Raw genomic sequence first — 144,179 nt, forward strand, 5'->3', positions numbered from 1 at the left:
AACTGAGTGTTGACTCCCAATCCAGTAGTCATTTGATAGGGTAATATAACCGTTACACTTTATAAATCACTTTACAATCATCTATGATCGTTGGGTCAACTTTTTGTAGATGGGCAAAATATTAGCTAAATTGACTCGGGTAAATTTCCCATCGCATATTCACTTGAGAATTTAATGAGCATTTGTTATTATCTTCAAAAAATTTGGATCCATACGTGATTTGCATCTTTAACATGTTTGAAGCATGCATATCCATTTTTAAAGCATGTGTGGAGGAAATCTCTTTCTTATGAAATTCCAAGCTGTTAGGGTTGAAGGAGTGGAATTTCCCAAACCTGGACAACAAAACTTTTGTGTTCATTTGTGGTGTGTGAATAAATTATCTTTACTTAGGTTTTTTATTATGTTAAATTTTTTCTATACATGAACTCTAAAATTTTCATTTTGTTGTTATCTTTTTGCCTTATTGGTTTACGGGATGAAGAGAGAGTTTAACTCAAAGTTTTGATTTAAGAAAAAAGAGTACATCTAAAATGGAAATGCACAATGCACAAATGTAGAGAGAGATAATTCCAAAGTGTGTCTATAATTTTTAGGGATTGTTAGCTCTTTTTAGTTTTATATATTAGGTTTTGCAATTGTCAGGAAAAAGGGGGAGGCGGGGGATTTTTAACTGAGTGTTGACTCCAAATCCATAAGTCATTTATTAGGGTAATATAGCCCATTACGCATGATAAATCACTTTACAATCATCTATGATCGCTGTGTTAGCTTTTTGTAGATGGGCAAAATAATGACTTGTCTGACTCGGGTAAATATCCCACCGCACGTTCACTTGAGAATTTAATGAGCGTTTGTTATTCTCTTCAAAAGCTTTGGATCCATAGGTGATTTGCATCTTTAACATGTTTCATGAATGCATATCCATTTTTAAAGCATGTGTGGAGCAAATCTCTTTCTTATTAAATTCCAAGCTGTTAGGGTTGAACTAGTGAATTTTCCAAAACTTGGACAACCAAAGTTTTGTGTTCATTTGTGGTTTGTGAGTAAATTTTCTTTACTTAGATTTGTTATTGATTTAATTTTTTTTCCACACATGAACTCTAAAATTTTCATTTTGTTGTGATCTATTTGCCTTTTTGGTATACGGAATGAAGGGAGAGCGAAAACACAAAGTTTTGATTTAAAAAAAAAGAGTACATCTAAAATGGAAATACACAAGGCACAAATGTAGAGAGAGATAATTCCAAAGAGTGTCAGTTATTTTTAGGGATTGTAAGCTCTTTTTAGTTTTTATATATCAGGTTTTGCAATCGTTGGGAAAAAGGGGGAGGCGGGGGATTTTTAACTAAGTGTTGACTCCCAATCCATAAGTCATTTTGTAGGGTAATATAACCCATTACGCATGATAAATCACTTTACAATCATCTATGATCGTTGGGTCAACTTTTTGTAGATAGGCAAAATACTGGCTTGTTTGACTCAGGTAAATATCCCACCGCACATTCACTTGAGAATTTAATGAGCGTTAGTTATTGTCTTCAAAAATTTTGGATCCATAGGTGATTTTCATCTTTAACATGTTTCAAGCATGCATATCCATTTTTAGAGCATGTGTGGAGGAAATATCTTTCTTATGAAATTCCAAACTGTTAGGGTTGAACTAGTGGAATTTCCCAAACTTGGACAACAAAACTTTTGTGTTCATTTGTGGTGTGTGAGAAAATTTTCTTTACTTACATTTTTTATTGTTTTAAATTTTTTCCATACATGAACTCTAAAATTTTCATTTTTTTGTGATCTATTTGCCTTATTGGTTTACGGTTTGTAGGGAGAGCGACAACACAAAGTTTTGATTTAAGAAAAAAGAGTACATCTAAAATGGAAATGCACAATGCACAAATGTAGACAGAGATAATTCCAAAGAGTGTCTGTAATTTTTAGGGATTGTAAGCTCTTTTTAGTTTTTATATATAGGGATTTGCAATCGTCGGAAAAAAGGGGGAGACGGCGGATAAATATCCCACCGCACGTTTATTTGAGAATTTAATGAGCGTTTGTTATTCTCTTAAAAAGCGTTGGATCCATAGGTGATTTGCATCTTTAACATGTTTCAAGCATGCATATCCATTTTTAAAGCAAGTGTGGAGGAAATCTCTTTCTTATAAAATTCTAAGCAACTAGGGTTGAACTGGTGGAATTTCCCAAACTTGGACAAAAAAAATTTTGTGTTCATTTGTGATGTGTGAATAAATTTTCTTTACTTACATTTATTATTGTTTTAATTTTTTTGCATACATGAAGTCTAAAATTTTCATTTTTTTGTGATCTATTTACTTTTTTTGTTTACGGGATGAAGCGAGAGAGAAAACTCAAAGTTTTGATTTAAGAAAAAGAGTAAATCTAATATGCAAATGCACAATGCACAAATGTAAAGAGAGATAATTCCAAAGTGTGTTTGTAATTTTTAGGGATTTTAAGCTCTTTTTTGTTTTTATATATTAGGTTTTGCAATCGTCGGGAAAAAGGAGGAGGCTGGGGATTTTTAACTGAGTGTTGACTCCCAATACATAAGTCATTTCTTAGGTTAATATAGCCCGTTATGCATGATAAATCACTTTACAATCATCTATGATCGTTGGGTCAGCTTTTTGTAAATGGGCGAAATAATTGCTTGTTAGACTCGGATAAATATCCCACCGCACGTTCACTTGAGAATTTAATGAGCGTTTGTTATTTACTTCAAATGATTTGGATCCATAGTTGATTTTCATCTTTCACATTTTCAAGCATGTCTATCCATTTATAAAGCATGTGTGGAGGAAATCTATTTCTTATAAAATTGCAAGTTGTTAGGGTTGAACTAGTGGAATTTCCCAAACTTGGACAACAAAACTTTTGTATTCAATTGTGGTGTGTGAATAAATTTTATTTACTTACATTTGTTATTGTTTTAAATTTTTTCCATACATGAACTCTAAAATTTTCATTTTGTTGTGATCTATTTGCCTTTTTGGTTTACGGGATGAAGGGAGAGCGAAAACTCAAAGTTTTGACTTAAGAAAAAAGAGTACATCTAAAATATAAATGCACAATGCACAAATGTAGGGGGAGATAATTCCAAAGAATGTCTGTAATTTTTAAGGATTGTAACCTCTTTTTAGTTTTTATATATCAGGTTTTGTGATCGTCGGGAAAAAGGGAGAGCGGGGGATTTATAACTGAGTGTTGACTCCCAATCCATAAGTCATTTCTTAGGGTAATATAGCCTTTTACGCATGATAAATCACATTACAATCAGCTATGATCATTGGGTAAGCTTTTTGTAGATGGGCAAAATAAAGGCTTGTTAGAGTCAGGTATATATCCCATCGCACGTTTATATAAACTCTAAAATTTTAATTTTTTTTGTGATCTAATTGCCTTTTTTGTTTACAGGATTAAGGAGAGCGAAAACTCAAAGTTTTGATTTATGAAAAATGTTCACATGTAAAATGGAAATGCACAATGCACAAATGTAGAGAGAGATAATTCCAAACAGTGTCTATATTTTTTAGGGATTGTAAGCTCTTTTTTGTTTTTATACGTCAAGTTTTACAATCGTAGGGAAAAGGGGGAGGCGGAGGATTTTTAATTGATTGTTGACTCCCAATCCATAAGTCATTTCTTACAAAAATATAGCCCATTACGCATAATAAATCAGTTTACAATCATCTATGATTGTTAGGTCAACTTTTTTTAAATGGGCAAAAAAATTGCTTGTTTGGTTCGGGTAAATATCCCACCGCACGTTCACTTGACATTTTAATGAGCATAAAAGCTTCGAATCCATAGGTCATTTTTCATCTTTAACATGTTTCAAGCATGCATATCCATTTTTAAAACATGTCTAGACGAAATCTCTTGCTTATAAAATTCCAAGCTATTATGGTTGAACAAGCGGAATTTCCCAAACTTGGATAACAAAATTTTTGTGTTCATTTGTGGTGTGTGAATAAAATTTCTTTACTTACATTTTTTATTGTTTTAAATTTTTTCCATACATAAATTCTAAATTTTTCATTTTGTTGTGATCTATTTTCCTTTTTTTTTTACGGGATGAAGGTAGAGCGAAAAGTCCAACTTTTGTTTTAAGAAAAAAGTGTAGATCTAAAATGGAAATGCACAATGCATAAATGTAGAGAGAGATAATTCCAGAGATTGTCTATAATTTTTAGGGATTGAAGGCTCTTTTTGGTTTTAAATTTCTTAGGTTTTTCAATCATCCGGAAAAGGGGGAGGCGGGGTATTTTTAACTGAGTGTTGACTCCCAATCAATAAGTCCTTTCTTACAAAAATATAGCCCATAAATCACTTTACAATGATGCATGATTGTTAGGTCAACTTTTTGTAAATGAGCAAAGTAATGGCTTGTTTGACTCAGGTAAATATCCCATTGCACGTTCACTTGAGAATTTAATGAGTGTTTGTTATTCTCTTTAAAAGCTTTGGATCCATAGGTCATTTGCATATTTAACATGTTTCAGGCATGCATATCAATTTTTAAAATATGTGTAGTAGAAATCTCTTTCTTATAAAATTCCAAGCTATTAAGGTTGAACTTGTGGTATTTCCCAAACTTGGATAACAAAACTTTTGTGTTCATTTGTGGTGTGTGAATAAATTTTCTTTACTTACATTTAATTTTGTTTTAAATTGTTTCAATACATAAACTTTAAAATTTTGATTTTGTTGTGATCTATTTGCCTTTTTTGTTTATGGGATGAAGGGAGAGCGAAAACTCATAGTTTTGAATTAAGAAAAAAGTGTACATCTAAAATGGAAATGCACAATGCACAAATATAGAGAGAGATAATTCCGAATAGTGTGTGCAATTTTTAGGGATTGTAAGTTGTTTTTAGTTTTTATATCTCTGGTATAGCAATCGTGGGGAAAAGGGGGAGGTGGGGGATTTTTAACTGAGTGTTGACTACCAATCCATAAGTCATTTCTTATAGAAAAATAGCCCGTTACCCATGATAAATCACTCTATAATCATCCATGATTGCTAGGTCAACTTTTTGAAAATGGGCAAAAATAATGGCTTGTTTGACTCGGGTAAATATCCCACCTTACGTTCAATTGAGAATTTAATGAGGGTTTATTATTATTTTTCAAAGATTTAGATTCATAGGTCATTTGCATCTTTAACATGTTTCAAGCATGCATATCCATTTTTAAAACATGTATAGAAGAAATCTCTTTCTTATAAAATTCCAAGCTATTAGGGTTGAACTAGTGGAATTACCCAAACTTGGATAACAAAACTTTTGTGTTCATTTGAGGTGTGTGAATAACTTTTCTTTACTTACATTTGTTATTGTTTTAAATTTTTTCCAGATGTAAACTGTAGAATTTTCATTTTGTTGTGATCTATTTGCCTTTTTTTCTTTACGGGATGAAGGCAGAGCGAAAACTCAAAGTTTTGATTTAAGAAAAAAGTGTACATCTAAAATGGAAATTTACAATGCACAAATGTAAAGAGAGATAATTCCAAAGAGTGTATGTACTTTTTAGGGATTGTAAACTTTTTTTAGTTTTTATATCTTAGGTTTTGCAATCGTTGGGAAAATAGGGCGGCGGGGGATTTTTAACTGAGTGTTGATTCCCAATCCATAAGTCATTTCTTGCTAAAATATAGCCCATTACGCATGATAAATTACATTACAATCATCTATGATTGTTAGGTCAACTTTTTGTAAATGGTCAAAATAATGGCTTGTTTTACTCGGGTAAATATCCCACCGCACGTTCCCTTGAGAATTTAATGAGCGTTTGTTATTCTCTTCAAAAGTTTTGGATCCATAGGTGATTTGCATCTTTAACATGTTTCAAACATGCAAATCCATTTTTTAAGCATGTGTGGTGGAAATCTCTTTCCTATAAAATTCCAAGCTGTTAGGGTTGAACTAGTGGAATTTCCCAAACTTGGATAACAAAACTTTTGTGTTCATTTGCGGAGTGTGAATAAATTTTCTTTACGTACATTTTTTATTTTTTTAAATTGTTTCCATACATAAACTCTAAAATTTTCATTTTCTTGTGCTCTATTTGCTTTTTTCTGTTTACGGGATGAAGGGAGAGCGAAATCTCAAAGTTTTGATTTAAGAAAAAAATGTAGATCTAAAAGAGAAATGGACATTGCACAAATGTAGAGAGAGATAATTCCAAAGAGTGTCTGTAATTTTTTGGGATTGTAAGCTCTTCTTAGTGTTTATATCTCAGGTTTTGCAATCGTAAGGAAAAAGGGGAGGCGAGGGTTTTTAACTGAGTGTTGACCCCCAATCCATAAGTCATTTCTTACTAAAATATAGCCCGTTACACATGATAAATCACTTTACATTCATCTATGATTATTAGGTTAGATTTTTGTAAATGGGCAAAAAATGTCTTCTTCGACTCGGGTAAATATCCCACCGCACGTTCGCTAGGGAATTTAAAGAGCGTTTGTTATTCTCTTTAAAAGCTTTGAATCCATAGGTCATTTGCATCTTTTACATGTTTCAAGCATGGATAACCATTTTAAAAACATGTGTAGAAGAAATCTCTTTCTTATAAATTTCCAAGCGATTAGGGTTGAACAAGTGGAATTTCCCAAACTTGGATAACAAAACTATTGTGTTCATTTGTGGTGTGTGAATAAATTTTCTTTACTAACATTTTTTATTATTTTAAATTTTTTCCATACATAAACTCTTAAATTTTTAGTTTGTATTGATCTATTTGCTTTTTTTTGTATAAGGGATGAAGGGTGAGCAAAAAATCAAAACTTTGATTTAAGAAAAAAGTGTACATTTGAAATTGAAATGCACAATACACAAATGTCGAGAGAGATAATTCCAAAGAGTGTCTGCAATTTTTAGGGATTGTAACCTTTTTTTAGTTTTTATATCTCAGGTTTTGCAATCGTTGGGAAAAGGGGGAGGCGTGGGATTTTTAACTGAGTGTTGATTCCCAATCTGTAACTCATTTATTAAAAAAATATAGCCCGTTACGCAAGATAAATCACTTTACAATCATCCATGATTGTTAGGTCAGCTTTTTGTAAATGGGAAAAATAATGGCTTGTTTGACTCGGGTAAATATCCAACCGCACGTTCACTTGAGAATTTAATGAGCGTTTTTTATTCTCTTTAAAACCTTTCTATCCATAGGTCATTTGCATCTTTAACATGTTTCAAGCATGCATATCCATTTTTGGGTTGAACTAGTGGAATTTCCCAAACTTGGATAACAAAACTTTTGTGTTCATTTGTGGTGTGTGAATAAATTTTCTTTACTTACATTTGTTATTGTTTTAAATTTTTGCCCTACATAAAATCTAAAATTTTCATTTTCTTGTGATCTATTTGCATTTTTTGTTTACGGGATGAAGGGAGAGCGAAAACTTAAAGTTTTTATTTAAGAAAAAAGTGTACATCTAAAATGGAAATTCACAATGCACAAATGTAGAGAGAGATAATTTTTAGGGATTGTAAGATCTTTTTAGTTTTTTTATCTCAAGTTGTGCAATCGTTGTGAAAAGGGCGAGGCGAGGAATTTTTAACTGAGTTTCGACTCCCAATCCATAAGTTATTTCTTACAAAAAAATTTCCCGTGATGCATGGTAAATTACTTTAGAATCATCCATGATTGTTAGCTCAGCTTTTTGTAAATGGGAAAAATAATGGCTTGTTTTACTCGGGTAAATATCCAACCACACGTTCACTTGAGAATTTATTGAACGTTTGCTATTCTCTTTAAAATCTTTGGATCCATAGGTCATTTGCATCATTAACATGTTTCAAGTAGGCATATCAATTTTTAAAACATGTGTAGAAGAAATATCTTTCTTATAAAATTCCAAGCAATGGGGGTTGAACTATTGCAATTTCCCAAACTTGGATTAGAAACTTTTGTGTTCATTTGTGGTGTGTGAATAAATTTTTTTTACTTACATTTGTTATTGTTATAAATTTTTTCCACACATAAACTCTAAATTTTTCATTTTGTTGTGATCTATTTGCTTTTTTTGTATACGGGATGAAGGGAGAGCAAAAACTTAAAGTTTTGATTTAAGAAAACAGAGTACATCTATAATGGAAATGCACAATGCACAAAACTAGAGAGAGATAACTCCAAAAAGTGTTTGTAATTTTTATGGATTGTAAGCTCTTTTTAGTTTTTATATCTCAGGTTTTGCAATAGTCGGGAAAAGGGGGAGGCGGGGGATTTTTAACAGAGTGTTGACTTGCAATCCATAAGTCATTTCTTACAAAAATATAGCCCTTTACATAGGATAAATCACTTTACAATCATCCATGATTTTTAGGTCAGCTTTTTCTAAATGGGCAAAATAATGGCTTGTTTTACTCAAGTAAATATCCCACTGCACGTTCACTTGAGAATTTAATGACCGTTTGTTATTCTCTTTAAAAACTTTGGATCCAAAGGTCATTTGCATTTTTTTCATGTTTCAAGCATGCATATCCATTTTTTAAATATATGTAGAAGAAATATCTTTCTTATAAAATTCGAAGCTATAAGGGTTGAACTAGTGCAATTTCCTAACTTGGATCACAAAACTTTTGTGTTCATTTGTGGGGTGTGAATAAATTTTCTTTACTTATATTTTTTATTGTTTTAAATTTTTTCCATACATAAACTCTGAAATTTTCATTTTATTGAGATCTTTTTGGCTTTTTTGTTTACGGTATGATGGGTGAGCGAAAACTAAAAGTTTTGATTGAAGAAAAAAGTGTATGTCTAAATTGGAAATGCACAATGCACAAATGTAGAGAGAGATAATTCCAAAGTGTGTCTGCAATTTTTAGGGATTGTAAGCTATTTTTAGTTTTAATGTCTCAGGTTTTTCAATCCTCGAAAAAAGGGGGAGGCGGGAGATTTTTAACTGAGTGTTGACTCCCAATCCACAAGTCATTTCTTAAAAAAAAATAGCTTGTAACGCATATTAAATCACTTTACAATCATCTATGATTGATAGGTCAGTTTTTTGTAAATGGGAAAAATAATGGCTTGTTCGACTCGGCTAAATATCCCACAGCACGTTCACTTGAGAATTTAATAAGTGTTTGTTATTCTCTTTAAAAGCTTTCGATCCATAGGCCATTTGAATCTTTAACATGTTTCAAGCATGCATATCCATTTTAAAACATGTGTAAAAGAAATCTCATTCTTATAAAATTCCGGGCTATTAGGGTTGAACTAGTGGAATTTTCCAAACTTGGATAACAAAACTTTTGTGTTCATTTGTGGTGTGTGAATAAATTTTCTTTACATATATTTGTTATTGTTTAAAATTTTTTCCATACATATACTCTAAAATTTTCATTTTGTTGTGATCTATTTGCCTTTTTTGTTTACGGGGTGAAGGGAGAACGAAAACTCAAAGTTTTGATTGAAGAAAAAAGTGTACATCCAAAATGGAAATGTACAGTGTACAAATGTAGAGAGAGATTATTCCAAAGACTATCTATAATTTTTAGGGATTGTAACCACTTTTTAGTTTTTATATCTCATGTTTTGCAATCGTCGGGAAAAAGGGGAGGTGGTGGATTTTTAACTTAGTGTTGACTCCCAATCCATAAGTAATTTCTTACAAAACTATAGCCCATTACGCATGATAATTCACTTTACAATAATCTATAATTGTTAGGTTAGATTTTTTTTAATGGGCAAAATAATGGCTTGATTGACTCGGTAAATATCCCACTGCAAGGTCACTTGAGAATTTAATGAGTGTTTGTTATTCTCTAGAAAAGCTTTGGATCGATATGTCATTTGAATCTTTAACATGTTTCAAGCATGCATATCCATTTTTAAAACAAGTGTAGCAGAAATCTCTTTCTTATAAAATTCCAAGCTATTAGGGATTATCTAGTCGAATTTCCCAAACTTGGATAACAAAACTTTTGTGTTCATTTGTGGTGTGTGAATAAATTTTCTTTACTTAATTTTTTTATTTTTTAAAATTTTGTCCATACATAAACTTTAAAATTTTCATTTTGTTGTGATCTATTTGGCATTTTTTTCGAGATGAAGAGAGAGCAAAAACTCAAAGTTTTGATTTAAGAAAAAAGTGTACATATAAAATGGAAATGCACAATGCACAAATGTAGGGGGAGATAAATCAAAAGAGTGACTATAATTTTTAGGGATTATAAGCTCTTTTCAGTTTTTAAATCTCCGGTTTTGCAATCGTCAGGAAAAAGGGGAGGCGGGGGATTTTTAACTGAGTGTTGACTCCCAATCAATAAGCCATTTCTTACAAAAATAGAGCATGTTACGCATGATAAATAGCTTTACAATCATCCATGATTGTTAGGTCAGCTTTTTGTAAATGGGCAAAATAATGGCTTGTTTTACTCAGGAAAATATCCCACTGCATGTTCACTTGAGAATCTAATGAGCGTTTGTTATTCTCTTTAAAATCTTTGGATCCATAGTTCATTTGAATCTTTAACATGTTTCAAGCATGCATATCCATTTTCAAAAAATCTCTTTCTTATAAAATTCCATGATATTTGGGTTGAACTAATGGAATTTCCCAAACTTGGATAACAAAACTTTTGTGTTCATTTGTGGTGTGTGAATAAATTTTCTTTTCAAACATTTGTTATTGTTATAAATTTTTCTATACTTAAAATCTAAAATTTTCATTTTGTTGTGATCTTTTTGCCTTTTTTGTTTACGGGATGAAGGGAGAGCGAAAATTCAAAGTTTTGATTTAAGAAAAATGTGTACATCTAAAATGGAAATGCAAAATGCAGAAATATAGAGAGTGATAATTCCAAAGAGTGTCTTTAATTTTTAGGGATTGTAAGTTCTTTTTAGTTTTTATATCTCAGGTTTTGAAATCGTCGGGAAAAGGGGGAGGCCGGGGATTTTTAACTGATTGTTCACTCCCAATTCTTAAGTCATTTCTTAAAAAAATATAGCCCGTTATGCATGATAATTCACTTTATAATCATCTATGATTGTTAGGTCAACTTTATGTAAATTGGCAAAATAATGGCATGATTGACTCAGGGAAATATCCCACCACACTTTCACTTGAGAATTTAATGAGCGATTTTTATTCTCTTTAAAAGCTTTGGATCCATACGTCATTTGCATCTTTAACATATGTCAAGCATGCACATCCATTTTAAAAACATGTGTAGAAGAAATCTTTTTCTTATAAAATTCCAAGCTATTAGGGTTGAACTAGTGGAATTTCCCATACTTGGATAACAAAACTTTTGTGTGCATTTGTGGTGTGTGGATAAATCTTCTTTACGAATATTTTTCATTGGTTTAAATTTTGTCCATACGTAAACTCTAAAATTTTCATTTTTTTGTGATCTATTTGCCTTTTTTGTTAATGGGATGAAGGAGAGCGAAAACTCAATGTTTTTATTTAAGCAAAAAGTGTACATCTAAAATGGAAATGCACAATGCACAAATGTAGAGAGAAATAATTCCATTGAGTGTCTGTAATTTTTATGGATTGTAAGTTCTTTTTAGTTTTTATATCTCAGGTGTTGCAATCGTCGGGAAAAGGGGGAGGTGGAGGATTTTTCACTGAGTGTTGACTCCCAATCCATAAGTCATTTCTTACTAAAATATAGCCCGTTATGCATGATAAATCACTTTATAATCATTTATGATTGTTAGGTCAACTTTTTGTAAATTGGCACAATAATGGCTTGTTTGATTCAGGTAAATATCCCACCGCACATTCACTTGAGAATTTAATGAGAGTTTGTTGTTCTCTTTAAATGTTTTGGATTCATAGGTTATTTGCATCTTTAACTTGTTTCAAGCATGCATATCCATTTTCAAAACATGTGTAGAAGAAATCTCTTTCTTATAAAATTCCAAGCTATTTGGGTTCAACTAGTAGAATTTCCCAAACTTGGACAACAAAACTTTTGCGTTCATTTGTGGTGTGTGAATAATTTTCTTTACTTACATTTGTTATTGTTTTAAATTTTTTCCACACATAAACTTTAAACATTTCATTTTGTTGTGATCTATTTGCCGTTTTTGTTTACGGGGTGAAGGGAGAACGAAAACTCAAAGTTTTGATTTAAGAAAAAAGTGTACATCTAAAATGTAAATGCACAATGTACAATTGTGGAGAGAGATATTTCCAAAGAGAATCTACAATTTTTAGGGATTCTAAGCTCTTTTTACTTTTTATATCTCAGGTTTTGTAATCGTAGGGAAAAGGGGGAGGTGGAGGATTTTTAACTGAATGTTGTCTCCCAATCCATAAGTCATTTTTTACAAAAATATAGGCCGTTATGCATGATAATTCACTTTACAATCATCTACGATTGTTAGGTCAACTTTTTGTCAATGGGCTAAATAATGGCTTGATTGACAGCACTTCAGAATTTAATAAGCGTTTCTTATTCTCTTTAAAAGCTTTGGATCCATTAGTCATTTGCATCTTTAACATGTTTCAAGATTGCATATCCATTTTTAAAACATGTGTAGAAGAAATTTCTTTCTTATAAAATTCGAAGCTTTTTGAATTGATCTAGTGGAATTTCCCAAACTAGGATAATAAAAAATTTTTGTTCATTTATGGTGTGTGAATAAATTTTATTTACTTACATTTTTTATTGTTTAAAAATTTTTCCATACATAAACTGTAAAATTTTCATTTTTTTGTGATCTATTTGCATTTTCTGTTTTCGGGATGAAGAGAGAGCAAAAACTCAAAGTTTTGATTTAAGAAAAAAGTGAACATCTAAAATGGAAATTCACAATGCAGACAAGTAGAGGGAGATAATTCCGAAGAGTGTCTGTAATTTTTAAGGATTGTAAGCTCTTTTTTGTTTTTACTTCTCAGGTTTTGCAATAGCTAGGAAAAGGGGGAAAAGGGGGATTTTTAACTATGTGTTGACCTGCAATCCATATGTCATTTCTTAAAAGAATAAAGCCCATTACGCATGATAAATCACTTTACAATCATCTGTGATCGTTAGGTCAACTTTTTGTAAACGGGCAAAATAATGGCTTGTTTGACTCGGGTAAATATCCCACCACACGTTCACTAGAGAATTTAATGAGCGTTTGTTATTCTCTTTAAAAGCTTATGATCCATAGGTGATTTTCATCTTTAACATGTTTCAAGCATGCATATCCATTTTTAAAACATGTGTAGAAGAAATCTCTTTCTTATAAAATTCCAAGCTATTAGGGTTGATCTAGTGGAATTTCCAAAACTTGGATAACAAAACTTTTGTGTTCATTTGTGTGTGAATAAATTTTCTTTCTTACATTTGTTATTGTTTAAAATTTTTTCCATACATAAACTCTTAAATTTTCATTTTGTTGAGATCTATTTGCCTTCTTTGTTTTCGGGATGGAGAGAGAGCGAAAACTCAATGTTTTGATTTAAGAAAAAAGTTTACATCTAAAATGGAAATGCAAAATCCATAAATTTAGAGAGAGATAATTCCAAAGAGTGTCTGTAATTTTTAGGGATTGTAAGCTCTTTTTAGTTTTTATATATCAACTTTTGCAATCGTAAGGAAAAGGGGGCAGCAGGGGATTTGTAACTGAGTGTTGACTCCCAATCCTTAAGTCATTTCTTAAAACAATATAGCCCATTACGCTAGATAAATCACTTTGCAATCATGTATGAATCTTAGGTCAGCTTTTTGTAAATCAGCAAAATAATGGCTTGTTTGAGTCAGGAAAATATCCCACCGCACGTTCACTTGAGAATTTAATGAGCGTTTGTTATTTTCCTTAGAAGCTTTGGATCCATAGGTCATTTGCATCTTTAACATGTTTCAAGCATGCATATCAATTTTTAAAACATGTGTAGACGAAATCTGTTTCTTATAAAATTCCAAGCTATTAGGGTTCAACTAGTGGAATTTCCCACACTTGGATAACAAACTTTTGTGTTCATTTGTGGTGTGTGAATAAATTTTCTTTACTTACATTTGTTATTATTTCAAATTTTTTCCATACATAAACTCTAAAAATTTTTTTGTCGTAATCTATTTCCTTTTTTGTTTACGGGATAAAGGGAGAGCGAAAACCAAAAGTTTTGATTTAAGAAAAAAGTGTACATCTAAAATGGAAATGCTCAATGCACAAATTTAGAGAGAGATAATTCCAAAGAGTGTCTCTAATTTATAGGGATTGTAAGCTCTTTTTAGTTTTTATATCTCAGGTTTTACAATCGTTGGGAATAAGGGGAGGCGGGGGATTTTTAACTGAGTGTTGACTCCCAATCCATAAGTCATTTCGAAAAAAATATAACCCGTTACGCATGATAATTCACTTTACAATCATCTGTGATTGTTAGGTAAGATTTTTGTAAATGGGCAAAATAATGGCTTGATTGGCTTGGGTAAATATCCCACCACACGTTCACTTGAGAATTTAATGAGCGAATGTTATTCTCCTTAAAAGCATTGGATCCATATGTCATTTGCATCTCTAACATGTTTCAAGCATGCATATCCATTTTAAAAACATGTGTAGAAGAAATCTCTTTCTTATAAAATTCCATGCTATTAGGGTTGAACTAGTGGAATTTCCCATACTTGGATAACAAAACTTTTGTGTTCATTTGTGGTGTGTGAATAAATTTTCTTCACTAATATTTGTTATTGTTTTAAATTTTTTCCATACATAACTCTAAAATTTTCATTTTGTTATGATCTATTTGCCTTTTTTGTTTACGGGATGAAGGGAGAACGAAAACTCAAAGATTTTATTTAAGAAAAAAGTGTACATCTAAAATGGAAATGCATAATGCACAAATGTAGGGAGAGATAATTCCAAAGAGTCTCTGTAATTTTTAGGGATTATAAGCTCATTAGTGTTTATATCTCAGGTTTTGCAATCATCGGGAAAAGGGGGAGGCAGAGGACTTTTAACTGAGTGTTGACTCCGAATCCATAAGTCATTTCTTATAAAACTATAGCCCGTTCCGCATGATAAATCACTTTACAATCATTTATAATTGTTGGGTCAATTTTTTGTAAATTGGCAAAATAATTGCTTGTTTGACTAAGGTAAATATCCCACAACACGTTCACTTGAGAATTTAATGAGTGTTTATTATTCTCTTCAAAATCTTTGCATCTATTGGTCATTTGCATTTTTAACATGTTTCAAGCATGCATATCCATTTTTAAAACTTGCGGAGAAGAAATCTCTTTGTTATAAAATTCCAAGCTATTAGGGTTGAACAAGTGGAATTTCCCAAACTTGGATAACAAAAATTTTGTGTTCTTTTGTGGTGTGTGAATAGATTTTATTTACTTACATTTGTTATTGTTTTAAATTTTTCCATGCATAAACTCTAAAACTTTCATTTTGTTGAGATCTATTTGCCTTTTTTGTTTACGGGATGGAGAGAGTGTAAAAACTCAAAGTTTTTATTTAAGAAAAATGTGTACATCTAAAATGGAAATTCACAATGCACAAATGTAAAGAGAGATAATTCCAAAGAGTGTCTATAATTTTTAGGTATTGTAAGCTCTTATTTAGATTTTATATCTCAGGTTTTGCAATCGTCGAAAAAAGGGGGAGGCGGGGTATTTGTAACTAAGTGTTGACACCCAATCCATAAGTAATTTCTTACAAAAAATATAACCCATTATGCATGATAAATCACTTTACATTAATCAATGATTGTTAAGCCAGCTTTTTGTACATAGGTAAAATAATGGTTTGTTTGACTCGGGTAAATTTTCCACCGCACGTTCACTTAAGAATTTAATGAGTGTTTGTTATTCTCTTAAAAATATTTGGATAAATAGGTCATTTGCATCTTTAACATGTTTCAAGCATGCATATCAATTTTTAAAACATTTGTAAATGAAATCTCTTTCTCATAAATTCCAAGTTATTAGGGGACTAGTGGAATTTCCCAAACTTGGATAACAAAACTTTTGTGTTCATTTTTGGTGTGTGCATAAATTTTCTTTACTTACATTTGTTATTGTTTAAATTTTTTTTCCGTATATAAACTCTAAAATTTTCATTTTGTTGTGTTTTATTTGCCTTTTTTGTTTACAGGATGAAGAAAGAGAAAAAACTCAAAAAACAATTTTAAGAAAAAAGTGTACATCTAAAATGAAAATGCACAATGCATAAATGTTGAAAGAGATAATTTGAATGAGTGTCTGTAATTTTTAGGGATTGTAAGCTGTTTTTAGTTTTTATATCTCAGGTTTTGCGATCGTTGGGAAAATGGGGAGACAGGGGAATTTTAACTTAGTGTTGACTCCCAAGCCATAGGTCATTTCTTAAAAAAAATATAGCCCGTTATGCATGATATATCACTTTACAATCAATTATGATTGTTAGGTCAGCGTTTTGTAAATTGGCAAAATAAAGGTTTGTTTGACTCGGGTAAATTTTCCTCCACACGTTCACTTGAGAATTTAATTAGCGTTTTTTATTCTCTTTAAAAGCTTTGCATCCATAGGTCATTTGCATCTTTAACATGTTTCAAGCATGCAGATCTATTTTTAAAACAAGTGTTGAAGAAATATCTTTCTTATTAAATTCCAAGCAATTAGGGTTCAACTAGTGGAATTTCCCAAACTTGGATAAATTTTTTTTTGTTCATTTGTGGTGTGTGAATAAATTTTCTTTACTTACATTTGTTATTTTTTTAAATTTTTTCCAAATATAAACTCTAAAATTTTAATTTTGTTCTGATCTATTTGCCTTTTTTGTTTACGAGAAGAAGGGAGAGCAAAAACCAAAAGTTTTGATTTAAGAAAAAAGTGTATATCTAGAATGGAAATTCACAATGCACAAATGTAGAGAGAGATAATTCCAAAGAGTGTCTATAGTTTTTATAGATTGTAAGCTCCTTTTAGTTTTTATATCTCAGGTTTTGCAATCGTTGGGAAAATGGGGACGCGGTGGATTTTTAACTAAGTGTTGACTCCCAATCCATAAGTCATTTCTTACCAAAATATAGCCCGTTACGCATGATAAATCACTTTACAATCATCAATGGTTGTTAGGTCAGCTTTTTGTAATCGGGCAAAATAATGGTTTGTTTGACTCGGGTAAATTTTCCTCCGCATGTTCACTTGAGAATTTAATGAGCGTTTGTTATTCTCCTTAAAATCTTTGGATCCATAGGTCATTTGCATCTTTAACATGTTTCAAACATGCATAATCATTTTTAAAACATATGTAAAAGAAATCATTTTCTTATAAAATTCCAAGTTATTAGGGTTGGACAAGTGGAATTTCCCAAACTTGGATAACAAAAGTTTTGTATTCATTTGTGGTGTGTGAATAAATTTTCTTTACTAAAATTTGTTGTTGTTTTAAATTTTTCTCCTACATAAACTCTAAAACTTTCATTTTATTGTGATCTATAAGCCTTTTTTGTTTACGGGGTGAAGGGAGAGCAAAAACTCAAAGTTTTAATTTAAGAAAAAATTGTACATCTTAAATGGAAGTGTACAGTGCCCAAATGTAGAGAGAGATAATTCAAGAGAATGTCTATAATTTTTAGGGATTGTAAGATCTTTTTTGTTTTAATATCTTGGGTTTTGCAATCGTTGGGAAAGGGGGGAGGTGGGGGAATTTTAACTGAGTGTTGACTCCCAATCCATAAGTCATTTCTTACAAAAAATAATTGTAAATCACTTTACAATCATTTATCATTGTTAGGTCAGATTTTTGTAAATTGGAAAAATAATGGCTTGTTCGACACATATAAATATCCCACAGCACGTTCACTTGAGAATTTTATGAGCGTTTGTTAATCTCTTTAAAAGCTTTGGATCCATAGGTCACTTGCATCTTTAACATGTTTCAAGCATGCATATCCATTTTTAAAACATGTGTAGAAGAAATCTCTTTCTTATAAAATTCCAACCTATAAGGGTTGAACTAGTGGAATTTCCCAAACTTGGATAACAAAACTTTTGTGTTCATTTGTGGTGTACGAATAACTTTTCTTTACTTACATTTGTTATTGTTTTAAATTTTTTCCATACATAAACTCTAAAATTTTCATATTGTTGTGATCTATTTTCCTTTTATTTTTATGGGATGAAGGGATAGCTAAAAGTTTCTATTTAGAAAAAAAGTGTACATCTAAAAATGAAATTCACAATGCACAAATGTAGAGGGAGATAATTCCAAAGAGTGTCTGTAATTTTTAGGGATAGTAAGCTCTTTTTAGTTTATATATCTCAGGTTTGGCAATCGTCTAGAAAAGGGGGAGGTGGGGGATTTTTAACTGAGTATTGACTCCCAATCCATAAGTCATTTCTTTAAAAAATATAGCCCATTATGCATGATAAACACCTTTACAATCATCTATTATTGTTAGGTCAGGTTTTTGTAAATAGGCAAAATAATGGATTCTTTGACTCGTGTAAATATCACACCGCACATTCACTTTAGAATTTAATGAGCGTTTGTTATTCTCTTTAAAAGCTTTGGATCCATTGGTCATTTGCATCTTCAAGATGTTTCAAGCACGCATATCCATTTTCATAACATGTGTAGAAGACATCTCTTTGTTATAAAATTCCAAGAAATTAGGGTTGAACTAGTGGAATTTCCTAAACTTGGATAACAAAACTTTTGGGTTCATTTATGTTGTGTGGAAAAATTTTTGCTACTTACATTTGTTATTGTTTCAATTTTTTTTCGTACATCAACTCTAAAATTTTCATTTTGTTGTGATCTATTTGCCTTATTTTTTACGAGAAGAAAGGAGAGTGAAAACTCAAAGTTTTGATTTAAGAAAAAAATGTACATCTAAAAGGGAAATGCACAATGCAAAAACTCTAGAGAGAGATAATTACAAAGAGTGTTTATAATTTTTAGGGATTGTAAGCTCTTTTTAGTTTTTATATCTCAGGTTTTGCAATCTTCGGGAAAAGAGGGAGGCGGGGGATTTTTAACTGAGTGTTTACTCCCAATCCATAATTCATTTCTTACAAAAATATGGCCCGTTATGCATGATAAATCACTTTACAATCATCTATGATTGTTAGGTCAGCTTTTTGTAAATGGGGAAAATAATGGCTAGTTCAACTCGGATAAACATCCCACCGCACATTCACTTGAGAATTTATTGAGCATTTGTTATTCTCTTTAAGCGCTTTGGATCCAATGGTCATTTTCATCTTTAACATGTTTCAAGCATGTATATATATTTTTAAAACATGTGAAGAAGAAACCTCTTTCTTATAAAATTCCATGCTATTTGGGTTGAATTCGTGGAATTTCCCAAACTTGGATAACAAAACTTTTGTGTTCATTTGTGGTGTGTGAATAAATTTTCTTAATTTACATTTGTTTTTTATTTAAATTTTTTCCATACATAAACTCTAAAATTTTCATTTTGTAATGCACTTTTTGCATTTTTTATTTACGGGATGAAGGGAGAGTGAAAACTCAAAGTTTTGATTTAAGAAAAAAGTGTACATCTAAAATGGGAATGCACATTGCACAAATATAGAGAGAGATAATTCGAAAGAATGTCTGTAATTTTTAGGGAATGTAAGCTGTTTTTATTTTTTATATCTCAGGTTTTGCAATCGTCAGTAAAAGGGGGAGGCGACGGATTTTTAACTACGTGTTGACTCCCATTCCATAAGTGATTCTAACAAATATATAGCCCGTTACGCATGATAAATCACTTTACAATCATGAATCATTGTTAAGTCAGCGTTTTGTAAATGGGCAAAATAATGACATGTTTGACTCGGGTTAATATCCCACCGCACATTCACTTGAGAATTGAATAAGCATTTGTTATTCTCTTTAAAAGCTTTTGATCCAAAGGTCATTTGCATCTTTAACATGTTTCAAGCATGCATATCCATTTTTAAAACATGTGTAGAAGAAAACTCTTTCTTATAAAATTCCAAGCTATTAGGGTTGAACTTGTGGAATTTCCCAAACTTGGACAACAAAACTTTTGTGTTCGTTTGTGGTGTGTTAATAAATTTTTGTTACTTACATTTGTTATTTTTTAAAATTTTTACCATACATAAACTCTAAAATTTTCATTTTGTTGTGATCTATTTACCTTTTTTGTTTACGGGGTGAAGGAGAGCGAAAACTCAAAGTTTCATTTAAGGAAAAAGTGTACATCTAAAAAGAAAATGCACAATGCACAAATGAAGAGAGATTTAATTCCAAAGAGTGTCTGTAATTTTTAGGGATTGTAAGCTCTTTTTCAGTTTTTATGTCTCAGGTTTTGCAATCATGGGGAAAAGGGGGAGGTGGGGGATTTTTAACGGAGTGTTGAGTCCCAATCCATAAGTCTTTTCTTAAAAATATATAGCCCGTTACTCATGATAAATCACTTTACAATTATGTATGATTGGTAGGTCAGCTTTTTGCAAATGGGCAAAATAATGGCTTGTTTGACTCGGAAAAATATCCCATCGCACGTTCACTTGAGAATTTAGTGAGAGTTTGTTTTTCTCTTTAAAAGCTTTGGATCATAGGTAATTTGCATCTTTAACATTTTTCAAGCATGCATATGCATTTTTCAAACATGTGTAGAAGAGATCTCTTGCTTATAAAATTCCAAGCTATTAGGGTTGAACTAGTGGAATTTCCTAAACTTGGATAACAAAAGTATTGTGTACATTTGTGGTGTGACTCCCAATCCATAAGTTATTTTGTACAAAAATATAGCCCGTTACGCTTGGTAAATCACTGCACAATCATCTATGATTGTTAGGTCAACTTTTTGTAAATGGGGAAAATAATGGCTTGTTTGACTCGGGTAAATATCCCACCGCACGTTCACTTGAGAATTTAATGAGCGTTTGTTATTCTATTTAATAACTTTGGATGCATAGGTCATTTGCATCTTTAAAATGTTTCAAGCATGCATATCCGTTTTTAAAACATGTGTAGAAGAAATCTCTCTCTTATAAAAGTCCAAGCTATTAGGGTTGAACTAGTGGAATTTCCAAAACTTGGATAATGAAACTTTTGTGTTCATTTGTGCGTGCGAATAAATTTTCTTTACATACATTTGTTATTTTTTTAAATTTTTTGCGTACAAAAACTCTAAAATTTTAATTTTCTTGTGACCTATTTGACTTTTTTGTTTATGGGATGAAGGGAGAGCGAAAACTCAAAGTTTTGAATTAAGAAAAAAGTGTAAATCCAAAATGGAAATGTACAATGCACAAATGTAGAGAAAGATAATTCCAAAGAGTGTAGAAGACATCTCTTTCTTATAAAATTCCAAGCTGTTAGGGTTGCACTACTGGAATTTCCCAAACTAAGATAAAAAAACTTTTGAGTTCATTTGTGGTGTGTGAATAAATTTTCTCTACTTACATTTGATATTGTTTTAAATTTTTTCCTTTCAAAAACTCTAAAATTTTCATTTTGTTGTGATCTATTTGCCTTTTTTGTGTACGGGATGAAAGGAGTGTGAAAACTCAATGTATTGATCTAATAAAAAAGTATACGTCTAAAATGGAAATGCACAATGCAAAAATTTAGAGAAAGATAATTCCAAAGAGTGTTCGTAATTTTTAGGGATTGTAAGCATTTTTAGTTTTTAAATCTGAGGTTTTGCAATCGTTGGGAAAAGGGGGAGGCGGGGGATTTTTAACTGAGTGTTGAATCCAAATCCATAGGTCATTTCTTACAAAAAAAAATAGCATGTTACGCATGATAAGTCACTTTACAATCATCTATGATTGTTGGGTCAGCTTTTTACAAATGGGAAAAATAATGGCTTGTTTGACTCGGGTAAATATTGCACAGCACGTTCACTTGAGAATTTAAAGAGCGTTTGTTATTCCCTTTAAAAGATTTGGATCCATAGGTCATTTGCATCTTGAACATGTTTCAAGCATGCATATCCATTTTTAAAACATGTGTAGAAGAAATCACTTTCTTATAAAATTCCGAGCTATTAGAGTGTGGAATTTCCAAAACCTGGATAAAAAAACTATTATGTTCATTTGTGGCGTGTGAATAAATTTTCTTTACTTACATATGTTATTTTTTAAATATTTTCCATACATAAACTCTAAAATTTTATTTTGTTGTGTACTATTTGCCTTTTTGTATTACGGGATGAAGGGAGAGTGAAAACTCAAATTTTTTATTTAAGAAAAAAGTGTCCATCTAAAATGGAAATGCATAGTGCACAAATGTAAAGAGAGATAATTCCTAAGAGTGTCGGTAATTTTATGGGATTGTATGCTCTCTTAGTTTTTATATCTCAGGTTTTGAAACTGTGGAGAAAAGGGGGAGGTGGGGGAATTTTAATTGAGTCTTCATTCCCAATCCATAAGTCATTTATTACAAAAATATAGCCCATTACGCATGATAAATCACTTCACATTCATCTATGATTGTTAGGTCAGCTCTTTGTAAATGGGCAAAATAATGGCTTGTTTGACTCGGTAAAATATCTCATCGGACGTTCGCTTGAGAATTTAATGAGCGTTTGTTATTCTATTTAATAACTTTGGATCCATAGGTCATTTGCATTTTAAAATGTTTCAAGCATGCATATCCATTTTTAAAACGTGTGTAGAAGAAATCTTTTTCTTCTAAAAGTCCAAGCTATTAGGGTTGAACTAGTGGAATTTCCCAAACTTGGATAACGAACTTTTTTGCTTGTTTGTGGTGTGTGAATAAATTTTCTTTACTTACATTTGTTATTGTTTTAAATTTTTTCCATACAAAAACTCTAAAATTTTAATTTTGTTGTGACCTATTTGCCTTTTTGGTTTACGGGATGAAGGGAGAGGGAAAACTCGAAGTTTTGATTTAAGAAAAAAGTATACATACAAAATGGAAATGCACAATGAAAAAATGTAGAGAGAGATAATTCCAAAGAGTGTCCATAATTATTAGGGATTGTAAGTGCTTTTCAGTTTTTATATCTCAGGTTTTGCAATCATCGGGAAAAGGGTGAGGTGGGGGATTTTTAACTGAGTTTTGACTCCCAATCTATAAGTCATTTCTTACAAAAATATATCCCATTACGCATGATCACTCACTTTACAATCATCTATTTTTTTTTAGGTCAGCTTTTTGTAAATGGGCAAAATAATGGCTTGTTTGACTCGGGTAAATATACCACCGCACGTTCACTTGAGAATTTAAGGTGCGTTTATAATTCTCTTTAAAAGCTTTGGATGCATAGGTAATTTACATCTTTAACATGTTTCAAGGACGCATATCCATTTTTAAAACATGTGTAGAATACATCTCTTTCTTATAAAATTTCAAGCTATTATGGTTGAACTAGTGGAATTTCCAAAACTTGGATAACAATACTTTTGAGTTCATTTGTGGTGTGTGAATAAATTTTCTTTACTTAAATTTGTTATTGTTTTAAATTTTTTCCATATAAAAACTCTAAATTTTCATTTTGTTATGATCTATTTGCCTCTTTCTGTTAACGGGAAGAAGGGAGAGCGAAAACTCAAAGTTTTGATATAAGAAAAAAGTGTACATCTAAAATCGAAATGTACAATGCACAAATGTAGAGAGAAATAATTCCAAAGAGTGTTCTTGAATTTTAGGGAATGTTAGCGGGTTTTAGTTTTTATATCTCGGGTTTTGCAATCATCGGGAAAAGGGGGAGGAAATGAATTTTTAACTAACTGTTGACTCCCAATCCATAAGTCATTTCTAACAAAAAATAACCCGTTACACAAGATAAATCACTTTAAAATCATCTATGATTGTTAGGTCAGCTTTTTACAAATGGGCAAAATAATGGCTTGTTTGACTCGAGTAAATATCCCTCCGCACGTTCACTTGAGAATTTAATGAGCGTTTGTTATTCTCTTTAAAAGCTTTCGATCCATAGGTCATTTGCATATTGAATATGTTTCAAGCATGCATATCCATTTTTAAAACATGTGTAGAAGAAATCATTTTCTTATAAAATTCCAAGCTATTACAGATGAACTAGTGGAAATTCCCTAACTTGGATTACAAAACTTTTGTGTTCATTTGTGGTGTGTGTATAATTTTTTTTTACTTACATTTGTCATTCCTTTAAATTTTTTCCATACAAAAAACTCTAAAACTTTCATTTTGATGTGATCTACTTGCCTTTTTTGTTTACGGAATGAAGGGAGAGCGAAAACTCAAAGTTTTGTTTTAATAAAAAAGTGTACTTCTAAAATGGAAAGGCACAATAAACAAATTTAGAGAGAGATAATTCCAAAGAGTGTTCGTAATTTTTAGGGATTGTAAGCACTTTTAGTTTTTATATCTCAGGTTTTGCAATCGTCTGGAAAAGGGGGAGGCGGGTGATTTTTTACTGAGTGTTGACTCCCAATCCATAAGTCATTTATTAAAAAAATATAGCCCGTTATGCATGATAAATCTCTTTATAATTGTTTATGATTGTTAGGTCAGTTTTTTACAAATGGGCAAAATAATGGCTTGTTTGACTCAGGTAAATATCCCACCACACGTTCATTTGAGAATTTAATGACCGTATGTTATTCTCTTTAATAGCTTTGGAACAACAAGTCATTTGCATCTTGAAAATGTTTCAAGCAAGCATATCCGTTTTTAAAACTTGTACAGAAGAAATCTATTTCTTATAAAATTCCAAGCAATTAGGATTGAACTAGTGGAATTTCCCAAACTTAGATAACAAGACTTTTGTGTTCATTTGTGGTGTGTGAATAAATTTTATTTACTTAAATTTTTTATTGTTTTTATTTTTTTCCTTACATAATCTCTAAAATTTTCATTTGGTTGTGATCTATTAATTTTTTTGATTTAAGAAAAAAGTGTACAGCTAAAATGGAAATGCACAATGCACAAATGTAGAGAGAGATAATTCCAAAGAGTATCTGTAAATTTTTGGGATTGTAAGCTGTTTTTAGTTTTTATATCAAAGGTTTTGTAATCGTCGGGAAAGGGGGGAGGGGGCGGATTTTTAACTGAGTGTTGACTCCCAATCCATAAGTAATTTCTTAAAAAAATATAGCCCATTACGCATGATAAATTAGTTTACAATCATCTATGATTGTTAGGTCATCTTTTTTTTAAAGGCAAAATAATGGCTTGTTTGACTCGGGTAAATATTCCACTACATGTTCTCTTGAGAATTTAATGAGCATTTGTCATTGTCTTTAAAAGCTTTGGATCCATAGGTCATTTGAATCTTTAACATCTTTCAAGCATGCATATCCATTTCTAAAAAATATGTCGAAGAAATCTCTTTCTAATAAAATTCCAACCTATTAGGGTTGAACTAGTGGAATTTCCCAAACTTGGATAACAAAACAATTGTGTTCATTTTTGGTGTAAGTATAAATTTTCTTTACTTACATTTGTTATTGTTTTAAATTTTTTCCGTACATAAACTCTAAAATTTTCATTTTGTTGTGATCTATTTGCCTTTTTTGTTTATGGGATGAAGGGAGAGCGAAAACTCAAAGTTTCTATTTAAAAAAAATGTTTACATCTAAAAAGGAAATCAAAATTGAAAAAATATAGAGAGAGATAATTCCAAAGAGTGTGTTTAATTTTTAGGGATTTTAAGCTCTTTTTAGTTTTTATATCTCAGGTTTTGCAATCGTCGGGAAAAGGGGGAGGCGGGGGATTTTTTACTGAGTGTTGACTCCCAATCCATAAGACATTTATTACAAAAATATAGCCCATTACGCATGATGAATCAATTCACAATCTTCTATGATTGTTAGGTCAGCCTTTTACAAAGGGGCAAAATAGTGGCTTGTTTGACTCAGGTAAATAAGCCACCGCACGTTCACTTGAGAATTTAATGAGCGTTTGTTATTTTATTTAATAGCTTTGGATCCATAGGTCATTTGCATCTTGAACATGTTTCAAGCATGCATATCCATTTTTAAATCATGTGAAGAAGAAATCTCTTTCTTATAATATTCCAAGCTAGGTTTGAACTAGTTGAATTTCCCAAACTTGGATAACAAAACAATTGTGTTCATTTTTGGTGTAGGTATAAATTTTCTTTACTTACATTTGTTATTGTTTTAAATTTTTTTCGTACATAAACTCTAAAATTTTCATTTTGTTGTGATCTATTTGCCGTTTTTGGTTATGGGATGAAGGGAGAGCGAAAACTCAAAGTTTCTATTTAAAAAAAAAGTTTACATCTAAAAAGGAAATCAAAATTGCACAAATATAGAGAGAGATAATTCCAAAGGGTGTGTTTAATTTTTAGGGATTGTAAGCTCTTTTTATCTTTTATATCTCAGGTTTTGCAATCGTCGGGAAAAGGGGGAGGCGGGGGATTTTTTACTGAGTGTTGACTCCCAATCCGTAAGACATTTATTAAAAAGATATAGCCCATTACGCATGATGAATCAATTTACAATCTTCTATGATTGTTAGGTCAGCTTTTTACAAATAGGCAAAATAGTGGCTTGTTTGACTCAAGTAAATATGCCACCGCACGTTCACTTGAGAATTTAATGAGCGTTTGTTATTTTATTTAATAGCTTTGGATCCATAGGTCATTTGCATCTTGAACATGTTTCAAGCATGCATATCCATTTTTAAATCATGTGAAGAAGAAATCTCTTTCTTATAATATTCCAAGCTATTAGGTTTGAACTAGTTGAATTTTGAATTTCCCAAACTTGGATAACAAACCTTTTGTGTTCATTTGTGGTGTGTGAATAAATTTTATTTACTTACATTTTTTATTGATTTAAATTTTTTCGATACAAATACTCTAAAATTTTTATTTTTTTGTGATCTATTTGCCTTTTTTGTTTACAGGATGAAGGGAGAGCGAAAAGCCAAAGTTTTTATTTAAGAAAAAAGTGTATATCTAAAATGGAAATTCACAGTGCACAAATGGAGAGAGAGATAATTCCAAAGAGTGTCTGTAATTTTTAGGGATTGTAAGCTCTTTTTAGTTTTTAAATTTAAGGTTTTGCAATCATCGGGAAAAGGAGGAGGCGGGGGATTTTTAACTGAGTATTGACTCCCAATCCATAAGTTATTTCTTACAAAAATATAGCCCGTTACCCATGATAAATAAATTTACTATCATCTATGATTGTTAAGTCATTTTTTTGTAAAAGGAAAAATAATGGCTTGTTTGACTCGGGTAAATATTCCACTACATGTTCTCTTCATAATTTAATGAGCGTTTGTTATTGTCTTTAAAAGCTTTGGATCCATTGGTTGTTTGCATCTTTAACATGTTTCAAACATGCATATCCATTTTTAAAGCATGTGTAGAAGAAATCTCTTTCTTATAAAATTCTAAGCTATTAGGGTTGAACAAGTGGAATTTACGAAACTTGGATAACAAAACTTTTGTGTTCATTTGTGGTGTGTGAATAAATTTTATTTACTTACTTTTGTTATTGTTTTAAAATATTTCCATATATAAACTCTAAAATTTTCATTTTGTTGTGATCTATTTGCCTTTTTTTGTTTATGGGACGAAGGAAGAGCGAAAACTCAAAGTTTTCATTTAAAAAACAAGAGTACATCTAAAATGGAAATGCCCAACGCACAAATGTAGAGAGAGATAATTCCAAAGTATGTCTATAATTTTTTAGGGATTGTAAGCTCTTTTTAGTTTCTATATCTCAGGTTTTGCAATCGTCGGGAAAAGGGGTAGGCGAGGGGATTTTAATTGAGTGTTGACACCCAATTCAAAAGTCACTTCATAAAAAAATATAGCCCGTTACGCATGATAAATCACTTTACAATCCACTATGTCTGTTAGGTCAGCTTTTTGTAAATGGGCAATATAATAACTTGTTTGACTCGGGTAAATATCCCACTGCACGTTCGCTTGAGAATTTTCTGAGCATTTGTCATTTTCTTGAAAAGCTTTAGATCCATAGGTCATTTGCATTTTTAACATGTATCAAGCACGCATATCCATTTTTAAAACATGTGTAGAAGAAATCTCTTTCTGATAAAATTCCAAGCTATTAGGGTTGAACAAGTGGAATTTCTCAAACTTGGATAACAAACTTTTGTGTTCATTTGTGATGTGTGAATAACTTTTCTTAACTTAAATTTGTTATTGTTTTAAATTTTTTCCCTACATAAACTCTCATTTTTTTTGCCTTTTTATGTTTATGGGGTGGAGGGAAAGCGAGTAGTCAAAGTTTTGATTTTAGAAAAAAGTTTACATCTGAAATGGAAATGCACAATGCACAAATGTAGAGAGAGATAATTCTAAAGAGTGTCTATAATTTTTAGGGATTGTAAGTTCTTTTTAGTTTTTATATCTCAGGTTTTGCAATCATCGGGAAAAGGGAGAGGCAGGGGATTTTTAACTGAGTGTTGACTTCCAATCCATAAGTCATTTCTTACAAAAATATAGCCCGTTACGCATGATCAATCACTTTCATTCATCTATGATTGTTCGGTCAGCTTTTAGTAAATGGGCAAAATAAATGCTTGTTTGACTTGGGTAAATATCCCACCACATGTCCAATTGAGAATTTAATAAGCGTTTGTTATTCCCTTTAAAAGTTTTGGATCCATAGGTCATTTTCATCTTTAACATGTTTCAAGCATGCATATCCATTTTAAAAGTTGTGTAGAAGAAATCTCTTTCTTATAAAATTCCAAGCTATTAGGGTTGAACTAGTGGAACTTCCAAAACTTGGTTAACAAAACTTTTCTGTTGATTTGTGGTGTGTGAATAACATTTCTTTACTTACATTTGTTATAGTTTAAAATTTTTTCCATACATAAACTTTAAAATTTTCATTTTGTTGTGATCTATTTGCCTTTTTTGTTTATGGGATCAAGGGAGAGTGAAAACTCAAAGTTTTGATTTAATAAAAAAGTGTACATCTAAAATGGAAATGCACTATGCACAAATGTAGAGAGAGATAATTTCAAAGGGTGTCTATAATTTTAAGGGATTTTAAGCTCTTTTCTATTTTTATATCTAGGGTTTTGCAATCACCGGGAAAAGGGGGAGGCGGGGGATTTTTAACTGACTGTTGATTCCCAATCCATAGGTCATTTCTAGCAAAAATATAGCCTATTATGCATGATAAATCACTTTACAATCATCTATGATTTTTAGATCAACTTTTTGCAAATGGGCAAAATAATGGCTTGTTTGACTCGAGTAAATATCCCATTGCACGTTCACTTGAGAATTTAATGAGCGTTTTTTATTCTCTTTAAAAGCTTTGGATCCATATGTCATTTGCATCTTTAACTTGTTTCAAGCATGCATATAAATTTTTAAAACATGTGTAGAAAAAATCTCTTTCTTAAAAAATTCCAAGCTATTAGGTTTGAACTAGTGGAATTTCCAAAACTTGGATAACAAAACTTTTGTGTTCATTTGTGGTGTGTGAATAAAATTACTTTCCTTAAATTTGTTATTTTTTTAAAGTTTTTCCAAGCTTAAACTCTAAAATTTTCATTTTGTTGTGATCTATTTGCCTTTTTTGTTTACGACATGAAGGGAGACCGAAAACTCTAATTTTTTATTTAAGAAATATATGTACATCTAAAATTGAAATGCACAATGCACAAATGTTGAGAGAGATAATTCCAAAGAATGTCTACGAAATTTACGGATTGTAAGCTCCTTTTAGTTTTTATATCTCAGGTTTTGTAATCGTCTAGAAAAGGGGGAGGCGGGGGAATTTTAACTTAGTGTTGACTCCCAATCCATAAATTATTTCTTATAAAAATATAGCCCGTTACACATGATAAATCACTTTACTATCATCTAGGATTGTTAGGTCAGCTTTTTGCTAATGGGCAAAATAATGGCTTGTTTGACTCTGGTATATATCCCACCGCATGTTCACTTGAGAATTTAATGAGCGTTTGTTATTCTCATTAAAAGCTTTGGATCCACTGGTCATTTGCATCTTTAACATGTTTCAAGCTTGCATATCCATTTTTAAAACATGTTAGAAGAAATCTATTTCTTATAAATTCCAACCAATTACGATTGAACTAGTGGAATTTCTAAAACTTGGATAACAAAACTTTTGTGTTCATTTGTGGTGAGTGAATAAATTTTCTTTAATTACATTTTTTATTGTATTAAATTTTTCCATACATAAAATTTAAATTATCATTTTGGTGTGATCTATTTGCCTTTTTTCTTTACAAAATGAAGGGAGAACGAAAAACTCAAAGGTTTGATTTAAGAAAAGAGTTTAGATCTAAAAAGGGAATGCACAATGCACAAATTTAGAGAGAGATAATTTCGAAGAGTGACTGTGATTTTCACGGATTGTAATCTCTTTTTAGTTTTTATATCTCAAGTTTTGCAAGCGTCGGGAAAAGGGGGAGGCGGCGGAATTTTAACTGAGTGTTGACTCCCAATCCATAAGTAATTTATTAAAAAAATATATCCCATTACAAATGATCAATTCGTTTACAATCGTCTATGATTGTTAGGTCAACTTTTTGTAAATGGCCAAAATAATGGATTGTTTGACTCGTGTAAATATCCCACCGCACGTTCACTTGAAAATTAATGAGCATTTTTTATTTTCTTTTAAAGCATTGGATCCGTATGTCATTTGCATCTTTAACATGTTTCAAGCATGCATTTAGATTTTTAAAACATGTGTACAAGAAATCTCTTTCTTATATAATTCCAAGCTATTAGAGTTGAATTAGTGGAAATTGCCAAACTTGGATAGCAAAACTTTTGTGTTCATTTGTAACGTGAGAATAAATTTTCTATACTAACATTTGTTATTGTTTTAAATTTTTTCCATACATAAACTCTAAAATTTTCATTTTGTTGTGATCTTTTTGCCTTTTTTTGTTTACGGGATGCAGGGAGAGCAAAAACTCGAAGTTTTCATTTGAGCAAAAAGTGTATATCTAAAATGGAAATACACAATGTAGAAATGTAGAAAGAGATAATTCTAAAGTGTGTCTATAATTTTTAGGGATTGTAAGCTCTTTTTATTTTTTATATCTCAGGTTTTGCAATCATCGGGAAAAGGGGGAGGCGTGGGATTTTTAACTGAGTGTTGACTCCCAATCCATAAGTATTTTCTTAAAAAAATATTTCCCGTTATGCATGAAAAATCACATCACAATCATCTATGATTTTTAGGTCAGCATTTTGTAAACTGGAAAAATAATGGCTTGTTCGACTCGGGTAAATATCCCACTGCACATTCACTTGAGAATTTAGTGAGTGTTTGTTATTCTCTTTAAAAACTTTGAATCAATTGGAAATTTTCATATTTAACATGTTTCAAGCATGCATATCCATTTTTAAAACATGTGTAGAAGAAATCTTTTTCATATAAAATTTCAAGCTATTAGGGTTGAACAAGTGGAATTTCCCAAACTTGGATAACAAAACCTTTTTTTTTCATTTGTGGGGTGTGAATAAATTTACTTTCCTTATATTTATTATTTTTTAAAAATATTTCCATACATAAACTCTAAAGTTTTCATTTCGTTGTGATCTATTTCCCTTTTTTGTTTACGAGATGAAGCGAGAACAAAAACTCTAAGTTTTGATTTAAGATAAAAGTGTACATCTAAAATGGAAATGCACAATGCACAAATGTAGATAGACATAATTCCAAAGAGTGTCAATGATTTTTACAGATTGAAAGATCTTTTTGGTTTTTATATCTCATGTGTTGCAATCGTTAGGAAAAGGGGGAGGCAGGGGAATTTTAACTGAGTGTTGACACCCAATCCATAAGTCATTTCTTACAAAAATATAGCCCGTTACGCATGATAAATAACTTTAAAATCATCTATGATTGTTAGGTCCACTTTTTGTAAATGGGAAAATAATGGCTTGTTTGACTCGTGTATATATCCCACCGCACGTTCGGTTGAGAATTTAGTGAGCGTTTGTTATTCTCTTTAAAAGCTTTGGATATGGTGGTCATTTGGATCTTTAACATGTTTCAAGCATGCATGTGCATTTTTAAAAAAAATTGTAGAAGAAATCTCTTTCTTATAAAATTCCAAGCTATTAGGGTTGAACGAGATGAAGGGAGACCGAAAACTCAAAGTTTTGATTTAAGAAAAATGTGTACATCAAAAATGGAAATGTAAAATGCACAAATGAAGAGAGAGATAATTCCAACGACTGTCTGTAATTTTTAGGGATTGTAAGCTCTTTTTAATTTTAATATCTCAGGTTTTACAATCATGGGGAAATGGGGGAGGTGGAGGATTTTTAACTGAGTGTTAACTCCCAATCCATAAGTAATTTCTTACAAAAATATAGCTTGTAACTCTTGATAAATAACATTACAATCATCTATGATTTTTAGGTTAGCTTTTTGTAAATGGGCAAAATAATGACTTGTTTGACTCGGGTAAATATCCCACCGCATGTTCACTTGAGAATTTAATGAGCATTTGTTATTATCTTAAAAAGCTTTGGATCCATAGGTCATTTGCATCTTTAACATGTTTCAAACATGCATATCCATTTTCAAAACATGTTACAAGAAATCTCTTTCTTATAAAATTCCAAGCTATTAGGGTTGAACTAGTGGAATTTACCATACATGGATAACTAAATTTTTGTGTTCATTTGTAATGTGAGAATAAATTTTCTTTACTTACATTTGTTATTGTTTTAAATGTTTTCCATACATTAACTCAAAAATTTTCATTTTGTTGTGATCTATTTGCCTTTTTTGTTTAGGGGATGAAGGGAGAGCGAAAACTCAAAGTTTTGATTTAAGAAAAAAGTGCACATCTGAAATGGAAATGTACAATGCACAAATGTAGAGAGAGATAATTCCAAAGAATATCTGTAATTTTTAGGGATTGTAAGCTCTTTTAGTTTTTATTTCTCAAGTTTTACAATCGTGGGGAAAAGGGGGAGGTGGGGGATTTTTATCTGAGTTTTGACTCCCAATCCATAAGACATTTCTGAGAAAAATATAGCCTGTTAAGCATGAGAAATCACTTTACAATCATCTATGATTGTTAGGTTTTCTTTTTGTAAATGGGCAAAATAATGGCATTGTTTGACTCGGGTAAATATCCCACCGCACGTTCACTTGAGAATTTAATGAGCGTTTGTTATTCTCTTTAAAACCTTTGGATCCATAGGTGATTTGCATCTTTAACATGTATCAAGCATGGATATCCATTTTTAAAACATGTGTAGAAGAAATCTCTTTCTTATAAAATTCCAAGCGATTAGGCTTGAACAAGTGCAATTTCCCAAACTTGGATGACAAAACTTTTGTGTTCATTTGTTGTGTGTGAATAACTTTTCTTTACTTATATTTTTTATTGTTTAAAATTTTTTCCATACATAAACTCTAAAATTTTCATTTTGTTGTGATCTATTTGCCTTTTTTTGTTTTCGGGATAAAGGGAGAGCAAAAACTCAAAGTTTTGAATTAAGAAAAAAGTGTACATCTGAAATAGAAATGCACAATGCACAAATGTAGAGAGAGATATGTCCAAAGAGTGTTTGTAATTTTTAGGGATTGTAAGCTCTTTTTAGTTTTTATATCTCAGGTTTTGCCAACAGTAGGAAAAGGGGGAGGTGGGGGATTTTTAAATGAGTGTTGACACCCAATCCATAAGTCATTTCTTACAAAAATATAGCCCGTTAGGCATGATGAATCACATTAAAATTATCTATGAATGTTAGGTCAACTTTTTGTAAATGGGCAAAATAATGGCATGTTCGACTTGGGTAAATATCCCACCGCACGTTCGCTTGAAAATTTAATGAGCATTTGTTATTATCTTTAGAAGCTTTGAATCCATAGGTCATTTGCATCTTGAACATGGTGCAAGCATGCATATCCATTTTTAATACATGTGTAGAAGAAATATCTTTGTTATAAAATTCCAAGCTATTAGGGTTGAACTAGTGGAATTTCCCAAACATGGATAACAAAAATTTTATGTTCATTTGTGGTGTGTGAATAAATTTTCTTTACTTACATTTTTTATTGTTTTAAATTTTTTCCATTCAAAAACTCTAAAATTTTCATTTTGTTGTGATCTATTTGCCTTTTTTATTTACGGGATGAAGGTAGAGTGAAAACTCAATGTTTTAAATTAAGAAAAAAGTGTACATCTAAAATGGAAATGCACAATGCACAAATGTAGAGAGAGATAATTCCAAAGAGTGTCTATCATTTGTAGGAATTGTAAACTATTTTTAGTTTTTATCTCTGGTTTTGCAATCATGGGGAAATGGCAGAGGTGGGGGATTTTTAACTGTGTGTTGACTCTATCCATAAGTCATTTCTTATAAAATTATACCCTGTTACGCAACATAAATCACTTTAAAATTATCTATGATTGTTAGGTCAGCATTTTGTAAATGGGCAAAATAATGGCTTGTTCCACTCGGGTAAATATCCTACCTCACGTTCGCTTGAGAATTTAATGAGCGGTTTTTATTCGCTTGAAAAGCTTTGGATCCATAGGTCATTTCCATCTTGAACATGTTTCAAGCATGCATATCCATTTTTATAACATTTTTTGAAGAAATATCTTTCTTATAAAATTCCAAGCTATTAGGGTTGAACTAGTGGAATTTCCCAAACTTGGATAACAAAATTTTTGTCTTCATTTGTGGTGTGTGAATAAATTTTCTTTACTTAGATTTGTTATTGTTTTAAATTTTATCCATACATAAACTCTAAAATTTTCATTTTTTGTGATCTATTTGCTTTTTTTGTTTACGGGATGAAAGGAGAGCGAAAACTCAAAGTATTGATTTAAGAAAAAAGTTTAATCTAAAATGGAAATGCTGATTGCACAAATGTAGAGAGAGATAATTCCGAAGAGTATCAGTAATTTTTAGGGATTGTGAGCTCTTTTTAGTTTTTATTTCCATGGTTTTGCAATAGAAGGGAAAAGGGGGAGCGGGGGATTTTTAACTGAGTGTTGACTCCCAATCCATAAGTCATTTCTTACGAAAATATAGCCCGTTACGCATGATAAATCACTTTATAATCATCTATGATTGTTAGGTCAGTTTTTTTGTAAATGGGCAAAATAATGGCTTGTTTGACACTGGTAAATATCCTCCGAACGTTCACTTGAGAATTTAATGAGTGGTTGTTATTCTCGTAAAAAGCTTTGGGTCCATAGATCATTTACATCTTTAACATGTTTCAAGCATGCAAATCCGTTTTTAAATGTTCTGTAGAAGAAATCTCTTCCTTATAAAATTTCAAGCTATTACGGTTGAACATGTGGAATTTCCCGACCTTGGATAACAAAAACTTTTGTGTTCATTTGTGGTGTGTGAAAAACATTACTTTCATTACATTTGTTATTGTTTTAAATTTTTTTCATACATAAACTCTAAAATTTTCATTTTGTTGTGATCTATTTTCCTTTTTTGTTTACGAGATGAAGGGAGACCAAAAACTCACAATTTTGATTTAAGAAAAAAGGGTACATCTAAAATGAAAATGCACAATGCACAAATGTAGAAAGAGATAATTCCAAAGAGTGTCTTTGATTTTTTCAGATTGTAAGATCTTTTTTTTATATCTCATGTTTTACAATCGTCGGGAAAAAAAGGAGGCGAGGGAATTTTAATTGAGTGTTGACACCCAATCCATAAGTCATTTCTTACAAAAATCTTGCCCGTTACGCATGATAAATCACTTTACAATCATCTATGTTTGTAAGGTCAACATTTTCTAAATAGGCAAAATAATGGCTTGTTTGACTCGTGTAAATATACCACCGCACGTTCGCTTGAGAATTTAGTGAGGGTTTGTTATTCTCTTTAAAATATTTGGATCCATAGGTCATTTGCATCTTTATGATGTTTCAAGCATGTATATCCATTTTTAAAACATGTGTAGAAGAAATTTCTTACTTATAAAATTTCAAGCTATTAGGGTTAACCAAACTTTTGTGTTCAATTGTGGTGTGTGAATAACTTTTCATTTCTTACTTTTGTTCTTGTTTTAAAATTTTTCCGTACATAAACTCAAAAATGTTCATGTTGTTGTTATCTATTTGCGTTTTTTTTTTTTTTTGTTTACAGGATGAAGGGAGAGCGAAAACTCAAAGTTTTGATTTAAGTAAAAAGTGTACATCTAAAATGGAAATGCACAATGCACAAATGTAGAGAGAGATAATTCCAAAGAGTGTCTTTTGTTATTAGGGATTGTAAGCTCTTTTTAGTTTTTATATCTCAGGTTTTGAAATCATGGGAAAAAGAGGGAGGTGGTGGATTTTTAAATGAGTGTTGACTCCCAATCCATAAGTCATTTCTTACAAAGATATTACCTGTTACGCATGATAAATTACTTTACAGTCATATATGATTGTTTGGTCAACATTTTGTAAATGGGCAAAATAATGGCTTGTTTGACTAGGGTAAATATCTCACCGCATGTTCAGTACAGAATTTAATGAGCGTTTGTTATTATCTTTAAAATCTTTGGATCCATAGATCATTTCCATCTTTAACATCTTTCAAGCAAGCATATGTATTTTTAAAACATGTGTAGAAGAAATCTCTTTCGTATAAAATTCCAAGCTATTAGGGTTGAACAAGTGGAATTTCCCAAACTTGGACAACAAAAACTTTTTTGTTCATTTGTGGGGTGTGAATAACTTTAATTTTCTTACATTTTTTATTGTCTTAAATTTTTTCCATACATAAAATCTAAAATTTTCATTTCGTTGTGATCTATTTGCCTTTTTTGTTTACGAGATGAAGGGAGAGCAAAAACTCTAAGTTTTGATTTTAGAAAAAAGTGTACATCTAAAATGGAAATGCACAATGCACAAATGTAGAGAGAGATAATTCCAAAGAGAATCTATGATTTATAAAGATTGTAAGATCTTTTTGGTTTTTATATCTCATGTGTTGCAATCGTCGGGAAAAGGGGGAGACGGGGGAATTTTAACTAAGTGTTGACACCCAATCCATAAGTAATTTCTTACAAAAATATAGCCCGTTACGCATGATAAATCACTTTACAATCATGTATGATTGTTAGGTCAACTTTTTGCAAATGGGAAAAATAATGGCTTGTTTGACTCGTGTATATATCCCACCGCACGTTCGCTTGAGAATTTAGTGAGCGTTTGTTATTCTCTTTAAAAGCTTTGGATCTATTGGTCATTTGGATCTTTAACATGTTTCAAGCATGCATGTCCATTTTTACAACATGTGTAGAAGAAATCTCTTTCTTATAAAATTCCAAGCTATTAGGGTTGAACAAGTGGAATTTCCCAAACTTCGATAACAAAACTTTCGTGTTCATTTGTGGTGTGTGAATAAAAATTCTTTACTTACATTTGTTATTCTTTTTAAATTTTCATTTTTTTGTTATCTATTTGCCTTTTTTTGTTTACAAGATGAAGGGAGAGCGAAAACTCAAAGTTTTGATTTTAGAAAAAAGTGTACATCTAAAATGTAAATGCACTAAACAAAAATGTAGAGAGAGATAATTCCAAAGCGTGTCTGTAATTTTTAGGGATTGTAAGCTCATTTTAGTTTTTATATTTCAGGTTTTGCAATTGTTGGGAAAAGGAGTAGCGGGGGATTTTTATCGGAGTGTTGACTCCCAATCCATAAGTCATTTCTTACAAAAATCTAGACCGTTGCACATGATAAATCACTTTACAATCATCTATGATTGTTAGTTAAGCTTTTTTTAAATTGGCAAAAAAATGGCATGTTTGACTCGGGTAAATATCCCACCACATGTTTGCTTGAGAATTTAATGAGCATTTGTTATTCTGTTTAAATGCTTTGAATCCATAGGTCATTTGCATATTTAACATGTTTCAAGTATGCATATCCATTTTTAAAACATGTGCAGAAGAAATCTCTTTCTTATAAAATTCCAAGATATTAGGGTTGAACTTGTGGAATTTCCAAAAATTGGATAACTAAAACTTTTGTGTTCATTTGTGGTGTGTGAATTAATGTTCTTTACTAAAAATTTTAATTCTTTAAATTTTTTTTCATACTTAAACTTTGAAATTTTCATTTTTTTGTGATTGATTTTCCTTTTTTGTTTATGGGATTATGGGAGAGCCAAAACACAAAGTTTTGATTTCAGAAAAAAGTGTACATCTAAAATGGAAATACACAATGCAGAAATGTAGAGAGAGATAATTCCAAAGAGTGATTGTATTTTTTAGAGATTGTAAGCTCTTTTTAGTTTTTTTGTCATAGGTTTTGCAATGGTCGGGAAAAGAGGGAGGCGGGGGCTTTTTAACTGAGTGTTGACTCCCAATCCATATGTCATTTCTTACAAAAATATAGCCCGTTACGCATTATGAATCACTTTACAATCATCTGTGATTGTTAGGTCAGGTTTTGTAAATGGGCAAAATAATTGTTTGTTAGACTCGTGTTAATATCCCACCGGAGGTTTACTTGAGAATTTAATGAGCATTTGTTAATCTCTTTAAAGGCTTTGGTCCCATAGTCATTTTCATCTTTAATATGTTTAAAGCATCCATATCCAATTTTTTAAGCATGTGTATAAGAAATTTCTTTCTTATAAAATTCCAAGCTATTAGGGATGAACTAGTGGAATTTCCCAAACTTGGATAACAAAACTTTTGCGTTCATTTGTTGTGCGTGAAGAAATTTTCTTTACTTACATTTGTTATTGTTTTAAATTTTTTCCATACATAAACTCTAAAATTTTCAATTTGTTGTGATGTATTTGCCATTTTTGTTTACGGGATGAAGGGATTGCGAAAACTCAAAGTTTTGAATAAAGAAAAAAGTATACATCTAAAATGGAAATGCACAATGCACAAATGTAGAGAGAGATAACTCCAAAGAGTGTCTGTATTTTTTATGGATTGTAAGCTCTTTTTAGTTTTTATATCTCAGGTTTTGCAATCGTAGGGAAAGGGGAGAGGCGGGGGATTTTTAACTGAGTGTTGACTCCCAATCCATAAGTCATTTCCCACAAAAATATAGCCCGTTATGCTTGATAAATCACCTTAAAATCATCTATGATTGTTAGGTCAGCTTTTTGTAAATGGGCAAAATAATGGCTTGTTTGACTAGAGTAAATATCCCACCGGATGTTTGATAGATGCCAGATTCTGACATGAGAACTAGGTTAATTATAATTGAATAACCCTTTATAATTGTGTTATAGGTGGTTATTTATCGGTTTACGCTTGAAACGTGCATTTATTGAATTTGACATTAATTATTGTTTATATTGCATATTGTTCTCTCCTGAATGATATTTCATTACTTTTAGGGTTTATTTCTTCGTGAAATGATTTTTATGGATTTAATTATGGAATTTCAGGAGAATTTTGGTGGAGAAGGAAATATTTACCAAAATACCCTTAGTGAAAGGGAGGTGATTTTTTAGGGAAAATCGTATTAAAACGAGAGCCCGTCGACGAAATCAGGGGGGCCATTAACCAGAAAGAAGAGAGAAACAGGGGAGGCTACCGACCGTTCGAAGGGGAGCCCCGAGAGGGCTCCCTTTGAACGGCGTTCGTCACCGTCGTCCACCACCATCCGACAACCGAGAACAGACCCGAGGAGAACTCGAGAGAGTCTCCATCGCGGTGAGTTCGACGCTGCCATTCTCTGCTCACCAGGCCGAGAGGTGACCCGAGAGGGCTCCTCCGGTGCCGATTCCGCATTCCAACCATCCTCCGGCGTCGATTACCCATTTCCGAAGCTATTTCGACTCAGACGGAGACTCGAGAGAGCCGGTCAGAGGATTTTGGCATCATTCCGTCGTCCGCCGGTCGTCACCTCCGTCCATCGGCTTCTATCCTTCTTCGCCAGCGTCGTCTCTACCTCCGGCCACTCGCTCTTGCTACCCGTAGCCATCAATTTCGGGAAATTGCAACACCCGCGAGAATGAGTCTGCTGCCCGAGCGAGAGGAAGGAGAAGGGGAGTAATCTGTCATTTTTGAATTAAATTTTTTCCATAATTTGAACTTAGGTTTTGAATGTTTATTAAATGTGATTTGATAATTAATGTTTAATGAATATTTGTTTTCCCGATATTTGATTAAATTAAATAGTTAGGGTAGGATTATAATTTAGGTTGGATTTTGGTATTTTAATTCGATTTCTATCTTTCACTCTATGCGCCCGAGAGGGGCTAGACGCAAGGATTGAGAAATCGGATCCGTGGTTACGTGGTGTTCGAGAGAGGCACGAATCATAGTAAAATGAAGAGTTGATAATTTTAGTATCATCACAATAGGAAATTGATTATCTGCATTCTATTGTAATCCAATCTCTGTCATTAACTCTAGGCGCCTAAGAGGGGCTAGACACCAGGATTGAGAATCCGGATTCGTGGTTACGTGGTGCTCGAGAGAGGCACGTATCACGATAAAATTTAGAGTTGACGTTTCCTGTTGTGGAAGTAGTTAACCAGATGATGGCTTGATAATTTAGGATATAATTAGTGTTTAGTTTAGATTAATTCATCATATTTGGTTAGGCTAGTTGACTGAAGATTACACAAAATTCAGTCCTCCCTGTGGATATGACCCTCGCTTCCTGCTAGATTACATGAACGATTCGTACGCTTGAGAGGTATAAAAGCCGATGTAATTAAATTCTGCATCAAGTTTTTGGCACCGTTGCCGGGGAGGCACATATTAAGTGTATTTCTTTGTTCTCCATGGTCTAAGGTTAGGATAAAAAAATAAAAAAATAAAAAAATTAAAAAACATTAAAAAAAATTAAAAAACGTGCTTAAGTCTCCTATTGGGATGTCTCTATTTCACCTAGTGTCCGGCAAAGCATGTCATCTACCTGTTGAGCTTGAGCATAGAGCTTATTGGGCCATTAAGGCTTTGAATATTGATTTGGCTCAAGCGGGTGAGGAGAGGAAATTGTAATTGAATTAGTTGGAGGAGATACGTCATGATGCTTATGAGAATGCCAAATTGTACAAGGAGCGAACAAAGCTTTTACATGATAAATCTATTTTTCGTAAGTCTTTTACTGTTGGGAAGAATGTTTTACTTTATAACTCACGATTGCATTTGTTTCCAGGGAAGCTGAGATCTAGGTGGTCCGGTCCATTTGAGGTTGCACATGTGTTTCCTCATGGCGCTGATGAGATCTGCAATCGCGGAGACGGGTCAGCCTTCAAAGTTAACGGTTAGAGGCTCAAACTGTATCTTGAGAATGTTCCCACACCGGAGGAGGTGATGGTGATTTTCCTGAAGGAACCTGTCCATTCATCTTGAATGCGTCAGAGTCTTGCTTATGACTATAAACTTAGCACATTGTGGGCAATCCCCACATTTCTATCCTTTTGTACATTACAGTTTTTATTTTTTGTATATTCATTCTTATTGGGATAACCTTTGGTGTACTCTGGTCTTGATTGATTGGAGGTCCCCCGGCGAAGCCGGCCCCGTCATGCACTCAGGGTACTCTCTTGCCGGCTGAGAGCATAAATGGCTCCGGTAGTCGATGACTAGACTTTTGGTCCCTAGTTTGAGAGATCTGTACTCAAACAACCGTTCTGGGATTGACCAGTTCGATCTTGAAGTATTGAATGAAAACCTTATGGTGAGTAACTCAAGGACTTGTGTTCAACGCGTGATTCCTGCTGCCTTCAGTGGCTATTCAAACAGAGATTTCTTCAAAGTGTGATCTGGGATAGCGGTTTCATCTACGGATGATTACCTACGGGTATGGCTGATACGAGTAAACCTTCTTCGAGGGAGACTATGTATCATTCCTGGGGGTCTTTATTGACTCTTCGGTATTATTGTTGATGACCAAACACATATGGTCCCACCTATGGATTTAGGAGCCCTGAGGGAGCTTAACCCTTTCTTTTTGTAGTCGTTCTAGTGTTTTAACTTTTCCCCATTGAGGACAATGTCAGGTTTAGGTTTGAGGGGGGGGGGGGGGGGGGGGGGGGGGGGAACGGCTCTTTTATATCTTAACAATGATTTTCTTTTGATTTTTGTTCGTGGTTTTCAATTTACTCCTCTTAGTATGTGGTTAATGTTAGTAGAGTTAAAATAAGTTGCTCAAATGTGTTTCAAAACTTTTCGTAAAACTGTGTAGAATATGCCTATTAAAAATCTGATATCATTTGTTGTGATCCACGAGAATTCAGTGGGATAACTTACTATTGCATTAGACTTGGAACTTAGTTGCAAAAGAGAACATCTAGTGTTGATCTATGTTAGTCTGAATAGTCTTGTATGCCTGTTTGGAATCATTCCTTTTTATACCTCAGTGAAATTCCTTGTTGTAATGTATGAAGGCAAATGGAAATGCTCTTGCTTGCAAAAGATAGATAACTTCAGAAACAGCCTGGGCAAACCTAGGGACATGCACCGGAACAGTCGGTTACTTAAAAATAAGTGCATTTGCAGTGAAGACGAATACAAAATGGTGATAATACCAAAAGTATTCAGTGAAACAAAAATTACACTGGTAATAGCAAAAGTGCGCTGGTAATAGCGTAAAATGGGTTTAAATCTGGAAGCAATGAGTTTCCTTAACTTTGATGATGAATTGTAATTTGAAAGAAGTTGCAGGTCAAAATTGAAATTGGTATATTTCTTTTGTGAGATTGTCAAACAACATGCTTACTCTACTATTTTCTCTTAATTGTCATATGACCAGGATTTTATTGTTATTTGTTGCCTCTTTGTTCTGTTGAGGTAATTGCTTATGGGTCATATTGGTTCAGGTGGAGTAACAATGAGTGTATTTGGATTGATAATGTGTTATATTTTACACAGGTTTACAAATTGAGCAGGATTTCATATGATTTTCAGATATTTTACGATACTAAGTATTAGTCATATGCTAATGAGGAGTAAATTTTCTTTAGTTTTCTTTTTATATTGTTGATTTAGATGAATTTTGTGGGTAAATTCCATGCAAACCCTCACGAGACACAACTCGTCCACTACTGTAAAGAAGGGGTTTAATGGCTTGTTGCATGCGCTAAATGCAATCGTGTTCCCTACGAAAGTGGCATTTTGTTTTCCTAGGCTTAATTTTTGTTATGTTGTTGTTTTGCTAGGGACTAGCAAAGACATAGGTTTAGGGGTGTGATAGATGCCAAATTTTGACATTAATCATTGCTTATATTGCATATTTTTCTCTCCTGAATGATATTTCATTCCTTTTAGGGTTTATTTCTTCTTGAAATGATTTTTATGGATTTAATTATGGAATTTCAGGAGAATTTTGGTGAAGAGGAAATATTTACCAAAATACCCTTAGTGAAAGGGAGGTGATTTTTTAGGGCAAATCGTATTAAAACGAGAGCCCGTTGACGGAAACAGGGGGGCCGTTAACCGAAAAGAAGAGAGAAACAGGGGAGGCTGCCGACCGTTCGGAGGTGAGACCCGAGAGGGCTCCCTCCGAACGGCATTCATCACCGTCGTCCACCACCATCCGGCAACCGAGAACAGACCCGAGGAGAGCTCGAGAGAGTCTCCATCGTGGCGAGTTCGATGCTGCCATTCTCTGCTTGCCAGGTAGAGAGGTGACCCGAGAGGGCTCCTCCGGCACCGATTCCGCATTCCGACCATCCTCCGGCGTCGATTACCCATTTTCGAAGTTATTTCAACTCAGACCGAGAGTCAAGAGAGCCGGGTAGAGGATTTCAGCTTCATTCTGTCGTCCGCCGGTTGTCACCTCCGTTCGTCGGCTTCTATCCTTCTTCTACGGCGTCGTCTCTACCTCCGGCCACTCGCTCTTGCTACCCGAAGCCATCAATTTAGGGAAATTGCAGCACCCGTGAGAACGAGTCTGCTGCCCGAGCGAGTGGAAGGAGAAGGGAGTAATCTGTCATTTTTGAATTAAATTTTTTCCATAGTTTGAACTTAGGTTTTGAATGTTTATTAAATGTGATTTGATAATTAATGTTTATTGAATATTTTTTTCCCGATATTTGATTAAATTAAATAGTTAGGGTAGGATTATAATTTAGGTTGGATTTTGGTATTTTAATCTGATTTCTGTCTTTCACTCTATGCGCCCGAGAGGGGCTAGACGCAAGGATTGAGAAATCGGATCCGTGGTTACGTGGCGCTCGAGAGAGGCACGAATCACAGTAAAATCCAGAGTTGATAATTTTAGTACCATCACAATAGGAAATTGATTATCTGCATTCTATTTTAATCTGATCTCTGTCATTAACTCTAGGCGCCCGAGAGGGGCTAGACACTAGGATTGAGAATCCGGATTCGTGTTTATGTGGCGCTCGAGAGAGGCACGTATCAATGTAAAATCCAGAGTTGACGTTTCCTGTTGTGGAAGTAATTAACTAGATGATGGCTTGATAATTTAGGATATAATTAGTGTTTATTTTAGATTAATTCATCATATTTGGTTAGGCTAGTTGACTGAAGAATACACAAAATTCAGTCCTCCCTGTGGATATGACCCTCGCTTCCCACTAGATTACATGAACGATTCGTATGCTTGCGAGGTATAAAAGCCGATGTAATTAAATTCTACATCAACGTTCTCTTGAGAATTTAGTGAGCGTTTGTTATTCTCTTGAAAATCATTGGATCCATAGGTCATTTGCATCTTTAACATGTTCCAAGCATGCATATCCATTTTTAAAACATGTGTAGAAGAAATCTCTTTCTTATAAAATTCCAAACTATTAGGGTTGAACTAGTGGAATTTCCCAAACTTGGATAACAAAACTTTTGTGTTCATTTGTTGTGTGTGAATAACTTTTCTTTACTTACATTTGTTATTGTATAAAAATTTTTACATTCATAAACTCTAAAATTTTCATTTTGTTGTGATCTATTTACCTTTTTTTTTATGGGATGAGGGGAGAACGAAAACTCAAAGTTTTGATTAAAGAAAAAAGTCTACATCTAAAATGGAAATTCATAATGCACAAATGTTGAAAGAGATAATTCCAAAGAGTATTTGTAATTTTTAGGGATTGTAAGTTCTTTTTAGTTTTTATATCTCAGGTTTTGCAATCGTGGGGAAAAGGGGGAGGCGGGGGATTTTTTATTGAGTGTTAACTCCACATCCAGAAGTTATTTTTTACAAAAAGATAGCCCGTTACACAAGAGAAATCACTTTACAATCATCTATGATTGGTAGGTCAGCTTTTGGTAAATGGGCAAAATAATGGCATGTTCGACTCAGGTAAATATCCCACCACACGTTCACTTGAGTATTTCATGAGCGTTTATTATTTTCTACAAAAGCTTTGGATCTATAGATCATTTGCATCTTGAACAAGTTTCAAGCATGCATATCCATTTTTAAAACAAGTGTAGAAAAAATCTCTTTCTTATAAAATTTCAAGCTATTAGGGTTGAACTAGTGGAATTTCCCAAACATGGATAACAAAACTTTTGTGTTCATTTGTGGTGTGTGAATAAATATTCATTACTTACATTGTTAATGTTTTAAATTTTTTTCAATACATAAACTCTAAAATTTTCATTTTGTTATGATCTATTTGCCTTTTTTGTTTACGGGATGAAGGTAGAGCGAAAACTCAAAGTTTTGTTTGAAGAAAAAAATGTACATATAAAATGGAAATGCACAATGCACAAATGAAGAGAGAGATAATTCCAAAGTGTGTCTTTAATTTTTAGGGATTGCAATCTATTTTTAGTTTTTATATCTCTGGTTTTGCACTCGTCGGGAAAAGTGGGAGGCGGAGGATTTTTAACTGTGTGTTGACTCCCAAACCATAAGTCATTTCTTACAAAAATATTACCCATTACACAAGATAAATACTTTAGAATCAACTATGATCGTTAGGTGAGCTTTTTGTAAATGGGCAAAATAATGGCTTGTTCGACTCGGGTAAATATCCCACCGCACGTTCACTAGAGAATTTGAGGAGCGATTTTTATTCCCTTGAAAATCTTTGGATCCATAGGTCATTTCCATCTTGAACATGTTTCGAGCATGCATATCCCTTTTTAAAACATGTGTAGAAGAAATCTGTTTCTTATAAAATTCCAAGCTGTTGGGGTTGAAGTTGTGGAATTTCAATAACTTGGATAGAAAAACTTTTGTGCTCATTTGAAGTGTGTGAATAAATTTTCTTTACTTACATTAGTTATTGTTTTAAATTTGTTCCATATATAAACTCTAAAATTTTTATTTTGTTGTGATCTATTTGCATTTTTTTTACGGGATGAAGGGAGAGCGAAAACTCAAAGTTTTTATTTAAGAAAAAAGTTTACATGTAAAATGGAAATTCACAATGCACAAATGTAGAGAGAGATAATTCCAAAGAGTGTCTATAATTTTTAGCAATTGTAAGGTCTTGTTAGTTTTTATATCCCAGGTTTTGCAATCGTCAGGAAAAGTGGGAGGCGGGGATTTTTAACTTATTGTTGACTCCATATCCATAAGTCATTTCTTACAAAAATATAGACCATTACGCATGATAAATAACTTTGCAATCATCTCTGATTGTTAGGTTAGCTTTTTGTAAAACGGCAAAATAATGGCTTGTTTGACTCACGTAAATATCCCACTGCACTCGCTTGAGAATTTAATGAGCGTTTGTTATTCTCTTTAAAAGCTTTGGATCCATAGGTCATTTGCATCTTGAACATGTTTCAAGCATGCATATGCATTTTTAAAACATGTGTAGAAGAAACTTTTTCTTATAAAATTCCAAGCTATTGGAGTTGAACTAGTGGAATTTCCAAAACTTGGATAACAAAACATTTGTGTTCATTTGTGGTGTGTGAATAAATTTACTTTCCTTACATTTTTTATTGTTTTATATTTTTCCCACACATAAACGCTAAAAGTTTCATTTTGTTGTGATCTATTTTCCTTTGTTGTTTACAGGATGAAGGGAGAGTGAAAACTCAAATTTTTTATTTAAGAATAAAGTTAACTTAAAAAATGGAAATGCACAATGCACAAATGTAGAGAGAGATAATTCCAAAGAGTGTCTGTAACTTTAAGGAATTGTAAGCTCTTTTTAGTTTTTAAATCGCAGGTTTTGCAATCGTCGGGAAAAGGGGGAGGCGAGGGATTTTTAACTTAGTATTGACTCCCAATCCTTAATTCATTTCATAAAAAAAATAGCCTGTTACACATGATAAATCACTTTACATTCATGCAATTTCCCAAACTTGGATGACAAAACTTTTGTGTTCAATTGCCATGTGTGAATAAATTTTATTTACTTACATTTGTTATTGTCTTAAATTTTTTCCATTCATAAACTCTAAAATTTTGATTTTGTTGTAATCTATTTGCCTTTTTTGTTTACAGGATGAAGGGAGAGAGAAAACTCAAAGTTTTGTTTTAAGAAAAAAGTGTACATCTAAAATGGAAATGCACAACGCACAAATGTAGAGAGAGATAATGTTAAAGAGTGTCTGTAATTTTTAGGGACTGTAAGCTCTTTTTAGTTTTTATGTCCCTGGTTTTGCATTCGAGGGGAAAAGGGGGAGGAGGGGGTTTTTAACTGAGTGTTGACTCCCAATCCATAAGTCATTTCATACAAAATTATAGCCTGTTATGCATGATAAATCACTTTACAATCATCTATAATTGTTAAGTCAGCTCTTTGTAAATGGGGAAAATAATGGCTAGTTTGACTCGGGTAAATATCCCACCGCAAGTTCACTCTAGAATTTAATGAGCATTTATTATTCTCGTGAAAAGCTTTGGATCCATAGGTCATTTGCATCTTGAACATGTTTCAAGCATGCATATCCATTTTTAAAAAATGTGTCGAAGAAATCTCTTTCTTATAAAATTCCAACCTATTAGGGTTGAACAAGTGGAATTTCCCAAACATGGATAATAAAGTTTTGTGTTCATTTGTGGTATGTGAATAAATTTTCTTTACTTACATTTGTTATTGTTTTAAATTTTTTCCATACATTAACTCTAACTTTTCATTTTTTTGTGATCTATTTGCCTTTTTTTGTTTACGGGATGAAGGGAGAGCGAAAACTCAAAGTTTTGAATTAATAAAAAAGTGTATATCTAAAATGTTAATGCACAATGCAAACCTGTAGAGAGAGATAATTCCAAAGAGTGTATGTAATTTTTAGGGATTGTAAGCTCTTTTTAGTTTTTATATCTCAAGTTCTGCAATCATCGGGAAAAGGGGGAGGTGGGGAATTTTTAACTGAGTGTTGACGCCCAATCCATAAGTCATTTCTTTCAAAAATATAGCCCGGTACGCAATATAAATCACTTTACAATCATCTATGATTGTTAGGTCAACTTTTTGTAAATGGGTAAAATAATGGCTTGTTCTACTTGGTTAAATATCCCACCGCACGTTCACTTGAGAATTTATTGAGCGTTTGTTATTCTCTTTAAAAGCTTTGGATGCATAGGTCATTTGCATCTTTAACCTGTTTCAAACTTGCAAATACATTTTTAAAACATTTGGAGAAGAAATCTCTTTCTTATAAAATTCCTAGAATTTTTGGTTGGACTAGTTGAATTTCCCAAACTTTGATCACAAAAATTTTGTGCTCATTTGTGGTGTGTGAATAAATTTTATTTACTTACATTTTTTATTGTTTTAAATTTTTTCCATACATAAACTCTAAAATTTTCATTTTGTTGTGATCTATTTGCCCTTTCTGTTTACGAGTTGAAGGGAGACTGACAATTCAAAGCTTTTAATTAAGAAAAAAGTGTACATCTAAAATGGAAATGCACAATGCACAAATGTAGAGAGAGATAATACGAAAGAGTATCTGTAATATTTAGGGATGGTAAGCTGTTTTTAGTTTTTTTTATCTCAGGTTTCACTATCGTCAGGAAAAGGGAGAGGTGGGGGATCTTTAACTGAGTGTTGACTCCCAATCCATAAGTAATTTCTTACATAAATATAGCCCGTTACGCATGATAAATCACTTTACAATCTTCTATGATTGTTAGGTTGGCTTTTTGTAAATGGGCAATATAATGGCTTGTTGGACTCGGGTAAATATGCCACCGCACATTCACTTGAGAATTTAATGAGCATTTTGTTATTCTCTTTAAAAGCTTTGGTTCCATAGGAAATTTGCATCTTTAACATGTTTCAAGCATGCATAACCATTTTTAAAACATGTGTAGAAGAAATCTGTTTCTTATAAAATTCCAAGCTATTAGGGTTGAACTAGTGAAATTTCCCAAACTTGGATAACAAAACTTTTGTGTTCATATCTTGTATGTCAATAAATTTTCTTTATTTAAATTTTTTATTTTTTATAATTTTTTCCATACATAAACTCTAAAATTTTCATTTTGTTGTGATCTATTTGCTTTTTTTTTTTTTTACATGATGAAAGGAGAGCGAAAACTCTAAGTTTTTTATTTAACAAAGAAAAGGTACATCTAAAATAGAAATGCACATTGAAAAAATGTAAAGATAGATAATTCCAAAGTGTGTCTATAACTTTAAGGGATTGTAAGCTCTTTTTAGTTTTTATATCTTAGGTTTTGCAATCGTCGGGAAAACGGCGAGGCGGGGGATTTTTAACGGAGTGTTGACTCCATATTCATAAATCATTTCTTACAAAAATATAGCCCATTACGCATGATAAATCACTTTACAATCATTTATGATTGTTAGGTCAGTTTTTTGTAAATGGTCAAAGCAATGGCTTGTTTGACTCGAGTAAATATCCCACCGCACGTTCACTTGAGAATTTAATGAGCGTTTTTTCTTCTCTTTAAAAGCTTTCAATCCATAGGTCATTTGCATGTTTCAATCATGCATATCCATTTTTAAAACATTTGTAGAAGAAGTCTCTTTCTTATAAAATTCCAAGCTATTAGGGTTCAACTATTGGAATTACCCTAACTTCGATAACAAAACTTTTGTTTTCATTTGTGGTTTGTGAATAAATTTTATTTACTTACATATGTTATTGTTTTAAATTTTCCATACATAAACTTTAAAACTTTCATTTTGCTGTGATCTATTTGCCTTTTTTTTTATGGGATGAAGGTGAGCGAAAACTCATAGTTTTGATTTAAGAAAAAAGTGTAAATCTAAAATAGAAATGCACAATGCACAAATGTAGGGAGAGATAATTCCAAAGAGTGTCTGTATTTTTTAGGGATTGAAAGATCTTTTTAGCTTTAATATCTCAGGTTCTGCAATGGTAGAGAAAAGGGAGAGGCGGGGGATTTTTAACTGAGTGTTGATGCCCAATCCATAAGTCATTTCTTTCAAAAACATAGCTCGTTACGCATGATAAATCACTTTACAATCATCTATGATTGTTAGGTCAGCTTTTTGTAATTGGGCAAAATAATGGCTTGTTTGACTCAAGTAAATATCCCACCGCAGGTTCACATGAGAATTTAATGAGCGTTTGTTATTCTCTTTAAAAGATTTGGATCCATAGGTCATATGAATCTTTAACATGTTTTAAGTACGCAAATCCATTTTGAAAACATGTGTAGAAGAAATCGCTTTTTTATAAAATTCAAATCTATTAGGGTTGAACTAGTTGAATTTCCCAAACTTGGATAACAATACTTTTGTGTTCATGTGTGGTATGTGAATAATTTTTCTTTTCTTAAATTTTTTATTGTTTTAAATTTTTTCCATACATAAACTCTTATACTTTCATTTTGTTGTGATCTATGTGTCTTTTTGTTTACGGGATGAAGGGAGAGCGAAAACTCAAAGTTTTGATTTAAGTAAAAAGTACATTTAAAATGGAAATGCACTATGCAAAAATGTAGAGAGAGATAATTCCAAAGAGTGTGTAATTTTTAGGGATTGTAAGTTCTTTTTAGTTTTTATGCGTCAAGTTTTGTAATCGTCGGGAAAAGTGGGAGGCAGGGAATTCTTAATTGAGTGTTGCCTCCCAAACCATTAGTCATTTCTTTCAAAAATATAGCCTGTTACGTATGATAAATCACTATAAAATCATCTATGATTGTAAGGTCAACTTTTTGGAAATGGGCAAAATAATGGCTTGTTTGACTCGGGTAAATATCCCACCGTACGTTCACTTGAGAATTTAATGAGCGTTTGTCATTCTCATTAAAAGGTTTTGATCCTTAGGTCCTTTGCACCTTTAACATGTTTCAAGCATGCATATCCATTTTTGAAACATGTGTAGAAGAAAACTCTTTCTTATAAAATTCCAAGCTATTAGGGTTGAACTAGTGGAATTTCCCTAACTTGGACAACAAAAATTTTGTGTTCATGTGTGGTCTGTGTATAAATTTTCTTTACTTACAATTTTTATTGTTTTGAATTTTTTCCATACCTAAACTCTAACATTTTCATTTTGTTGTGATCAATTTACCTTTTTTGTTTACTAGATGATGGGAGAGTGAAAACTCAAAGTTTTGATTTAAGAAAAATTTGTACATCTAAAATGGAAATGCACAATGCACAAATGTAGAGAGAGATAATTTGAAAGAGTGTCTGTAATTTTTAGGGATTGTAAGCTCTTTAAGATTTTATATTTCAGGTTTTGCAATTGTCGGGAAAAGGGGGATGCGGGGGATTTTTAACTGAGTTTTGACTCCCAATCCATAAGTCATTTATTACAAAAATATTGCCCGTTACACATGATTAATCACATTACAATCATCTATGATTGTTAGGTCAGCTTTTTGTAAATTGGCAAAATAATGGCTTTTTTGACCTGGGTAAATATCCCACCACACGTTCACTTGATAATTTAATGAGCGTTTGTTATTCTCTTTAAAACCTATGGATCCATAAGTCATTTGCATCTTTAACATGTTTCAAGTATGCATGTCCATTTTTAAAACTGTTGTGTTCATTTGTGGTGTGTGCATAAATTTTATTTACTTACATTTTTTATTGTTTTAAATTTTTTCCATACATAAACTCTAGAATTTTTATTTTGTTGTGATCTATTTGCTTTTTTTGTTTATGGGATGAAGGGTGAGCGAAAACTCAAAGTTTTGATTTAAGAAAAAAATGCACAATGTACAAATGTAGAGAGAGATAATTCCAAAGAGTGTATGTAATTTTTAGGGATTGAATGCTATTTTTAGTTTTTATATCTCAGGTTTTGCAATCATTGGGAAAAGGGGGAGGCGGAGAATTTTTAATTGAGTGTTGACTCCCAATCCATAAGTCATTTCTTACAAAAATATAGCCCGTTACACATGATTAATCACTATACAATCATCTACGATTGTTAGGTCAGCTTTTATTAAATTGGTAAAATAATGGCTTGTTTGACCCGGGTAAATATCCCACCGCACGTTCACTTGAGAATTTAATGAGCGTTTGTTATTCTCTTTATAAGCTTTGGAACCATAGGTCATTTGCATCTTTAACATGTTTCAAGCAAGCATATCCATTTTTAAAACATGTGTAGAAAAAATCTCTTTCTTATAGAATTCCAAGCTATTGGGGTTGAACTAGTGGAATTTCCAAAATTGGATAACAAAACTTTTGTGTTCATGTGTGGTATGTGAATAAAATTTTTTTCTTTATTTTTTTATTTTAAATTGTTTCAACACATAAACTCTAAATTTTTTTTTTTTTGTGTTTTATTTGCCTTTTTTGCTTATTGGATATTGGGAGAGCAAAAACTCAAAAGTTTTGATTTAAGAAAAAAATGTACATCTATAATGGAAATGCATAATGCACAAATGTCGAGTGAGAAAATTCCAAAGAGTGACTTTAATTTTTAGGGATTGTAAGCTCTTTTTAGTTTTTATTGCTCAGGTTTTGCAATCGTCGGGAAAAGGGGGCGGCTGGAGATTTTTAACTGAGTGTGGAATCCCAATCCATAAGTCATTTCTTACAAAAATATAGCCCGCTACGCATGATAAATCACGTTACAGTCATCTATTAAATTTAAGTATACTTTTTGTATATGGGAAAAATAATGGCTTGTTTGACTCGGGTAAATATCCCACTTCACATTTGCTTCAGAATTTAAAGAGTGTTTTTTAATCTCTTTAAAAGCTTTGGATCCATTGGTCATTTACATCATTAACATGTTTTAGGCATGGATATCCATTTTTAAAACTTGTGTAGAAGAAATCTCTTTCTTATAAAATTCCAAGCTATTAGGGTCGAACTTGTGGAATTTCCCATACTTGGATAACAAAACTTTTGTGTTCGTTTATGGTGTGCAAATAAATTTCATTTACATACATTTTTTATTGTTTTAAATTTTTTCCATACAAAACTCTAAAATTTCCTTTTAGTTGTGATCTATTTGCCTTTTTTGTTTACTGGATAAAGGGAGAGCGACAACTCAAAGTTTTGATTTACGAAAAAGTGTACATCTAAAAATGAAATGCACAATTCACAAATGTAGAGAGAGATAATTCCAAAGAGTGTCTATAATTTTCAGGGATTGTAAACTCTTTTTAGTTTTTATATCTCAGGGTCTGCAATCGTCGGGAAAAGGGGGAGGCGGGGGATTTTTAAATGAGTGGTTACTCCCAATCCATAAGTCATTTCTTACAAAAATATACCCGATACGTATGATAAATCATTTTATAGTCATCTATGATTGTTAGGTCAACTTATTGTAAATGGGTAAAATAATGGCTTGTTTGACTCGGGAAAATATCCCACTGCATGTTCACTTGAGAATTTAGAGAGCGTTTGTTATTCTCTTTAAAAGCTTTGGATCCATTGGTCATTTGCATCTTTACCATGTTTCAAGCATGCATATCCATATTTAAAACATGTGTAGAAGAAGTCTCTCTCTTATAAAATTCCAAGCTATTAGGGTTGAACTAGTGGAATTTCCCAAACTTGGATAAAAAGACTTTTGTGTTCATTTGTGGTGTGTAATAAATTTATTTACTTACATTTTTTATTGTTTTAAAATTTTCCCTTCTTGAACTCTAAAATTTTCACTTTATTGTGATCTATTTGCCTTTTTTGTTTACAGGATGAAGGGAGAGCGAAAACTCAAAGTTTTGATTTCAGAAAAAATGGTACATATAAAAATGGAAATGCACAATGCAAAAATTTAGAGCAAAAATTCCAAAGAGTGTTTGTAAATTTTAGGGATTGTAAGCTCTTTTTAGTTTTTATATCTCAGGTTTTGCAAACGTCGAGAATAGGGGGACGCGGGGGATTTTTAACTCAGTGTTGACTCCCAATCCATAAGTCATTTCTTACAAAAATACATTCTGTTACGTATTATTACTCACTTTACAGTCAACTATGATTGTTAGGTCAGATTTTTGTAAATGAGCTAAATAATTGCTTGTTTGACTCGGGTGAATATCCCACTGCACGTTTGCTTGAGAATTTAATGATCGTTTTTTATTCTCTTTAAAAGCTTTGGATCCATTGGTCATTTGCATCTTTAACATGTTTCAAGCATGCATATCCATTTTCAAAACAAGTGTAGAAGAAATGTCTCTCTTTTAAACTTCCACGCTATTAGGGTTGAACTAGTGGAATTTCCCAAACTTGGATAAAAAAAAACTTTTGTGCTAATTTGTGGTGTGTGAATAAATTTTCTTTACATACATTTCTTATTGTTTTAAATTTTTTCCATACATAAACTCTAAAATTTTCATTTTGTTGTGATCTATTTCCCTTTTTTGTTTCAGGGATGAAAGGAGTGCAAAAATTCAAAGTTTACATCTAAAATGGAAATGCACAATGCACAAATGTAGAGAGAAAAAATTCCAAAGAGTGTCGGTAATTTTTGGGGATTGTAAGCTCTTTTCTGTTTTTATATCTCAGGTTTTGCAATTGTCGGGAATAGAGGGAAGCGGGGGATTTTTAATTGAGTGTTGACTCCCAATCCATAAGTCATTTCTTACAAAAATATAGCCCGTTACGCATGATAAATCACTTTACTATCATCGATGATTGTTGGGCTTGTTTTGCTAAATGGGCAAAATAATGGCTTGTTTGACTCGGGTAAATATCCCACCGCACGTTCGCTTGAGAATTTAATGAGCATTTTTTATTCTCTATAAAAGCTTTGGATCCATTAGTTATTTGCATCTTTAACATGTTTCAAGCAAGCATATTCATTTTTAAAACATGTGTAGAGGAAATCTCTTTCTTATAAAATTCCAAGCTATTAGGGTTGAACTAGTGGAATTTCCCAAACTTCGATAACAAAAATTTTGTGTTCACTTGTGGTCTGCGAATAAATTTTCTTTACTTAAATTTTTTTATTGTTTTAATTTTTTTCCATACATAAACTCTAAAATTTTCATTTTGTTGTGATCCATTTGCCTTTTTTTTTTACGGGATGAAGGGAGAGCGACAACTCAAAGTTTTGATTTAAGAAAAAATCGTACATCTAAAATTGAAATGCACAATGCACAAAAGTAGAGGGAGATAATTCCAAAGAGTGACTATAATTTTCAGGGATTGTAAACTCTTTTTAGTTTTTATATCCTAGGTTCTGCAATCGTGGGGAAAAGGGGGAGGTGGGAGATTTTTAACTGAGCGGTGACTCCCAATCCATAAGTAATTTCTTACAAAAATATAGCCCGTTAGGCATGATAAATCATTTAACAGTCATCTATGAATGTTAGGTCAACTTGTTGTAAATGGGTAAAATAATGGCTTGTTTGTCTCAGAAAAATATTCCACCGCACGTTCACTTGAGAATTTAAAGAGCGTTTGTTATCCTCTTTAAAAGCTTTGGATCCATAGGTCATTTGCAACTTTACCAAGTTTCAAGCATGCGTATCCATTTTTAAAATATGTGTAGAAGAAATCGCTTTCTTATAAAATTCCAAACTATTATGGTTGAACTAGTGGAATTTCACAAACTTGGAAAACAAAACTTTTGTGTTCATTTGTGGTGTGTGAACAAATTTTCTTTAGTTACATTTTTTATTGTTTTAAATTTTTTCCATACATAAACTCTAAAATTTTCATTTTTTTGTGATCTATTTGCCTTTTTTGTTTTTGGGATGAAGGGAGAGTGAAAACTTAAAGTTTTGATTTAAGAAAAAAGTGTACATATAAAATGGAAATGCACAATGCTCAAATGTAGAGAGAGATAATTCCAAAGAGTTTCTATAATTTTTGGGGATTGTAAGTTATATCTCTGGTTTTGCAATTGTTGGGAAAAGGGATAGGCGGGGGATTTTTAACTGAGTGTTGACTCTCAATCCATAAGTCATTTCCTAAAAAAATATAGCCTGTTACGCATGATAAATCACTTTGCAGTCAATTATGATTGTTAGGTTAGCTTGTGGTAAATGGGAAAAATAATGGCTTGTTTGACTCGGATAAATATCCCACCACACGTTCAGTGGAGAATTTAATGTGCTTTAGTTATTCTCTTTACAAATTTGGATCCATAGGTCAATTGCATCTTTACCATGTTTCTAGCATGCATATCCATTTTTAAAACATGTGTAGAAGAAATCTCTTTCTTATTAAATTCCAGCTAATAGGGTTGAACTGTTGGAATTTCCCAAACTTGGATAACAAAACTTTTGCGTTCATTTGTGGTGTGTAATAAATTTTATTTACTTACATTTTTTATTTTTTAAAATTTTTCCCAACCGAAACTCTAAAATTTTCATTTTGTTGTGATCCATTTGCATTTTTTTACGGGATGAAGGGAGAGCGAAAACTCAAAGTTTTTATTTAAGAAAAAAGTGTGTATCTAAAAAGGAAATGCACTAGGCACAAATGTAGAGAGAGATAATTCCAAAGAGTGTCTGTAATTAGTAGGGATTGTAAGCTATTTTTAGTTTTTATATCTTTGATTTTTCAATTGTCGGGAAAAGATGGAGGGGGGAGGGCATTTTAATAGAGTGTTGACACCCAATCCACAAGTCATTTCTTACAAAAATATAGCTCGTTAAGCATGATAAATCGCTTTACTATCATCGATGATTGTTAGGTCCGCTTTTTGTATATGGGCAAAATAAAGGCTTGTTCGACTCGGGTAAATATCCCACCCCACGTTCAGTTGAGAATTTATTGAGCATTTGTAATTATTTATAAAAGCTTTGCATCCATAGGTGATTTGCATCTTTAACATGTTTCAAGAATGCATATCCATTTTTAAAACATGTGTAGAAGAAATATCTTACTTATAAACTTCCACGCTATTAGAGTTGAACTAGTGGAATTTCCCAAACTTGGACAACAACAATTTTGTGCTCATTTGTGGTGTGTGAATAAATTTTCCTTACTTACATTTGTTATTGTTTTAATTTTTTTCCATACATAAACTCTAAAATTTTCATTTTGTTGTGATCTATTTGGCTTTTTTCTTTACGGGATGAAGGGAGAGCGAAAACTCAAAGTTTTAGTTTAAGAAAAAAGTGTACATCTAAAATGGAAATGCACCATGCAAAAATGAAGAGAGAGATAATTCCAAAGAGTGTCTGTAATTTTTAGGGATTGTAAGTTCTTTTTAGTTTTTATGTCTCAGGTATTGCAATCATCAAGAAAAGGGGGAGGTGGGGGATTTTGAACTAAGTGTTGACTCCCAATCCATAAGTCATTTCTTACAAAAATATAGCCCACTACACACGATAAATCACTTTACAATCATCTATGATTTGTTAAGTCAGCTTTTGTAAATGGGCAAAATAATGACTTGTTTGACTCGGGTAAATATCCCACCGCACGTTCACTTGAGAATTTAATGAGTGTAAGTTATTCTCTTTAAAAGCTTTGGATCCATAGGTCGTTTGCATCTTTAACAGGTTTCAAGCATGCGTATCCATTTTTAAAACATCTGTAGAAGAAATCTCTTTCTTATAAAATTCCAAGCTATTACGGTTGAACTAGTGAAATTTCCCAACCTTGGATAACAAAACTTTTGTGTTTATTTGTGGTGTGTCAATAAATTTTCTTTACTTACATTTGTTATTGTTTTGAATTTTTTTCCTTACATAAACTCTTAAATTTTCATTTTGTTGTGACCTATTTGCCTTTTTGTTTTACGGGATGAAGGGAGAGCGAAAACTCCAATTTTTGATTGAAGAAAAAAGTGTACATTTAGAATTGAAATGCACAATGCACAAAAGTAGAGAGAGATAATTCCAAAGAGTGTCTGTAATTTTTAGGGATTGGAAGCCCTTTTTAGTTTTTATTTCTTAGGTTTTGCAATCGTCAAGAAAAGGGGGAGGCAGGAGATTGCATAATAAATCACTTTACAGTCATCTATGATTGTTAGGCCAACTTTTTCTAAATAGGCAAAATAATGGCTTGTTTGACTCGGGTAAATATCCCACCGCACGTTCACTTGAGAATTTAATGATCGTTTGTTATTCTCTTTAAAAGCTAAGGATCCATACGTCATTTGCTTCTTTAACATGTTTCAAGCATGCATATCCATTTTTGAAACATGTGTAGAAGAAATCTCTTTTTTATAAAATTCCAAGCTATTAGGGTTGAACTAGTGGAATTTCCAAAATTTGGATAACAAAACTTTTGTGTTCATTTGTGGTGTGTGTATAAATTTTTTTTACTTTCATTTGTTACTATTTTAAATTTTTCCAATACATAAACTCTAACATTTTCTTTTCATTGTGATCGATTTTCCTTTTTTTTTACGGGAAGAAGGGAGAGCGAAAAACTCAAACTTTTGATTTAAGAAAAAATTTTACATATAAAATGGAAATGCACAATGCACAAATGTAGAGAGAGTTAATTCCAAAGAGTGTCTGAAATTTTTAGGGATTGTAAGCTCTTTTTAGTTTTTATATCTTAGGTTTTGCAATCCACAGGAAAAGGGGGAGACGAAGGAGTTTTAACTGAGTGATGACTCCCAATCCATAAGTCATTTCTTGCAAAAAAAATAGCCCGTTTACACATTATAAAACACTTTACAATCATCTATGATTTTAAGGCCAGATTTTTGTAAATGGGCAAAATAAAGGCTTGTTTGACTCGGGTAAATATCTCACCGCACGATAACTTGAGAAATTAATGAGCGTATCTTATTCTCTGTAAAAGCTTTTGATCCACAGGTCATTTGCATCTTTAACATGTTTCAAGCATGCATATCCATTTTTAAAAATAGTGAAGAAGAAATCTCTTTCTTATAAAATTCCAAGCTATTATGGTTGAACTAGTGGTATTTCCCATACTTGGATAACAAAATTTTGTGTTAATTTGCGGTGTGTGAATAAATTTTATTTACATACATTTTTTTATTTTTTAAAATTTTTTCCATACATAAAATCTAAAATTTTCATTTTGTTGTGATATATTCTGCTTTTTTGTTTACGGGATGAAGGGAGAGCGAAAACTCTAAGTTTTGATTTGACAAAAAATGTACATCTAAAATGAATTTCACAATGCAAAAATGTAGAGAGAGATAATTCCAAAGAGTGTCTGTAATTTTTAGGGATTGTAAGCTCTTTTTAGTTTTTATTTGTCAGGTTTTGCAATCGTCGGGAAAAGGGGGAGGCGGGGGATTTTTAACAGACTATTGACTACCAATCCACAAGTAATTTCCTAAAAAAATATAGCTTGTTCTGCATTATAAATCACTTTACAATAATCTATGATGGTTAGGTCAGCTTTTTGTAAACGGGAAAAATTATTGCTTGATTGACTCGGGTAAATATCCCACCGCTCGTTCACTTGAGAATTTAATGAGCGTTTGTTATTCTCTTTAAATTCTTTGGATCCATAGGTCATTTGTATCTTTAACAAGTTTCAAGCATGCACATCCATTTTTAAAACTAGTGAAGAAGAAATCTCTTTCTTATCAAATTCCATGCTATTAGGGTTGAACTAGTGGAATTTCCCAATCTTGGATAACAAAACTTTTGTGTTCATTTGTGGTGAGTGAATAAATTTTCTTTGCTTACATTTGTTATTGTTTTAAATTTTTTCCATACATAAACTCTAAAATTTTCATTTTTTTGTGATCTATTCTCCTTTTTTGTTTATGGGATGAAGGGAGAGTGAAAACTCTAAGTTTTGATTAAACAAAAAATGTACATCTAAAATGAAATGCACAATGCACAAGTAGAGAGAGATAATTCCAAAGAGTGTTTGTAATTTTTAGGGATTGTAAGCTCTTTTTAGTTTTTATTTCTCGTTCGAAAAATGGGGAGGCGAAGAATTTTTAACAGAGTGTTGATTCCCAATCCACAAGTAATTTCCTACAAAAATATATCTTGTCACACATGATAAATCACTTTAAAATAATCTATGATTGTTAGGTCAGCTTTTTGTAAACGGGATAAATATTGGCTTGATTGACTCGGGTAAATATCCCACAGCTCATTCGCTTGAGAATTTAATGAGCATTTGTTATTCTCTTTAAAAGCGTTGGATCCATAGGTCATTTGCATCTTTTACATGTTTCAAGCGTGCATATCCATTTTTAAAACATGTGTGGAAGAAATCTCTTTGTTATAAAATTCCAAGATATTAGTGTTGAACTAGTGGAATTTCCCAAACTTGGATAACAAAACTTTTGTGTTCATTTCTTGTGTGTGAATAAATTTTCTTTGCTTACATTTGTTATTGTTTTAAATTTTTTCCGTACATAAACTCTAAAATTTTCATTTTGTTGTGATCTATTGGCCTTTTTTGTTTACGGGATGAAGGGAGAGGGAAAACTCAAAGTTTCTATTTACGAAAAAACTGTACATCCAAAATGGAAATGAACAATGCAAAAATGTAGAGGGAGATAATTCCAAAGAGTGTATGTACCTTTTAGGCATTGTAAGCTCTTTTATTTTTTATATCTTAGGTTTTGCAATTATCTAGAAAGGGGGGAGGCGGGGGATTTTTAACTAAGTATTGACTCCCAATCCATTAATCGTTTCTTACAAAAATATAGCCCGTTATGCAGGATAAATCACTATATGATCATCTATGATTGTTAGGTAAGTCTTTTGTAAATTTGCAAAATAATGGCTTGTTTGACTCGGGTAAATATCCCATCCCACGTTCACTTGAGAATTTAATGTGCGTTTGTTATTCTCTTTAAAAGCTTTGGATCCATAGGTCATTTGCATCTTTAACATGTTTCAAGCTTGCATATCCATTTTTGAGACATGTGTGGAACAAATATATTTCTTATAAAATTCCAAGCTATTAGGGTTGAACTAGTGAAATTTCCCAAACTTGGAAAACCAAACTTTTCTGCTCATTTGTGGTGTGTGAATAAATTTTATTTTCTTACATTTCTTATTTTTTTAAATTTTGTCCATAAATAAACTCTAAAATTTTCATTTTGTTGTGATCTATTTGCCTTTTTTGTTTACGGGATGAAGAGAGAGCGAAAACTCAAAGTTTTGATTTAAGAAAATAGTGTACATTTAAAATGGAAATGCACAATGAAGAAATGTAAAGAGAGATAAATCCAAAAAAAATGTTTGTAATTTTTCGGGATTGTAAGCTCTTTTTAGTTATTATATCTCAGGTTCTGCAATCGTCAGGAAAAGGGGGAGGTGGGGGTTTTTTAACTGAGTGTTGAATCCCAATCCACACGTCATTTCTTACAAAAAATATAGGCCGTTGCGCTTGATAAATCAATTTACACTCATCTATGATAGTTAGGTCAGCTTTTTGTAAATGGGCTAATTAATGGTTGTTTGACAAAAGTAAATATCCCACTGCACATTCATTTGAGAATTGAATGAGTATTTGTTATTCTCTTGAAAAGCTTTAAATACATAGATCATTTGCATCTTTAACATGTTTCAAGCATGCATATCCCTTTTTAAAACATGAGTAGAAGAAATCTCTTTCTTATAAAATTCCAAACTATTAGGGTTGAACTAGTGGAATTTCCCAAACCTGGATAACAAAAACTTTAGTGTTCATTTGTGGTGTGTGGATAAATTTTCTTTACTTACATTTGCTATTATTTTAAATTTTTTCCATACATAAACTCTAAAATTTTCATTTTGTTGTGATCTATTGTCGTTTTTTGTTTTCACGATGAAGGGAGAGCGAAAACTCTAAGTTTTAATTTAAGGAAAAAGTGTACATCTAAAATGGAAATGCACAATAGAAAAAATGTGGAGAGAGATAATTCCAAAGAATGTCTGTAATTTTTAGCGATTGAAAGCTCTTTTTAGTTTTTATATCTCGGGTTCAACAATCATTAGGAAAAGGGGGAGGCGAGGGATTTTTAACTGAGTGTTGACTCCCAATCCACAAGTCATTTCTTACAAAAATATAGTCTGTTATGCATGATAAATAAATTTACAATCTTCTATGATAGTTAGGTCAGCTTTTTGTAAATGCGCTAATTAATGGCTTGTTTGACTCGAATAAATATCCCACCGCACGTTCACTTGAGAATGTAATGAGTGTTTGTTATTATCTTTAAAAGCTTTAAATCCATAGGTCAATTTAATCTTTAATATGTTTCAAGCATGCATATCCATTTTTAAAACATGTGTAGAAGAAATCTCTTTCTTATAAAATTCCAAGCTATTAGGGTTGAACTAGTGGAATTTCCCAAACTTAGATAACAAAACTTTTGTGTTCATTTGTGGTGTGTGGATAAATTTTCTTTACTTAGATTTTTTATTATTTAAAAATTTTCCATACATAAACTCTAAAATGTTCATTTTGTTGTGATCTATTTGCCTAGTTGTCATACCAAAATATCTAAGTTTTGATTTAAGAAAATGTCTGTAATTTTTAGGGATTGTTAGAAGTTTTTAGTTTTTATATCTCAGGTTTTGCCATCACTAAGAAAAGGGGGAGGCGGGGATTTTTAACACAGTGTTGACTCCCAATCCTTAAGTCATTTCCTACAAAAATATAACTTGTTACGCATGATAAATAACTTTACAATGATCTGTGATTGTTAGGTCTGCTTTTTGTAAGTGGGAAAAATAATGGCTTGATTGACTCGAGTAAATATCCCTTCGCACGTTCGCTTGAGAATTTAATGAGCGTTTGTTATTCTCTTCAAAAGCTTTAGATCCGTAGGGCATTTGCATCTTCAACAGGTTTCAAGCAAGCATATCCATTTTTAAAATATGTGTAGAAGAAATCTCTTTGTTATAAATTCCAAGCTATTAACGTTGAACTAATGGAATTTCCCAAACTTGGATAACAAACTTTTGTGTTCATTTGTCGTGTGTGAATAAATTTTCTTTACTATCATTTCTGTTTGTTTTAAATTTTTCCCTACATAAACTGTGAAATGTTCATTTTTGTTGTGATCTATTTGCCTTTTTTGTTTACTGGATGAAGTGAGTGCAAAAGCTCAAAGTTTTGATTTAAGAAAAACGTGTACATCTAAAATGGAAATGCACAATGCACAAATGTGGAGAGAGATAATTCAAAAGAGTGTCTGTAATTTTTAGGGATTGTAAGCGCTTTTTAGTTTTTATCGCTCTGATTTTGCAATCGTTGGGAAAACAGGTTGGCAAGGGATTTGTAACTGAGTGTTGACTCCCAATCCATAAGTCATTTCTTACAATAATATAGCCCGTTATACATGATAAATCAATTTACACATGATAAATCAATTTACAATCATCTATGATTGTTAGTTCAGCTTTTTGTGTAAGGGAAAAATAATGGCTTGTTCGACTCTGGTAAATATCCCAATGCACGTTCACATAAGAATTTACTGAGCGTTTGTAATTATCTTGAAAAGTTTTGGATCCATACATCGTTTGCATCTTTAACATGTTTCAAGCATGCATATCCTTTTTTAAAACATGTGTAGAAGAAATCTCTTTCTTATAAAATTCCATGCAATCAGGTTTGAACTAGTGGAATTTCCCAAACTTGGATAACAAAATTTTTGTGGTCATTTTTGGTATGTGAATAAATTTTTTTTTCTTACATATGTTATTGTTTTAAATTTTCTCCATACATAAACTCTAAAATTTTCATTTAGTTGTGACCGATTTGCCTTTTTTGTTTATGGGATGAAAGGAGAGCGAAAACTTAAAGTTTTGATATAAGAAAAAAGTGTATATCTAAAATGGACAAGCACAATGCACAAATGGAGAGAGAGACAATTCCATAGAGAGTTAGTGATTTTTAGGGATTGTAACCTCTTTTTAGTTTTTATATTTCAGGTTCTATAATTGTCGGGAAAAGGGGGAGGCGAGAGATTTTTAACTGAGTGTTGATTGCCAATCCATAAGTTATTTTTTAAAAAAATATAGCCTGTTACTCTTGATAAATCAATTTACTATCATCTATGATAGTTAGGTCCGCTTTTTGTAAATTGGCAAAATAATGACTTGTTTGACTCGGGTAAATACCCCTCCGCACGTTCACTTGAGAATTTAATGAGCATTTGTTATACTCTTTAAAATCTTTGGATCCATACGTCATTTGCATCTTTAACATGTTTCAAGCATGCATATCCATTTGTAAAACATGTGTAGAAGAAATGTCTTTCTTATAAAATTTGAAGCTATTAGGGTTGAACTAGTGGAATTTCCAAAAACTTGGATAACAAAACTTTTGTGTTCATTTGTAGTGTGTGAATAAATTTTCTGTACTTACATTTTCTATTGTTTTGAATTTTTTCCTTACATAAACTCTAAAATTTTCATTTTGTTGTTATCTATTTACCTTTTTTGTTTATAGGATGAAGGGATAGCGAAAACTCAACGTTTTGTTTGAAGAAAAAATTGTACATCTAAAATGGAAATGCACAATGCTCAAAAGTAGTGTGAGATAATTCCAAAGAGTGTCTTTAATTTTTAGGGATTGTAAGCTCTTTTTAGTTTTTATTTCTCAGGTTTTGTAATCGTCGGGAATAGGGGGAGGCTGGGGACTTTTTACTGAGTGTTGACTCCCAATCCAGAAGTCATTTCTTACAAAAATTATAGCCCAGTATGCATGATAAATCACTTTACAGTCATCAATGATTCCTAGTCCAACTTTTTTTAAATGGGCAAAATAATGGCTTGTTTGATTTGGGTAAATATCCCACCTCACGTTCACTTCAGAATTTAATGAGCGCTTGTTATTCTCTTTAAAAGCTTTGGATCCATAGGTCATTTGCATCTTTCACATGTTTGAAGCATGCATATCATTTTTTAAAACATGTGTAGAAGAAATTTCTTTCTTACAAAATTCCAAGCTATTTGGATTGAACTAGTGGAATTTCCCGAACTTGGATAACCAAACTTTTGTGTTCATTTGTGGTGTGTGGATAAATTTTCTTTACTTTCATTTTTTACTGTTTTAAATTTTTTCCATACATAAATTCTAAAATTTTCATTTTGTTGTGATCTATTTGCCATTTTTGTTGACAGAATGAAGGGAGAGCGAAAACTCAAAATTTTGAATTAAGAAAAAATGTACATCTAAAATAGTAATGCACAATGCACAAATGTTGACAGAGATAATTCCAAAGAGTATCTGTAATTTTTAGGGATTATAAGCTCTTTTTAGTTTTTATATCTAAGGTTTTTTAATCATCAGGAAAGGGGGAGGCGGGGGATTTTTAATCGAGTGTTGACCCCCAATCCATTGGTCATTTCTTAAAAAAATATAGCCCGTTACTCTTGATAAATCAATTTACAATCATCTATAATAGTTGGGTTAGCTTTTTGTAAATGGGCAAAATAATAACTTGTTTTACTATGGTAAATATCCCACCGCTTGTTCACTTGAGAATTTAATGAGCGTTTGTTATTCTCTTTAAAAGCTTTGGATCCATAGGTCATTTGCATCTTTAACATGTTTCAAGCAAGCATATCCATTTTTAAAACATGTGTAGAAGAAATCTCTTTCATGTAAAATTCCAAGCTATTAGGGTTGAACTAGTGGAGTTTCCCAAAGTTGGATAATAAAACTTTTGTGTTTATTTGTGGTGTGTGAATAAATTTTCTTTACTTACATTTGTTATTGTTTTGAATTTTTTTCCTAACATAAAAACTAAAATTTTCTTTTTTTTTTACCTATTTGCCTTTTTTTTTATAGGATGAAGGAAGAGCGAAAACTCAAAGTTTTGATTAAAGAAAAAAGTGTACATTTAAAATGGAAATGCACAATGCACAAAGTAGACAGAAATAATTTCAGAGAGTGTCTGTAATTTTTAAGGATTGGAACCTCTTTTTAGTTTTTATTTATCAGGTTTTGCAATCGTCAGGAAAAGGGGGAGGCAAGGGATTGCATGATAAATCACTTTAAAGTCATCTATGATTGTTAGGCCAACTTTTTGTTAATGGGCAAAATAATGGCTGGTTTGAGTCGGATAAATATCCCACCACACGTTCACTTGAAAATTTAATGAGCATTTTTTATTCTCTTTAAAAGCTAAGTAGGCATAGGTCATTTGCATCTTTAATATGTTTCAAGCATGCATATCCATTTTTAAAACATGTGTAGAAGAAATCTCTTTTTTATAAAATTCCAAGCTATTAGGGTTGAACTAGTGGAATTTCCCAAACTTGGATAACAAGACTTTTGTGTTCATTTGTGGTGTGTGCATAAATTTTCTTTACTTTCATTTCTTACTGTTTTAAATTTTTTCAATACATAAACTCTAAAATTTTATTTTCATTGTGATCTATTTGCGTTTTTTGTTTACGAGATGAAGGGAGAGTGAAAAACACAAACTTTTGATATAAGAAAAAATTGTACATCTGAAATGGAAATGCACAATGCACAAATGTAGAGAGAGTTAATTCCAAAGAGTGTCTGAAATTTTTAGGGATTGTAAGCTCTTTTTAGTTTTTATATCTCAGGTTTTGCAATCGTCAGGAAAAGGGGGAGACAACGGAGTCTTAACTGAGTGTTGAGTCCCAATCCATAAGTCATTTCTTACAAACAAAATATAGCCCGTTTACACATTATAAAACACTTTACAATCATCTATGCTTTTATGGTCAGCTTTTTGTAAATGGGCAAAATAATTGCTTGATTGACTCGGGTAAATATCCCACCGCTCGTTCGCTATAGAATTTAATGAGTGTATGTTATTCTCTTTAAAAGCTTTGGATCCATAGGTCATTTGCATCTTTAACATGTTTCAAGCATGCATAGCCATTTTTAAAACAAGTGAAGAAGAAATCTCTTTCTTATAAAATTCCAAGCTATTAGGGTTGAACTAGTGGAATTTCCCAATCTTGGATAACAAAAGTTTTGTGTTCATTTATGGTATGTAAATAAATTTTATTTACTTACAATTTTTATTGTTTTTAAATTTTTCCATACATAAACTCTAAAATTTTCATTTTGTTGTGATCTATTCTCCTTTTTTGTTTATGGGATGAAGGGAGAGCAAAAACTCTAAGTTTTGATTTAACAAAAAATGTACATCTAAAATGAAATGCACAAAGCACAAATGTAGAGAGAGCTAATTCCAAAGAGTGTTTGTAATTTTTATGGATTTTAAGCTCTTTTTAGTTTTTATTTCTCACGTTTCGCAATCGTCTGGAAAAGGGGGAGGCGGGGGATTTTTAACAGAGTGTTGACTCCCAATCCACAAGTAATTTTTGACAAAAATATAGCTCGTTACGCATGATAAATCACTTTAAAATAATCTATGATTGTTAGCTCAACTTTTTGTAAATGGGCAAAATAATGGCTTGATTGACTCGGGTAAATATCACACCGCTCGTTCGCTTGAGAATTTAATGAGCGTTTGTTATTCTCTTTAAAAGCGTTGGATCCATTGGTCATTTGCATCTTTAACATGTTTCAAGCATGCATATCCATTTCTAAAACATGTGTGGAAGAAATCTCTTTGTTATAAAATGCCAAGATATTAGTGTTGAACTAGTGGAATTTCCCAAACTTGGATAACAAAACTTTTGTGTTCATTTCTGGTGTGTGAATAAATTTTCTTTGCTTACATTTGTTATTGTTTTAAAGTTTTTCCATACATAAACTCTAAAATTTTCATGTTTTTGTGATCTATTTGCCTTTTTTCTTTAAGGGATGAAGGGAGAGGGAAAACTCGAAGTTTTGATTTAAGAAAAAAGTGTACATCCAAAATGGAAATGAACAATGCAAAAATGTAGAGAGAGATCATTCTAAAGAGTGTATGTACATTTTAGGGAAAGTAAGCTCTTTTATTTTTATATCTCAGGTTTTGTAATCATCGAGAAAAGGGGGAGCCCAAGGTATTTTAACTGAGTGTTGACTCCCAATCCATAAATCGTTTCTTACAAAAATATAGTCCATTACGCATGATAAATCACTTTACATTCATCTATGATTGTTAGGTCAGTTTTTTGTAAATGGGCAAAATAATGGCTTGTTTGACTCGGGCAAATATCCGACCGCACGTTCACTTGAGAATTTAATGAGCGTTTGTTAATCTCTTTAAAAGCTTTGGATCCATAGGTCATTTGCATCTTCAACATGTTTCAAGCTTGCCTATCCATTTTTGAAACATGTGTAGAACAAATATCTTTCTTATAAAATTCTAAGCTATTAGGGTTGAACTAGTGGAATTTCCCAAACATTGATAACAAAACTTTTCTGCTCATTTGTGGTGTGTGAATAAATTTTCTTAACATAAATTTTTTATTTTTTTATATATTTTCCATTTATAAACTCTAAAATTTTCATTTTGTTGTGATCTATTTGCCTTTTTTTTTTATGGGATGAAGGGAGAGGGAAAACTCAAAGTTTTTATTTAAGAAAAAAGTGTACATCCAAAATGGAAATGTGTAATGCAAAAATGTAGAAAGAGATAATTCCAAAGAGTGTATGTACCTTTTAGGGATAGTAAGCTCTTTTATTTTTTATATTTCAGGTTTTGCAATCATCTAGAAAAGGGTGAGGCAGAGGATTTTTAACTTTGTGTTGACTCCTAATCCATAAATTGTTTCTTACAAAAATAAAGCCCGTTACGCATGTTAAATCACTTTACAATCATCTATGATTGTTAGGTCAATTTTTTGTATATGGGCAAACTAATGGCTTGTTTGACTCGGGTAAATATCCCACCGCACGTTCACTTGAAAATTTAATAAGCGTTTGTTATTCTCTTTAAAAGCTTTTGATTCATAGGTCATTCATATCTTTAACATGTTTCAAGCTTGCATATCCATTTTTGAAACATGTGTAGAACAAATATCTTTCTGATAAAATTCCAAGCTATTAGGGTTGAACTAGTGGAATTTCCCAAACATGGATAACAAAACTTTTCTGCTCATTTGTGGTGTGTGAATAAATTTTCTTTTCTTACATTTTTTATTGTTTTAAATTTTGTCCATACATAAGCTCTAAAATTTTCATTTTTTTGTGATCTATTTGCCTTTTTTGTTTATGGGATGAAGGGAGAGCGAAAACTCTACATTTTGATTTAAGAAAAAATGTACATCTAAAATGGAAATGCACAATGTAAAAATGTAGGGAGAGATAATTCGAAAGAGTGTCTCTAATTTTTAGGGATTGTAAACTCTTTTTAGTTTTCATATCTCAGGTTTTGCAATTGTCGGGAAAGGGGGGAGGCGGAGGATTGTTAACAGAGTGTTGACTCCCAATCCACAAGTCCTTTCGTACAAAAACATAGCCCATTACGCATGATAAATCACTTTAAAATTATCTACGATTGTTAGGTCAGCTTTTTGTAAACGGGCAAAATAATGGCTTGATTGACTTGGGTAAATATCCCCCCGCACGTTCACTTGAGAATTTAATGTGCATTTGTTATTCTCTTTAAAAATGTTGGATAAATAGGTCATTTGCATCTTTAACATGTTTCAAGCATGCATATCCATTTTCCAAACATGTGTAGAAGAAATCTCTTTCAAATAAAATTCCAAGCTATTAGGGTTGAACTAGTGGAATTTTCCAAACTTGGATAACAAAACTTTTTTGATCATTTGTGGTGTGTGAATAAATTTTCTATGCTTACATTTGTTATTTTTTAAAATTTTTTTCCATACATAAAATTTTCATTTTGTTGTGATCTATTTGCCCTTTTTGTTTACGGGATGAAGGGAGAGGGAAAACTCAAAGTTTTCATTTAAGAAAAAAGTGTACATCTAAAATTGAAATGCACAATGCACAAATGTAGAGAGAGATAATTCCAAAGAGTGTCTGTACCTTTTAGGGATTGTAAACACTTTTTAATTTTTATATCTCGGGTTTTGCAATTGTCGAGAAAAGGGGGAGGCTAGGATTTTTAATTGAGTATTGATTCCCAATCCATAAGTCATTTCTTACAAAAATATAGCATGTTATGCATGATTAGTTACTTTTCAATCATCTATGATTGTTAGGTCAGCTTTTTGTAAATGGGCAAAATAATGGCTTGTTTGACTCGGGTAAATATCCCACCGCACGTTCGCTTGAGAATTTAATGAGAGTTAGTTATTCTCTATAAGAGCTTTGTATCCATAGGTCATTTTCACCTTTAAGATGTTTCGAGCATGCATATCCATTTTAAAACATGCGTAGAAGAATTTTCTTTCTTATAAAATTTCTAGCTATTAGGGTTGAACTAGTGGAGTTTCCCAAAATTGGATAACAAAAATTTTGTGTTCATTTTTAGCGTGCAAAAAAATTCTCTTTACTAATATTTTTATTGTTTTAAATTTTGTCCATACATAAACTCTAAAATTTTCATTTTGTTGTGATCTAGTTGCCATTTTTTTTACGGGATGAAGGGAGAGCGAAAAAGTCAAAGTTTTGATTTAAGAAAAAAGTGTATATCTAAAATAGAAATGCACAATGCACAAATGGAGAGAGAGATAATTCCATCGAGTCTTGGTACTTTTTATGGATTGTAAGCTCTTTTTAGTTTTTATATCTCTGGTTCTGCAATCGTCAATAAAAGGAGGAGGTGGGGGATTATTAACTGAGTGTTGACTCCCAATCCATAAATCATTTCTTACAAAAATATAGCCCGTTACGCTTGATAAATCAATTTACAAGCATCTATGATAGTTTTGTCAGCTTTTTGTAAATAGGAAAAATAATGACTTGTTTTACTAGGGTAAATATGCCATCGCATGTTCATTATAGAATTTAATGAGAATTTGTTATTATCTTTAAAATATTTGGATCCATAAGTCATTTGCTTCGTTCACTTGTTTGAAGCATGCATATCCATTTTTAAAACATGTGTAGAAAAAATCTCTTTCTTATAAAATTCCAAGCGATTAGGGTTGAACTAGAGGAATTTCCAAAACTTAGATAACAAAACTTTTGTGTTCATTTGTTGTGTGTGAATAAATTTTCTTTACTTAAATTTTTTATTGTTTTGAATTTTTTCCTTACATAAACTCCGGAATTTTCATTTTGTTGTGATCTGTTCTCCTTTTTTGTTTACGGGATGAAGGGAGAGCGAAAACCGTAAGTTTTGGTTTAACAAAAAATGTACATCTAAAATGGAAATGCACAATGCACAAATGTAGAGACAGATAATTCCAAAGAGTGTTTATAATTTTTTGGGATTGAGAGCTCTTTTTAGTTTTTATATCTTAGGTTTTTCAATCGACGGGAAAAGGGAAAGCTAGGGATTTTTAATTGAATGTTGACTCCCAATCCATAAGTCATTTCGGGAAAGCTAGGGATTTCTAATTGAATGTTGACTCCCAATCCATAAGTCATATCTTACAAACATATAGCCCGTTATGCATGATAAATCACTTTATAATCATCTAAGATTGTTATGTCAGCTTTTTGTAAATGGGCAAAAAATGGCTTGTTTGACTGAAGTAAATATCCCACCGCACGTTCGCTTGAAAATTTCATAAGCGTTTGTTATTCTCTTTAAGAGCTTTGGATCCATAGGTCAATTGCATCTTTAACATGTTTCAAGCATGCATATCCATTTTTAAAACATGTGTAGAAGAAATCTGTTTCTTATAAAATTCCAAGCTATTAGGGTTGAACTAGTGGAATTTCCTAAACTTGGATTACAAAAACCTTTGTGTTCATTTGTGGCGTGTGTATAAATTTTCTTTACTTAAATTTGTTATAGTTTTAAATTTTTTCCATACATAAAATCTGAAATTTTCATTTTGTTGTGAACTATTTACCTTTTTTGTTTACGGGATGAAGGGAGAGCGAAAACTCAAAGATTTGATTTAAGAAAAGAGTGTATGTCTAAAATGGAAATGCACAATGCACAAATTTTGAGAGAGATAATTCAAGAGAGTGTCTGTAATGTTTGGGGATTTTAAGCTTTTTTTAGTTTTTATATCTCAGGTTTTGCAATGGTGGGGAAAAGGGGGAGGCAGGGGATTTTTAAATGAGTGTTTACTCTCAATCCATAAGTCATTTCTTAAAAAAATATAGGTCGTTACGCATGATAAATCACTTTACAATATTCCATGATTGTTTGGTCAGCTTTATCCAAATGGGCAAAATAATTGCTTGTTTTACTCAAGTATATATCCCACCTCACGTTCACTTGAGAATTTAATGAGTGTTTGTTATTCTCATTAATAGCTTTGGATCCATAGGTGATTTGCATCTTTAATATGTTTCCAGCCTGGATATCCATTTTTAAAACGTGTGTAGAAGAAATCTCTTTCCTATAAAATTCTGAGCTGTTAGGGTTGAACTAGTGGAATATCCAAAACTTGGATAACAAAACTTTTGTGTTCATTTGTGGTGTGTGTCTAAATTTTTTTTACTTACATTTGTTATTTTTTAAAAAAATTTCCATACATAAACTCTAAAATTTTCATTTTGTTCTTATCTATTTGCCTTTTTTGTTTACAGGATGAAGGTAGAGCAAAAACTCAAAGTTTTGAATTAAGAAATAAGTGTTCATCTAAAATGGAAATACACAATGAACAAATGTAGAGAGAGATAATTCCAAAGAGTGTCTGTAATTTTGAGGGATCGTAAGCTCTGTTTGGTTTTTATATCTCAGGTTATGCAATGGTCGGGAAAAGGGGGAAGTGGGGTATTTTTAACTGAGTGTTGACTCGCAATTCATAAGTCATTTCTTACAAAAATATAGGTCGTTATGCATGATAAATCACTTTACAATCATCTATGATTGGTATGTCAACGTTTGGCAAATGGGATAAATAATGACTTGTTTTACTCGGGTAAATATCCCACCGCACATTCACTTGAGAATTTAATGAGTGTTTGTTATTCTCTTTAAAAGCATTGGATCCAAAGGTCATTTGCATCTTTAACATGTTTCAAGCATGCATATCCATTTTTAAAACATGTTTAGAAGAAATATCTTTCTTATAAAATTCCAAGAAATTAGGGTTGAACTAGATGAATTTCCCAAACTTGGATAACAAAACTTTTGTGTTCATTTGTGGTGTGTGTATAAATTTTCTTAACTTACATTTGTTATACTTTTAAATTTTTTCCATGAATAAACTCTAAAAATTTAATTTTGTTGTGATCTATTTGCCTTTTTTGTTCACGGGATGAAGGGAAAGAGAAAATTCAAAGTTTTGATTTTAGAAAAAAACGTACATGTAAAATGGAAATGGACAATGCACAAATGTACAGAGAGATAATTCCAATGCGTGTCTGTAATTTTTAAGGATTGTAAGCTCTTTTTAGTTTTTATATCTCAGGTTTTGCAATCGTTTGGAAAAGGGAGATGCGAGGGATTTTTAGCTGAGTGTTGACTCCCAATTCATAAGTCATTTCTTACAAAAATATGGCCTGTTACGCAAGATAATTCACTTTACAATAATCCATGATTGTTTGGTCAGTTTTTTGCAAATGGGCAACATAATGGCTTGTTTTACTTGGTTACATATCCTACCACACATTCATTTCAGAATTTAATGAGCGTTGCTTATTCTCATTAAAAGCTTTGGATGCATTGGTCATTTGCATCTTTAACATGTTTCAGGCATGTATATCCATTTTTAAAACATGTGTAGAAGAAATCTCTTTCTTATAAAATTCCAAGCTATTAGGATTGTACTAGTGGAATTTTTCAAACTTGGATAACAAAAGTTTCGTGCTCATTTATGGTGTGTGTATAAATTTTTTTTACATACATTTGTTATTTTTTTTTAATTTTTTTCCGTGCATAAAATTTAAAATTTGAATTTTATTGTGATCTATTTGCTTTTTTTTATACGGGATGAAGGGAGAGCGAAAACTCAATGTTTCGATTTAAGAAAAAAATATACATCTAAAACGGAAATGCACAATGCACAAATGTAGAGAGAGATAATTCCAAAGAGTGTCTGTAATTTTTAAGGATTGTAAGCTCTTTTTAGTTTTTATATCTCAGGTTTTGCAATCGTCTGGAAAAGGGAGAGGCGGGGGATTTTTAACTGAGTGTTGACTTCCAATCCGTAAGTTATTTCTTAAAAAAATATAGCCTGCTATGCATGATAAATCACTTTACAATAATACATGGTTGTTTCAGTTTTTTGCAATTGGGCAAAATAATGGCTGGTTTTACTCGAGTAAATATCGTGCCGCACGTTCATTTGAGAATTTAATGAGCGTTTGTTGTTCTCATTAAAAGCTTTGGATCGCTTGGTCATTTGCATATTTAACATGTTTCAAGCATGTATATCCATTTTTAAAACATATGTAGAAGATCTCTCTTTCTTGTAAAATTCCAAGCTATTAGGAATGTACTGGTGGAATTTCCCAAACTTGGATAACAAAACTTTTGTGTTCATTTGTGGTGTGTGAAAAAAGTTTCTTTACTTACATTTGTATTGTTTTAATTTTTTCCATACATAAACTCTAAAATTTTCTTTTTCAAGTGATATTGGCGTTTTTTTGTTTATGGGATGAAGGGAGAGCAAAAACTCAAAGTTTTGATTTAAGAAAAAAGTGTTCATATAAAATGGAAATGCATAATGCAAAAATGTGGAGAGACATAATTCCAAACTATGTATGTAATTTTTAGGGAGTATGCTCTGTTTAGTTTTTATATCTCAGGTTTTGCAATCGTCGGGATAAGGGGGAGGCGGGGGATTTTTAACTGAGTGTTGACTCCAAATCCATAAGTCATTTCTTACCAAAATATAGTCTGTTATGCATGATTAATCACTTTACAATCATCTATGATTGTTAGGTCAGTTTTTTGTAAATGGGCAAAATAATGGCTTGTTTGACTCGGGTAAATATCCCACCGCACGTTCACTTGAGAATTTAATGAGATTTTTTAATTCCCTTTAAAAGATTTGGATCCATAGATCATTTGCATCTACAACATGTATAAAGCATGCATATTCATTTTTAAAACATGTGAAGAAAAAATCTCTTTCTTATAAAATTCCAATCTATTAGGAATGAACTGGTGGAATTTCCCAAACTTGGATAACAAAACTTTTGTGTTCATTTGTGGTGTCTGAATAAATTTTATTTACTTACATTTGTTATTGTTTTAAATTTTTTCCATCCATAAACTCTAAAATTTTCATTTTGTTGCGATCTATTTGCCTTTTTTTTTTACACGAAGAAGGGAGAACAAAAACTCAAAGTTTTGATGAAAGAAAAAAGTGTACATCTAAAATGGAAATGCATAATGCACAAATGTAGAGAGAGATAATTCCAAAGAGTGTCTGTATTTTTTAGGGATTGAAAGCTTTTTTTGTTTTTAAATCTCAGGTTTTCCAATCGTCGGGAAAAGGGGGAGGTGGCGGATTTTTAACTGAGTGTTGTCTCCCAATCCATAAGTCATTTCTTACAAAAATATAGCTCATTACGCTTGTTAAATCACTTTACAATCATCTATGATTGTTAGTTCAGCTTTTTGTAAATAGGCAAAAAATGGCCTGTTTGACTAGAGTAAATATCCCACTACACGTTCGCTTTAGAATTTAATGAGTGTTTGTTAATGTTTTTAAAAGCTTTGGATCCATAGGTCATTTGCAACTTGAACATGTTTCAAGCATGCATATCCATTTTTAAAACATGTGCAGAAGAAATCTCTTTGTTATAAAATTCTAAGATATTAGTGTTGAACTAGTGGAATTTCCATTACTTGGATAACAAAACTTTTGTGTTCATTTTTGGTGTTTAAATAAATTTTCTTTGCCTATATTTGTTATTGTTTTAAATTTTTTCCATACATAAACTCTAAAATTTTCATTTTTTTGTGATCTATTTGCCTTTTTTGTTTACGGTATGAAGGGAGAGGGAAAACTCAAAGTTTTGATTTAAGAAAAAAGTGTACATCCAAAATGGAAATGAACAATGCAAAAATGTAGAGAGAGATAATTCCAAAGAGTGTATGTACCTTTTAGGGATTGTAAACTCTTTTATTTTTTATATCTTAGGTTTTTCAATCATCTAGAAAAGGGGGAGGCAGGGGATTTTTAACTGAGTGTTGACTCCCAATCCATAAATCGTTACTTTCAAAAATATAGCCCGTTACGCTAGATAAATCACTTTACAATCATCTATGATTGTTAGGTCAATTTTTTGTAAATGGGAAAAATAATGGCTTGTTTGACTCTGGTAAATGTCCCACCGCATGCTCACTTGAGAATTTAATGAGCGTTTGGTTTTCTCGTTAAAAGCTTTGGATCCATAGGTCATTTGCATCTTTAACATGTTTCAAGCTTGCATATCCATTTTTGAAACATGTGTAGAACAAAATCTTTCTTTTAAAATTCCAAGCTATTAGGGTTGTACTAGTGGAATTTCCCAAACTTGGATAACAAAACTTTTCTGCTCCTTTGTGGTGTGTGAATAAATTTTCTTTTCTTACATTTCTTATTGTTTTAAATTTTGTCCATAAATAAACTCTAAAATTTTCATTTTCTTGTAATCTATTTGCGTTTTTTGTTTACGAGATGAAGGGAGAGCGAAAACTCTACGTTTTGATTTAAGAAAAAATGTACACCTAAAATGGAAATGCACAATGCAAAAATGTAGGGGGAGATAATTCCAAAGAGTGTCGGTAATTTTTAGGGATTCTAAGCTCCTTTTAGTTTTTATATCGCAAGTTTTGCAATCGTCGAGAAAGGGGGGAGGTGAGAGATTTTTAACAGAGTGTTGACTCCCAATCCATAAGTCATTTTGTACAAAAAGATAGCCTATTACGCATGATAAATCACTTTACAATAATCTATGATTGTTGGGTCAGCTTTTTGTAAACGGGCAAAATAATGGCTTGATTGACTTGGGTAAATATCACCCCGGACGTTCGCTTGAGAATTTAATGTGCGTTTTTTATTCTCTTTAAAAGCTTTGGATCCATAGGTCATTTGCATCTTTAACATGTTTCAAGCATGCATATCCATTTTTAAAACATGTGTAGAAGAAATCTCTTTCAAGTAAAATTCCAAGCTATTGGGGTTGAACTTGTGGAAATTCCCAAACTTGGATAATAAAACTTTTTTGTTCATTTGTTGTGTGTGAATAAATTTTCTATGCTTACATTTGTTATTGTTTTAAATTTTTTTCCATACATACAATCTAAAATTTTCATTTTGTTGTGATCTTTTTGCCTTTTTTTTTTTACGGGATGAGAGAAGAGAGAAAACTCAAAGTTTTGATTTAAGAAAAAAGTATAATTTTAAAATGGAAATGCACAATGCACAAATGTAGAGAGAGATAATTCCAAAGAGTGTCTACACCTTTTAGGGATTGTAAACACTTTTTAGTTTTTATATCTCAGGTTTTGCAATCGTCGAGAAAAGGGGGAGGCAAGGATTTTTAACTGAGTGTTGACTCCCAATCCATAAGTCATTTCTTACAAAAATATAGCCCGTTATGCATGATTACTTACTTTTCAATCATCTATGATTGTTAGGTCAGCTTTTTGTTAATGGGCAAAATAATGGCTTGTTTGATTCGAGAAAATATCCCATCGCATGTTCGCTTGAGAATTTAATGAGTTTTTGTTATTATCTTTAAAATCTTTGGATCCATAGGTCATTTTCACCTTTAACATGTTTCAAGCATGCATATCCAGTTTAAAACATGCGTAAAAGAAATCTCTTTCTTATAAAATTCGAAGCTATTAGGGTTGAACTATTGGAATTCTCGAAACTTGGATAACAAAACTTTTGTGTTCATTTTTAGTGTGTGAAAAAAAATTCTTTTCTAACATTTGTTATTTTTTTAAATTTTTTCCATACATAAACTCTAAAATTTTCATTTTGTTGTGATCTATTTGCCATTTTTTTTACGGGATAAAGGGAAAGGGAAAACTCAAAGTTTTGATTTAAGAAAAAAGTGTCCATCTAAAGTGGAAATGCACAATGCACAAATGGAGAGAGAGATAATTCCATAGAGTGTCGGTAATTTTTAGGGATTGTAAGCTCTTTTCAGTTTTTATATCTGGAGTTCTACAATCGTCGAGAAAAGGAGGAGGCGGGGGATTAATAACTGAGTGTTGACTCCCATTCCATAAGTCATTTCTTATAAAAATATAGCCCATTATGCTTGATAAATCAATTTACAATCACCTATGATAGTTATGTTAGCTTTTTGTAAATGGGCAAAATAATGACTTGTTTGACTCAGGTAAATATCTCACCGCACGTTCACTTGAGAATTTAATGAGCGTTTTTTATTATCTTTAAAAGATTTTGATCCATAGGTCATTTGCATCTTCAACATGTTTCAAGCATGCATATCCCTCTTTAAAACATGTGTTGAAGAACTCTCTTTCTTATAAAATTCCAAGCGATTACGATTGAACTAGTGGAATTTCCAATACTTAGATAACAAAACTTTTCTGTTCATTTGTGATGTGTGAATAAATTTTCTTTACTTATATTTGTTATTGTTTTGAATTTTTTCTTTACATAAACTCTAAAAGTTTCATTTTGTTGTGATCTGTTCTCCTTTTTTGTTTACTGGATGAACGGAGAGCGAAAACCCTCAGTTTTGATTTAACAAAAAATGTACATCTAAACTGGAAATGCACAATGCACAAATGTAGAGAGTGATAATTCCAAAGTGTGTCTGTAATTTTTTAGGATTCTAAGCTCTTTTTAGTTTTTATATCTTAGGTTTTGCAATCGACGGGAAAAAGAAGAGGCATGGGATTTTTAACTGAGTGTTGTCTCCCAATCCATAAATCATTTCTTACAAAAATATAGCTCGTTACTCATGATAAATCACTTTACAATCATCTATGATTGTTAGGTCAGCTTTTTGTAAATGGGTAAAAATTGGCTTGTTGACTAGAGTAAATATCCCACCTCACGTTCGCTTGAGAATTTAATGAGCATTTGCTATTCTCTTTAAAAGCTTTGGATCCATAGGTCAATTGCATCTTTAACATGTTTCAAGCATTCATATCCATTTTTAAAACATGTGTAGTAGAAATCTCTTTCTTATAAAATTCCAAGCTATTAGGGTTGAACTAGTGGAATTTCCCAAACTTGGATAACAAAACCTTTTTGTTCATTTGATGTGTGTGTATAAATTTTCTTTACTTACCTTCGTTATTGTTTTAAATTTTTTCCGTATATAAAATTGAAAATTTTCATTTTGTTGTGATCTTTTTGCCATTTTTTTTATGGGATGAAGGGAGAATGTATACTAAAAGTTTTCATTTAAGAAAAAAGTGTACATCTAAAATGGAAATGCACCGGGCACAAATTGTGAGAGAGATAATTCACAAGAGTGTCTGTAATGTTTCGGGAGTTTAGCCTCTTTTTAGTTTTTATATCCTAGGTTTTGCAATGGTCGGGAAAAGGGGGAGGCAGGGGATTTTTAACTGAGAGTTGACTCTCAATCCATAAGTTATTTCTTACAAAAATATAGTCTATTACGCATGATAAATCACTTTACAATCTTTCATCATTGTTTGGTCAGCTTTTTCCAAATGGGCAAAATAATGGCTTGTTTTAGTCAGGTATATATCCCACCGCATGTTCACTAGAGAATTTAATGAGCGTTTGTTATGCTCATTAAAAGCTTTGGATTCAGAGGTAATTTGCTTCTTTAACATGTTTCAAGTCTGCATATCCATTTTTAAAACATGTGTAGAAGAAATCTCTTTCTGATAAAATTCCGAGTTGTTACGGTTGAACTACTGGAATATCCAAAACTTGGATAACAAACTTGTGTTCATTTGTGGTGTGTGAATAAATTTTCTATACTTAAATTTTTTATTGTTTAAAATTTTTTCCATACATAAACTCTAAAATTTTCATTTTGTTGTGATCTATTTGCCTTTTTTGTTTACGGGATGAAGGTAGAGTGAAAACTCAAAGTTTTTATTTAAGAAAAAAGTGTACATCTAAAATGGAAATGCACAATGCACAAATGTAGAGAGAGATAATTCCAAAGAGTGTCTATAATTTTTAGGTATTGTGAGCTCTTTTTAGTTTTTATATCTCAGGTTTTGCAATCATCAGGAAAAAGGGGGAGGCAGGGGATTTTTAACTGAGTGTTAACTCCCAATCCATAACTCACTTCTTACAAAAATATAGCCCGTTACTCATGATAAATCAGTTTACAATCATCTATGATTTTTAGGTCAGAATTTCACAAACGGGCAAAAAAATGGCTTCTTTTATTCGGGTAAATATCACACCGCATGTTCACTTGAGAATTTAATGAGCGTTTGTTATTCTCATTAAAATTTTTGGATCCATAGTTCATTTTACATCTTTAACATGTTTCAAGCATGCATATCCATTTTTAAAACTTGTGTAAAAGAAATCTCTTTCTTATAAAATTCCAAGCTATTAGGATTGAACTAGTGGAATTTCCCAAACTTGGATTAGAAAACTTTTGTGTTCATTTGGGGTGTGTATATAAAATTTCTTTACTTACATTTATTATTTTTTTAAATTTTTTCCATCCATAAACTCTAATATTTTCATTTTGTTCTGATCTTTTTACCTTGTTTGTTTACAGAATGAGGAGAGAGCGAAAATTCAATGTTTTGATTTAAGAAATAAGTGTACATCTAAAATGGAAATGCACAATGCAGAACTGTAGAGAGAGATAATTCCAAAGATTGTCTGTAATTTTGAGGGATTGTAAGCTCTATTTAGTTTTTATATCTCAGGTCATGCAATGGTTGGGAAAAGGGGGAGGTGGGGGATTTTTAACTGAGTGTTGACTCGCAATTCATAAGTCATTTGTAATAAAAATATAGGTCATTACGCATGATAAATCACTTTACAATCATTTATGATTTGTATGTCAGTGTTTGGAAAATGGGATAATTAATTGCTTGTTTTACTCGGGTAAATATCCCACCGTATGTTCACTTGAGAATTTAATGAGCGTTTGTTGTTCTCTATAAAAGCATTGAATCTCAAGGTCATTTGCATCTTTAACATGTTTCAAGCATGCATATCCATTTTAAAAACATGTGTAGAAGAAATCTCTTTCTTAAAAAATTCCAAGCAATTAGGGTTGAACTATATGAATTTCCCAAACTTGGATAACAAAACTTTTGTGTTCATTTGTGGTGTGTGTATAAATTTTCTTTACTTACATTTGTTAAACTTTTTAATTTTTTCCATGCATAAACTCTAAAATTTTATTTTTGTTGTGATCTATTTTCCTTTTTTGTTTATGGGATGAAAGGAGAGCGAAAATTAAAACCTTTGATTTTAGAAAAAAATGTATATCTAAAATGGAAATGCACAATGCGCAAATTTAGAGAGAGATAATTCCAAAGCGTGTCTACAATTTTTATGGATTGTAAGCTCTTTTTAGTTTTTATTTCTCAGGTTTTGCAATCGTCTGGAAAAGGGAGAGGCTGGGGAGTTTTAACTGAGTGTTGACTCCCAATCCATAAGTCATTTTTTACAAAAATATAGCCCGTTACGCATGATAAATCACTTTTAAATAATCCATGATTACTTGGTCAGTTTTTTGCAAATGGGCAAAATAATGGCTTGTTTTACTCGGGTAAATATCCTACCGCACGTTCATTTGAGAATTTAATGAGCATTTGTTATTCATATTAAAAGCTTTGGATACATTGGTCATTTGCATCTTTAACATGTTTCAAACATGTATATCCATTTTTAAAACATATGTAGATGAAATCTCTTTTTATAAAATTCCAAGCTATTAGGATTGTAATAGTGGAATTTCCCAAACATGGATAACAAAAAAATTGTGTTCATTTGTGGTGTGTGAATAAATTATCTTTACTTAAATTTGTATTGTTTTAAATTTTTTCCTTACATAAACTCAAAAATTTTCATTTTTAACTGATATTGGCATTTTTTGTTTACTTTTAAATTTTTTCCATGCATAAACTCTAAAATTTTGTTTTTGTTGTGATCTATTTGCCTTTTTTGTTTATGGGATGAAGGAAAATAAAAAATTCAAAGTGTTGATTTAAGAAAAAAGTGTACATCTAAAAAGGAAATGCACAATGTACAAATTTGGAGAGAGATAATTCCAAAGTATGTCTATAATTTTTTGGGAGTAAGCTCTGTTTAGTTTTTATATCTCAAGTTTTACAATCGTTGGGAAAAGGGAGAGGCGGGGGATTTTTAATTGAGGCTTGACTCCTAATCCGTAAGTCATTTCTTACAAAAATATAGTCCGTTACGCATGATAAATCACTTTAAGATCATCTATGATTGTTAGGTCATCCTTTTTGTAAATGAGCAAAATAAGAGCTTGTTTGACTCTGGTAAATATCCCACCGCACATTCACTTGAGAATTTAATGAGAGTTTTTTATTCTCTTTTAAAGCTTTGGATCCATAGGTCATTTGAATCTATAACATGTATAAAGCATGCATATCCATATTTAAAACATGTGAAGAAGAAATCTCTTTCTTATAAAATTCCAAGCTATTAGTGTTGAACTGGTGGAATTTCCCAAACTCTGATAAGAAAACTTTTGTGTTCATTTGTGGTGTGAAAATAAAATTTCTTTACATACATTTGTTATTTGTTTAAATTTTTTCCACGCATAAACTTTAAAATTTTCATTTTGTTGTGATCTATTTGCTTTTTTGTTTACACAATGAAGGGAGAGCAAAAAGTCAAAGTTTCGATGAAAGAAAAAAGTGTACATCTAAAATGGAAATGCACAATGCACGAATGTTGAGAGAGATAATTCAAAAGACTGTCAGTAATTTTTTGGGATTGTAACCTCTTTTTTGTTTTTATATCTCATGTTTTGCAATGGACGGGAAAAGGGGGAGGCAGGGGATTTTTATCTGAGTGTTGACTCCCAAACCTTAAGTCATTTCTTACCAAAATATAGGCCGTTACGCATGATAAATCACTTTACAATCTTTCATGATAGTTTGGTAAGCTTTTTGAAAATGGGCAAAATAATGGCTTGTTTTGATTCAGGTAAAAATCCTACCGCATGTTCATTTGAGAATTTAATGAGTGTTTGTTATTCTCATTAAAAGCTTTGGATCCATAGGTCATTTGCATCTTTAACATGTTTCAAGCATGCATATCCATTTTTAAAACATGTGTAGAAGAAATATCTTCCTTATAAAATACCGAGCTATTAGGGTTGAACTAGTGGAATTTCCCAAACTTGGATAAGAAAACTTTTGTGTTCATTTGTGGTTTGTGTATAAATTTTCTTTACTTACATTTTTTTTTAAAATAATTTCCATACATAAACTCTAAAATTTTCATTTCGTTCTGATCTATTTGCCTTTTTTGTTTACGGGATGAAGGTAGAGTGAAAACTCAAAGTTTTTATTTAAGAAAAAAATGTACATCCAAAATGGAAATGCACAATGCACAAATGTAGGGAGAGATAATTCCAAAGAGTGTCTGTAATTTTTAGGAATTGTAAGCTCTTTTTAGTTTTTATATCTCGTGTTTCAAATCGTCGGGAAAAAGGGGAGGCGGGGGATTTTTAACTGAGTGTTAACTCCCAATCCATAAGTCATTTCTTACAAAAATATAGCCTGTTACTCATGATAAATCACTTTAAAATCATCTATGATTGTTAGATCAGCGTTTCGCAAATGGCCAAAATAATGACTTGTTTAACTCGAGTAAATATCCCACCTCACGTTCACTTGAGAATTCAAAGAGAGTTTGTTATTCTCTTTAAAAGCTTTGGATCCATAGGTCATTTTCATCTTTAACATGTTTCAATCATGCATATCCATTTTTAATACATGTGTAGAAAAAATCTCTTTCATGTACAATTCCAAGCTTTTAAGGTTGAACTACTGGAATTTCCCACACTTTGATTACAAAACTTTTGTGTTCATTTGTATTGTGTGAATAAATTTTCTTTACTTACATTTTTTATTGTTTTGAATTTTTTTCCTTACATAAACTCTAAAATTTTCATTTTGTTGTTATCTTTGCCCTTATGTTTTACGGGTTGAAGGGATAGGGAAAACTCAAAGTTTTGATTGAACAAAAAAGTGTAGATCTAAAATGAAAATGCACAATGCAAAAAAGTAGAGAGAGATAATTCCAAAGAGTGTCTGTATTTTTTAGGGATTGTAAGCTCTTTTTAGTTTTTATTTCTCAGGTTTTGCAATCGTCGGGAAAAGAGGGTGGCAGGGGATTTTTAACCGAGTGTTGACTCCTAATCCATAATTCATTTCTTACAAAAAATATAACCCATTATGCATGATAAATCACTTTACAGTCATCGATGATTGTTAGGCCAGCTTTTTGTAAATGGGCAAAATAATGGCTTGTTTGACTCAGGTAAATATCCCACCGTACGTTCACATGAGAATTTAATGAGCATTTTTTATTCTCTTTAAAAGCTTAGGATCCATGGGTCATTTGCATCTTTAACATGTTTCAAGCATGCTTATCCATTTTTAAAATATGAGTAGAAGAAATCTCTTTCTTTTAAAATTCCAAGCTATTAGGGTTGAGCTAGTGGAATTTCCCAAACTTGGATAAACAAACTTTTGTGTTCATTTGTGGTGTGTGTATAAATTTTATTTACTTTCATTTGTTACTGTTTTATATTTTTTCCATACATCAACTCTAAAATTTTCTTTTCATTGTGATCTATTTGCCTTTTTTGTTTACGGGATGAAGGGAGTGTAAAAAACTCAAACTTTTGATTTAAGAAAAAAATGTTCATCTAAAATGGAAATGCACAATGCACAAATGAAGAGAGAGATAATTCCAAAGAGTGTCTGTAATTTTTAGGGATTGTAAGCTCTTTTTAGTTGTTATTTCTCTGGTTTTCCAATCGTCGGGAAAAGGGGGAGGCGGGGGATTTTTAACAGAGTGTTTACTCCCAATCCATAAGTCGTTTCCTACAAAAATATAGCCCGTTACGCATGAAAAATCACTTTACAATCATCTAAGATTGTTAGGTCAGTTTTTTGTAAATGAGGAATATAACGGCTTGTTCAACTCGGGTAAATATCCCACCGCACATTCACTTGAGAATTTAATGAGCATTTTTTATTCTATTTAAAAGCTTTGGATCCATAGGTCATTTGCTTCTTTAACATGTTTCAAGCTTGCATATCCATTTTGGAAACATGTGTAGAAGATATCTCTTTCTCATACAATTCCAAGCTATTAGGGTTGAACTAGTGGAATTTCCCAAACTTGGATAACAAAACTTTTGTGCTAATTTGTGGTGTGTGAATAAATTTTCATTTCTTACATTTGTTATTGTTTTAAATTTTTTCGATACATAAACTCTAAAATTTTCATTTTGTTGTTATCTATTTATGTTTTTTTTACGGGATGAAGGGATAGAGAAAACTCTAAATTTGGATTTAAGAAAAAATGTACATCTAAAACAGAAATGCACAATGCAAAAATTTAGAGAGAGATAATTTCAAAGTGTGTCTATAATTTTTAGGAATTGTAAGCTCTTTTTAGTTTTTATACCTCAGGTTTTGCAATTGTCAGGAAAGGGGGGTGGCGAGGGATTTTTAACAGAGTGTTGACTCCCAATCCACAACTCATTTCGTACAAAAATTTAGCCCGCTACTCATGATAAATCACTTTAAAATATTCTATGATTGTTAGGTGAATTTTTTGTAAACAGGCAAAATAATGGCTTGATTGACTTGGGTAAATATCCCCTTGCACGTTCGCTTGAGAATTTAATGAGCGATTTTTATTCTCTTTAAAAGCTTTGGATCCATAGGTCATTTGCATCTTTAACTTGTTTCAAGCATGCGTATCCATTTTTAAAACATGTGTACAAGAAATCTCTATGTTATAAAATTCCAAGCTATTTGTGTTGAACTAGTGGAATTTCCCAAACTTGGATAACAAAACTTTTGTGTTCATTTCTGGTGTGTAAATAAATTTTCTATGCATACATTTGTTATTGTTTAAAATTTTTTCCATACATAAACTCTAAAATTTTTATTTTGTTGTGATCTATTTGTCGTTTTTGTTTACAGGATGAAGGGAGAGGGAAAACTCAAAGTTTTGATTTAAGAAACAAGTGTACATCCAAAATGGAAATGAACGATGGACAAATGTAGAGAAAGATAATTCCAAAGAGTGTTTGTACTTTTAGGGCTTGTAAACTCTTTTTAATTTTTATATCTCAGGTTTTGCAATCGTCGAGAAAAGGAGGAGGTAGGGATTTTTAACTGAGTGTTGACTCCCAATCCATAAGTCATTTCTTACAAAAATATAGCCTGTTACACATGATTACTCACTTTACAATCATCTATGATTGTTAGGTCAACTTTTTGTAAATGGGCAAAATTATGGCTTGTTTGACTCAGATAAATATCCCTCCACACATTCGTTTGAGAATTTAATGAGCGTTTGTTATTCTCTTTTAAAACATTGGATCTAGAGGTCATTTGCACCTTTAACATTTTTCAAGCATGCATATCCATTTTAAACCATGTGTAGAAGAAATCTCTTTCTTATAAAATTCCAAGCTATTAGGGTTGAACTAGTGGAATTTGCCAAACTTCGATAACAAAATTTTTGTGTTCATTCGTAGTGTGTGAATAAATTTTCTTTACTTACCTTTGTTATTGTTTTAAATTTTTTCCATACATAAAATCTAAAAATTTCATTTTGTTGTGACCTATTTGCCTTTTTTGTTTACAGGATGAAGGGAGCGCGAAAACTCAAAGTTTTGATTTGAGAAAAAAGTGTACATCTAAAATGGAAATGCACAATGTGAAAATGCAGAGAGAGATAATTCCATAGAGTGTCTGTAATTTTTAGGGATTGTAAGCTCTTTTTAGTTTTTATATCTCAGGTTCTGCAATCATCGGGAAAAGGGGGAGGCGGGGGATTTTTAACTGAGTGTTGACTCCCAATCCTTAAGTCATTTCTTACAAAAATATAGCCCGTTACGCTCGATAAATCTATTTACAATCATTTATGATAGTTAGGTCAGATTTTTGTAAATGGGAAAAATAATGACTTGTTTGACTCGGGTAAATATCCCACCGCACGTTCACTTGAAAATTTAATGAGCATTTGTTATTATCTTTAAAATATTTGGATCCATAGGTCATTTGCATCTTTAACATGTTTCTAGCATGCATATCCATTTTTAAAACATGTGTTGAAGAAATCTTTTTCTTATAAAATTCCAAGCAATTACGGTAGAACTAGTGGAATTTCCTTAAGTTGGATAACAAAACTTTTGTGTTCAATAGTGGAGTGTGAATAAATTTTCTTTACTTACATTTGTCATTGTTTTGAATTTTTTCGTTACATAAACTCTAAAATTTTCATTTTGTTGTGATTTATTTGCCTTTTTTGTTTACAGGATGAAGGGAGAGCGAAAACTCAAAGTTTTGATTTAAGAAAAAAGTGTACATGTAAAATGGAAATACACAATGCACAAATTTTGAGAGTGATAATTCACAAGAGTGTAAGTAATGTTTGGGGATTTTAAGCTCTTTTTAATTTTTATATCTCTGGTTTTGCAATGGTTGGGAAATGGGGGAGGCGGGGGATTTTTAACTGAGTGTTGACTCTCAATCCGTAAGTCATTTCTTACAAAAATATAGGCCATTACCAATGATAAATCACTTTACATTCTTCCATGATCGTTTGCTTAGCTTTTTGTTAATGGGCAAAATAATGGCTTGTTTTACTTAGGTATATATCCCACCGCACATTCACTTGAGAGTTTAATGACCGTTTGTTATTCTCATTAAAAGCTTTGGATCCATAGGTGATTTGCATCTTTAACATGTTTCAAGCATGCATATCCATTTTTAAAACAAGTGTAGAAGAAATCTCTTGCTTATAAAATTCTGAGCTATAAGGGTTGAACTGGTGGAATTTCCAAAACTTGGATAACAAAACTTTTATGTTTATTTGTGGTGTGTGTATAAATTTTCTTTACTTACATTTGTTATTGTTTAATTTTTTTTCTCTACATAAACTCTAAAAATTTCATTTTGTTGTGATATATTTGCCTTTTTTGTTTACGGGAGGAAGGTAGAGTGAAAACTCTAAGTTTTTATTTAAGAAAAAAGTGTAAATCTAAAATGGAAATGCACAATGCACAAATGTAGGGAGAGATAATTCCAAAGAGAGTCTTTAATTTTTAGGGATTGTCAGCTCTTTTAGTTTTTATAACTCAGGTTTTGCAATCGTCAGGAAAAGGGGGAGGCGAAGGATTTTTAACTGAGTGTTAACTCCCAATCCATAAGTCCTTTCTTAAAAAAAATAGCCCGTTACTCATGATAAATCACTTTACAATCATCTATGATTATGTTGTGGACTCGATAGCAGGACGGGTCACCTAAAGGCGACGAGGTGAGTTGACTCAGACGTAAAATGCATGGGAATTAGGGGCCAAAAAAGGGACTTGGGCGTAATTGTAATTTAAATTATTTTCAGTCACGCATATGGAAGCTGTAGGGAAACATTGTAATAATTGGAATTTTCGGACTTAACTTAAGGTCCGTGGAATGAATGAAGAAAAGGAAGAATTAATCGGGATCTGAGTTCTCCCTTTCGAACCAGGGTCGGCGTTCCCCTGGAACCCCCGGTGACGGCTCCCGACGACGAGCCCTAATCACTCTCCAGCCTCCTCTGGTGGCGTTTGTCTTCCATCATCCCTTTTTGACTTTCCGTAAAACCTTTCCCGACCTTCATCTCCTCAAATCGACACCATAGGTTGTCCCGGGAGGTCTCGGTGGCCAGATTCGACTCTGAAACAACAAGGTGATCCCTCCCTCCAGCTTGTAACTTGAGCTAGGGCCCGGGAACACAACAGCTTGGTATCAGAGCAGGCCAAAATGGGAGAACCGTCGAATAGCGAAAATTGAGTATCTACCGTCAGAAGCATGATTCAAGCGAGCCAGGACGGAACTGAGGGACGTCTGGCAATTTGGATGGACAGCAGAGGATCTCAGGTAAATGCTCAAATCCAACAGATTTCTGAAAAACTCGATGAGTTATTGGGGTTAAGAAACCCTACTCCTCGTGGACAAAGGAGGAGCCCTGCGGCAAGGCAGGGAGACCACTGTATGGGTCGCAGTGATCACACAGAGAATGGTGTGAGCTCGGGGTCTGGGGGTGGGACCATCCCTAGATACACTAAGTTGGATTTTCCTATGTTCAAGGGATCCGAGGACCCCTTAATTTGGTTATACAGATGCGAGAAATTTTCTCCCATCAAAGAACGGTGGAAACTGAGAAGGTTCGAATAGCCACATTCCACATGCTCGATGAAGCCCAGCTATGGGGCCATAAACTTGAAATGGAAAATCCGAACATCAACTGGGAGGAATTTAAGGAATCATGCACGATTCGATTTGGTTGCCTGCTCAGAGTAATCCATTAGGGGACCTAGTCCTGCTGCATCAGACGGGCACAGTAGAGCCAGTAAGATAGTCCGTATGGACCAACAGGTGGGGTTATTTACTGCTGGTTTATCAGAATCACTGAGGTTGGAGGTTGAGCTCCTCGCTCCCCCTGATTTAGCCCGAGCAATGAACTTAGCCCGCACTCTAGAGGCAAAATAGAAAATCCAGAATCGTAAACCTTGGTCAAACAACAGGTCGGCCCCTAGCAGCACATGGCGATCCAGCACCACTGCAGGCTCTTCTCCAGTGCCTAAGGCTGCTCAGCCTACGCCGGGATTTATTAAAAAATTATCTAGAGCAGAAATGGAAGACAGCAGATCATGGGGGTTGTGTTATAACTGTGATGAGAAGTATACCTTTGGGCATCAATGCCAGAAACTATTCTGGTTGGAAGGGAAAGATAATGAGGAGGAAGAGCCCATTTCCACAGAACAGGTAGACGACGAACCGGAACCTGAAATTTCACTGCACGCGATAACATGCCAATCTACTAAAACTATGCAGTTGCGCGTCATCATCAATGATCAGCCTCTCCTCAGTTTGGTTGATTCCGGGAGCACCCATAACTTCATTAGTAGTAGTGCAGCAGCAACTACAATTGCACGTGCAGCCTCGCCCTATGACCTCCGTGTTAGTGGCCAATGGGGAGAGACTTCCGAGTTATGGAATCAGCAAGGCTGTCTTATTCTCTGTGGAAGGTACTCAGTTTGAAGCAGAATTTTTAATTATTCCATTAGTTGGCTTTGACATGGTTCTTGGCATTAAGTGGTTGCAAACCTTGGGACCAATCTGGTGGGACTTCACCACATTAACCATGACGTTTGAGTGGGTAGACAAACAATTACAGTTACAGGGGAGCAAGGCAGATTTTCACCCGCAATTGCATCTACTCTAGAAACAGCCCCCCTGGACAGCGTCATTGGAAGATTTACTGGAGCACTATTCAAATGTTTTCCAGGAACCTACGGGACTTCCTCCACTACGAAGATGTGACCACAGGATTTGTTTGAAGGCAGGCTCTGAGGTGGTAGTAGTGAGGCCCTATCGCTACCCTCATTCACAGAAAGATGAAATTGAGCGACAATGTAAGCTTATGCTAGAACAGGGAATCATCAGGAGGAGTACGTCTCATTTTTCATCTCCAGTCCTCCTTGTCAAGAAACATGATCAGACCTGGAGATTTTGCGTGGATTACAGAGAACTCAATTCCAAGACGGTCAAGGACAAATTCCCTATTCGGTGGTTGATGAATTGTTAGATGAATTATTTGGGGCCCAATTTTTCACAAAGTTAGATTTGCGCTTGGGGTATCATCAAGTCCGTATGTTTTGTCCAGATATTCAGAAAACAGCCTTCCGTACTCATCACCGGCCCTTCGATTTTCTTGTCATGCCATTCAGCCTATCTAACGCCCCATCCACATTAAAGGCATTGATGAACGAGGTATTTACAGATTATCTCCACAAATTTGTTCTTGTATTTTTTGATGACATTCTCATATTCAGCAAGTCCTGGCCAGACCATTTGCAGCACCTCCAAAAGGTTTTTCAACTTATTCGAGCCCACCGCCTTTATTTGAAGAGAACAAAGAGTACCTTTGGGCGCCAACAGGTTACTTATTTGGGACATCTTATGACAGCAGCCTGGGTTACAGTGGACCCAGACAAAATTGCAGCGGTTACCTAGTGGCTAGTACCGAGCACCATTTCAGCTTTGCGAGGTTTTCTGGGCTTAGCGGCCTATTACCGCAAATTCATTCAGGACTATGCAGCCCTCACCGCACCGTTGACCAATCTGCTGCATAGAAACTCCTTCCAGTGGACTGATGAGGCCGCCACTGCCTTTCTGAATCTGAAAACAACACTAGCGACTGCACCGGTATTACGGCTACCCGATTTTGGCGAAATGTTTATAGTGGAATGTGATGCCTCAGGTAGTGGCATAGGAGCGGTTCTGCTACAAGTCAACCACCCTATTGCCTATTTCAGCCGACAACTTCCGCTACACCAACATAAACTGGCCGCCTATGAAAGAGAATTGATTGGTCTAGCCAAGGCGGTGTGCCACTGGCGCCCTTATTTATGGGGGAGATACTTTACCATTCAGACTGACCATTATAGTTTGAAATATTTGTTGGATCAGTGTATTTCTACCTCCCCGCAGCAGTGATGGGTCGGTAAGTTACTGGGGTTCGACTTCACTGTGGAACATCGAGCGGGCCGGTTGAATACAGTTGCTGATGCTCTCTGCCGTAGAGCTGATTCTTCCGCTCATTTGCATGCCATTAGTCAGCCCACTCCTACGTTGCTGGAAACGATCAAGACCGAGCATAGTCCGGTCTCCGAGTTGCAAGCATTAAGCCAGAAAATCACAGCAGGCCACATGCCCTCTGCATGGCGCATTCGTGACGGTGTTATTACTTACCGGCACCACATTTACTTGAGCCCAGACTCGCCTCCCATTGCTGCCGTGCTCTCAGCTTATCATAACAGTTATCATGAGGGTATTCAAAAGACTCTTTTCTGCCTCAGTTAGGATTTCTATTGGGATGGTCTGAAGTCAACTGTTACTGCATATGTCACTGCGTGCACAATTGGCCAGTGCAACAAGGTCGAGCATTTGAGCCCCGCCGGGGTCCTCCAACCCCTCTAGCTTCCCACTCAGGTTTGGTCCGATATCTCCATGGATTTTATTGAAGGTCTTCCGAAGTCATATGGCAAGTCTATTGTTCTGGTGGTAGTGGACAGGTTCTCTAAGTATGGGCACTTCCTTCCATTGGAACACCTCTACACCGCAACTTCCATAGCAAAAAAAATTTTACTCACATCGAGCGGCTCCATGGCATTCCCGAGTCCATTGTTAGTGACAGGGACGTCATTTTCACTAGCCAATTCTGGCATGATTTATTCCACCTATGCGGCACCAAGTTGAATTTTTCCTCCACCTATCACCCGCAGTCCGATGGCCAGATAGAGGTTCTCAACCGCACCATTGAAATGTACCTCTGATGCTTAGTGGGCGATAGTCCACATCAGTGGATGGACTGCATTCCTTGGGTAGAATATGCTTACAATACCTCCGCCTATCACCCGCAGTTGACGTTGCTCTGATAGAGAGGGATCAGTTGCTCATGGTTATTCACCTTCATCAGTGGCAGGCCCAGGTCAAAATAGAGTATTATGATCAAGGCCACCGAGATGTTTAGTACCCCATTGGTGACTTGGTTTGGTTGCGACTTCAGCATTACAGACAGTCCTCCATGGCAGGCAGCAGGCACAAGTTATCGCCCAAATATTTTGGGCCATTCGCCATCTCTCAGCGGGTGGGTGAGGTAGCCTACAAACTCCACCTCCCCCTAGAAGCGCGGATCCATAATGTTTTCCATGTGTCCTTTATCAAGCCCGTCAAGGGCAGTGATCATCCATGCAACCCATCTCTACCACCCATGGAAGAAGGTCAGTTATCCCTCATGCCACACCACATTTTAAATGCTCGTCAGAATGCCCACCGCAGGGAGGTGTTAGTTTAGTGGACCCACTCCGACGCCAGGAACGCTACATGGGAGGACGTTGATGTTTTCCAGCAGGCTTACCCCACGTTCGAGATTGCGGACAACCTCGTTTTTAAGGGGGGGAGTGATGTTGTGGACTCGATAGCAGGACGGGTCACCCAGAGGCGACGAGGTGAGTTGACTCAGACATAAGATGCATGGGAATTAGGGGCCAGAAAAGGGACTTCGGCATAATTGAAATTTAAATTATTTTCAGTCACGCATATGGAAGCCGTAGGGCAACATTGTAATAATTGGAATTTTCGGACTTAACTTAAGGTCCGTGGAACGAATGAAGAAAAGGAAGAATTAATCTGGATCTGAGTTCTCCCTTTCGAACCAGGGTCGGCGTTCCCCTGGAACCCCCGGTGACGGCTCCCGGTGACGAGCCCTAATCGCTCTCCGGCCTCCTCTGGCGGCGTTTGTCTTCCATCATCCCTTTTTGACTTTCCGTAAAACCTTTCCCGACCTTCATCTCCTCAACTCGACACCATAGGTCGTCCCGGGAGGTCTCGGTGGCCAGATTCGACTCTGAAACAGCAAGGTGATCCCTCCCTCTGTCGTGTAACTCGAGCTAGGGCCTGGGAACACAACAGATTATTTGGTCAGTGTTTCGCAAATGGGCAAAATAATGGCTTGTTTTACTCAGGTAAAGATCCTACCGCATGTTCACTGAAGAATTTAATGAGCGTTCGTTATTCCCATTAATATATTTGGATCCATAGGTCATTTTGCATCTTTAACATGTTTCAAGCATGCAAATCCATTTTTAAAACTTGTGTAGAAGAAATCTCTTTCTTATAAAATTCCAAACTATTAGGGTTGAACTAGTGGAATTTCCCAAACTTGAATAAGAAAACTTTTGTGTTCATTTGTGGTGTGTGTATAAATTTTCTTCACTTAAAATTATTATTGTTATAAATTTTTCCATACATAAACTCTAATATTTTCATTTTGTTGTGATCTATATACCTTTTTTGTTTACGGGATGAAGGGCGAGCGAAAAATCAAAGTTTTGATTTAAGAAATAAGTGTACATCTAAAATGGAAATGCACAATGCAAAACTGTAGAGAGAGATAATTCCAAAGAGTGTCTGTAATTTTTAGGGATTGTAATCTCTATTTGGTTTTCATATCTCAGGTTTTGCAATGGTCGGGAAAAGGGGGAGGTGGGGGATTTTTAACTGAGTGTTGACAAGCAATTCATAAGTCATTTCTTACAAAAATATATGTCGTTACACTTGATAAATCACTTTACAATCATCTATGATTGGTAGGTCAGCGTTTGGTAAATGGGATAATTAATGGCTTGTTTTACTCGGGTAAATATCACACCGAACGTTCTCATGAAAATTTAATGAGCATTTGTTATTATCTTTAAAAGATTTGGTTCCATAGGTCATTTGCATCTTTAACATGTTTCTAGAATGGATATCCATTTTTAAAACATGTGTAGAAGAAATCTTTTTCTTATAAAATTGCAAGCAATTAGGGTAGAACTAGTGGAATTTCCCAAAGTTGGATAACAAAAATTTTGTGTTCATTTGTGGTTTGTGAATAAATTTTCTTTATTCACATTTGTCATTGTTTTGAATTTTTTCCTTACATAAACTCTAAAATTTTCATTTTGTTGTGATCTATTCTTCTTTTTTTTTAAGGCATGAAGGGAGAGCAAAAACTCTAAGTTTTGAGTTAAAAAAAAATGTACATCCAAAATGGAAATGAAAAATGCACAAATGTAGAGAGAGATAATTCCAAAGAGTGTCTGTAATTTTTTGGGATTGTAAGCTCTTTTTAGTTTTTATATCTTAGGTTTTGAAATCGACGGGAAAAGGAAGAGGCGGGGGATTTTTAACTGAGTGTTGACTCCCAATCCATAAGTCATTTCTTACAAAACTATAACCCGTTACGCATGATAAATCACTTTACAATCACCTATGATTGTTATGTCAGCTTTTTGTAAATGGGCAAAAAATGGCATGTTTGACTCGAGGAAATTTCCCACCGCACGTTCGCTTGAGAATTTAATGAGAGTTTGTTATTCTCTTTAAAACCTTTGGATCCATAGGACAATTGCATCTTTAACATGTTTCAGGCATGCATATCCATTTTTAAAACATGTGTAGAAGAAATCTCTTTCTTATAAAATTCCAAGCTATTAGGGTTGAACTAGTGGAATTACCCAAACTTGGATAACAAAATCTTTGTGTTCATTTGTGGTGTGTGTATAAATTTTCTTTACATAAATTTTTTATTGGTTAAAAATCTTTCCATAAAAAAACTTAAAATTTTTTATTTTGTTGTGATTTATTTGCCTTTTTTGTTTACAAAATGAAGGGAGAGCAAAAACTCAAAGTTTTGATTTAAGAAAAAAGTGTATATCTAAAATGGAAATGCACAATGCACAAATTTTGAGAGGGATAATTCACAAGAATGTCATTAATGTTTGGGGATTTTAAGCCCTTTAAAGGATTGTACTAGTGGAATTTCCCATACTTGGATAACAAAACTTTTGTGTTCGTTTGTGGTGTGTGTATAAATTTTCTTTACTTACATTTGTGATTCTTTTAAATTTTTCCATTCATAAACTCTACAATTTTTATTTTGTTGTGATCTATTTTCCTTTTTTGTTTACGGGATGAAGGGAGAGCGAAAACTCAAAGTTTTGATTTAAGAAAAAAAATGTACATCTAAAATGGAAATGCACAATGCAAAAATGTAGAGAGAGATAATTCCAAAGTGTTTGTAATTTTTAAGAATTGTAAGCACTTTTTAGTTTTTATATCTCAGGTTTTGAGACCATTTGGAAAAGGGAGAGGCGCGGGATTTTTAACTGAGTGTTGACTCCCAATCCATAAGTTATTTCATACAAAAATATAGTCCGTTACTCATGATAAATCACTTTACAATAATCCATGATTGTTTGGTCAATTTTTTGCGAATGGGCTAAATTAATGGCTTGTTTTACTCGTATAAATATCCTACGACACATTCATTTTAGAATACTATGAGCGTTTGTTATTCTCATTAAAAGCTTTCGATTCATTGGAAATTTGCATCTTTAACATCTTTCAAGCATGTATATCCATTTTTAAAACATGTGTAGAAGAAATCTCTTTCTTATAAAGTTCAAAGAAATTAGGATTGTACTAGTGTAATTTCCAAAACTTGGATAAAAAAAATTTTGTGTTCATTTGTGGTGTGTGAATAAATTTTCTTTACATACATTTTTATTGTTTTAAATTTTTTCCAAAAATAAACTGTAAAATTTTCATTTTTAAGTGATATTGGCCTTTTTTGTTTATGGGATAAAGAGCAAGTGAAAAATCAAAGTTTTGATATAATAAAAAAGTGTACATCTAAAATGAAAATGCACAATGCACAAATGTAGAGAGAGATAATTCCAAAGCATGTCTGTAATTTTTAGGGAGTAAGGTTTGTTTAGTTTTTATATCTCTGGTTTTGCAATCGTTGGGAAAAGGGGAAGGCGATTGGATTTTTAACTGAGTGTTGACACCTAATCAATAAGTAATTTCTTACAAAAATATAGCCCGTTATGCATGATAAATCACTTTACAATCATCTATGATTGTTAGGTCAGCTTTTTGTCAATTGGCAAAATAAAGGCTTGTTTGACTCGGGTAAATATCCCACCCCACATTCACTTTAGAATTTAATGAGCATTTTTTAATCTCTTTAAAAGCTTTGGATCCAAAGGTCATTTGCATCTATAACATGTTTCAAGCATATATATCCATTTTTAAAACATGGGAAGAAGACATCTCTTTCTTATAAAATTCGAAGCAATTAGGGTTGACTGGTGGAATTTCCCAAACTTGGATAACAAAACTCTTGTGTTCATTCGTGGTGTGTGAATAAATTTTATTTACTTACATTTATTATTGTTTTAAATTTTTTCCATCTATAAACTCTAAAATTTTCATTTTTTTGTGATCTATTTGTCTTTTTTGTTTACACGATGAAGGGAGAGCGAAAACTCAAAGTTTTGATGAAAGAAAAAAGTGTACATCTAAAATGGAAATGGACAATGCACAAATCTAGAGCGAGATAATTCCAAAGAGTATCTGTATTTTTAAGGGATTGAAAGCTCTTTTTTGTTTTTATATCTCAGGTTTTGCAATCTTCAAGGAAAGGGTGTGGTGGTGGATTTTTAACTGAGTGTTGACTCCCAATCCATCAGTCATTTCTTAAAAAAATATAGCCCGTTACACATGATAAATCACTTCACAATCATCTACGATTGTTAGGTAAGCTTTTTGTAAATGGGAAAAATAATGGTTTTCTTGACTCAAGTAAATATCCCACCGCACGTTCGCTTGAGAATTTAATGAGCGTTCGTTATTCTCTTTAAAAGCTTTGGATCCATAAATCAATCGCATCTTTAACATGTTACAAGCATGCATATCCATTTTTAAAACATGTGTAGATGAAATCTCTTTCTTATAAAATTCCAAGCTATTAGGGTTGAACTAGTGGAATTTCCCAAACTTGGATAACAAAACCTTTGTGTTCATTTGTGGTGTGTGTATAAATTTTCTTTACTTAAATTTGTTTTTGTTTAAAATTTTTTCCTTACATAAACTCTAAAATTTTAATTTTATTGTGATCTTTTTCCCTTTTTTGTTTATGGGATGAAGGGAGAGCGAAAACTCAAAGTTTTGATTTAAGGAAAAAATGTACATCTAAAATGGAAATGCACAATGCACAAATGTTGAGAGATATAATTCCAAAGAGTGTCTGTAATTTTTAGGGATTTTATTCTCTTTTTAGTTTTTATATCAAGTTTTGCAATGGTCAGAAAAAGGGGGAGGCGGGGGATTTTTAACTGGGTGTTGACTCCCAAACCATAAGTCATTTCTTACAAAAATATAGGCTGTTAAGCATGATAAATCACTTTACAACCTTTCGTGATAGTTTGGTTTGGTTTTTGCAAATGGGCAAAATAATTGCTTTTTTTACTCAGGTTAATATCCCACCGCATGTTCACTTCAGAATTTAGTAAGTGTTTGTTATTCTCATTGAAAGCCTTGGATCCTTAGGTTATTTCCTTCTTTAACATGTTTCAAGCATGCATATCCATTTTTAAAACATGTGTAGAAGAAATCTCTTTCTTATAAAATTCCAAGCTATTTGGGTTGAACTAGTGGAATTTCCCAAACTCGGATAACAATACTTTTGTGTTCATTTTCAGTGTGTGTATAAATTTTATTTTCTTACATTTGTTATTGTTTAAATTTTTTTCCATATATAAACTCTAAAATTTTCATTTTGTTGTGATCTATTTGCCTTTTTTGTTTACGGGATGAAGGTAGAGTAAAAACTCAAAGTTTTTATTTAAGAAAAAAGTGTACATCTAAAATGGAAATGCATAATGCACAAATGTCGAGAGAGATAATTCAAAAGAGGGTCTGTAATTTTTAGGGATTGTAACCTCTATTTAGTTTTTATATCACCGGTTTTGCAATGGTTGGGAAAAGGGGGAGGTGGGGGATTTTTAACCGAGTGTTGACTCGCAATTCATAAGTCATTTCTTACAAAAATATAGGTCGTTACGCATGATAAATCACTTTACAATCATCTATGATTGGTAGGTCAGCGTTTGGCAAATGGGATAAATTATGGCTTGTTTTACTCGGGTAAATATCCTACCGTACGTTCACTTGAGAATTTAATGAGCGTTTGTTATTCTCTTTAAAAGCATTGGATCCATAGGTCATTTCAATCTTTAACAGATTTCAAGCATGCATATCCATTTTTGAAACACGTGTAGATGAAATCTCTTTCTTATAAAATTCCAAGCAATTAGGGTTGAACTAGATGAATTTCCAAAACTTGGATAAGAAAACTTTTGTGTTCATTTATGGTGTGTGTATAAATTTTCTTTACTTATATTTGTTATTCTTTTAAATTTTTCCATGCTTAAACTTTAAAATTTTAATTTTCTTGTGATCTATTTGCCTTTTTTGTTAACGGGATGAACGGAGAGAGAAAACTCGAATGTTTTGATTTAAGAAAAAAAATGTACACCTAAAATAGAAATGCACAATGCAAAAATTTAAAGTGAGATAATTCCAAAGAGTGTCTGTAATTTTTAAGGATTGTAAGCACTTTTTAGTTTTTATATCTCAAGTTTTGCAATCGTCTAGAAAAGGGAGAGCGGGGGATTTTTAACTCAGTATTGACTCCCAATCCTTAAGTCATTTCTTACAAAAATATAGCCCATTTCGCATGATAAATCACTTTACAATAATCAATGATTGTTTGGTAAGTTTTTTGCAAATAGGAAAAAATAATGGCTTGTTTTACGTGGATAAATATCCTACCGCACGTTCATTTGAGAATTTAATGGGAGTTTTTTATTCTCATTAAAAGCTTTGGATCCATTGGACATTTGCATCTTTAACATGTTTCAAGCATGTATATCCATTTTTAAAACATGTGTAGAAGTAATCTCTTTCTTATAAAGATTCCAAGCTATTAGGATTATACTAGTGGAATTTCCCAAACTTGGATAACAAAAATTTTGTGTTCATTTGTGGTGTGTGAATAAATTTTTCTTTAATTACATTGGTATTGTTTTAAATTTTTTCCATACATAAACTCTAAAATTTTCATTTTTAAGTGATATTAGCCTTTTTTTTTACGGGATGAAGGGCGAGAGAAAACTCAAAGTTTTGATTTAAGAAAAAACTGTACATCTAAAATGGAAATGCAAAATGCACAAATGTGGAGTGAGATAATTCCTGAGTGGGTCTGTAATTTTTAGGGAGTAAGCTCTTTTTAGTTTTTATATCTCTGGTATTGCAATCGTCGGGAAAAGGGGGAGGCGAGGGATTTTTAACTGAGTGTTGACACCTAATCCATAAGTCATTTCTTACAAAAATATAGCCCGTTATACATGATAAATCACTTTACAATCATCTATGATTGTTAGCTCTGCTTTTTGTCAATGGGCAAAATAATGGCTTGTTTGACTCGGGTAAATATCCCACCCCACATTCACTTGAGAATTTAATGAGCATTTTTTTTTCTCTTTAAAAGCTTTGGATCCATAGGTCATTTGCATCTATAACATGTTTCAAGCATACATATCCATTTTTAAAACATGTGAAGAAGAAATCTCTTTCTTATAAAATTCCAAGCAATTAGGGTTGAACTGGTGGAATTTCCAAACTTGGATAACAAAACTCTTGTGTTCATTTGTGGTGTGTGAATAAATTTTCTTTACTTACATTTGTTATTGTTAAAATTTTTTTCCATACATAAACTCTAAAATTTTCATTTTGTTGTGATCTATTTGCCTTTTTTGTTTACGGAATGAAGGTAGAGTGAAAACTCAATATTTTTATTTAAGAAAAAAGTTTACATCTAAAATTGAAATTCACAATGAAAAAATGTAGAGAGAGATAATTCCAAAGAGTGTCTGTAATTTTTAGGGTTTGTAAACTCTTTTTAGTTTTTATATCCCAGGTTTTGCATTCGTCGGGAAAAGGGGGTGGTGAGGGATTTTTAACCGAGTGTTGACTCCAAATTGACAAGTCATTTCCTAACAAAATATAACCCGTTACGCATGATAAATCCCTTTACAACAATCTATGATTGTTGGATCAGCTTTTTGTAAATGGGTAAAATAATGGCTTGTTCGACTCGGGTAAATATCCCACTGCACGTTTGCTTGAGAATTTAATGAGCGTTTGTTATTGTCTTTAAAAGCTTTGGATCCATAGGTCAATTGCTTCTTTGACATGTTTCAAGCATGCATATCCATTTTTAAAATATGTGTAGAAGAAATCTCTTTTTTATAAAATTCAAAGACATTAGTGTTGAACTAGTGGAAATTCCCAAACTTGGATAACAAAACTTTTGTGTTCATTTCTGGTGTGAGAATAAATTTTATTTACTTACTTTTGTTATTTTTTTAAAAATTTTCCTCACTTAAAATCTAAAATTTTCATTTCGTTGTGATCTTATTACCTTTTTTGTTTACAGGATGAAGGGAGAGCAAAAACTCAAAGTTTTGATTTAAGAAAGAAGTGTACATCTAAAATGCAAATGCACAATGCAAAACTATAGAGAGAGATAATTTCAAAGAGTGTCTGTAATTTTTAGGGATTGTAATCTTTGTTTAGTTTTTATATCTCTTCTTTTGCAATGGTTAGGAACAGGGGGGAGGTGGGGGATTTTTAATTGAGTCTTGACTCCCAAAGAGAGAGATAATTCCAAAGAGTTTCTGTAATATTTAGGGATTGTAAGCTCTTTTTAGTTTTTATATCTCAGGTTTGGCAATCGTCGGGAAAAGGGGGAGGTGGGGGATTTTTAACTGGGTGTTGACCTCCAATCCATAAGTCATTTCTTACAAAAGTATAGCCCGTTACGCATGATATATCACTTTACAAACATCCATGATTGTTAAGTAAACTTTTTGCAAATGAGAAAAAATGGCTTGTTATACTTGGGTAAATATCCCACCGCACGTTCACTTGAGAATTTAATGAGCGTTTGTTATGCTCTATAGAAACTTTGGATCCATATGTCATTTGCATCTTTAACATGTTTCAAGCATGCATATTCGTTTTTAAAACATGTGTTAAAGAAATCTCTTTCTTATAAAATTCCAAGCTATTAGGGTTGAACAAATGGAATTTCCCAAACTAGGATAACGAAAGTTTAATGTTCATTTGAGGTGGGTGTATAAATTTTCTTTACTTAATTTTTTATTGTGTTAAATTTTTTTCCGTACATAAACTCTAAAATTTTCATTTTGTTGTGATCTATTTGCCTTTTTTGTTTATGGGAGGAAGGGAGAGTGAAAACTCAAAATTTTTATTTAAGAAAAAAGTGTACATCTAAAAAAGAAATGCACAATGAAAAAAAGTAGAGAGAGATAATTCCAAAGAGTGTCTTTAATTTTTTGGATTGTAAACTCTTTTTAGTTTTTATATCTTAGGTTTTACAATCGTCAGGGAAAAGGGGGAGGAGAGGGATTTTAAACTGAGTGTTGACTCCCAATCCGTAATCCTTTCTTACAAAAATATAGCCTGTTACATATGATTTACAATCATCCATGATTGTTAGGTCAGCTTTTTCCAAAAGGGCAAAATAATGGCTTGGTTTACTCGGGTAAATATCCCACCACAAGTTCACTTCAGAATTTAATGAGCGTTTGTTATTCTCTTTAAAAGTTTTGGATCCATTGGTCATTTGCATCTTTAACATGTTTCAAGCTTGTATATCCATTTTTAAAACATGTGTAGAAGAAATTTCTTTCTTACAAAATTCCAAACTATTAGGGTTGCACTAGTGGAATATCCCAAACGAGGATAACAAAACTTTTGTGTTCATTTGTGGTGTGTGTATAAGGTTTCTGTACTTACCTTTGTTATTGTTTTTAATTTTTTCCTTACATAAACTCTAAAATTTTCATTTTTTTCAGACTATTTGCCTTTTTGTTTTATGGGATGAAGGGAGAGAGAAAAGTCAAAGTTTGACTGAAGAAAAAAGTGTACATCTAAAATGGAAATGCACAATGCACAAAAGTAGAGAGATATAATTTCAAAGAGTGTCTATAATTTTTAGGTATTGAAAGCTCTTTTTACTTTTTATTTCTCAGGTTTTGCAATCATAGGGAAAAGGGGGAGGCGGTGGAGTTTTAACCGAGAGTTGAACTCCAATACATAAGTCATTTCTTACAAAAAAATGTAGCCCGTTACGCATGACAAATCACTTTACAGTCATCTATGATTGTTAGGCCAGCTTTTTGTAAGTGGGAAAAATAATGGCTTGCTTGACTCGGGTAAATATCCCACCGCACGTTCACTTGAGAATTTAATGTGTTTGTTATTCTCATTAAAAGCTTGGGATCCGTAGGTCATTTGCATCTGTAACATGTTTCAAACATGCACATCCATTTTTAAAACATCTATAGAAGAATCTCTTTCTTAAAAAATTCCAAGCTATTAGGGTTGAATTAGTGAAATTTCCGAAACCTGGAAAACAAAACTTTGTTGTTCATTTGTGGTGTGTATAGAAATTTTTTTTCTTCATTTGTTACTGTTTTAAATTTTTTCCATACATATTCTCTAAAATTTTCTTTTCATTGTGATTTATTTGCCTTTTTTTTTTTTACAGGATGAAGGGAGAGCGAAAAACTCAAAGTTTTATTTAATAAAAAAGTGTATATCTAAAATGAAAATGCATATTGCACAAATTTAGAGAGATAATTCCAAAGAGTGTCTGAAATTTTTAGGGATTGTAAGCTCTTTTTTTTTTTTTATATCTCAGGTTTTGCATTCGTCGGAAAAATGGGGAGACGGCAGTGTTTAAATTGAACGTTGACTCCCAATCCATAAATTATTTCGTACAATTTTTGTAAATGGGCAAAATAATGGCTTGTTTGACTCGGGTAAATATCCCACCGCACGTTCACTTCAGAATTTAATGAGCGTTTGTTATTCTCATTAAAATCTTTTGATCCATAGGACATTTGGATCTTTAACATATTTCAAGCTTGATTATCCATTTTTAAAACAAGTGAAGAAGAAATCTCTTTCTTATAAAATTCCAAGCTATTAGGGTTGAACTATTGGAATTTCCTGATAACAAAACTTTTGTGTTCATTTGTGGTGTGTGAATAAATTTTCTTTACTTACATTTGTTATTGTTTTAAATTTTTTACAAACATAAACTCTAAAATTTTCATTTGTTGTTATCTAGTCTCCTTTTTTGTTTATGAGATGAAACTCAAAGTTTTGATTTAACAAAAAAGTGTACATCTAAAACTGAAATGCACAATGCACAAATTCCAAAGAGTGCCTGGAATTTATAGAGATTGTAAGCTATTTTTAGTTTTTATATCTCAGGTTTTGCAATCGTTGGGAAAAGGGGGAGGCGGGGGATTTTTAAAAGAGTGTTGTCTCCCAATCCACAAGTCATTTCCTACAAAAATGTAGCCCGTTACGCATGATAAATCACTTTACAATAATATATGATTGTTAGCAGCTTTATGTCAATGGGCAAAATAATGGGTTGATTGACTCGGGGTAAATATTCCAACGCACATTCGCTTGAGAATTTAATAAGTATTTCTAATTCTCTTTCAAAGCTTTGGAACCATAGGTCATTTGCATCTGTAACATGTTTCAAACATGCATATCCATTTTTTAAACATGTGTAGAAGAAATCTCTTTCTTACAAAATTCCAAGATATTAGTGTTGAACAAGTGGAATTTCCCAAACTTGGATAACAAAATTTTTGTGTTCATTTCTGTTGTGTGAATAAATTTTCTTTGCTTACATTTGTTATTGTTTTAAAATTTTTCCATACATAAACTCTAAAATTTTCATTTTGTTGTGATCTATTAGCGTTTTTTATTTATGGGATGAAGGGAGAGCGAAAACTCAAAGTTTTGATTTAAGAAAAAAGTTTACGTCCAAAATGGAAATGAACAATGCACAAATGTAGAGAGAGATAATTCCAAAGAGTGTTTGTACCTTTTATGGATTGTAAGTTCTTTTTAGTTTTTATATCTCAGATTTTGCAATCGTCGAGAAAAGGGGGAGGCGGGTGATTTTTAACTGAGTGTTGACTCCCAATCCATAGCTCATTTGCATCTTTAACATGTTTCAAGCAAGCATATCCATTTTAAAACATGTGTAGAAGTAAGCATATCAAAGCTATTAGGGTTGAACTAGTGGAATTTCCCAAACTTGGATAACTAAACTTTTGTGTTCATTTGTAGTGTGTGAATAAATTTTCTACACTAACATTTGTTATTGTTTTAATTTTTCCCAATAAACTCTAAAATTTTTATTTTGTTGTGATCTATTTGCCTTATTTGTTTACAGGATGAAGGGAGAGCAAAAACTCAAACTTTTGATTTAAGAAAAAAGTGTAAATCTAAAATGGAAATGCAAAATGCAAAAAATGAGAGAGTGATAATTCCATAGAGTGTCTGTAATTTTTAAGGATTCTAAACTGTTTTTGTTTTTTATACCTCAGGTTCTACAATCGTTGGGAAAAGGGGGAAGCAAGGGATTTTTAATTGAGATTTGACTCCCAATCCATAAGTCATTTCTTACAAAAATATAGCCCGTGATGCTTGATAAATAATTTTTCCATCATCTATGATACTTAGGTCAGCTTTTTTTAAATGTGCAAAATAATGACTTGTTTGACTCTGGTAAATATCCCACCGCACGTTCGCTTGAGAATTTAATGAGCGTTTGTTATTCTCTTTAAAAGCTTTGGATGCATAGGTCATTTGCATCTTTAACATGTTTCGACCATGCATTTCCATTTTTAAAACATGTGTAGAAGAAATCTCTTTCTTATAAAAATCCAAGCTATTAGGGTTGAACTAGTGAAATTTCCAAAACTTGGATAACAAAACTTTTGTGTTCATCTGTGGTGTGTGAATAAATTATCTTTACTTACATTTGTTTTTGTTTTAATTTTTTTCCATACATAAACTGTATAATTTTCATTTTCTTGTGATTTATTTTGCATTTTAATTTATGGGATAAAGGGAGAGTGAAAACTCTACGTTTTGATTTTAAAAAAATGTACATCTAAAATGGAAATGCACAATGCACAAATGTAGATAGCGAAAATTCCAAAGAGTGTCTGTAATTTTTAGGGATGGAAAACTCTTTTTAGTTTTTATATCTCAGGTTTAGCAATCATTGGGAAAAAGGGGGAGCTGAGGGATTTTTAATAGAGTGCTGACTCCCAATCCACAAGTCATTTCCTACAAAAATATAGCTCGTTACGCATGATAAATCACTTTATGTTATAAAATTCCAAGCTATTTGTGTTGAACTAGTCGAATTTCCCAAACTTGGATAACAAAACTTTTGTGTTCATTTCTGGTTTGTGAATAAATTTTTTTTTGCTTACATTTGTTATTATTTTTATTTTTTCCATACATAAACTCTAAAATTTTCATTTGATGTGATCTATTTGCCCTTTTTGTTTATGGGATGAAGGGAGAGCAAAAACTCAAAGTTTTGATTGAAGAAAAAAGTTTACTTCCAAAATTGAAATGAACAATGCACAAATGTAGAGAGAGATAATTCCAAAGAGTGTATGTACCTTTTAGAGATTGTAAGCTCTTTTTAGATTTTATATCTCAGGTTTTGCAATCGTCAAGAAAAGGGGGAGGCGGGGATTTTTAACTGAGTGTTGACTCCCAATCAATAGGTCATTTCTTAAAAAAATATAGCCCGTTACGCCAGATTACTCACTTAACAATCATCTATGATTGTTAGGTCTGCTTTTTTTATAATGGGCAAAATAATGGTTTTTTTGACTCAGTTAAATATCCGACTGCACGTTCACTTGAGAATTTAATGTGCATTTGTTATTCTCTTTAAAAGCTTTGGATCCATGGGTCATTTGCATCTTTAGCATGTTTCAAGCATGCATATCTATTTTTAAAACAGGTGTAGAAGAAATCTCTTTCTTATAAAATTCCAAGCCATTACGGTTGAACTATTGGAATTTCCCAAACTTGGATGACAAAACTTTTGTGTTCATTTATTGTGTGTGAATAAATATTCTTTACTTACATTTTGTTATTGTTTTAAATTTTTTCCATACATAAACTCTAAAATTTTCTTTTAGTTGTGAGCTATTTGCCTTTTTTGTTTACGGGATGAAGGGAGAGCGAAAACTCAAAGTTATGATCTAAGAAAAATTGGAACATTTTAAATCGAAATGCTTAATGTAAAAATGTAGAGAGAGATAATTCCAAAGAGTGGCTGAAACTTTTAGGGATTGTAAGCTCTTTTTAGGTTTTATATCTCAGGTTTTGCAATCGTCGGGAAAACGGAGAGGCGGGGGATTTTTAACGGAGTGTTGACTCCCAATCCATTAGTCACTTCTGACAAAAATATTGCCCGTTACGCATGATAAATCAGTTTACAATCATCTGTGATTGTTTGGTCAGCTTTTTTTAAATGAGCAAAATAATGGCTTTCTTGACTCGTAAAAATATCCGACCGCATGTTCGCCTGAGAATTTAATGAGCGTTTGTTATTGTCTTTAAAATCTTTGGATCCATTGGTCAATTGCATCTTTAACATGTTTCAAGCATGCATATCCATTTTTAAAACATATGTAGAAGAAATCTCTTTGTTATAAAATTCCAAGTTATTACGTTTGAACAAGTGGAATTTCCTAAACTTGGATAACAAAACTTTTGTGTTCATTTGTGGTGTGTGAATAAATTTTATTTACTTACATTTGTTATTATTTTAAATTTTTTCCATACACAAACTCTAAAATTTTCATTTTGTTGGGATCTATTTACCTATTTGTTTACGGGATGATGGGAGAACGAAAAACACTAAGTATTGATTTAGGAAAAAGTGTACATCTAAAATTGAAATGCACATTGCACAAATGTAGAGAGAGATAATTTCAAAGAGTGTTTGTAATTTTTAGGGATTGTAAGATTTTTTTAGTTTTTATATCTCTGGTTCTACAATCATCGGGAAATGGAGGAGGCGGGGGATTTTTAACTGAGTGTTGTCTCCCAATCCATAAGTCATTTCTTTCAAACATATAGCCCGTTACACATGATAAATCACTTTACAATTATCTATGATTGTTAGGTCAGCTTTTTGTAAATGGGCAAAATAATGGCTTGTTTCACTCGGTTAAATATCCCACTGCACGTGCACTTGAGAATTTGATGAGCGCTTGTTATTCTCTTTAAAAGCTTTGGATCCATAGGTCATTTGCATCTTTATTATGTTTCAAGAATGCATACCATTTTTAAAACATGTGTAGAAGAAATCTCTTTCTTATAAAATTCCAAGCTATAAGGGTTGATCTCGTAGAATTTCCTAAGCTTGGATAAAAAATCTTTAGTGTTCATTTTTGGTGTGAGAATAAATTTTCTTAACTTAAATTTGTTATTTTTTAAAAATTTTTCCATACATAAACTCTAAAATTTTCATTTTTTTGTGATTTATTTGCCTTTTGTTATTTACGGGAAGAAGGGAGAGCGAAAACTCAAAGTTTTGATTTAAGAAAAAAGTGTAGATCTTAAATGAAAATGCTCAATGTACAACTGTAGAGAGAGATGATTTAGAAGAGTATATATAATTTTTAGCGATTGTAAGCCCTTTTTAGTTTTTATATCTCTGGTTCTGTAATCGTCGTGAAAAGGGGGACGTAGGGGATTTTTAACTGAGTGTTGACTCTCAATCCAGAAGTCATTTCTTACAAAAACATAGCCCGTTATGCTTGATAAATCACTTTACAATCATCTATGATTGTTAGGTCAGCTTTTTGTAAATGGTCAAAATAATGTCTTTTTTTCTCGGGTAAATATCCCACTGCACGTTCACTTGAGAATTTAATGAGAGTTTGTTATTCTCTATAAAATCTTGCATCTTTAACATGTTTCAAGTATGCATATCCATTTTTAAAACATGTGTAGAAGAAATATCTTTCTCATATAATTCCAAGCCATTAGGGTTGAACTAGTGGAATTTCCCGAACTTGGATAACAAAACTTTTTTGTTAATTTTTGGTATGTGAATAAATTTTATATACATATATTTTTTATTGTTATAAATTTTTTCCTTACATAAACTCTAAAATTTTCATTGTGTTGTGATCTATTTGCCTTTGTTGTTTGCTGGATGAAGGGAGAGTGAAAAATCAAAGTTTTGATTTAAGAAAAAAGTGTACATCTAAAATGGAAATTCTTAATGCACAAATGTAGAGAGAGGCAATTGCAAAGAGTTTCTTTAATTTTTTTGGGATTGTAAGCTTTTTTTTTTGTTTTTATATCTCTAGTTTTGCAATTGTCTGGAAAATAGGGAGGTAGGGGATTTTTAACTGAGTGTTGACTCCCAATCCATTAGTAATTTTACACATGAAAAATCACTTTAAAATCATCTATGATTGTTAGGTCAACACTTTGTCAATGGGTAAAATAATGGCTTGTTTGAGTCGGGTAAATATCCTACCGCACATTCACTTGAGAATTTAATAAGAGTTTGTTATTCCCATTAAAATCTTTGGATCCATAAGTCATTTTCATCTTTAACATGTTTCAATCATGGATATCCATTTTTAAAACATGTGTAGAAGAAATCTCTTTAATGTAAAATTGCAAACAAGTGGAATTTCCCAAATTTGGATAACAAAACTTTTGTGTTCATTTCAAGTGTGTCAGTAAATTTTCTTTACTTATATTTGTTATTGTTTAAGATTTTTTCCATACATAAACTCTTAAATTTTCATTTTTATGTGATATATTTGCCTTTTTGATTTACGGGATGAAGGGATGAAAGTTTTGATTTAAGAAAAAAGTGTACATATATAATGGAAATGCACAATGCACAAATGTAGAGAGAGATAATTCCAAATTTGTCTCTAATTTTTATGGATTGCAATCTTTGTTTAGTTTTTATATCTTAGGTTATGCAATCGTAGGGAAAAGGGGGAGGCGGGAGACTTTTAGCAGTGTGTTGACTCCCAATATATAAGTCATTTCCTACAAAAACATAGACCGTTACACATGATAAATCACTTTACAATCATCTATGATTGTTAGGTCAGCATTTTGTAAATGGGCAAAATAATGGCTTGTTTGTCTCGGGTAAATATCCCACCGCACATTCACTTGAGAATTTAATGAGTGCTTGTTATTCTGTTTAAAAGCTTTGGATCCATAGGTCATTTGCATCTCTATTATGTTTCAAGCATGCATATTCATTTTTAAAACATGTGAAGAAGAAATCTCTTTCTTATAAAATTCCAAGCTATTAGGGTTGATCTCTTGGAATTTCCTAAACTTGGATAACAAAACTTTTGTGTTCATTTTTGGTGTGTGAATATATTTTCTATACTTAAATTTTTTATTGTATTAAATTTTTTCCATACATTAACTGTAAAATTTTCATTTTGTTGTGATCTATTTGTCTTTTATGTTTACGGGATGAAGAGAGAGTGAAAACTCAAAGTTTTGATTTAAGTAAAAACTGTACATCTAAAATGGAAATGCACAATGCACAAATGTAGAGAGAGATAGTTTAGAAGAGTGTTTTCAATTTTTAGGGATTGTAAGCTCTTTATAGTTTTTATATCTCAGGTTCTACAATAGTCGTGAAAAGGGGGAGGTGGGGGATTTTTAACTGAGTGTTGACTTCCAATCCATAAGTCATGTCTTACAAAAATATAGCCCGTTATGCATGATAAATCACTTTACAATCAACTATGATTGTTAGGTTAGCTTTTTGTAAATGGGCAAAATAATAGCTTGTTTTACTCGGGTAAATATCCCACTGCACGTTCACTTCAGAATTTAATGAGTGTTTGTTATTCTCTTTAAAAGCTTGGATCCATAGGTCATTTGCATCTTTAACATGTTTCATGCATGCATATACATTTTTAAAACATATGTAGAAGAAATTTCTTTCTTAAAAAATTCCAAGCTATTAGGGTTGAACTAATGGAATTTCCCAAAATTGGAAAACAAAACTTTTTTGTTCATTTGTTGTGTGTGAATAAATTTTCTTTACTTACATTTGTTATTTTTATAAATGTTTTCGATACATAAACTCTAAAATTTCATTTTGTTGTGATCTATTTGCCTTGGTTGTTTACAGAATGAAGGCTGAGCGAAAACTCAAAGTTTTGATTTAAGAAAAAAGTGTACATCTAAAATGGAAATTCACAATGCAGAAATTTAGAGAGAGATAATTGCAAAGAGTTACTATAATTTTTAGGGATTGTAAGCACTTTTTATTTTTTATTTCTCAGGTATTGCAATCAACTGGAAAAGAGGGAGGTGGGGGATTTTTAGTAGAGTGTTGACTCCCAATCCATAAGTCATTTCTTAAAAAAATATAGCCCGTTAAGCATGATAAATCACTTTACAATCATCTATGATTGTTAGGTCAATTCTTTGTCAATGGGCAAAATAATGGCTTGTTTGACTCAGGTAAATATCCCGTCGCACGTTCACTTGAAAATTTAATGTGCATTTGTTATTCTCATTAAAACCATTGGATCCATTGGTCATTTGCATCTTTAACATGTTTCAAGTATGCATATCCATTTTTAAAACATGTGTTGAAGAAATCTCTTTCTTATAAAATTCCAAGATATTAGGATTGAACTAGTGGAATTTCCCAAACTTGGATAACAAAACTTTTGTGTTCATTTGTGGTCTGTGAATAAATTTTCTTTTCTTACATTTGTTATTGTTTAAAAATTTTTCCATACGTAAACTCTTAAATTATCATTTTTATGTGATATATTTGCCTTTTTTGTTTACGAGATGAAGAGAGAGCGAAAACTCAAAGTTTTGATTTAAGAAAAAAGTATACATCTAAAATGGAAATGCACAATGCACAAATGTAGAGAGAGATAATTCCAAAGTGTGTCTATAATTTTTAGGGATTGCAAGCTCTATTTAGTTTTTATATCTCAGGTTTTGCAATCGTCGGGAAACGAGGGAGGTGGGGGCTTTTTTATTAAGTGTTGACTCCCAATCCATAAGTCATTTCTTACAAAAATATAGCCAGTTATGTATGATAAATCACTTTTTACAATCATCTATGATTGTTAGGTCAGCTCTTTGTTAATGGGCAAAATAATGGCTTATTTGACTCGGGTAAATATCTTACCGCACGTTCACTTGAGAATTTAATGAGCGTTTGTTATTCTTATTAAAATCTTTGGATCCATAGGTCATTTGTATCTTTAACATGTTTCAAGGATGTATATCCATTTTTAAAACATGTGTAGAAGAAATCTCTTTCTTATAAAATTCCAAGTAGTTAGGCTTGAACTAGATGAATTTCCCAAACTTGGATAAGAACTCTTTTCTGTTCATTTGTGGTGTGTGTATAAGTTTTCTTTACTTACATTTGTTATTTTTTAAATATTTTCCATACATAAACTCTAAAATTTTCATTTTGTAGTTATCTATTTACCTTTTTTGGATTACGGGATGAAGAGAGTGGAAACTCAAAATTTTGATTTAAGAAAAATATGTACATCTAAAATGGAAATGCACAATGCAAAAATATAGAGAGAGATAATTCCAAAGAGTGTCTATAATTTTTAGGGGTTGTAAGCTCTGTTTAGTTTTTATATCTCATGTTTTTCAATGGTCGGGAAAAGGGGGAGGTGGGGGATTTTTAACTGAGTGTTGACTCCCAATCCATAAGTCTTTTCTTACGAAAATATAGCTCATTACGGATGATAAATCACTTTACAATAATCCATGATTGTTTGGTCAGTTTTTTGCCAATAGGAAAAATAATGGCTTGTTTTACTCGGGTAAATATCCCACCCCACGTTCATTTGAGAATTTAATAAGCGTTTGTTATTCTCATTAAAATCATTTGATCCATTGGTCATTTGCATCTTTAACATGTTTCAAGCATGTAGATCCATTTTTAAAACTTGTGTTGCAGAAATCTCTTTCTTATAAAATTCCAAGCTATTAGGGTTGTACTAGTGGAATTTTCTTTACATACATTTGTTATTTTTTTAAATTTTTTTCATACATTAAATCTAAAATTATCATTTTTAAATGATATTGGCCTTTTTTGTTTACGGGATGAAGGCAGAGCGAAAACTTAAAGTTTTGATTTAAGAAAAAAGTGTACATCTAAAATGGAAATGCACAATTCACAAATGATGAGAGAGATAATTCTAAAGTGGGTCTATAATTTTTAGGGAGTAAGCTTTGTTTAGTTTTTATATCTCAAGTTTTGCAATTGTCGGAAAAAGGGGGAGGCGGGGTATTTTAACAAAGTGTTGACTTCTAATCCATAAGTAATTTCTTACAAAAATATTGTCCGTTATGCGTGATAAATCACTTTACAATCTTCTATCATTGTTAAGTCAGCTTTTTGTAAATGGGCAAAATAATGGCTTGTTTGACTCGCGTAAATATCCCACCGCACGTTCACTTGAGAATTTAATGAGTGTTTGTTATTCTCTTTAAAAGCTTTGGATCCATAGGTCATTTTCATCTTTAACATGTTTCAAGCATGCATATCCATTTTTAAAACATGTGAAGAAGAAATCTCTTTCTTATAAAATTCCAAGCTATAAGGGTTGAACTAGTGGAATTTCCCAAACTTGAATAACAAAAATTTTGTGTTCATTTGTGGTGTGTGAATAAATTTTCTTTACTTAAATTTTTTATTGTTTTAATTTTTTTTCATTCATAAACTCTTAAATTTTTATTTTGTTGTGATCTATTTGCCTTTTTTGGTTACGCGTTGAGGGGAGAGCAACAACTCAAAGTTTTGATTAAAGACAAAAGTTTCATCTAAAATGGAAATGCACAACGCACAAATGTAGATAGAGATAATTCCAAAAAGTGTCTATATTTTTTAGGGATTGTAAGCTCTTTAGTTTTTTTAACTCAGGTTTTGCAATCGTAGGGAAATGGGGATGGTGGGGGATTTTTAACTGAGTTTTGACTCCCAATCCATAAGTCATTTCTTACAAAAATATAGCCCGTTACGAATGATAAATCAGTATACAATCATATATGATTGTTAGGTCAGCTTTTCGCAAATGGGCAAAATAATGAATTGTTTTACTCAGGTAAATATCCCACCGTACATTCACTTGAGAATTTAATGAGAGTTTGTTATTCTCTTTAAAAGCATTGGATCCATTAGTCATTTGCATCTTAAACATATTTCAAGCATGCATATCCATTTTTGAAACATGTGTAGAAGAAATCTCTTTCTTATAAAATTCCAAGCTATTACGGTTGAACTAGTGGAATTTCCCAAACTTGGATAACAAAACCTTTGTGTTCATTTGGGGTGTGTGTATAAATTTTCTTTACTTACATTTGTTATTGTTTATAATTTTTTCCATACATAAACTCTAAATTTTTTATTTTGTTGTGATCTTTTTGCCCTTTTTTTTACAGGATGAAGGGAGAGCGAAAACTCAAAGTGTTGATTGAAGAAAAATGTGTACATCTCAGAATGGAAAGGCACAAAGCACAAATTTTGAGAGAGATAATTCAAAAGAGTGTCTGTAATTTTTACGGATTGTAAGCTCTTTTTAGTTTTTATATCTTAGGTTTTGCAATGGTCAGAAAAAGGGGGAAGCGGGGGATTTTTAACTGAGTGTTGACTCCCAATCCATAAGTCATTTCTTACAAAAATATAGGCCATTATGCATGATATATCACTTTACAAACTTCCATGATTGTTTGGTCAGCTTTTTGCAAATGGGCAAAATAATGGCTTGTTTTTCTCAGGTAAATATCCCATCGCACGTTCATTTGAGAATTTAATGAGCGTTTGTTATTCTCATCGAAAGCTTTGGATCCATAGGTCATTTGCTTCTTTAACATGTTTGAAGCATGCATATCCAATTTTAAAACATGTGTAGAAGAAATCTCTTTCTTATAAAATTCTGAGCTATTAGAGTTGAACTAGAGCAATTTCCCAATCTTGGATAACAAAAATTTTGTGTTCATTTATAGTGTGTGTATAAATTTTCTTTACTTACATTTGTTATTGTTTAAAAATTTTTCCATACATAAACTCTAAAATTTTTATTTTGTTGTGATCTAATTGCCTTTTTTTGTTTACAGGATGAAGGTAGAGTGAAAACTCAAAGTTTTGATTTAAGAAAAAAGTGTACATCTAAAATGGAAAGGCACAATGCACAAATTTAGAGAGAGATAATTCCAAAGAGTGTCAGTGATTTTTAGGGATTTTAAGCTTTTTTTAGTTTTTATATCTCATGTTTTGCAGTCACCGGGAAAAGGGGGTGGCGGGGCATTTTTAACTGAGTGTTAACTCCCAATCCATAAGTCATTTCTTAAAAAAATATAGCCCGTTACTCATGATAAATCACTTTACAACAATCTATGATTGTTAGGTTAGCTTTTCGAAAATGAGCAAAATAATGGCAAGTTGGACTTGGGTAAATATCCCACCACAAGTTCACTTTAGAATTTAATGAGCGTTTGTTATTCTTTAAAAGCTTTGGATCCATAGGTCATTTGATTCTTTAACGTGTTTCAAGCATACATATCAATTTTTAAAACATGTGTAGAAGAAATCTTTTTCTTATAAAATTCCAAGCGATTAGGGTTGATCTAGTGGATTTTCCAAAACTTGGAAAAGAAAACTTTTGTGTTCATTTGTGGTATGCGTATAAATTTTCTTTACTTACTTTTTTTATTGTTTTAAATTTTTTCCATACATAAACTTTAAAATTTTCATTTTGTTGTGATCTATTTACGTTTTTTGTTTATGGGATGAAGGGACAATGAAAACTGAAATTTTTTATTTAAGAAATAACTGTACATCTAAAATGGAAATGCACAATGCAAAATTGTGGGGAGAGATAATTCCAAAGTGTGTTTGTAATTTTTTGGGATTGTAAGCTCTGTTTAGTTTTTAGATCTCAGGTTTTGCAATGGTCTGGAAAAGGGGGAGCTGGGGGATTTTTAACTGAGTGTTGACTCCCAATTCATAAGTCATTTCTTACAAAATAAAGGTCGTTATGCATGATAAATCACTTTACAATCATTTATGATTTGTAGGTCAGCGTTTGGAAAAAGGGATCAATAATGGCATGTTTTACTCGGGTAAAAATCCCACCGCATGTTCACTTCATAATTTAATGAGCGTTTGTTATTAGCTTTCAAAGCATTGGATCCATAGGTTATTTGCATCTTTAACATGTTTCAAGCATGCATATCCACTTTTAAAACATGTGTAGAATAAATCTCTTTCTTATAAAATTCCATGCAATTAGGGTTGAGAACTTGGATAACAAAACTTTTATGTTCATTTGTGGTGTGTGTATAAATTTTCATTACTTACATTTGTTGTTGTTTTAAATTTTTTCCATACATAAACTCTACAATTTTCATTTTGTTGTGATCTATTTGCCTCTTTTGTTTACGGGATGAAGGGAGAGTGAAAACTTAAAATTTTTTTTTAAGGAAAAAGTGTACATCAAAATTGGAAAAGCAATTTCCAAAGATGTAGAGAGAGATAATTCCAAAGAGTGTCTGTAATTTTTTAGGATTGTAAGCTCTTTTCAGTTTTTATATATCTGATTTTGCAATCGTCTGGAAAAGGGAGAGGCATGGGATTTTTAACTGAGTGTTGTTTCCCAATCCATAATTCATTTCTTACAAAAATATATCCCGTTTTGCATGATAAATCACTTTACACTAATCCATGATTGTTTGGACAGTATTTTGCAAATGGGCAAAATAATGGGTTGTTTTACTCGGGTAAATATCCCACCACACTTTCACTTAAGAATTTTATGAGCTTTTGTTATTCTCATTAAAAGCTTTGGATCCATTGGTCATTTGCATCTTTAAAATGTTTCAAGAATGCATATCCATTTTTAAAACATGTGTAGAAGAAATCTCTTTCTTATAAAATTCCAAGCTATTAAGGTTGATTTAGTGGAATTTCCTAAACTTGAAAAGCAAAACTTTTGTGTTCATTTGTTGTGTGTGAATAAATTTTCTTTACTTACATTTGTTATTTTTTTAAATTTTTTCTCTACATTAACTCATAAATTTTCATTTTGTTGTGATCTATTTGCCTTTTTTGTTTACGAGATGATGGGAGAGCGAAAACTCAAGTTTTGATTTAAGAAAAAAGTCTACATCTAAAATGGAAATGAACAATGCACAAATGTAGAGAGAGATAATTCCAAAGAGTGTCTGTAATTTTTAGGGATTGTAAGCTCTCTTTAGTATTTATATCTCAGGTTTGTCAATCATCGGGAAAAGGGGGAGGTAGGGGATTTTTAACTGGGTGTTGACCCCCAATCCATAAGTCATTTCTTTAAAAAATATAGCCCGTTATGCATGATATTTCACTTTACAATCATCCATGATTGTTAGGTAATATTTTTTCAAATAAGCAAATTAATGGCTTGTTTTACTTGGGTAAATATCCCATTGCATGGTCACTTGAGAATTTAATGAGTGTCTGTTATTCTCTTAGGAAGCTTTGGATCCATAGGTCATTTGCATCTTTAACATGTTTCAAACATGCATATCCATTTTTAAAACATGTGTACAAGAAATCTCTTTCTTATAAAATTCCAAGCTATTAGGGTTGAACTAATGGAATTTCCTAAACTAGGATAACAAAACTTTAGTGTTCATTTGAGGTGTGTGTATAAATTTTCTTTACTAAATTTTTTTATAGTGTTAAATTTTTTCTGTAGATAAACAATAAAATTTTCATTTTCTTGTCATCTATTTAGCTTTTTGGTTTTTGGGATGAAGGGAGAGCGAAAACTCAAAGTTTTGATTTAAGAAAAAAGCGTACATCTGAAATGGAAATGCACAATACACAAAAGTAGAGAGAGATAATTCCAAAGAGTGTCTGTAATTTTTAGGATTGTAAGCTCTTTTTAGTTAAATATCTCAGGTTTTGCAATCGTCGGGAAAAGGGGGAGGGGAGGGAATTTTTAACTGAGTGTTGACTCCCAATCTATAATCCTTTATTACAAAAATATAGCCCTTTACATATGATATATAACTTTAAAATCATCCATGATTGTTAGGTCAGCCTTTTGCAAATAGGAAAAATAATGGCTTGTTTTATTCGGCTAAATATCCCACCGCACGTTCACTTGAGAAATTAATGAGTGTTTTTTATTCTCCTTAAAAGTTTGGGATCCATAGGTCATTTGCATCTTTAACATATTTCAAGCTTGCATATAAAATTCCAAGCTATTAGGGTTGAAGTAATGGAATTTCCCAAACTATGATAACAAAACTTTAGTGTTCATTTGAGGTGTATGTAAAAATTTTCTTTACTTAAATTTTTTAATGTGTTAATTTTTTTCCGTACATAAACTCTAAAATTTTCATTTTGTTGTCATCTTTTTACTTTTTTTTATGGGATGAAGGGAGAGCGAAAACTCAAAGTTTTGATTGAAGAAAAAAGTTTACATCTAAGATGAAATGCACAATGCACTAAAGTAGAGAGTGATAATTCCAATGAGTGTCTGTAATTTTTAGGAATTGTAAGCTCTTTTTAGTTTTTATATCTCAGGTTTTGCAATCGTCGGAAAAAGGGGGAGGTGGGGATTTTTAACTAAGTGTTGACACCCAATCCATAAGTCATTTCATACAAAAAATATAGCCAGTTACGCATGATAAATCACATTACAATCATCTATGATTGTTAGGCCAGCTTTTTTTAAATGGGCAAAATAATGGCTTATTTGACTCGATTAAATATCCCACCGCACGTTCACTTGAGAATTTAATGAGTGTTCTTTATTCTCTTTAAAAGCATAGGATCCATAGGTCATTTGAACTCTTAACATGTTTCAAGCATGCATATCCATTTTTAAAACATGTGTAGAAGAAATCTAATTCTTATAAAATTCCAAGCTATTAGGGTTGAATTAGTGGAATTTCCAGAACTTGGATAGCAAAACTTTTGTGTTCAATTGTGGTGTGCGAACAAATTTTCTTTACTTCCATTTGTAGTTGTTTTAAATTTTTTCCATATATAAACTGAATTTTTTTCATTTTGTTGTGATATGTATGCCTTTTTTGTTTATGAGAAGAAGCGAGAGCGAAACTCAAAGTTTTCATTTAAGAAAAAAGTTTAAATCTAAAATGAAAATGCACAATGCACAAATGTTGAGACAGATGATACCAAAGAGTGTTTGTAATTTTTAGGGATTGTAAACTCTTTTTAGTTTTTATGTATTAAGTTTTGTAATTTTGGGAAAAGGGGGAGGCGTGGGATTTTTAACTGAGAGTTGACTCCCAATCCATAAGTCGTATCTTACAAAAATATAGCCCGTTACACATGACAAATCACTTTACAATCTTCTAGGAAAGTTAGGTTAGCTTGTTCTAAATGGGAAAAAAATGGCTTGTTTGACTCGGGTAAATATCCCACCCCACATTCAATTGAGAATTTAATGAACGTTTGTTATTCTCTAGAAAAGGTTCGGATCCATAGGTCATTTGCATCTTTATCATGTTTCAAGCATGCATACCCATTTTTAAAACAAGTGTAGAGGAAATATTTTTCTTATAAAATTCCAAGCAATTTGGGTTGAACTAGTGGAATTTCCCAAACTTGGACACTAAATCTTTTGTGTACATTTGTGGAGTGCGAATAAATTTTCTTTACTTAAATTTGTAGTTGTTTTAAATTTTTTCCATACATAAACTCTAAAATAATCAATTTTTTGTGATCTATTTGTCTTTTTTGTTTATGGGATAAAGGGAGAGTGAAACTCAAAGTTTTGTTTTAAGATAAAAGTATACATCTAAAAAGGAAATGAACAATTCACAAATGTGGAGAGAGATAATTCCAAAGAGTGTCTGTAAGTTTTAGGGATTTTAAACTCTTTTTAGTTTTTATATGTTAGATTTTGCGACCGTCGGGAAAAGGAGGTGGGAGATTTTTAACTGAATGTTGAATCCGAAACCATAAGTCATTTCTTAAAAAAAATATATAGTCTATTATGCACGATAAATTACTTTACAATCATCTATGATTTTTAGGTTAGGTTTTTGTAAATGGGCAAAATAATGGATTGTTTGACTCTAGTAAATATCCCACCGCACGTTCACTTGAAAATTTAATGAATGTTTGTTATTCTCTTTAAAATATTTGGATCCATAGGTCATTTGAATCTTTAACATGTTTCAAGCATGCATATCCATTTTTAAAACATGTGTAGAAGAAATTTCTTTCTTATAAAATTCCAAGCTATTAGTGTTGAACTTGTCGAATTTCCCATACTTGGATAACAAAATTTTTGTTTTCACTTGTGGTGTGTGAATAAATTTTTTCCACACATAAATTCTAAAATTTTCATTTTGTTGATATCTTTTTTCCTTTTTCGTTTACCTGATGAAGGGAGTGCGAAAACTTGAAGTTTTGATTTAAGAAAAAAGTATACATCTAAACTGGAAATGCACAATGCACAAATGTAGAGTGAGCTAATTCCAAAGACTGTCTGTAATTTTTAGGGATTGTAAACTCTTTTTAGATTTTATATATTAGGTTTAGCAATAGTCAGGAAAAAGGGGAGGGTGGGGATTTTTAACTGAGCACTGACTCCACATCCATAAGTCATTTCATACAAAAATATATAGCCCGTTACGCATGATAAATTACTTTACAATCATCTATGTTTGTTAGCTCAACTTTTTGTAAATGGACAAAATAATGGCTTGTTTGACTCGGGTAAATATCCCACCGCACCCAAAATTGAGAATTTAATGAGCATGTATTATTCTCTTAAAAAGGTTTGGATCCATAGGTCTTTTGCATCTTTAACATGTTTCAAGCATGCATATCCTTTTTTAAAACATGTGTAGAAGAAATCTCTTTCTGATAAAATTCCTAGCATTTAGGGTTGCACTAGCGGAATTTTCCAAACTTGGATAAAAAAACTTTAGTGTCAATTGTGGTGTGTGAATAAATTTTCTTTATTTACATTTTTTGTTGTTTTAAATTTTTTCCATACATAAATTCTTATATTTTCATTTTGTTGTGATCTATTTGCCTTTTTCGTTTACTAGATGAAGGGAGAGCAAAAACTCAAAGATTTGATTTAAAATAAAAGTATACATCTAAAATGGAAATGCTCAATGCACAAATGTAGAGAGAGATAATTCCAAAGAGTTTTTGTAATTTTTAGGGATTTTAAACACTTTTTAGTTTTTACATATTTTGTTTTGCAATCTTAGAAAAATGGGTGGCGAGGAATTTTTAACTGAGTGTTGACTCCCAATCCATAAGTTATTACTAACAAAAAAATTTAGCCCATTACAAATGATAAATCACTTTACAATAATCTATGATTGCTTGGTTCGTTTTTTGTAACTGGGCAAAATAATGGCTTGTTTGACTCGGGTAAATATCCCAACACACGTTCACTTGAGAATTCAATGTGCATTTGTTATTCTCTTTAAAATGTTTGGATCCATAGGTCTTTTGCATCTTTAACATGTTTCAAGCTTGCATATCCATTTTTAAAACATGTATAGAAGAAATCCCTTTCTTATAAAATTCTAGGATATTAGGATTGAACTCGTGGAATTTCCCAAACTTGGATAACAAAACTTTTGTGTTCATTTGTGGTGTGTGAATAAATTTTCTTTACTTCCATTTATTGTTGTTTTAAATTTTTTCTTTTCATAAACTCTAAAATTTTCATTTTATTGTGATCTTTTTGCCTTTTTTGTTTACAGGATGAAGGGAGACTAAAAACTCAAAGTTTTGATTTAAGAAAAAAGTATACATCTAAAATGGAAATGCACAATGCACAAATGATGAGAGAGATAATTCCAAAGAGTGTTAGTAATTTTTAGGGATAGTAAACTTATTTTAGTTTTTATATATTAGGTTTTACAATCGTCGGTAAAAGGGGAAGGTAGGGGATTTTTAACTGAGCGTTGACTCCAATCCAAAAGTCATTTTTCACAAAAAACTATAGCCTGTTACGCATGATAAATCACTTTACAATCATCTATGATTGTTAGGTCAGGTTTTTGTAAATGGGCAAAATAATGGATTGTTTGACTCTGGTAAATATCCCACCGCACATTCACTTGAGAATTTAATGAGCGTTTGTTATTCTCTTTAAAATATTTGGATCCATAGGTCATTTGAATCTTTAACTTGTTTCAAGCATGCATATCCATTTTTAAAACATGTGTACAAGAAATTTCTTTCTCATAAAATTCCAAGCTATTAGTGTAGAACTTGTTGAATTTCCCATACTTCGATAACAAAATTTTTGTGTTCATTTGTGGTGTGTGAAAAAAGTTTTTACACGAATAAACTCTAAAATTTTCATTTTGTTGTGATCTTTTTACCTTTTTCGTTTACCTGATGAAAGGAGTGCGAAAACTCGAAGTTTTGATTTAAGAAAAACGTATACATCTAAACTGGAAATGCACAATGCACAAATGTAGAGTGAGCTAATTCCAAAGACTGTGTGTAATTTTTAGGGATTGTAAACTTTTTTTAGATTTTATATATTAGGTTTAACAATCGTCGGGAAAAAGGGGAGGCGGGGGATTTTTAACTGAGCACTGACTCCTCATCCATAGGTCATTTCATACAAAAATATAAAGCCCGTTATGCATGATAAATTACTTTACAATCATCTATGTTTGTTGGCTCAACTTTTTGTAAATGGACAAAATAATGGCTTGTTTGACTCGGGTAAATATCCCTCCGCACCCAAACTTGAGAATTTAATGAGCATTTATTATTCTCTTAAAAAGGTGTGGATCTATAGGTCATTTGCATCTTTAATATGTTTCAAGCATGCATATCCTTTTTTAAAACATGTGTAGAAGAAATCTCTTTCTGATAAAATTCCTAGCATTTAGGGTTGCACTAGCGGAATTTTCTAAACTTGGATAAAAAAACTTTTGTGTCAATTGTGGTGTGTGAATAAATTTTCTTTACTTACATTTTTTGTTGCTTTAAATTTTTTCCATACATAAACTCTTATATTTTCATTTTGTTGTGATCTATTTGCCTTTTTCGTTTACGGGATGAAGGGAGAGCAAAAACTCAAATATTTGATTTAAAATAAAAGTATACATCTAAAATGGAAATGCTCAATGCACAAATGTAGAGAGAGATAATTCCAAAGAGTGTCTATAATTTTTAGGGATTTTAAACTCTTTTTAGTTTTTACATATTTGGTTTTGCAATCTTTGGAAAATGGGTGGCGAGGAATTTTTAACTGAGTGTTGACTCCCAATCCATAAGTTATTACTAACAAAAATATCTAGCCCGTAACAATTGAGAAATCACTTTACAATCATCTATGATTGCTAGGTTAGTTTTTTTGTAAATGGGCAAAATAATGGCTTGTTTGACTTGGGTAAATATCTCACCGCACGTTCACTTGAGATTTCAATGTGCATTTGTTATTCTCTTTAAAAGGTTTGGATCCATAGGTCTTTTGCATCTTTAACATGTTTCAAGCTTGCATGTCCATTTTTAAAACATGTGTAGAAGAAATCTGTTTCTTACAAAATTCTAGGATATTAGGATTGAACTCGTGGAATTTCCAAAACTTGGATAACAAAACTTTTGTGTTTATTTGTGGTGTGTGAATAAATTTTCTTTACTTCCATTTATTGTTGTTTTAAATTTTTTCCTTTCATAAACTCTTAAATTTTCATTTTATTGTGATCTTTTTGCCTTTTTTGTTTACGAGATGAAGGGAGACTGAAAACTCAAAGTTATGATTTAAAAAAAAAGAATACATCTAAAATGGAAATGCACAATGCACACATGTTGAAATAGATAATTCCAAAGAGTGTCAGTAATTTTTAGGGATAGTAAACTCTTTTTAGTTTTTATATATTAGGTTTTACAATCGTCGGTAAAAGGGGGAGGCAGGGGATTTTTAATTGAGCGTTGACTCCCAATCCGTAAGTCATGTCTTAAAAAAAAAATATAGCCTATTGCTCTTGATAAATCACTTTACAATCATCTATGATTGATAGGTCAAGTTTTTGTAAATGGGAAATATAATGGCTTGTTTCACTCGGGTAAATATCCCACTGCACATTCACTTGAGAATTTAATGAGCATTTGTTATTCTCTTTAAAAGATTTTGATCCATAGGTGATTTGCAACTTTAACATGTTTCAAGCATGCATTTCCATTTTTAAAACATGAGTAGAAGAAATCTCTTTCTTATAAAATTCCATGCTAATATGGTTGAACTAGTGGCATTTCTCAAACTTGGATAACAAAACTTTTGTTTCCATTTGTGGTGTGTGATAAATTCTCTTTACATTTATTTGTTGTTTTTTAAATGTTTTCCATACATAAATTCTAAAATTTTCATTTTGTTGTGATCTATTTGCCTTTTTTGTTTACAGAATGAAGGTAGAATGAAAACTCAAAGTTTTGATTTAAGAAAAAAGTATACATGTAAAATTGAAAGGCACAATGCAAAAATTTAGAGAGAGATAATTCCAAAGAGTGTTTGTAATTTTTATGGGTTGTAAACTCTTTTGATGTATTATATATAAGGTTTTGCAATTTTCGGGAAAAGGGGCAGGCGGGGGATTTTTAATTGAGTATTGACACCCATTCCATAAGTCATTTCTTAAAAAAATATGTAGCCCGTTGCGCATGAGAAATAAATTTACAATCAGCTATGATTGTTAGGTCAACTTTTCGTAAATGGGCAAAATAATGGCTTGTTTGACTCGGGTAAATATCCCACCGCACGTTCACTTAAGAATTTAATGTGCATTTGTTATTCTCTGGAAAAGGTTTAAATCCACAGGTCATTTGCATCTTAAATATGTTTCAAGCATGCATAGCCATTTTTAAAACATGTGTAGAAGAAATATCTTTCTTACAAAATTCCAAGCTATAAGGGTATAACTAGTGGAATTTCCCAAACTTGGATAACAAAATTTTTTTGTTCATTTGTGGTGTGTGAATAAATTTTTTTTACTTACATTTGTTGTTGTTTTAAATTTTTTCCTTACATAAACTCTAAAATTTTTATTTTATTGTGATCAATTTGCCTTTTTTGTTTACAGGATGCAGGGAGGGCAAAATCAGAAAGTTTTGATTTACGAAAAAAGTAAACCTGTAAAATTGAAATGCACAATGAAAAATTGTAGAGAGAGATAATTACAATGAGTTTCTTTAATTTTTAGGGACTGTAAACTCTTTTTAGTGTTTATATATTAGGTTTTGCAATCATAGGGAAAAGGGGGAGGCGGGGGATTTTTAACGGAGTGTTGACACCTAATCCATAAGTCATTTCTTAAAAAAATATATAGCCCGTTACGTATGATAAATCAATTTACAATCATCTATGATTGTTAGATCAGCTTTTCGTAAATGGGCAAAATAAGGGCTTCTTTGACTCTTGTAAATATCCCACCGCACGTTCACTTGAGAATTTAATTAGCGTTGTTATTCTGTTTAAAAGCTTTGGATCCATAGTTCATTTGCATCTTTAACATGTTTCAAGCATGCATATCCATTTTTAAAACATGTGTAGAAGAAATCTCTTTCTTATCAAATTCGAAGCTATTAGGGTTGAAGTAGTGGAATTTCCCAAACTTGGATAAGAAAACTTTTTTGTTCATTTGTGGTGTGTGAATAAATTTTCATTACTTAAATTTGTTATTGTTTCAATTTTTCTTCCTACATAAACTCTAAAATTTTCATTTTGTTGTGAACTATTAGCGTTTTTTGTTTATGGGATGAAGGGAGAGTGAAAACTAAAAGTTTTGATTTAAGAAAAAAGTATACATCTAAAATTGAAATGCACAATGTGCAAATGTAGAGAGAGACAATTCCTTAGAGAGTCTTTAATTTTTAGCAATTGTAAACTCTTTTTAGTTTTTATATTTTAGGTTTTCCAATCGTCAGGAAAAGAGGGAGGCGAGGGATTTTTAACAGTGTTGATTCGCAATCCATAAGTCACTTCTTACAGAAATATAGCATGTTACGTAAGATAAATCACTATACAATCATCTATGATTGTTAGGTTAGCTTTGCGTAAATGAACAAAATAATGGCTTGTTTGACTCGGGTAAATATCCCAACACACGTTCACTTGAAAATTTAATGAGCATTTGTTATACTCTTTAAAATGTTTGGATCCATACTTCATTTGCATCTTTAACATGTTTCAAGCATGCATATCCATTTTTAAAACATGTGTAGAAGAAATCTCTTTCTTATAAAATTCCAAGCTATTAGGGTTGAACTAGTGGAATTTCCCAAACATGGATAATAAAACTTTTGTGTATATTTTTTGTGTGTGTATAAATTTTCTTTATTTAAATTGGTAGTTGTTTTAAATTTTTTGCATATATTAACTCTAAAATTTTCATTTTTTTGTGAACTATTTGTCTTTTTTTGTTTACAGGATGAAGGGAGAGTGAAAACTAAAAGTTTTGATTTAAGAAAAAAGTGTACATCTAAAACGGAAATGCACAATGCACAAATATAGAGAGACATAATTACAAAGAGTGTCTATAATTTTTAGGAATTGTGAACTCTTTTAGTTTTTATTTATTAGGTTTTTGAATCGACAGGAAAAGGGGAAGGTGGGGGATTTTTAACTTAGTGTTGACTCCCAATCCATAAGTCATTTCTTACAAACATATGTAGCCCATTATGCATGATAAATCAATTTACAGTAATCTATGATTGTAAGGTCAGCTTTTTGTAAATGGGCAAAATAATGGCTTCTTTGACTCGGGTAAGTATCCCATGGCACGTTCACTTGAGAATTTAATGAGCGTTTGTTATTCTATTTGAACGGTTTAGATCCACAGGTCATTTGCATCTTTCACAAGTTTCAAGCATGCATATCTATTTTTTAAACATGTGTAGAAAAAATCTCTTTCTTATAAAATTCCAAGCTATAAGGGTTGAACTAGTGGAATTTCCCAAATTTGGATAACAAAACTTTTGTGTTCATTTGTGGTGTGTGAATAAATTTTCTTTCCCTACATTTGTAGTTGTTTTAAATTTTTTCCTTATATAAACACTAAAATTTTCATTTTGTTGTGATTTGTTTGCCTTTTTTGTTTACTTGATGAAGAGAGAGCGAACACCCTAAGTTTTGATTTATCAAAAAAGTATACACCTAAAATGGAAATTAACAATGCAAAAATGTAGATAAAAATAATTCCAAAGACTTTTTGTAATTTTTAGGGATTGTAAACTCTTTTTAGTTTTTATTTATTCGGTTTTGCAATTCTTTTGAACAAGGGGAGGCGGGGGATTTTTAACTGAGCGTTGACTCCCAATCCATAAGTAATTTCTTACAAAAATATATAGCCCATTACGCATGATAAATCACTTTACAATCATCTATGATTGTTAGGTCAACTTTTTGTAAATGGGCAAAATAATGGCTTGTTTGATTCGGGTAAATATCCCACCACACGTTCATTAGAGAATTTAATGAGCGTTTATTATTCTGTTTAAAAGCTTTTGATCCATATGTCATTTGCATCTTTAACATGTTTCGAGCATACATATCCATTTTTAAAACATGTGCAGAAGAAATCTCTTTCTTATAAAAATCCACGCTATTAGCAGAAGAAAACTTTTATGTTCATTTGTGGTGTGTGAATAAATTTTCTTTACTTACATTTGTTATTGTTTTAAATTTTTTCAATACATAGCCTCAAAAATTTTCATATTTTTTGATCTATTTGCCTTTTTTGTTTGTGGGATGCAAGGAGGGCGAAATCTAAAAGTTTTGATTTAAGAAAAAAATTAAACATCTAAAATTGAAATGCACAATGCACAAATGTAGAGAGAGGTATCTCCAAAGAGTTTCTGTAATTTTTAGGGATTGTAAACTCTTTTTAGTTTTTATATATTAGGTTTTGCAATCATCAGGAAAAGGGGGAGGCATGGGATTTTTAACTATGTTTACTCCCAATCCATAAGTCATTTCTTACAAAAATATAATCTGTTACGCATGATAATTCAGTTTACAATCATCTATGATTGTAAACTCAACTTTTTGTAAACGGTGAAAATAATGGCTTGTTTAACTCGGGTAAATATCCCACCGCACTCACTTGAGAATTCAAGGAGCGTTTGTTATTCTCTTTAAAAGGTTTGTATCCATAGGTCATTTTCATTTTTAATATGTTTCAAGCATGCATATCCATTTTTAAAACATGTGTAGAAGAAATCTCTTTCTTATAAAATTCCTAGCTATTAGGGTTGTACTATTTGAATTTCTCAAACTTGGATAACATAACTTTTGTGCTCATTCATGGTGTGTGAATAATTTTCTTTATTTACATTAATTGTTGTTTTAAATTTTTTCAATACATCAACTCTAAAAATTTCATTTTGTTGTGATTTATTTTCCTTTTTTGTTTACGGGATGAAGTGAGAGTCAAAACTAAAAGTTTTGATTTAAGAAAAAAGTATAGATCTAAAATGGAAATGCAAAACGAACAAATGTAGAGAGAGATAATTCCAAAGAGTGACCATAATTTTTAGGGATTGTAAACTCTTTTTAGTTTTTATATATTAGGTTTTTTAATCGTCGGGAAAAGGGGGAGGTAGGGGATTTTTAACTGAGTGCTGACACGCAATCCATAAGTCATTTATTAAAAAAATATAACCCATTACGCATGATAAATCACTTTACAATCATCTATTATTGTTAGGTCATATATTATTAAATGGGCAAAATAATGGCTTGTTTGACTCGGGTAAATATCCCACCGCACGTTCACTTGAGAATTTAATGAGTATTTGTTATTATCTTTAAAAGCTTTGGATCCATAGATCATTTGCATCTTTAACATGTTTCAAGCAGGCATATCCATTTTTAAAACATGTGTTGAAAAAATCTCTTTCTTGTAAAATTCCAAGCTATTAAGGTTGAAATAGGGGAATTTCCCAAACTTGCATAAGAAAACTTTTGTGTTCATTTGTGGTGTGTAAATAAATTTTCTTTACTTAGATTTGTTAGTGTTTTAAATTTTTTTAATACATAAACTCTAAAATTATCATTTTCTTGTGATCTGTTTACCTTTTTTGTTTACGGGATGCTTGGAGGGCAAAATCTGATTGTTTTTATTTACGAAAAACGTAAACATCTAAATTGAAATGCACAATGCACAATTGTAGAGAGAGATAATTACAATGAGTTTCTGTAATTTTTAGGGATTGTAAACTCTTTTTAGTTTTTATATATTAAGTTTTGAAATCGTTGGTAATAGGGGGAGGCGTGGGATTTTTAACTGAGTGTCGACTCCCAATCCATAAGTCTTTTCTTACCAAATTATAACCCATTACGCATGGTAATTCAATTTACAAACATCTATGATTGTTAGGTCAGCTTTTTGTAAATGGTCAAAATATTTCCATGCTTAGCTCGGGTAAATATCCCACCACACATGCACTTGAGAGTTTGATGACCATTTGTTATTCTCTTTAAAATGTTTGCATCCATAGGACATTTGCATTTTTAACATGTTCCGAGCATGCATATCCATTTTTAAAACATGTGTTGAAGAAATCTCTTTCTTATAAATCTTCTAGCTCTTAGGGTTGATCTATTGGAATTTCCCAAACTTCGATAACTAAACTTTTGTGTTCATTTGTGGTGTGTGAATTAATTTTCTGTACTTACATTTGTTGTTGTTTTAATTTTTTTCCATACATAAACTCTAAAATTTTCATTTTGTTGTGATCTATTCGCCTTATTTGTTTACGGGATGAAGGGAGGGCGAAAACTCAAAGTTTTGATTTAAGAAAAAAGTGTACATCTAAAATGGAAATGTACAATGCACAAATGTAGAGAGAGATAATTCCTCAGAGTGTCTGTAATTTTTAGTAATTGTAAACTCTTTTTAGTTATTATATATTAGGTTTTGCAATTGTTGGGAAAAGGGGGTGGAGGGGGATTTTTAACAGTGTGTTGACTCGCAATCCATAAGTCGCTTCTTACGAAAATATAGCCCGTTAAGCATGATAAATCACTTTACAATAATCTATGATTGTTAAGTCAGCTTTTTCTTAATAGGCAAAATAATGGCTTATTTGACTTGAGTACATATCCCACTGCACGCTCACTTGAGAATTTAATGTGTTTGTTATTTTCTTGAAAAGGTTTGAATCCGTAGTACATTTGGAACTTTAACATGTTCCAAGCATGCATATCCATTTTCAAACATTTGTAGAAGAAATCTCTTTCGTATAAAATTCCAAGCTATTAGGGTTGAACGAGTGGAATTTCCAAAACTTGGATAATAAAACTTTTGTGTTCATTTGTTGTGTGTAAAAAAAATTATTTAATTACATTTGTAGTTGTTTTAAATTTTTTCCATACATAAACTCTAAAATTTTCATTTTGTTGTGAATTTTTTGCCTTTTTTTGTTTACGGGATAAATGGAGAACAAAAACTAAAAGTTTTTATTTTAGATAAAAGTATACATCTAAAATGGAAATGTACAATTCACAAATGCAGAGAGAGATAATATCAAAGAGTCACTATAATTGTTTGGGATTGTAAACTCTTTTTAGTTTTTATATATTAGGTTTTGTAATCGTTGGCAAAAGGGGGAGGCAGAGGATTTTTAATTGAGTGTTGACTCCCAATCCATAAGTTATTTCTTACAAAAACATAGCCCGTTGTGCATGTTAAATCACTTTACAATCACCTATGATTGTTAGGTCAGTTTTTTGTAAATGGGCAAAATAATGGCTTGTTTGACTCGGGTAAATATCCCTATGGACGTTCACTTGAGAATATATTGAGCGTTTGTTATTTTCTATATAAGGATTGGATCCATAGGTCATTTGCATCTTTAACATGTTTCAAGCATGCATATCCATTTTTAAAACATGTGTAGAAGAAATCTCTTTCTTAGGAAATTCCAAGCAATTAGGGTTGAACTAGTGGAATTTCCCAAACTTGGATAAGAAAACTTATGTGTTTATTGGAGGTGTGTGAATAAATTTTCTTTATTAAATTTTGTTGTTGTTTTAAATTTTTTCAATACATAAACTCTAAATTTTTCATTTGGTTGTGATCTATTAGCCTTTTTTGTTTACGGGATGCAGGGAGAGCGAAAACTCAAAGTTTTGATTTAAAAAAAAGTAAAAATCTAAAATTGAAATCCACAATGAAAAAATGAAGAGAGAGATAATTCCAAAGAGTGTCTGTAATTTTTAGGGATTGTAAACTCTTTTTAGTTTAAATATATTAGGTTTTGAAATCGTCGAAAAAAGGGGGAGGTGGGGCATTTTTAACTGAGTGTTGACTCCCAATCCATATGTCATTTCCTACAAAAATATAACCCATTATGAATGATAATTCAGTTTAAAATCATCTATGATTGTTAGGTCAGCTTTTTGTAAATGGTCAAAATAAAGGCTTGTTTAATTTGGGTAAATATCCCACCACATGTTCACTTGAGAATTTAATAAGCGTTTTTTATTCTCTTTAAAAGGTTTGCATCCACTGGTCATTTGCATTTTTAACACATTTCTAGCATGCATATCCATTTTTAAAACATGTGTAGAAAAATCTCATTCTTATAAAAGTCCTTGCTTTTAGGGTTGAACTATTGAAATTTCCCATACTTGGATAACAAAACTTTTGTGCTCACTTATGGTGTGTAAATAAATTTTCATTCCTTACATTTGTTCTTGTTTTAAATTTTTTCCATCCATAAACTCTAAAATTTTCATTTTGTGGTGATCTATTTGCCTTTTTTGTTTACGGGATGAAGTGAGAGCGAAAACTAAAAGTTTTGATTTAAGAAAAAAGTATACATCTAAAATGGATATGCACAATGCACGAATGTATAGAGAGATAATTCCAAATTGTCTCTGTTATTTTTAGGGATTGTAAACTCTTTTTAGTTTAAATATATTATGTTTTGCAATTGTAGGGAAAAGGGCGAGGCAGGTGATTTTTAACTGAATGTTGACTCCCAATCCATAAGTCATTTCTTACTAAAATATAGGCCGTTACACATGATAAATCAGCTTACAATCATCTATGATTATTTGGTCAGCTTTTTCCAAATGGACAAAATAATGGCTTGTTTGACTCAGGTAGATATCCCACCGCACGTTCACTTGAGAATTTAATGAGCGTTTGTTGTTATCTTTAAAAGGTTTGGATCCTTAGATGATTTGCATCGTTAACAAGTTTCAAGCACACACACCCATTTTTAAAACATGTGTAGAATAAATCACTTTCTTATAAAATTCCAAGCAAATAGGGTTGAACTAGTGGAATTTCCCAAAATTGAATAACAAAACTTTTGTGTTCATTTGTGTTGTGTGAATAAATTTTCTTTACTTATATTTGTTGTTGTTTTAATTTTTTCCTTAAACAAAGTCTAAAATTTTCATTTTGTAGTGATCTATTCGCCTTTTTTGTATACAGGATGAAGGGAGAGCGAAAACTCAAAATTTTGATTTAAGTAAAAAGTAGATATCTAAAATGGAAATACACAATGCACAAATGTAGAGAGAGACAATTTGATATGTGTCTGTAATTTTTAGGGATTGTAAACCCTTTTTAGTTTGATATATTAGGTTTTGCAATATTCGGGAAAAGGGGGAGGTGGGGGATTTTAAACTGAGTGTTGATTCCCAATCCATAAATCATTTTTAAAAAAAATATAGCTCGTTATGCATGATAAATCTCTTAACAATCATCTACGATTGTTAGGTCAACTTAATGTAAACGAGCAAAATAATTGCTTGTTTGATAGGGGTAAATATCCCACCGCACGTCCACTTGAGAATTTAATGAGCGTTTGTTATTCTCTTTGAAAGGATTGGATCCATAGGTCATTTGTATCTTTAACACGTTTCAAGCATGCATATCCATTTTTAAAACCTGTGTAGAAGAAATCTCTTTATTATAAAATTCCAAGTTATTAGGGTTGAAGTAGTGGAATTTCCCAAACTTGGATAAGAAAACTTTTGTGTTCTTTTGTGGTATGTGAATAATTTTTCTTTACTTACATTTGTTGTTGTTTTAAATGTTTTCAATTCATAAACTCTAAAATTTTGCATTTGGTTGTGATCTATTTGCCTTTTTTGTTTACAGGATGCTGGGACAGCGAAAACTCAAAGTTTTGATTTCAGAAAAAGTCATCATCTAGAATTGAAATGCATAATGTACAAATGTTGAGAGAGATAATTCCAAAGAGTGTCTATAATTTTTAGGGATTGTAAACTCTTTTTAGTTTTTGTATATTAGGTTTTACGATTGTAGGGAAGAGGGGGAGGCGGGGAATTTTTAAATTCTTACAAAAATATTACCCGTTATGCATGATAATTTAGTTGACAATCATCTATGATTGTTTGGTCAACTTTTTGTAAATTTTCAAAATAATGGCTTGTTTAACTCGGGTAAATATCCGACCACACGTTCACTTGAGAATTTAATGAGTGTTTTTAATTCTCTTTAAAAGTTTTGAATCCATAGGTCATTTGGATTTTTAACACGTTTCAAGCATGCCTATTCATTTTTAAAAGAATTGTAAAAGAAATCTCTTTCTTGTAAAATTCCTAGCTTTTAGGGTTGAGCTATTGGAATTTCCCATACTTGATAACTAAACTTTTGTGTTTATTTGTGGTGTGTGAATAAATTTTCATTACTTAAATTTGTTGTTGTTTTAAATTTTTTCCACACATAAACTGTAAAATTTTCACTTTGTTGTGATCTATTTGCCTTTTTTATTTACGGGATGCAAGGAGGGCGAAATCTGAAAGTTTTGATTAAAGAAAAAAGTAAATATCTAAAATTGAAATGCACAATGCACAAATGTGGAGAGAGATAATTCCAAAGAGTGTCTGTAATTTTTTGGGATTGTAAGCTTTGTTTAGTTTTTATATCTAGGGTTTTGCAATCGTCGGGAAAAGGGGGAGGCGGGGGGGATTTTTAACTGAGTGTTGACTTCCAATCCATAAGTCATTTTTTACAAAAATATATCCTGTCACCTATGATCACTTTACAATCATTTATGATTGTTAGGTCAGCTTTTTGGCAATGGGCAAAATAATGGTTTGTTTGACTCGGGTAAATATCCCACCGCACGTTCACTTGAGAATTTAATGAGCGTATGTTATTCGCTTTAAAAACTTTGGATCCATAGGTTATTTGAATCTTTAACATGTTTCAAGCATGCATATCCATTTTTAAAGCATGTGTGGAAGAAATTTCTTTCTTGTAAATTCCAAGCTATTAGGGTTGAACTAGTGGAATTTCCCAAACTTGGATAACAAAACTTTTGTGTTCATTTGTGGCGTGTGAATAATTTTTTTTAACTTACATTTGTTGTTGTATTAAATATTTTCAATATGTAAACTCATAAATTTTCATTTTTTTGTGATCTATTTGCCTTTTTTGTTTACGGGATGTAGGGAGAGCGAAAACTCAATGTTTTGATTCAAGAAAAAAGTATACATCTTAAATGGAAATCCACAATGCAAAATGTAGAGAGATATAATTCCAAAGAGTGTCTGTAATTTTTTGGGATTCTAAACTCTTTTTAATTTTTATATATTATGTTTTGAAATCATCGGGAAAAGCAGGAGGCAAGGGATTTTTAACTGAGCATTGATTCCAATCCATAAGTTATTTCTTACAAAAATATAGCCGTTTACGCATGATTAATAAATTTACAATCATCTATGATTGTTAGGTCAGATTTTTCTAAATGGGCTAAATAATGGTTATTTGACTCGGGTAAATATCCCACTGCACGTTCACTTGAGAATTTAATGAGCGTTTGTTATTCCCTTTAAAAGGATTGGATCCATAAGTCATTTGCATATTTAACACATTTCAAACATGCATTTCCATTTTTAAAACATGTGTGGAAGAAATCACTTTCTTATGAAATTCCAAGCTATTTGGGTTGAACAAGTGAAATTTCCCAAACTTGGATAACAAAACTTTGGTGTTCTTTTGTGGTTTGTGAATAAATTTTCTTTACTTACATTTTTAGTTGTTTTAAATTTTCTCAATACATAAACTCTAAAATTTTCATTTGGTGGTGATCTATTTGCCTCTTTTGTCTACGGGATGCAGAGAGAGCGAAAACTTAAAGTTTTTATTTATGATAAAAGTAAACATCTGAAATTGAAATGCACAATGTAAAAATGTAGAGAGAGATAATTCGTAAGAGTGTTTGTAATTTTTTGGGATTGTAAACTCTTTTTAGTTTTTATATATTAAGTTTTGCAATCGTAGAGAAAAGGGGGAGGTGGGGGATTTTTAACTTAGTGTCGACTCCCAATCCATAAGTCAATTATTAAAAACATATAACCCATTATGCATGATAATTCAGTTTACAATCATCCACGATTGTTTGGTCAACTTTTTGTAAATGGTCAAAACAATGGCTTGTTTAAGTCGAGTAAATATCCCACCGCACATTCACTTGAGAATTTAATGTGTTTGTTGTTCTTTTTAAAAGGTTTGCATGCATAGGTCATTTGCATTTTTCACACGTTTCAAACATGCATATCCATTTTTAAAACATGTGTAGAAGAAATCTCTTTCTAATAAAATTCCTAGCATTTAGGGTAGAGCTATTGGAAATTCCCATATTTGGATAACAAAACTTTTGTATTCATTTGTGGTGTGTGAATAAATTTTCATTACTTAAATTTCTTGTTGTTTTAAGTTTTTTCTATATACTAAAATTTTCATTTTGTTGTGATCTATTTGCCTTTTTTGTTTACAGGATGAAGTGAGAGCGAAAACTAAAGGTTTTGATTTAAGAAAAAGGTATACATCTAAAATGGAAATGCACAATACACCACAGTAGGGAGAGATAATTCCAAAGAGTGTCTGTAATTTTGAGGGATAGTAAACTCTTTTTAGTTTTTATTTTTTAGGTTTTGCAATCATCAATAAAAGGGGTGACTCGCAATCCATAAGTCACTTCTTACAAAAATATAGCCCATTACGCATGATAAGTCGCTTTAAAATCATCTATGATTGTTAGGTCATCTTTTTCTAATTGGGCAAAATAATGGCTTGTCTGACTCGGGTAAATATCCCACCGCACGTTCACTTGAGAATATAATGAGTGTTTGTTATTCTCTTTAAAAGGATTGGATCCATTGGTCTTTGCATCATCAACAAGTTTTGAAGCATGCATATCCATTTTTAAAACATGTGTAGAAGAAATCTCTTTCTTATAAAATTCCAAGCTATTAGGGTTGAACTAGTGGAATTTCCCTAACTTGGATAACAAAACTTTTGTGTTCTTTTGTGGTTTGTGAATAAATTTTTATTACGTACATTTGTTGTTGTTTTAAATTTTTCCAATACACAAACTCTAAAATTTTCATTTGGTGGTGATCTATTTGTCTTTTTTGTTTACGGGATACAGGGAGAGTGAAAACTCAAAATTTTGATTTAAGAAAAAAGTAAACATCAAAAATTGAAATGCACAATGTACAAATGTAGAGAGAGATAATTCCAAAGAGTGTCTGTAATTTTTATGGATTGTAAACTCTTTTTGGTTTTTATATATTAGGTTTTGCAATCGTAGGGAAAAGGGGGAGGCAGGTATTTTTAACTGTGTGTTGACTCCCATTCCATAAGTCAATTATTACAAAAATAAAACCCGTTACGTAAGATAACTTAGTTTACAATCATTTATGATTGTTAGGTAACATTTTTGTAAATGGTCAAAATAATGGCATGTTTAAGTCGAGTAAATTTCCCATTGCACGTTCTCTTTAGAATTTAATTAGCGTTCATTTTTCTCCTTAAAAAGTATGCATCCATAGGTCATTTCCATTTTTAACACGTTTCAAGCATGCATATCCATTTTTAAAACAAGTGTAGAAGAAATCTCTTTCTTATAAAATTCCTAGCTTTCAGGGTTCAACTATTGGAATTTCCCATACTTGGATAACAAAAATTTTGTGTTCATTTGTGGCATGTGAATAAATTTTCATTACATACATTTGTTGTTGTTTTAAATTTTTTTCACACATAATCTCTAAAATTTTCATTTTGTTGAAATCTAGTTGCATTTTTTGTTTACGGGATGAAGTGAGAGCGAAAACTAAAAGTTTTAATTTAGGAAAAAGTTTACATCTAAAATGGAAATGCACAAATGTAGAGGGAGATAATTCCTTAGAGTATCTGTATTTTTTAGCGATTGTAAACTTTTCTTAGTTTTAATATATTAGGTTTTGCAAAGTCAAAAAAAGGGGGAGGCGGGGGATTTTTAACTGAGTTTTGACTCCCAATCCATAAGTCATTTCTTACAAAAATATGGCCCGTTACACTTGATAAATCACTTTTCAATCATCTATGATTGTTAGGTCAGCTTTTTGTAAATGGGCAAAATAGTGGCTTGTTTGAGTCGGGTAAATATCCCATAGCATGTTCATTTGAGAATTTAATGATCGTTTGTTATTCTCTTTAAAAGTTTTGGATCCATAGGTTCTTTGTTTCTTTAACACGTTACAAACATGCATATCCATTTTTAAAACATGTGTAGAAGAAATCACTTTCTTATAAAATTCCAATCTATTAGGGTTGAACAAGTGGAATTTCCCAAATTTGGATAAGAAAACTTTTGTGTTCATTTGTGGTGTATGAATAAATTTTCTTTACTTATATTTACTGTTGTTTTACATGTTTTTCAATACATAAACTCTAAAATTTTCATTTGGTGGTGATCTATTTGCTTTTTTTGTTGACGGGATGTAGGGAGAGCGAAAACTCAAAGTTTTGATTTAAGAAAAAAGTCAACATCTAAAATGGAAATGCACATTGTACAAATAAAGAGAGAGATAATTGCAAAGATTGTTTGTAATTTTTAGGGATTGTAAACTCTTTTTAGTTTTTATATATTAGCTTTTGAATCGTAGGGAAAAGGGGGAGGGGGGGGGGGGGGATTTTTAACTAGGTGTTGACGCCCAATCCATCAGTCGATTCTTAAAAAAATATAACCCGTTATGCATGATAATTTATTTTACAATCATCTATGATTGTTTGGTCAACTTTTTGTATATGGTCAAAATATTGACTCGTTTAACTCGGGTAAATATCCCACTGCACCTTCATTTGAGAATTTAATGAGCGTTTGTTATTCTCTTTAAAAGGTTTGCATCCATAGGTCATTTGCATTTTTAACACGTTTGAAGCATGCATATCCATTTTTAAAACATGTGTAGAAGAAATCTCTTTGTTATAAAATTCCTAGCTTTCAGGGTTGAACTATTGGAATTTCCTATACTTCGATGACAAAACTTTTCTGTTCATTTGTGGTGTGTGAATAAATTTTCATTAGTTACATTTGTTGTTGTTTTAAATTTTTTCCATACATAAACTCTAAAATTTTCATTTTGTTGTGATCTATTTGCCTTTTTTGTTTACGGGATAAAGTGAGCACGAAAAGTAAAAGTTTTGATTTAAGGAAAAAGTATACATCTAAAATGGAAATGCACAATGTACAAATGTAGAGAGAGAAAATTCCTTAGAGTGTCTGTAATTTTTAGCGATTGTATGTTCTTTTTAGTTTTTATATATTAGGTTTAGCAAAGTCAGGAAAAGGGGGAGTCGGGGGATTTTTAACGGAGTGTAGACTCGCAATCCATAAGTCATTTCTTAAAAAAATATAGCCCGTTACGCATGATAAATCACTTTACAATCTTCTATTATTGTCAGGTTAGCTTTTTGTAAATGGGCAAAATAATGGATTGTTTGACTTGGGTAAATATCCCACCGCACGTTCACTTGAGAATTTAATGAGCATTTGTTATTCACTTTAAAAGGTTTAGATCCATAGGTCATTTGCATCTTTAACACGTTTCAAGCATGCATATCCATTTTTAAAACAGATGTAGAAGAAATCTCATTGTTATAAAATTTCAAGCTATTACGGTTGAACTAGTGGAATTTTCCAAACTCTGATAACAAAACATTTGTGTTCACTTTTTGTGTGTGAATAAATTTTATTTACTTACATTTTTTTATGTTTTAAATATTTTCAATACATAAAATCTTAAATTTTCATTTTGTACTGATCTGTTTGCCTTTTTTTTTACGGGATGTAGGGAGAGTGAAAACTCAAAGTTTTGATTTATGAAAAAAGTATGCATCTAAAATGGAAATGCACAGTGCAAAAATGTAGAGAGATATAATTCCAAAGAGTATCTGTAATTTTTAGGGATTGTAAAATTTTTTTAGTTTTTATATATTATGTTTTGAAATTGTGGGAAAAAGGGGGAGGCGGGGGATTTATAACTAAGCGTTGACTCCAATCCATAAGTCATTTCTTACAAAAATATAGTCCATTACGCATGATTAATAACTTTACAATCATCTATGATTGTTAGGTCAGCTTTTTCTAAATTGCCAAATCCTGGCTTCTTTGACTCAGGTAAATATCCCACCGCACGTTCACTTGAGAATTTCATGAGCGTTTGGTATTCTCTTGAAAAGGTTTGGATCCTTTGGTCATTTGCATCTTTAACATCTTTCAAGAATGCTTAACCATTTTTGAAACATTTTAAGAAGAAATCTCTTTCTAATAAAATTTGATTGAATTTGGGTTGAACAAGTGGTATTTCCCAAACTTGGATAACAAAACTTTTGTGTTCATTTGTGGAGCGCGAATAAATTTTCTTTACTTACATTTGTAGTTGTTTAAATTTTTTCCATACATAAACTCTAAAATTATCCAATTTGTTGTGGTCTATTTGTCTTTTTTGTTTACAAGATGAAGGGAGAGCAAAAACTCAAAGTTTTGATTGAAGAAAAAAGTATACATCTCAAATGGAAATGCACAATCCACAAATGTAAAGAGAGATAATTTCAAAGACTATCTGTAACTTTTAGGGATTGTAAACTCTTTTTAGTTTTTATATATTAGGTTTTGGAATTGTTAGGAAAAGGGGGATGCGGGGGATTTTTAACTGAACATTGACTTCCAATCCATTAGTCATTTCCTAAAAAAATAGAGCCCTTTATGCATGATAAATCACGTTACAATCATCTATGATTGTTAGGTCAGATTTTTTTATATGGGAAAAATAATGGTTTGTTTGACTTGGGTAGATATCCTACCGCACGTGCACTTGAGAATTTAATTAGCATTTTTTATTCCCTTTAAAAGGTTTGTATCGATAGGTCATTTGCATCTTTAACATGTTTCTAGCATGTATATCCATTTTTAAAACATGTGTAAAAGAAATCTCTTTCATATAAAATTCCAAGCAATTAGGTTTGAACTATTGGAATTTCCCAAACTTGGATAACAAAACTTTTGTGTTCATTTGTGGGGTGTGAATAAATTTTATTTAGTTAAATTTGTTGTTGTGATCTATTTGCCTTTTTATTTTACGAGATGATGAGAGAGCGAAAACTCAAATTTTTTATTTAAGAAAAACGTATACATCTAAAATGAAATGCACAATGCACAAATGTAGAGAGAGATAATTCCAAAGAGTGTCTGTAATTTTTATAGATTGTAAACTCTTTTTATTTTTTATATATTTGGTTTTGCAATTGTCGAGAAAAGGGGGATTTTTATCAGAGTGTTGTTTCGAAATCCATAAGTAGCATTTTACAGAAATATAGCCCGTTAGGCATGATAAACAACTTTAAAATCATCTATGATTGTTAGGTCAGCTTTTTCTAAATGGGCAAAATAATGGCTTGTTTGACTCGGGTAAATATCCCTCCGCACGTTCACTTGAGAATTTAATGAGCGTTTGTTATTCTCTTTAAATGGTTTTGATCCATAGTTCATTTACTTCTTTAACATGTTTCAAGCATGCACATCCATTTTTAAAAAATGTGTACAAGAAATCTCTTTCTTATAAAATTCCAAACTATTAGGGTTGAACTAGTGGAATTTCCCAAACTTGGATAAAAAACGTTTTGTGTTCATTTGTTGTGTGTGAATAAATTTACTTACATTTGTTGTTGTTTTAAAGTTTTTCAATACATAAACTCTAAAATTTTCATTTGGTTCAGATCTATATGTCTTTTTTGTTTATGGGATGCAGGGAGAACAAAAACTCAAAGTTTTGATTTAAGAAAAAATTAGACATCTAAATATAAATCCATAATGCACAAATGAAGAGAGAGATAATTCCAAAGAGTGTGCGTAATTTTTAGAGATTGTAAACTCTTTTCATTTAATATATTAGGTTTGGCAATCGTCGAGAAAAGGGGGAGGAGGGGGATTTTTATCTGAGTGTTGACTTCCAATCCCGTTACGCATGATAATTCAGTGTACAATCATCTATGTTTGTTAGGTCTACTTTTTGTAAATGATCAAAATAAAAGCTTGTTTAATTCAGGTAAATATCTCACCGCACGTTCACTTGAGAATTTAATGAGTGTTTGTTATTCTCTTTAAAAGGTTTGCATCCACAGGTCGTTTGCATTTGTAACATGTTCTACCATGCGTATCCATTTTTAAAACATGTGTAGAAAAAATCTCATTCTTAGGGTTGAACTATTGGAATTTCCCATACTTGGATAACAAAAATTTTGGGTTAATTTGTGGTGTGTGAATAAATTTTCATTACTTACATTTGTTCTTGTTTTAAATTTTTTCCATACATAAACTCTAAAATTTTCATTTTGTTGTGATCTTTTTGCCTTTTTTGTTTACAGGATGAAGTGAAGGCGAAAACTAGAAGTTTTGATTTAAGAAAGAAGTATACATCTAAAATTGAAATGCACAATGCACAAATGAAGAGAGAGATAATTCCAAAGTGTGTCTGTAATTTTTAGGGATTGTAAACTCTTTTTAGTTCATATATATTATGTTTTGCAATTGTAGGGTAAAGGGGGGAGGCGGGTGTTTTTTAACTGAGTGTTGACTCCCAATCCATAAGTCATTTCTTACTAGAATATAGCCCGTTACACATGATAAATCAATTTACAATCATCTATGATTGTTTGGTCAGCTTTTTCTAAATGGGCAAAATAATGGCTTGTTTGACACGGGTAAATATCCCACTGCTCGTTCACTTGAGAATTTAATGAGCGTTTCTTATTCTCTTGAAAAGGTTTGGATCCTTAGGTCATTTGCATCTTTAACATGTTTTAGGGATGCATACCCATTTTTAAAACATGTGTAAAAGAAACCACTTTCTTATAAAATTCCAAGCTAATAGGGTTGAACTAGTGGAATTTCCGAAACTTGGATAACAAAACTTTTGTGTTCATTTATGGTGTGCGAATAAATTTTCTTTACTTACATTTGTTGTTTTTTTAATTTTTTTCCTTTAACAAACTCTAAAATTTTCATTTTCTTGTGATCTATTTGCCTTTTTTGTTTACGGGAAAAAGGAAGAGCGAAAACTCAAAATTTTTATTTAAGCAAAAAGTATCTTTCTAAATTTGAAATGCACAATAGAAAAATGTAGAGAGAGACAATTCCATAGGTGTCTGTAATTTTTAGGGATTGTAAACCCTTTTTAATTTTGATATATTAGGTTTTGCAATAGTCGGGAAAAGGGGGAGGAAGGGGATCTTTAACTAAGTGTTGACTCCCAATCCATAAATCATTTCTTACAAAAATATAGCCCGTTATGCATGATAAATCACTTAACAATCATCTATGATTGTCAGGTCAGCTTTATGTAAACAAGCAAAATAATGGCTTGTTTGACTCGGGTAAATATCCCACCGCACATTCATTTGAGAATTTAATGAGCGTTTTTTATTATCTATGATAGGTTTAGATCCACAAGTCATTTGCATCTTTAACATGTTTCAAGCATGTATATCCATTTTTAAAACATGTGTAGAAGAAATCTCTTTCTTATAAAATTCCAAGCTATATGGGTTGAACTAGAGGAATTCCCAAACTTGGATAACAAAACTTTTGTGTTCATTTGTGGTGTGTGAATAAATTATTTCCAAACATAAACTCTAAATTTTCATTTTTTTGAGATCTATTTGCCTTTCTTGTTTATGGAATGAAGGGAGAGCAAAAATGGAAATGCACAACGCACAAATGTAGATAGATAATTCCATAGATTGTCTGTCATTTTTAGGGATTGTAAACTCTTTTTAGTTTTTTATATTTGGTTTTGCAGTCATCGGGAAAAGGGGGAGGAGGGAATTTTTAACTGCATGTTGACTCCCAATCCAAAATTCCTTTCTTACAAAAATATATAGGCCGTTATGCATGATAAATCAATTTACAGTCATTTATGATTGTAGGTCAGTTTTTGGTAAATGGGCAAAATGATGGCTTGTTTGACTTGGGTAAATATCCAACCGCACGTTCACTTGAGAATTTAATAAGTGTTTGTTATTCTATTTGAATGGTTTAGATCCATAGGACATTTTCATCTTTAACACATTTCAGGCATGCATATCCATTTTTAAAACATGTGTTGAAGAAATCACTTTCTTATAAAATTCCAAGCTATTAGGGTTGAACTAGTGCAATTTACCAAACTTGGGTAAGGAAACTTTTGTGTTCATTTTCGGTGTGTGAATAAATTTTTTTTACTTAGATTTTTTATTGTTTAAAATTTTTTCATTCCATAAATTCTAAAATTTTCATTTTGTTGTGATCTATTTGCCTTTTTTGTTTACAGGATGCAGGGAGGGCGAAATCTGAAAGTTTTGGTTTCAAAAAAAAGTAAACATCAAAACTTGAATTGCGCAATGCACAAATGTAGAGAGAAATTATTCCAAATAGTTTCTGTAATTTTTAAGTATTTCAAAATCTTTTTTATTTTTTTATATTAGGTTTTGCAATTATCGAGAAAAGGGGAGGCGGGGGATTATCAACAGAGTGTTGATTCCCAATCCTTAAGTCACTTCTTACATAAATATAGCCTGTTACGCATGATAAATCACTTTAAAATCAACTAAGATATTTAGGTCAACTTTTTTTAAATCGACAAAATAATGGCTTGTTTGACACGGGTAAATATCCCACTGCACATTGACTTGAGAATTTAAAGAGAGTTTGTTATTCTCTTTAAAAGGTTTGGATCTATAGTTCTTTTGCATCTTTAACTTGTTTCAGGCATGCATATCCATTTTACAAACATGTGTAGAAGAAATCTCATTCTTATAAAATTCCAAGCTATTAGGGTTGAACTAGTGAAATTTCCGAAACTTGGATAACAAAACTTTTGTTTTCAATTGTGGTGTGTGAATGAATTTTCTTTACTTACATTTGTAGTTTTTTAAAAAAATTTCCATACACAAACTCCTAAATTTTCATTTTTTTGTGAACTATTTGCCTTTTTTTGTTTACGGGATGAAGGAAGAGCAAAAACTAAAAGTTTTGATTTAAGAAAAAAGTATACATCTAAAATGGAAATGCACAATGCACAAATGTAGTGAGAGATAATTGAAAATAGTGTCTGTAATTTTAACGGAATATAAACTATTTTTAGTTTTTATATATTAGGTTTTGCATTCGTCGGGAATAGGGGGCGACGGGGTATCTTCTATTGAGTATTGACTCCCAAACCATAAGTCATTTATTACAAAAATATAGCCCGTTACGCATGATAAATCACTTTACAACCATCTACGATTGTTAGGTCAGCTTTTTGTAACTGGGCAAAATAATGGCAGGTTTTACTCGGGTAAATATTCCACCGCACGTCACTTGAGAATATAATGAGCATTTTTTACTCTCTTTAAAAGGATTGGATCCATTGGTCATTTGCATCTTTAATACATTTCAAGTATACATATCCATTTTTTAAACATGTGTAGAACAAATCTCTTTC

General features: G+C 32.0%; 1 protein-coding gene across 1 annotated transcript; it reads left to right on the forward strand.

Moving 5' to 3' along the window:
• The first annotated feature begins 91,511 nt into the window (after positions 1 to 91,511).
• Positions 91,512 to 93,288, forward strand: LOC137947379 (uncharacterized). Its single transcript, XM_068793355.1, has 8 exons — positions 91,512 to 91,515; positions 91,559 to 91,846; positions 91,945 to 92,007; positions 92,101 to 92,318; positions 92,369 to 92,506; positions 92,585 to 92,860; positions 92,930 to 93,026; positions 93,197 to 93,288. Exons 1-8 carry the CDS (start codon positions 91,512 to 91,514, stop codon positions 93,286 to 93,288), a joined length of 1,176 nt encoding a protein of 391 aa, XP_068649456.1.
• Positions 93,289 to 144,179: the final 50,891 nt, after the last annotated feature.

This window comes from Aristolochia californica, unplaced genomic scaffold (assembly GCF_029961685.1).
Source record: "Aristolochia californica isolate CCGP_79_NKW_82.1479 unplaced genomic scaffold, dmAriCali1.0.hap1 SCAF_1, whole genome shotgun sequence".
Classification (NCBI taxonomy): domain Eukaryota; kingdom Viridiplantae; phylum Streptophyta; class Magnoliopsida; order Piperales; family Aristolochiaceae; genus Aristolochia; species Aristolochia californica.

What these genes read in the sequence shown, in the direction of transcription:
- LOC137947379 (XM_068793355.1), top strand. An exon ending in TCATAACAGTTATCATGAGG is followed by an intron (nt 91,847 to 91,944) that starts GTATTCAAAAGA and finishes ACAATTGGCCAG; the next exon opens with TGCAACAAGGTCGAGCATTT. An exon ending in CCCTCTAGCTTCCCACTCAG is followed by an intron (nt 92,008 to 92,100) that starts GTTTGGTCCGAT and finishes AGGTTCTCTAAG; the next exon opens with TATGGGCACTTCCTTCCATT.